We start from the raw sequence: 133,439 nt of genomic DNA on the forward strand, positions 1-133,439 counted from the left end.
TGAAAACATGTAATGCTCTGAAAGCATTGAGATTTATGTAATTTTCTTCCTTTATTTATTTATTTTTATTTTTTCTCTCTCTCTCTGGCAGCTAATGTTAATTTGATTATGTGAATATGGCATTGAATCAATAAAGCATTATTAGCTCGGGTGTGTAAATATTTACAACATTTGCATCAGTATAATCTTATAAATTAAAACAAACACCTTGTATTTTTAACAAATAGCTGCAGGTTTGAATTGTATTTAATTTCATTAGAAATGTAAAATAATAAATGTTGCAGCTTTGAGACAATGTGCAGTTTCTCAATATTCTTAAAAAAGGAAAGAAATCACATCAAATGCGAACCGTAATGTTGGATTTCCACTGATTTAATCGCATTTTAACTGTAAAAAAAACAATCTTGTAGGATTTATTCCTGATGCTTCTGTGGTGCAATCGCGCTATCTAGTGGTGAGCATGTGCTGCTTCATAAAAAATATGTCTAATTATGAATTTACATTCATATTTGTCTCAAAGTATTGATTATTTAATTTATAGAAATTCAGTCTCCAGCTCTTATGAATTTAAGTTGCATGGCTTTCGACAGATTAAATGAACTAGAAATATGATTTTGTAGGGTTGTAAGGAAAAACGTATACAAACTTTACTGATTTAGCACTGATTATAAATTAATTTTGTTTGCTTGTTTGTTTTTTAAAATATATTTTTCTTCCGAATCATTCCATAGGACAGAAGCCTTGGCCTTATTTGAACTCTTGCGTTATTATACTTTATTTATTTTCGAAAATAAATTCGAAATTAATCCAATTAATCGAAATATTATTAGTGCACCGTTACATAAACACTATTTTTGTCCAGTCGTTATCTATTCGGAGTAAAAGGAACAACTTGCACGTGTACGGAGGCGTGGCTTGATAAGACGTCGCCTGCCGCGGAACCAATAGGAATGGTTTTCTTCGAAATATATTACTATTATTCAAATATATTCAAATATCGCATTAATACGCAACCGCTATTGGTTCGTAAACGAGAAAGCGACCAATCGCTTAAATGACAGCCCTTCAGCTGTTCGATCGTCCCTCCTCCTAGTTATTTTTCAGCAAATCCCGGAAGTATTGTTTTTAAAGGGACAGAATAATTTCATGGGCGAGGGCTTTGGACCTAGAGCCAAGCAGAAAATAGCTAAGGCCCTTTGGCAGAGGTGCCTATAGGACGTGGAAAGGAGAAGAAAGGCAATCAGAAGAGCTTTGTCGACATTCAGAAAGCAGGATTTGGTGTCCTCATCGGTCAGATATATCAGATAGTTTGACGTCGATTACACTGAAGATCTGGAGATCCTGTCTACTGTCTAAAATAGGATCAAACTCTTCCTCCGGCTGTGATGGGAATGTTAGTTTGCTGACTGCTGCAGCCCTTGTCATCGTTATATGTGTTTGCTGTGGGTGAGTTCTCTTTGTGCTGCCATCTCTCTCATTTCACCATTTATATATAGATCAGTCTCTAGGCTCAGAGATTATAATAATGAAAGACGGATTCTTGATGTTTAAGTTACTAGATACCTTAACAATCTCACTAATCAATCATGCATTTACCTTAATACTCTAAACTCTCCCTTTGAATATAAGATTAAAGAATGAAATGATCTAGCATTGCGATGTATATAAAGAATCTTTTGTGTTTGAAATGGTCACGTGTGTTTGATAATGGCAGATTAATCATAGCCTGCACACACAATGCATACAGGAGCTTCTGTATGGGGGGGCGTTTCTGCTTTGTCTGATTCATGCTGTTTCATCCACTGAAGGCAACTTTCATCAGTGCACATGTCATGCATTTCTCATCCCAGTGCATCATTTTCTTCATCTTTTAGTTTTTATTTTACTGTTCCTTTTTGATTTATTGCATGCCTTGTGATTGAAGTGTGCATGATTCTGTTTCTATGTTACACCCCTAGCCACAGGCCCATGAATCATGCCTGGCTTTTAGTAGCTGGATTTGTTTTAAAAGGTTGCCTTTGTGCTTCACTATAGACTGCTGTTGCCTAAATGCTGCGAAGATATTGTGTTGTTCTTGTAGGCTAATTATTATCAATAATACTATTATTTCACAAGAAGATTGAGCGAGTTTTGTCAGTGGGAGGGTGGGTGTGCGCACACAGGTTGCAGAATATGTAAGAGGCATCCATCCTGCTCATTACTGATGCCAGACAAGACGTCAATGGAAAGGCACAATGGAGAGCTGCAGAGCGATTTCCATTGTCCAGCGAATCGGCAGTGACCCAAAGTGGGCTCTTTCTCTCTGCGAAGGGCTCAGATGTCCCAAAAGAGCTGCAGGTAGAATGTGACCTTTTTCATCAGTTTGAAGCCTGAATATTAAGAGCTTCAGATCAGCATCTTAATGCCCTTGCTGTGTGACCTCTTTCTGTGTGGCCGTCAGCAGAAGTATGTATTACATCACTGGGTTAGGGAAATGCACGGTAGGAATAGCTGCAGCAAATCTGAAGATAAGCATGTCAAGCTGGTCTAGGAAGCAAATGCGTGTTCAGGGTGAGGTGGCTTAGCATGCGGCGTTAAGACCTGTAACGACTCCCTGTCTGCAACTGATACGTATAAATGTTGAATGAGGGGTTTCAGTTCAACATCTCTCCTAAATGCATTGTATTCTCTTTCTCTCATCTTGATGAGAACGAGGGTGGTGCCGGTAAATTTACAGTAAATTTAAACTTAATTTTTGATTAGTAATATGCATTGCTATGAGCTTCATTTGGACAACTTTAAAGGCGATTTTCTCAATATTTAGATTTTTTTTTTTTGCACCCTCTTCAAATAGTTGTATCTCAGCCAAATATTGTCCAAATCATACATCAACGGAAAGCTTATTTATTCCGCATTGACCCTTAAGACTGGTTTTGTGGTCCAGGGTCACATATAAATTTACATAAACTATTAAAAATGAGAAAATCTTTAACCAAAATTAAAATGAAGATGGAAAATTTTAAGCTAAAAGCTATTTTAAAATACTACATAAATAATATTAAAATAACAGCATAGAAATATGCCAAAAAACCCTTTAGGATACTTTAGCAATTGCATCACAACACTCTTGCAACCATTTAGAACACCTTATCAGTGACAATTCGGATAACCAGTTTCAGTGCTTGTGCACACATTAGATTTTCTCGCACCTCTAAAAAAATGGTCCTTGACTTCTTTAAATAGCCATAGAGATGCCATGAATGGTTAACCATGATAGCCAAACCCACTCTACTCATCACCTGTCTGGGCGTTTTTATCTAAGATCCGCCTCACATTTTAACCGTCTCATGATCTGAGCTCAGCTTTAGGATTTCTCCCGTAGTAGTTTAGATTAGCATTTCAATAATAGAAGCTTGTTCCATATCAGTATCACAGGGATAAATGTGTACATGTGCAGGCATGTATAGTGCTTTGCTTTTTGCTAGGCTAATTGCAGGTTAGTATGAGAGTGTGTGTGTGTGTGCACATTAACGTATCTTTTCATCATCTTTCTGCCTCCATACTCAAGCTCCCTTTTTCCCCGCAGTTATCTTTCATTTCACCTTTGCCTTCATATCCACCTTCCACCATCTATTGCCTTTCTCTCATTACGCCCTTACTCTGTTACAGAGAAGTAAATTTGTCACCCGCCACCCCCACCTTGGAGAGCGTGTTACCAAGGGCATGCTAGTTACCGTCCTCATTCATCAGTGTCAGGCGCTAATCTCTGCAGAGGGACTAACCTTAATATCTAGCGTCAGCTATGTTTTTGTTATTGTAGCGACAGTTACAGACATTTACAGGCCTTGTAGTGTTTCAGTGCCTTTTGTTAGGTAGAATCATTTTATTGATCTATTTATAGAGTACATACTTTGGCATATAGTTTGTTCTAGAGATATGTATCTGACATCATTGAAGGATTGGGCCCGAAATAACTCTAAAGGCACCTTTTTCTTCTGGAAAATTCTGCTCTTCTTTAGAGCACCTTTAATCTGTTTCTCTTGCTCATTGCAAAATCAAAAGAGAGAATGATGCAGTGAGAAAACATAAAAATAAGTAAACTGAAGGTGTGACTGGCAGAAATCACATCCTGTGTATTTACATCACCAGTGCAGAGAGCAGAGAATTGCATCTTTTGTGTGTTCTCACTTGGCTCATTGAAGTGGAAAACAGGAAGTTGAGCAACTGACTATAATAGCGTCTGTCTGGTGGGACTTCAGTTCTGGTTTAAAAGGCTGAATGCTTTGCATGTAGACTTTTTGTTTAAAATATATTGATAGGATTTATATTGGTAAGATTCGTTAAAGAGAGTTTTATATACTCACCATGGCTGCATTTGTTTGATCAAGAATGCAGAAAAAAATGTAATATTATGAACTATTATTAGTATTTAAAATAAGTGTTTGTTTGTTTGTTTTCTATTTCAAAATGCCATTTATTCCTGTGATGGCAAGAGTAGTATCCATTACTCTAATCTTCAGCGTCAAATGATCCTTCAGAAATCCTTCTAATATGCTGATTTGGTGCTCAAGGAACATTTTGAGCAATTTTGAAAACAGTCGAGTATTAATATTTTTGTGGAAAGTAAAACCCTATCCACCCCCCCCCCCCCCCCCAGGATTCTTTGATGGGGAAAAAAAAAGTGCTAAAGAAAAGTATTTATAAATGTCCTCACTGTCACTTTCGATTAATTTACATGGGCAAGCACCAGATTTTAGACAGAAAAAAGACAAAAGTCAAACTGTTTGTCAACGTTGACAGTTTGAGTGTGTTTGACTGGAAAGGGATACGACAGACGCACACTCAAGCATGGAGGAAGGGAAGGGTTAGAATGTAGCTGTGAGCTTTAACAGTCCCTCATAGACCAGTTGATCCCAGCTACAGCCCAGAATAGCTGCTGGGAAAGTGTTTTGAAAGAGAATAAAACTTGTTTTGGAGTAGTAGCTGCCTGCTTAATTGTTTTGCCAGCATCATACACCAAATCTATGCTGGAGCACCACTGAGTGTGTATATATAGGCATGTTTGTGTCTTTTGTGCACTTTTGTATTTGTATGTACTGTTTTGCTTCTCTCTGTATAGCTGGATTCTCATAGGCTAGTTGAGGGCTGGCTCATGTCTCAAGCCACGCCCCCATGCATTCCTTATATGGGTACGGATCTTGAGCTCTTAAAGGAGAAGTAGCTTTATGTCTCTGTAAGGCATGCATTGTCAATGTAAGCTCTCCACCTCCCCCTCTACCTCACTACCTCACTGCATCTAAAGAGATGAAATTATAATCTGCGTCTGCATGTGTTAATGCTTTTGTTTAAGTGCATGCAGAATTAAGTCTCCTTATTTGGAAGATGCTGCATGCGTTTGAAAGAGGTCTGTGGCACATTGCCTGCATAAACGCACACACACCCATCCCTTCACACCCATCAGAATCTCTGTTTCTGTGGAAGGGCAGATAACACACTTTCAGACGTATGCGCTCAGCTGTGCGCTTCCCCTTTTTGCTCTTTTTTTTTCCTTTGATGCATTTGAGTAAATGATATTATATGCTCATATGCATTTGTAAGAACACTGAAATATGCTTATATTTGTGCCCACTACTTAGTCTCTTATGCTCAACAAGCCTCCATTTATTAAAAAAAGTGTAAAAATAGTAATATTGTTTTCTTTTATTATTATTATTTAAAATGTGATGGCAAAGTTTAATTTTTGCCAGCCATTATCCCAATCTTCATTGTCAAATCATTCTCTTATGCTCAATATTATCAATGTCTGAAACGGTTGTGCTGTTTGATATTTTTGTGGAAACCATGATACTTTTAATGTTAGGATTCTTGAATATGAAGTTATAAAGTGAATATAAAGTTCAAAAGACTATTTGAAATAGAAGTCTTTTGTAATATTATAAATGTCTTTACTGTCACTTTTGATCAATTTAACGCATCCTTTCTGTCTAAACTTAGTTTCTTTAAAACAAAAAACTTTTAAAACTAATGTGAATCTCTTCAATGGCATATTTGCCTCCAAAGTAACACGTTTGGGTTGCTCTGGAATGCCTCTATTAGTCAAAGTCACACATACATGAGCTGGCACTAATGCACACAATAACTCACTGAAGCTCTATGAAGGAATACACTTTGCAAAACAAGCAGAACAGGTGGGCGGGACTTTTGAGTTTTCCCTTTACCTTCACACCTATCAGGACGGTCGCTGTGGCATCTGATCCCCCTCCTCCCGGCCAATCAGATGACAGCACAGCCGGCCCCACTCTTACATGAGTGCTGACTGAGCAAGCAAGCACGCCTTCAGTAACCAGCTGAGAGGAAGTAGGCTGAAAGGCGAAGCACAGAAGAGAGAGAGAGAGAAAGACAAGTGGTGAGAAATTTAGCAAGAAATAGAGAGCACAAGAAGGGAGGGGGGACTAAAGGTGGTATACCAAAGCTGCTTTCATTGTGTTGAAGTTATTTGAGGGGGTAAAATATGTGTGTGAGATGGTGGTAGTGGTGGGGGCAGTTAAAAGGGAAAAGTAGGGGGTTACAGAGTTTATATGCATGTGCCAAAGGGAGCCTGAGAGAGGTTTTGTGTCTGAGTTATTGAAAGAGGGAGGGTGGAAAGAGAGATTCACAGTTGGGCATACCAGAATAGCAGTGCACAGAGAGCATAAACAGCGAGATGTGTTTTTACAGACTGTTTGAACAAGAAACCTTGAGTGGACTTAAGTTTTGTTTCTCTCTCTCTCTCTCTTTCGCACTCCTCTCAGGAACAGAAAGAAAGGCCTGCACTCCCTCATTCCATGCAAGTAACCTTTCAACTCCTCACAGTGTTGAAGCAACAACAAGGACGATTCTAGAGCTCCGACAGAGAGGAAGGAGAAACCGAGGAGGAGGAAAGGGCAGGAGTTCTTAGAGAGGTGAGTCAAGATGCTAACGTGAATTTAGTAGTGTGTTTGTGGATGGTTGATGTGAAATGTCTAGCAATGACTGCAGTGTGACATGGCATACTTCAACTAAAACTATTGCAAACATGTTGTGTAAGCATTGTGCATGCAGTTTTTATGACCTTGTATTAAATGACAGGCTTGAATAGTTGTACTTTTAAAAGTTAATTTGTCATTTGGAAAAAAGCAGTTAATTAACAGTATATATAATGGTGATTTTAATGTACTATCTTTATTTTCATGCATGTCATTTGTCAACCACCCATTTATGAACATTGGTGGTTGGAAGTGGAAAAGGAAGTAGCTTCAAAGAGAACTTGGAAAAAGAGTGAGACAGCTGTTTTTTTTCTCTCTCTCGTCATATCTGTAAATGCACAAATTAATCAATGACAACATGACCCTTGCCGCATGTATAGATAATATTTCAGCCCTTGGTTTTACAAACTGGCAGGCTTTTGGTTGCGGAGAGATAAGCTTAATCAGAGGTGAGCTTGTGAGTGTTTAGTCTTTGATGCTGCTGTAGTTTGTCATGACATTTTGTGACTTCCTTAGATGTAAAAGTCAGGTGTTTTGCAAAAACCTCAAGGGCTGTGCACATCATCACTGTAGAGGTCTGCACTCATGCCCATGATGTTCTTTCTCACTGACTTTCATGGTCAAAATGAATTAATTGTCTTTATTGTTTGAGTAACAACACCTGTTGGGTTTATGTGTGCCCTATTCAGCGTGTTTAGCTATATTTTAGCTTGCTTGAATTAAGTATTGTTTGTTTGAGAATATTTTCATGTTTCCATTAAAGCCAAAGAAGGAAGTGGCTCAATCTTCTCTTGCCAGGTAGAAGATCCATATGAGTTTTTGACATCCAGATAATACAAAAATATGTCCATAGTAAAAATTCTCCATGGTGGCTCTATAGGGAGAGCTATAGAACCACTTTGACTTGTTAATAAAGCTTGGGTTTAACTAGTTTTACCAGAATGTTGTTTGGACTCAGTGCTCAACCATGGAAACAATGCTAAACTGAAGCTCTAATGTAATTTTTTAATTGTTTGGCCGTAAGGTTACCACATATTCTTCAATCTTTTATCTATGTTATTGTGGTCCTGAATTGAGGAATTTTAATGTGTGGAATGAATAATTTTTTGCTTCCTTTACTTCATAATTATCATAAACAGATGCACAGCTGTGCATTCAAGAATTCCAGTAAATAAAAACAAGCACAAATGTCTTCCATTGCTGGGTGATTATAAAAAATGAATGAGTTTTTTATATCCCCTTAATTTTCTACTAATTCATCTTAGGGAGTTTTCAATGGCTCAGTTGCTCAATGGGGTATTAAGACAGGTATTTGGAAATTAGCTGTATTATTCACTATACAAACGAAACTGGCTTGACTAATTCTTGACTGACTTCTTTCTCTTAAATAACACCTAGTAACCAGAAAAACATCATACAGCTGACAGCTGTTCATGCTAGTCTTGGATGTTTGGTTTCCCATCTATTTTCTTCTGCTCCGTATTGAATTCTTTGAGGGTGGGGATGAACATTCTTGCTTGTTTTTTTTCTTGTTTTTTACAGACAGAGTGGATAAACTGAACTCTCGGTGTGTCCTCGATTTGTTAATGTAAGCTAGACAACTCATTGCAATTCAACGGTAATAAAATATGAGGATTTGTAGATTGTGTGAAGCAGCCACATGAAGAGATTTTCAGGATTAGGACTAATACATATCTCATTCTACTCTCTGGGCAGCATGTTGGTGTGTAACGCCAGTATGCTAGTTGGTTACTGTGTGTGTCTTGTCAGCTGTATTTGACCTGGGGTTCAGGGTTATATTCATGCTGAGTCTGAAAGATTCATATTCACATGCTCTGAGGGTATTACATCATGTGTAACAGACCCCCACATGCTTGGCAAACTAATATAAAAATTTAAAAGAAAGAAAAGACTTTCCAGACTTCTGAAAACTTGTGCTTCTATATACACTGCACTTCAAAAAGGATTGTTTGATAAATAGAAAGTTTAAAAGAACAGCATTTATTTGAAATGTATTCTTTTGTAATAAGTCTTTACGGCCAGTTTTGATCAACTTAATGCATCCTTGCTAAATAAAAGTATTCATTTTATTTGAAAAATTTTTTGACTTTTGAAAGGTTGTGTCTAGAAATGGATGTAAATAGAATTGATGGTTTGTATCAGTCTGGTTGTATATCAGGCCCTTGGATGCAGATGGTGTTTTTAGGTCTCCTCTAAGTACAGCTGGACCCTTTGACTGAGATCTTCAGATCTTATGTCAGTGTGAAGTCTTCCCAGTATGCTGTTTGTCATCGCAATGCCTAACAATACTCTCAACCTCAAGTCTTCTGTGTACCTTGTCTTGACGGTGGCACAACAGTCTCAATTTCTGTCTCTGTCTTTTTCCATCTGATGGAAAATGGTCTGGTCCCTACTGAAATACACAAATCTGTAGAAAAAAAGAATAGGTCCTAGTAATTTTCTGCCAGGACAGGAGCATTATTTTTTACAGACATTTCCTTTAATCTTAAAACACGACACAATGCGTAATTCAAAATATAGTTAAAACACCTGTGAAAAATCAATAAAGAAATTTCCTTCAGTACGGAAAAGTCCTTCATATTAAAACTGTACATTGTGCCCTATTTTTGCAGACTTTTCTTTGAGTATTATAAGCTCCTCCCTTGAGAGGCCACCGAATACTTCATTCAAGCAGTGTAATGCAAATGCATCGCTTAGAAAGGCCAGATCCTCAACATTCTTCTTTTCATATTTTGTGCATTTTTAGCCACCAGACTGGCATATTTGACCTTCATTAGATTGTGCTCACTGCATTGCAAGATGTGGCACAAAACCTTGAGGTCAGTAAGATCAGTATATATATATATATATATATTTTTTTTTAACTTTTTTTTTTTTTTTTTTTAGATTAATATTTATATTTAGGAGGCATTAATTAAATGTATCAAAAGTGACAGTAGACATTTTGTATGACATGTTGCAGAAGATTTATAGTTTTCAAATAAATGCTGTTCTTTTGAACTTTGAATTAATCAAAGAATCTGAAAAAAGGTAGCATGGATTTCAACAAAAATATTAAGTGACTACTGTTAATTTAAAAATTTTTTTTACTGGATATTCTATCAATAAAATTAAGCCTTGGTAAGCATAAAAAATAATAATACTGACTCAAATTTTGGTAGTGTAAGTGATATGCAAAGTCAGGCACCATTTCATTCCCAGATCTCTTGTCATATGCAGAGGATTTGTCAGTCTCTGCACGCCATGGATGTCATGTATGCATCCTAAAGATTTCAGCATTTGAGCATCTTTTTTATATATATTATGAAGGAAGGATAAAAATATCTATATACTACTTGCATGTATTCAGCTAAGCTATAGTAGATAGTTTACTTGTTTTTCCATTACTTCAGTCTACACAAGTTAGTGTGTTAGTGCTTGTATGTTCCTGTTTTTGTCCTTTTAATGAGCAGGACTGCTCGTTCTCTGATGCAAGACAGTACAAAGGTTCTGTTGTGCGTCTCTGTGTTTTGTCTGCCAGTCTTGATCCCAAGCAGGCCTGAGCTCTAGAGATAGAGAGCCAGTCAGAGCTATGCAGTACACAGTCTGTTCAAGCATGTGTCCTAATCAGATGGCATGAAATGAGTATAGTGAGTCATACGATTGCTCTTTGTGTCTGTTCCGTTAGTGTTATTGACCAGTAGAACGATGTCTTGATTAAAAAAATATTAAATGAGTTTGATCTCGCCTCTTCAGTCCCAGTGTTGACACAGCAATTTACCAGATAACTTGATTTTTAAGTCCGTTTACAACGACTGATTCAGATCATGTGCAGGTTGAACTGTGTGGCATGGTTACTGATTTGATCAAGTCGATTTGTTGTTGATTAACCATTGCTCTTCAATAGGTTGTGTCTCTGGAATGCCTGGCTCAGGATGCAGCTGCTGAGCAGTCCACTCCTTTCAGGAGCCAAGGGGAGGCGTGATTGGCCGCTGGCCTTATTTGGGTGGAGCTGTAGGAGGGATATTACTTATTCATTGGCACGTTCTGCAAGGCCCCTCCCACCTCACTGACGCTCTGCCCTTGGTAAGTAATCTAAAAGCATGCACTCTGATACTGGACAAAGTTTGATAGTCCTAATGTTAAATTTAAAATTGTCTGTTGAGTGCAAGTTTATGTCCAAAATGTTTTGATTTTTGTTTAATGTAACTGTTTACAGCATTATATTGGTGTAATATAGTTAGAAATAATAAGAAATGTTTCATGGACCCCAAATCAGCATATGTGACCCTGGACCACAAAACCAGTCTTAAGTGTCAATTTTTCAAAATTGGGATTTCTACATCCTCTGAAACCTGAATAAATAAGCTTTCCATTGATGTATGGTTTGTTAGAATAGGACAATATTTGGCCGAGATACAACTATTTGGACCCACACAATGTATTTTTGGCTATTGCTACAAAACAATATACCCTAGCGACTTAAGACTGGTTTTGTGGTCCAGGGTCACATATGTGACCCTCTATGGTTTGTTAGGATAGGACAATATTTGGCTGAGATGCAACTATTTGAAAATCTGGAATCTGAGGGTGCAAAAAAAATTCAATATTGAGAAAATCACCTTTTAAAGTTGTCCAAATTAAGTTCTTAGCAATGCATATTACTAATAAAAAAAGTTTTAATATATTTACGATAGGACATTTACAAAATATCTTGATTGAACATGATCTTTACTTAATATCCTAATGATTTTTGGCATAAAAGAAAAGTATAATCGTAGTATAATATCGATAATTTTGATCCAATATATTTTTGGCTATTGCTACAAATATACCCATGCTACTTATCTACTGGTTTTCTGCTCCAGAGTCACATATTATAATGATTTCAGATTAATTATGATGATGCAAGTAATATAACTTGCCATCGGATTAAGTACATTTTAAAATAAAATTGAAAACAATTATTGTAATATTTCACAATATTACTGTTTTTACTGTATTTTTCATTAAATGCAGCATTGGTGAGGCTTCTTTCAAAAACATTAAAAAATCTGGTTGATTGTCTCTCTGACATTTTCTTTCTCTCTTTTTTATTTATTTTTTCGGCAGGCCCCTGTTAGCTGCCTGTGTATCTGGGAATGCTGTTGTTGCATCAGAGGGGCAGTGTTGGAGATGGCCAAACTCAGGGGCTAAGGTCAGGGTCAAGATTCAAGGGTCAACACAACTCAGAAGAAGCTGCAGGGGTGGATGTGGAAAGACCTGAAGCCAAGCTGCAGGCACCAACAGGCATTTAGGTTAGGAAAATGGTCATGCGCACACTTATTCTGTATTTATTCAGTCACTTTCCTGCTCCAGTTTACAGCAGTGATGCTCCCTCAGTGCAGTATCTTCTGCGCCACAGCAAAATAAATCATATTTTACCTGAATTGTGAATGAGTTTGCAATTTGTTTTGAATGTGATCGAGATACAGAAAAAAAAGTATGTGTACCAGGAAATAATGGCAAGAATGTCTTTTTGTTAAGTCTTCTTTGCAGGCTACTAGCAAAAACAAATTGTGTTCAGTGCTGTCCGATTCACAAATGATGCATATAAGCCAGTTCTTCTTTTTGGTGGATCAATAATGTACAGCACAGCCAGTGTATTCTGATTCCCAACTGAATGACTCTTATGAGCCAGTTCTTTTTACTAAATCAAAAACATTTAGTCTCATTTCCTAAGGAATGAATCTTATGGTATATGTTAGTGAAACCAAAAACATGTAGTGCAAATGGTATAGTCTGAATAGTGAATTAATGAACGGTTTTTTTTAATGAACTGTTCATAAAGACGAGTTCCCCATTTAAACCTCACAAATCCTTTATTGAAATGAATCGACTGGAGAGGTTACTAAACCGAGATTTGCTGTATAATCTTTATTATGCGTTTCATGTCAGTTTGCTTATACTTGTATCCTTGTTTGTTTTACTTCAGAAGCTGTATGCACTGTGGAAATCAGCTTGTCCTAACTCCACACCTGACCGCTGGAAACTAAAGCCTTTCATCTATGAGACAGGAAGCTTACTTTGACATCCACAGCCTTGTTGCACTTATTCAGACATTCTAGAACTCTCTGGAGTTAGTGTCTTTATTATTTAAATTGCACAACTTCCCCAGAAACAATCACCCAGCACAAACAAAGTCACTATGCGTCACATCCACGTGGACGTGGCTCGTAAAGAGCCGGCCGTTGAGCTTCCAGCCCAGGACGGGGATCTACCTCTGCCTAGCACTCGGAGCGAGAGCCCTGAATCTGAAGTACGGCGAGTCGTTCCCAGACCTTTTGGAGAAGAAGAGATCAGGCTACAGAAGGTCTACCAGCTATCCATCCTCTCCCAGAGAGGTGGCTTCGGGGAAAGTCAAGAGACTCTTCGGCCTGTCCGAGTAGGTGTGAAACGTAGCCTGGAGGGGACGCCGGTTCCTGTCGCCCATAAGCGTCTTTTCCAACAGGATGAGGATGACGACGATGATGAGTCCAATGGGGAGGTGTTGTGTGGCTCTGGGGTGGAACTACTTTTTTCCAACTCGCTCCTTGAGAACAGAGACTCAGAAATCCCTAGGTCGCCTCCCCTTTCCCCTTCGCATCCACCGATTCCTGGTCGCCGGCCAGCCCAGCACAACCACGACAGGCCCATCCCGGATGCCTTTGCCCCGCTGTCTCCAAAATCTCCTCCTATGGTGGACCCACAGGGCCCTCACTCCACCTGGGGCCACTGTGAGAGAAGTCCTCCCACCCTTACTCCCAGAACCGAGGCCTCCACAGCAGGAAACGTCCCGGCCGGCTCCAGCGACGAGCCAAGGGATGAAGGCCATAACTCTGTTGACGTCAAGGGCATGTTGTGCGCCACAGAGAGCAGTTGGGCGCCTGTCCCGTTTTCAACACCAGCTGAAGCTATCGAATGGGGGACGACTTTTGAATCTTCTCCTCCACCGGCAGAGACGAAGACCTCCTCCTCTAACGGACTGAGCTGTCTTGAGAAAACACCAGTGGAAGTGAATGCCCTGGTGTCAGGATCATCAAATTCCTGTCCAGTGAAGAAAAGACTTCTGTCCTCCAGTGATACAGGAGAGTCCTGCTCAGAGGATGAGGGTCCATCTACATCAAAACGCAGTCGGCTGGCACTGTTGGCACCGGGGCTCGGATTAGCTTCCTGTCGCAGCACTGATGCCAAGGGTGCACCCTTCTGGAACCATCTACTGCCCTCAGCAAGGGAGCACACCAAGGTGAAACGCAAAGAAAGTAGAAATGAAACCGAAGGCTCTTTCACATGACTTAACAATGCAGCTAGAGATACTGTTTTGTAAAAAAAAAATATATATATACACTTTTGTTCAAGAGTTTCAGGTACAGTAAAGATATTTATCACGTGGCAGACATGTTGAAGGTCATACTGCAAAGCACTGTAATTTACTTTTCATTCACCACACTCTGGCCTCTCCTCCATTGACTTCAAACAATACAGCCTCTGGTCTCCCATTTGGGATCCTGCCACATAATGCATTTTTGAGCTAACCTTGAAGACTCCCCCTGGGGGAGGGGATCTGGTAATGCAACTCTCAAAGTCTTCAACTCAAAAACAAAATGTTTTTAGAGTGAAATCATATTATGCACATTATTATTATTTTAATCCACATTAAAGATCAAAGCGGCACGTGAGAGATGCATTGAATGCGAGTCATGTAAAAGGGCCTTAATTGAGGGGTAAAAACATGCTAGATTTTTCCACATTACAAGTGGAAATGGGAAGGTGCTGATTAGTTTGAGGAGAAGACTTTTTTTTTTTTTTTTTTGGTAATGTTTAAGTGTGAAGGGGGCGGAGATATTCTCCCATTACTGACAGATTCATCATGAAAGGTCAGGTGAATAGTCGGAGTGAAAAAAGACATATTGGTAGTGAGAGATTTTTAGAATATGCATAATTTTCCATTGCAGCACAATAAGCATTGGGACTCCAGAACAAAGCCCATTGACAGAGCCATTGTTCAAGAGGTGAAACCTGCCTCACCTGACCTAACAAAGACACACATACAGGTTCTGGCCAAATTCAGTTCCAGAATGAGTGAATTTGGGCTGAGAGGGGTTACACTGACTACAGAGGCTCATATGCTGTCACTTTCATCACGCTGGTGTCAGTGCTCAAAGGCTGAGCTCAGGACTGAAGAATAAAAGAGAAAGTGAAGGACAGAGAAATGATCGTAGAAACAGGCCAACGAAGAGACAATCGCAAAAAGGAAAGAGCAAATAGAGGTTTAGAATAGAGAAACAAAGAGATGAATAGACTGAAATAAAGGTTCAAACTAGCTGAAAATGTACAAGTTTGAAACCCATTCTATAGTTAATTCTAGCTGATATTTAATAACTTATCAGAATGATACTATGGACTACTGTGATATGTGCGATCTTGCAGCCACATCTTCATCTGTAAGTACTTCTGAATCTCAATTGAAGTTTGAAAATTTGAAATTGACTTCAGATTGTTCAGCATTCTAACTCTGATGTCATAATGGGCCTTCTTTTTCATTTTTTTAATGATTTTCCCAATCGTTCAAACACTTGTATTTGACTTATTGTCATTTTCATTAAGTAGATTAAAATCTACTTTAAACGTTTATCAGCAGCCTGGTTTTACATGATCATGAAATGAACCTTAACATTAATTCGAAGCTATTTACTGACGTAAGTCATTTTTTCTTAAAAAGACTATTGGAATAAAACAGCATTAGTTGTAACATCTTTTTTTAAACTGCTTTTTTTCAGACTGCTACAGACTGTTCACGATCAGGGAGAAGGCTCAAAGTGGGGAATCGACTCAAATCGTAAGCCGTCTTTTTTCTTCTTCTTCAAATTGTTGCATTAATATATAAGAATGTGTATATTACTTTTTTTTTGTTTGTTTTAATAGTCGACAGTTGCGCAGTGGACGCCGAACAGACACCAGTCGCTCCTGTAGTTCGATCTCCTCTTTATCCTCCATTAGCAGACCTCTTCTTGGCAACTTTGAGGTACACAATTCTAAGCCATGATGAAATAAAACACTAAATTTAAGATAGATTAACACACAGCACCTGTTTTATATACATTTGTATATTGTTTGTCATTGAAGCCGGTAAAACCATGGTATGCAAATTAAAAAAAGAGACTAAAAGACTGAAAGCTGGAGTAGATTTTAGCACAGATTTTTGCCCTGGTTCGCAGTCTGGAGGAATCCACGCTATTTGCTGAGACTGCATAGACTTTAATTTTTATAAAATTTTTATCAATGTGCCAGATTTACTAACAGTTTGCGCCATTGCAGACCCTACTGTCAGGATTTATTAAAGAAACGCTGTGAAACTTAAGCCATGAAAAAGCATGGCACACATTTGTAGGATGCAACATTTATGGGAGTGCGTATTTAAAGAAATCATGCAAGGTGATTTACTATAGTTTGGGTGTCAGTTTACTGTCACTTGTGTCATCCTTTAATGCCCCAAAAAATGCATGTCTTAACCCACTTATGATGCCCAGATTTCCCTCTGTAGCAATATATGAAGTCTGCAGTTGTATGAAGACTAGTGTTTTAAAATTTGTTCCTATTTCTAAAGTTGTGTGATTTTATTCCAGCCTTAATCAACAGTGACTAATGTTGTATTTTTGATTGGTTGTTGTGTGCATCTGTCTGCAGGAGTCGATTCTGAAGGGTCGTTTTACTCCATCTGGGTGGATAGAGGGCTTCACAGCAGAGATCGGGGCTAGCGGCTCCTATTGCCCGCAGCATGCCACCTTACCTGTGCAAGTGACTTATTATGACACCTCAGAGCACAGCGCCCCTTCTCCCTTCCTGGTATATACTTTCTGCCTCTGTGTTTTCTTCCTCAGTACTTTTTTGTCTTTTTCTAAATATATTGAGATTTCTTTTTTTTTCTTCTTTCTTTACACTTCCATGACATGTAAATTCTCTGTTGTAAAATGCAAATTAACAGTCATATTTCTTTGCAATGTTTAGGGGGTGATCTTGCTAGAACCACTTGGAAAAAAAGGATACAGCGTACCCAAAGCAGGGACCATTCAAGTGGTGGGCTCTCTTTCTATTTCTTTCCATATTTATGTGTTTTTTTCAATTTATGTATATTTTGAGTACTTTGTACTATATATTTTCTAAATGTTATAACTTTTCTTTAAAATCTTTTTTTTTTTTTATTCATTTGATTTTTGATTTTTTTTTGCAGACCTTATTTAACCCCAATAAGACTGTGGTTAAAATGTTTTTGGTGACATATAATTTTGGGGACATGCCCGTCAATCACATGACCTTCTTGCGCCATCGTATCTTCCTGGTGCCTGTGGATGAGGCGGAGGGGTCAAGGGAGGGGCAGGAGGGCTCACTGTCTGACAGGAAGAAGATTCTGTGCTACTTGATACACCTCAGGTAAACTTTTACAAAATTAACACTACTGTTCTACAAAATTTTGGGGTCCATAAGATTTTTTATTTTTTGAAGAAGCCTCTTATGCTCACCAAAGTTGTAAGTATTTGATCAAAAATATAGTAAAAACAGTAAAAATTTTATATTGTGAAACATTATTGCTGTTTAATTTTTTTTTATGTAATTTATTCCTCTGATGGCAAACAGCCATTACTCCAGTCTTGAGTATCACACAATCTTTTAGAAATCATTCTGACATGCTTATTTGGTGCTCAAGAAACATTTCTTAACATTTTTGAGAAAACTGTGATTTTTCAGGATTCTTTGATGCTGTTCACAAGAACAGCATTAATTTTATTTAGATTTTTTTTGTTGCACTGCAAGTCTTTCTTTACACTTTTGATCAATTTATGGAAATTTGAAATTTTGTTAATTAAGAAGTAGTAAATGAGACCGCAACACTTGAACACCAGTATGACCATGAACATATATATATAATGTTCTATAGTGCCAAGAGTCAATTTTTAGGTTAGTTTGCAACCAACTTAAAAGACTAGATCACTGTTTAATATATATTTAGTATATAAGCATAAGAGTACTTCTCCACTAAGTGGTATATTCAAAATGGAAGCAGTGAAGACTAATAAACCTGTTTTTCCTCTCCTCTTTGTTTGCATATATCAGATTCCAGAGTTCCAAATCTGGGAAAATCTACTTGCACAATGATATCCGGCTGCTATTCTCCCGCAAGTCCATCGAGGTGGACACTGGGATTCCTTACGAGCTGAAATCTTTCACCGAGGTGCCAAGAAACCCCAAATACTCCCCCAGAGTGTGAGATCGGGATGCCCTGCAGCAGTGGGGCAGAAGGACTGCATTAATAAAGGTTGCAAGACAAGAGACCCCTATACACTTGAACACAGACACACTTGCACTCATACATGCATACGCAGACAGATGTATGTACATACACACAGATATAACACCCTCTTGAGGGCCAGCTCTAGAACTGAGTGTGTAACATGCATGCCTTGTGACTTAATTGAGTTTTCCTCTAGTGCCGTTAAACAGTTAAGCTTTGCCCTTCACTCTGCCTGCACCTGCCCATTGTGGACCAGTTGTAACCACACCCACCAACCCGCTCTATTCTAAAGTGTTGGTGACCATCAGTAGATACGGACTTCCTCGATCAAAGAGGACTGAGTGGATGTACAAAGAGGTGTGGAATCAGACCAGCGGGAATGTATGGAGGCAAAGCAAATGGAAAAAGAGACTTCCGATGACCAGATTGGAGTTTCAACAATGGAAACCACCTGTAACTTGCCTATTGGAAGGGGATAAGAAAGTTCTAGAAAGAAAGAGACCAGCAGAACAGAGGACTGAAAGTACATCCATTCAGTATCAGCATTGTGTTCATAAAGAGGAGAATAGCTCATTATTTTGGACATTTTCTCTTTTTGGACGGGCAGTTTGGGGGACATTGCTGTTCCAACTTCTTCTGGACAGTCCAACATCAGAGCAGAAAACAAATTGTAGTATTTATGTTCGCAAATGTCTTAAAAAAAGCAATATGCTGCACAACTAGAGTGATTTCATTTTCGTGGAGGTAGTAGGTGCCCTCTCCGTTAGGATGGAGGGAAAAGATTGCCAAGTGAGTGATGGAGGGAGGGGAAAAAGGAGGGAACGGGAGGGAATTTGGGGTATTTAAAATCAGAAAATGTCGTTTATGTATATTTTAAAAATTGATTAAACTCTGCGACTTGCGGGTGAAACAAGTGTTTGACCGTAATTTGCCAAGGGATACTTGAGAAGCAATGCCAAGGTTTTCTCCTTCATGTTTTGTTTATGATCAGTAAAATGCATTCACTTACAACATATTAAAAACAAGCTTGTGTAGATTAAATAAAAACACCTCTATAGTGTTTCATGCCACGAGGGCTCAACCGCAGCCCGCACAGCCGCCTAAGAAATTTGTGGACTCAATCTAGCTTTTTGGGCATTGGCATGAAGCAAATCTGCTGATCGGAACGGCAATAAAATCTTGAAAATAGTGTACATCTTAAAATTTCACTCTTGAGTTATTTAAAGATGATTGGCATCAGGCAATATGATTCAGCAGCATGAAATCAGATTTACCCTAGTATTTTAGCTGCAAGATGCAACAGCATGTTAGCCTATATGAAATTTGCACAAATGGTGGTATAGTTGGCAGGGGTTGTATTACTGTGATACCGTCACTGTACTGATTTGCTGTTGAGATATTATAAAATACTTTAGGTTAATAAAAAGAACAAACTTCATCTCTGCCATTCTATGCTGATGTTAATGCACCGGTTCTTCTTCAGTTCTCTTAAAGCACTCACTGGTTGGCTCTTCTCTGTGGTTCCAAGGTATTACTTTTGCACACAACCTGAGGGGAAATAATCACATTGGATTCAGCCTTCATTTTCTTGAGATTTTTGTCTTTCACTATGTTTCACATAACTCACATATGTCAGCCAACTTAAGTAAAAACAAACCTTGAGTTAAAATAGATGCCATGCAATCTCGTTGATTGATTTTGGTTATTTTAAATTAATGGCAAACAAAAGACACTTTTATTGTGTTTCTATTGTCAAACTATAAAGTAACAGCATTACTTTCTAATTATGCACACAGTTTTTGTTACCTTGTATTAAGTTTTTAAACTATTTATTGACATTTTTACTTTTTTTTACTTTTTTGACTTTTACAAAAAAAAAAAAAAAAACAAAACATAAATGTTTATTAGCTAGTTATACAATATAGTATACCCTTAAACATTAAAATTAAAAACATTAATAAATGCACTATATTTGTTGGCTACCATTAAATCCAACACCAGGAAAGGCTACAATACAAACTTAAAATGTGCACATGACAGGTCTGCTTCTATCATGCAGAAAAGTTCATTTTGGTTACTTAACGAAACCCACATTTGCTTGATTTTGTTGTAAACATTGTGCATCCCTGTTCAAATGAAAGTTAAATGAATTGCTGCAATATAAATGTAACACTTGTTTAAAACAATCAAATATTAGTTGTTTCCACTAAATATAAAAACTACACACAGGCTAATACCTAACACTCTGAAGTCTGAAACGCTTCAAACGCACTATAGCAAGAAGTTTTGGTGGGAAAAAAAATATATATATTATTACATTACATTAGGCTAATATACTTATATGGGTATATATTAAATTCAGCCATTCTTGCAGCAGTTTCACAGACATGGCTTAAACCTAGTCCCAGACTAAAATGTGATTCTGAGCCGTTTCAGCTGAAAGAAACTTGCACTGACTGATCCTAAAATATATCAGTGCCTTTGTTTTGTCTCAAGGTGCACACCTGTAATGTTTTTTCTAAGGCATGTTTAAAATTTTACTTAAATGTCCTAATTGAACTATGGCCTAATCCTGGTTTAGCCTAAGCCCTGTCTGTGAAACCAGGCCAAACTATCCCAAAATGTTTCACATAGCTAAGTGTGAAATTGTCAGCTCTGAGCTAAACATGCTGAAGATTCAGTCTTCTGGCTAACAGCGCAAACTTTAAAGGGATAGTTCACCCATAAATGAAAATCCTGTCATCATTTAGTCACCCTCAAGTAGTTCCAAACCTGTATGAATGTCTTTGTTCTGCCGAACACAAAGGAAGATATTTTGAAGGAAGTTTGTAGCCAGGCTGTTCTGGGGCACCATTGACTTCCAGGTAGGAACAAAAAATACTGTGGAAGTCAATGGTGCCCCAGAACTGCTCTGTTTCCAACATTCTTCAGAATATCTTCCTTTGTGTTCAGCATTCATACAGGTTTGGAACTACTTGAGGGTGAGTAAATGATGACAGAAGTTTCATTTTTGGGTGAACTATCCCTTTAATAGAGGTCAAAGCTGCTGCATTGCAAGACTCTAAAATGCATTTACTTCCCTTTAAAATGCATGCGCTGTACAGAGGATCAGGACCATAAAACTTTACAGAGTGTCAAAAATGCTCAGCCATTGAAAGTAATTACCTATTGGTGGGAAGTCTTCAGAATGTCAAGAAAATTAAAGCATATGTACTTGATAAACTGATAATAATTATAAAAGCAACACCTGTTTACCACAACTGGAGCTTTAATAATCCTGCAGAATATTTTTTTTTATTGCAAGTATAAACAATTAACTTCAACAATTGAATATAACATTGGATGACATTATAAATACAGATATAATATAGGAAGACAATAAAGCAAAATAAAGAAAAATAATAAATATATAAAACAAAGAAGTACAGAGGTAGTAAATAAAAAAATTACATAACATTCAGCAGATCATTATACAGTTTCACAAATTTGACACTTTTTTGGTGTTAATATTTTTTAGTGTTATAATTAGAAAATGATGTAATTTTGGGAATGTTGGAGAAATTTTACATTTATGAATATAATATTTTCCCAACAAAATAAATACATTTCCTATATATTCTATGTTCTGTTTACAATGCGAAAAATAATAAAATATATCACACATAGCCTTGTTAAATCAATGTCTACATTGGATTTTGAAGAAAATAATTTTGACACTTGACCAAGATTCCCTAAGGGGGCATTTGAAAAAAAAATAGATCAATAGAGTCAATATTGACATTACAGATGAGGAAATAATCCAGCAGAATTTATTATTATTATTTTTTTAATAATCCCGCAGAATTTGTGCGTAGCCGAAGCGCGCGTTGACGGCGTGCTGACGTCACCGCCTCTCTTCTCCGGTTAGGCGCGCGCGAAAGTAGCGGAGTGAAACATCACGAGCTAACGCTGATCAAACCGAACAGAAACTCTCGCTAATCTTCAAACATCTGCAAAAACTATGGCGGACCCCAAGGTAAGAATCCCACCATCTTCATCTTCTGCCCCTTTCGGATCGCGACAGACGGTTATTTTGGGTGTTTCGTTAGCGATAAATGTTTTATGAGGGTCTTATTTAACAGAGAGTGAAAAAGCAGGTGTTTTTTTTCTATTCCTGCCTGGCGCTTGAATATTAGACGCTAAAAATGCACTTTTATGCGTTCTATTATTAATACTTGTATTATTATCGTTAGTTATTATTCCCTGTCAAAGTTTTGTTTATTAAAAATCACGCTACATTCTCAGTAGCAGATGTAACGTCCTGAAATTCATAATTGTATACGTATTTGTGTTCGTCACTTCCTTAAACATAATAGACAATTAAATATTGGTGCTATTATTTGCGTAATAAAAACATCCACGTTCCAGGTAAATACAGCTCATAATTTTAATAGAAATGTATCATGCTAAGACCGTGTTAGCCTGTGTGCGTTAGCATCGGTAACCTGCAGCACATGTGAAGCTCAAAGCCGGTTTATTAACACCCTTCCGGGTTCATTTGCGTCTTTTAACTGTATTTGCTCAATGTTGTCTCAACTGTGGGGTGAAGTGTAGATTTTAACACTTGAACGCATTTAGGCCTCTTATTAGCATGGATGCTAACTGACTGAGAAACTGATGTAACTCGCGCGTTTAGACATAAACATCCGATATCTGCGCTCGAGTGAAGTCAGTTGTTTAGCAAAATGAACTGCTTGGTAATTTAACTGAACTAAACGCGGTTGAACCAGTTCAAAGCTGCTTCACAAGTGCAGGAGATCTGCTGCCAGAGTTGGTCAGGAAGCATTTGAATTATGCAAAGCTACAAGGCCTTCATGGATGTTGGATGGGTGATTAGTGGATAGCAAGTGCATGAATTCCCCAGCATCACAGCATGCGAGTTCAAGTTCACGGCTCAGAGCCTGTGGCTCTAAGTTTGGTTGCAGCAGCACATTCAGAGACAATAGGCCAAACTCCAGAGAATGATCCCTCCAAATCCCACAGCCTTTCCCTTCACTGATCTGATGAGTAATGTGGAAGCAGGATCCCTACAGACGGGGATCAGGGCATTGTGAAGCTCAGCAGAACAAATGCTTTAGCAAATTTGTCATGCGTTTGTCATGTGTCTGCATTAGACATTAGTTTGGCCTGTTTTATTCATTTTTTATTTATTTTTTAAAGTTGGATTTACAAAACTGCTGTTATAATTTCCCCCTCCAGGAGGCACAAGATGATCATGAGGCATCCACAGAAAATGTAGAGGACCCCAACCATGACCCTCATTTTGAACCCATTGTCTCGCTACCTGAGCAGGATGTCAAGACCCTAGAGGAAGACGAGGAAGAGCTTTTCAAGATGTAAGTCACTAAATCGAAAAGAGGCACATTGCTAATTTAGGTGATATGGAAAAAATATCTCTTCAAGCAGGATCATGTTACAGAATCTTATCATGAGTCTTTTTCATATTGGATTTAAAATGATTTTAAATGTTACTGAGGAGTAAAAACTAGTAGCCATACTGATAAGTATAAAATTATTGAAGACAAGTGAACAGTCAAAACAAAGGACTTTGTATCATTGTGCTATTGTATTTTATTGCTAACTATAACGGTATTCAGGTAAGAAATATTACGGAAATTGAAAAATCGAATGTATAATACAGCTCTGTATGAACGAAGTGTCTTTCTTTTGTTGTTTGATTAACATTAATGACAGACAGAAGGCTGCTGCCACGAAGACCTAATATACTGACACATCCTATTTTCTCCCAACCGTTAACATTCCCTCAAGACATAACTGATTGTGTTTATGTTAATACTCTGAATGCTGGACATTTTGCTTTGTATTAGGCATGCACTCAAACCTAAAATGTGTCTGCGTTTCTCTCCATCGGTAAATTATTACCAGATTAGGTTCTCTTTTCTGGTTTATTGCACTTTTAATGACTCCTTTTAATCTAAAGCGTGTCATATATCTGTATGTAAATTTATCTGCAAAGCTTTCAGTAAGTAAGGAGTGTAAGGAAACATTTAGAGGACAGAAATTATCACTGTCTCTACGATTTGTTTGAAAAGTACTTTGGGCAACTTCAAAAGCGATCACGATATAAAACCTTCAGGCTAACACGGTCAGGCCAGTGGTTCAGATTAGGGGGAAAAAAGGTTTTTGTCGTTTTTGGGGGAAGTCGTGGCCTAATGGTTAGAGAGTCAGACTCGTAATCCAAAGGTTGCGAGTTCAAGTCTCGGGCCGGTAGGGATTGTAGGTGGGGGGAGTGAATGTCCAGCGCTCTCTCCACCCTCAATACCACGACTGAGGTGCCCTTGAGCAAGGCACCGAACCCCCAACTGCTCCCTGGGCGCCGCAGCATAAATGGCCACCCACTGCTCTGGGTGTGTGTGTGTTCACTGCTGTGTGTGTGTTCACTGCTGTGTGTGTGTGTGTGTGTGTGTGCACGCTGGATGGGTTAAATGCAGAGCACGAATTCAGAGTATGGTCACCATACTTGGCAGTATGTCACGTCACTTTCATTTAACCTTGCATTCTAATAAGGTTGTTACAAATGCCAAAATATGACACCAGATTGATTCATGGTTCCAATTTTGATACCACAGCAAAAACTACTAGCCTAGCTACCGTAATATAAACTTCAACCATCATTACAGAAAAATAGACACTAATAAAAATAAATTGCGAGCAAAAATCACACACAAATACAATGAATCAAACTTAACACTGCATAATCTTCACTGTCCAAGTTAAATGTAGATTATTTCTTATTAAATCTACAAAAGTGTTTCATTCAAGAGCAGTAAATGATTCTTTCTTTGTCTTTTGTTTGAACCTTAAGGGCCCAGACCGCAGGAGGTATATTAGACAGCTGTCACTTTAAGAGAATGTACAGATCTGATATATCTGATTGTTTCCTTACTGTTTCACATTTACATAATATGACTGCATTTATGAGGACACCCAAAAATCTGCATATTGACAATTTCTTGTGCATTTGTCTGTTCAAACACAAGAAATTAGTTTTTCCACATCATCTTGTGCTGGAGTTGTTTTAAACATTTCTTCAAAAAGTGCAAATGATAAACTTTCATGATGACAAATCTTTCAACTATTGTTCAGCCCTGCTAAAGTACCAGTATGCTAATTGATCATGGTTTCTGTTCTTTAATATCATCTGAAAAACATATTTGACTGCTGACAAATTCAACTTCGATGTGATTTTCATGCAGGAGGGCAAAGCTGTATCGTTTTGCCAGTGAGAATGATCCCCCAGAGTGGAAGGAGCGTGGGACGGGTGATGTCAAACTCCTGCGACACAAAGAGAAGGGTTCAATCCGCCTGCTCATGAGGAGAGACCGTACCCTCAAAATCTGTGCCAACCATCACAGTGAGTGCAAGAGTTTATCTGCTCAACTTCAGTTCATTTTTTTCCAATCGTGTTGACTGGTTTATCGAAATCCCTTGCTCTAGTTATGCCGTTGATGGAGCTGAAGCCCAATGCAGGCAGCGACAGGGCCTGGGTGTGGAATACACTTGCTGACTTTGCAGATGAAAAACCCAAACCAGAGATGCTGGCTATTCGATTCCTCAATGCAGAGAGTGAGTATAAGTCACCATAATTATTAAGTCCAGAATAAATATTTTGAAGTAGTTCAGCTATTTATGTGCCGTTTAAAACAAAGCGTCCCCCTGTAGTGAAAATCAAGTTTGTTGTTTATTTGTCTATGTGGTGTTTAATATGCTTTTAGACAAACCATGTGCCAATCCATTAATCAACACCATTGCTGAGTATTTTCTCCTTAAAATTGTGATGTAAATCTGAAAGAAACAGATGATCAAAATGGGGAAAAAAATGTAGAGAAGAGGGCTTGGTTCTATCCATTGGTTGTTGATTGGTTGGTCAATTTGACAACTTTGGAAGTTAATAAATTGCACTTATACATGTATGAACAATTCACAATAAGATCAGAAATAGGCATTTAGGAAATGGATGAATTTCCATTTCATACCAATTATGACTAGTTGTGCAGTATGTAGTAGTATTACACTGTTTGAAAATGTATATTTTATAATTGGTGTAAATATCTTACCGGTTTCCTTTTGTCTTGCAGATGCACAGAAGTTCAAGATGAAGTTTGATGAATGCAAAGAAGAGGTCAGAAAATTCCTAGAAGGTAAGATTGATGGAATTTTTTACCATGTCACCACGCAGACTCACTCTGTTTAAGTCTGACAAATCCAGCCTTAGACTTTTTCTGTCTGCGACAGTAACCGGAAGAACGTCATAACCTGCCTAGCTATTCACTTGGGAGGTGACCGTGTCTTCTCGGACAAATTTTTTTTTCTTAATCTTTTGTTAGTCTTGTAATGGAGTATTTCTTCAAGAGCCTTTAGCTGAACTTTTTTAATTTTGTTCCACAGGTAGCATGAACAGCGCTAACAAAGTGGCGGAGAAGCTGGAAGAGCTGTCTGTGAATGATGACAAGACAAAGAGTTCAGGGGACAAGAAAGAAGAGGTGAAGGAAGAGAAGAAAGAGGAGAAGGCTGGTGAGGAGGAAAAGAAATGAGCCCAGGAACGTAGCTTCATACGGATCCTCCACTTGCCATTTTCCCCTTTTCTACAACAGACTGAAAATGAAAAATTGGACACTTGTTTTCTTTTTGGCCTCGACTTCACAAGACCTTGGTGCCACTCTTAATGCATCCATTTCTCAATCATTAAGATGTAGTGAGCTTTTGTCCCATTCACAAACTCTCATATTGCCCTTCATTTCCCATACATTGTGGACCAGTCATCATGTATTTGTGTATTTACATGACATGCTATGATACAAGGCTTGTGCTATTGATTGATTCCCACATTGGGTAACCTCTTTTGTTGTTTTTCTTTTGTACTTTAAAGAGTTATATTGCGAGTGTCTAGATGAGCACTGTCTGATAAGAGAGCGGGCTGTATGAGTTGATAGGTAGAATGAGTATCTGAGATCTTTGACTTTTCCTTGCAATAAAGTCACAAGGAACATTTGACTTCTTCTGTGGCTTGAATTTACTATCGAATGACTCTTTTTTTCTGTGGAGGGCTGCATCTGGTAAAAAATAAAATGTTAGCTCTGTCATGAATAACTGAAGGAAGTTTTCAACCTGTTGTGAGTGTGACCCTGTTCTGTTTGCAATGGTAATCAAGAAAATAAAAAAGTGGTTGACTGTCAATTGATTGTGGTAACAAGGATTTAAAATGTTGAGGGACCTGTTTTGTGATAATCCACAATAAATGCTTTTTTTTTTATATATATATATATAAAAGTGAAATAAGTAGGTACTATATCACTAAATCTGGTTTTCATTCCATAAGGGTTAACTTAAACTCCAAGAAAAAGCACTGATCAAGATTTACAGGGCAAATCTTAGGTTTATCATGGAATCTTGCAATGATTGCATGCACAATAATTTGGGCTCTTAGGCATTGTTTTGCTTTTATTTATTCTGAATGTATGTTTTAGGAATTGCGGTTTTGATATTGTGTTTGATGAATGGATTTTGAGCATTTTTGATAAAAGTGTCCCTTAAATTAGATGACTGACTTGAAAATCTCACATTTTATAGTGGTGACTAATTATAAATCATGTAAAAGAGTTGTGATCAAACCAAATTAAAGACCGATGCTTTGTCATACATCAGTGTCTGTTTGGCTTCCATTTACAAGCCTAATGGGACAAATATGAGTTTTCTGCTTGGCTAATAATAGCATATCATATGGAGACCATGAGACAGCTCTGTTTCATTTGATAGTATAATTAAAAACTTGACAGATTTTTCATAAAATATAACTATATAGATTTTTATATAAAATAAACAGCTTACTGCAGAATTATGCATATGTATTTTAGATAAGACGTTAACAATTTAGATATAAATGTTTTTTAGCTGATTACTGTGAAATGAGATGGTTATAAAAATCTGGATGTGTTCGCTTTATGACGCAGGAATGCGGAACCTTTATTGTTGAGGAAACGTAGCGAGTCGGATCTGTTTGAAGGACGGAACCTAAACAGCCACGTAGTGTAGACAGGAGCACGTCTGAGGTTGGTGCTTAATTATTATTTTTATCATTTCTTCTTATCAGCAAACTAATTACTCAACATTTCAGGTGATAATAGCTTTGCAGAAGCGAGGTCGTGTCAGTGTCATGCATCAGTTTCTAAAGCTTTTAGGATATCGTGCGGTGTTGCTAAGCGGCTAAAGGCTGATGCTAATCAGATCAGATTTATAATAATAAACTCAAATTGACATAGTTTCTCCTGTTATTTTTCGCCGTTTCCATGCTGTTGATTATTTATTATGATTAGTTTGTTTGTGACTGTGCTTTCATTTTCAGTTTCCTTAAAGTTAGGTATTTTCAGAAAGTGACAGTTAATCAAACACGCTGTTGACAGTCTGATCTGGTCATATGTGATGTAAGTTTATATTGAATTTATTTATATTATTTTTGACAATCTAATAAAAGATAAATATTTTATTACGACTTTATCACTCTTTTCTGTTTTTAACACATGTTTAATTTACATGAAGTATTACGTTATGGTTCGAGGACAGTGCTTTAAGATGCAGTGAATGATAATGTAGTGTCATAATTTCAGTAAATAAAGAGAAAATCAGAACATTCATGTAATAATCACTGATTCATTTCAAAATTGTTGTTTTGGGTGCTAATGGCAGGAAAAGCTGTGGAACAAGTTTTGTCTCAAGGATCACTTGAAACCACTTCTGTTTGAAAGTTAAAAGTTTTAAATTGAGTGAATTGCTATTGCCTTTCTTTCTCCAAAATGGGGTGGTGTGGCTTAGCTGGCTAGTCTATATCAGCTGTCAAAGACACAGCCTGTTATTTGAATCCTTGCAGAATAGAGAAAAAAACAACAACTTGTGGTTTACTGAGGGGAACTTGCTAATGCCTCATCCAGTAACAATTACATGTCAGCATTGTGTCCTTGTTTAAAAAACGTAATCCCACATTGCTTCAGGAACGACATCGTACCATTAGATGAGTTAGCATTGTGACTAAAGGATAAATTGGCAATTAATTGTTGCTGATTTTGCTTTAACTGAGCAATAAATCTTGACCTCTTCCCACAGTATGGATGTGTTAAACTAATGTTTCCATTCTCCAGGATCACCGAGGACTCGAGCTGTCTGCACCATCCAGGCCAGCCTGCAGTCTTAACCAAAGTTCACAGAGCATGTAGTAAAGGTGAATTGCACTAGTGAGACCCAGCTCATGTTCATGGATGCTACAGCAGCATCTGTGGTTCAAGAAATATGGAAAATGGAAATAATGAATCCGCCTCAGTGGAGGCCAAGCCTCAGCAGCCGGACGCACAACACGGCAAAGATCCAGACAGCAATACTGTAGAGTCTCTGAAGCCGGAGAGATCCCTCGTAATGGAGAAAATCCCTAACGGTAAGTGTTCTTTTGGGATGAAATTGAACAGATTCTGTTGCAATTAAATGGTTGACTTAATCAACAATGAGGCTGTTCATTTGTACTTTCTGACAGATGGATTTTTTTACTTATGCTATGCACAAATTATGCTTAAAACGTGCAGGATTCACTGTAAATCTTATGCATGAAAGTTGTTTGTTGTGCTCATTCGAAACCTGGAAAGATTTCAAAGTGAACATTTGCTGTTTACTGCGTCACTTGGCTTTGAGATGTTTTTTCTTCCCACTTCTTCCAGTGCTATTTGTTACCTTATAAAGAAATGTTTTTTTAGTCAAACCCCCCCGGTTTCAGTATAAATTTCCTAAACTGTCACTGTAGCTCGATTAGGCTGTTTGACTTGTTCTGCAAGACTTGTGCAAAAGATAACTTTCTGGTCGCTAATCATGTTTAAAGGCTATGACCAAAAAGCACTAGTCATAACCTCTTAACATAGATATCAGCTGGCTCATTTGGGTTAGTACTTTAAAAATAGGCTAAGTAACTATAAAGAAAATAATAATGCTTTTGACAGATATGCAAAAATTATGCACCCCTTGCATGAGATGAAAAGAAGGTAGTGGACTGTTTACTTTATTTTATTAATGGACGGATGACAAATATGCCTGTGAATGAGACGGTGTTATCTAGAGAATTGTTGGTAACAATTTACAATAAGGTAAATTTGTTAACATAAGTTAACTGCGTTAGTATTGGGCTTGAGCTTGCATGAACAAACAGTGAATAGCTATATTATAAGATGAATAAATACTGTATTAAATGTATTGCTAAATGTTAATGCATTACTAATGGGACCTTACTGTAAAGTCTTACCAAATTGCTTTTGCATTAAGTGATTCTTACCAAAAAGAAGGTATTAAAGTGCTCTCTTTGGTAACACTTTTTTTTTTTTAATAAATTAATTTATTTGATTACATTTTTCTTAATTTTAAATTCACTAAAAACTTAGTCAGTAATTTTACTCGGTCCATATAATAATAAATGGGGTTCATAGGTGAGATGAGGTTGAGCTTGACTAAGTTGTAATAAACCCGAAAACCTTTACTTTCATGATCTTTCATCCATGCTGATAGATACGTTGCACTGGCATGTAAAACAAAATCAATCACTTAGTTTAATGTAAGCTCTTTGCCGAATCCCTTCTCTTTGTTTTAGGTCATGTCAAAGCAGAGCTGTTGCCAAACGGAGAGGCCATGGTGGAGGGTCAGGAAACTCGCGGAGACAGCACCCCACCTCTGGCAACTCCATCCCCGGTCAGCCGCCTTCCCGATTCCCCTCTGAGCGCAGAACTGGATCCAGGTGTGGCCTCTTTCCCTGACAGCCTAGAGAAGTCTGAGGCAGCTCTTGCAGAGGGCTCTGTTCACAAGGGTGATGCATTGCAATCGCTCAGACTAAGTATTCCTATGCAGGAGACTGAATTGTGTAAGCACACGATACTGGATAACCCCCGAATCACCCCCTTGCCTTCCTGTTGTGTCGTAATTCCCCCAAGTTTGGCTTTTGAGGCTGATTTAGGCTAACCCTCCCCGTTTGGTGTACCCTGTTTTTGCCTGCTCCTCCGTTTTGGCTTGCTGGAGATTTTAGTGGGAATCTCTTCATTACATTATGTTACCTAATGAATTAATTAAAGGCTATTTAGTCTCTCCTATGATTGTGAGCGCTTTATGACAGCAATCCTGGGGTTGTTGTGCTGGTTGGTGATTCAGGAAAAGTTAAGCTTTTCTGGGAACAGCTTTAATACTAGCAAGACATTGTGTATCTTTAAGTCAATTTGGCTTGGATGTGAAATATGGCTGAACTAATAAGAACTAACTGACGCAGAAACGCAAGTGCGCTTTTCTCTTTTTCTGACTAAGGCAGCTGGAATGGCTCATTATGGGTTGCAGAGCTCACAAGGTGTTTGCTGTACCAGGACCAGCATGAAGCTTCACTCTTTAAAGACTAGGGATGGGAATCATAAGACATTTTAATGATTCTGGTTCCATTTCCACTTTTACAGGGAATGATTTTTCTAGTAATTTTGCTCTGGAAGACCCTTAGCAGCCTAATTATTATTCATTTCAGATTTTTCAGAGCAGTAATATCATCAGATAAAAAAATATACCACTAAATTTCTACAAAAAATGACTTTTTTCAGTCTATTCCCACCAAATATGCATTTACATAGACATGTTAAGTGCAATTAATTGCACTGAAATTATGAATAATTTGATTCAATGCAATCAATTGCGTTGAGCAGGTCTGTAAAGTGAAGCCTGTGTATATACCATTTTGTTACAGATCCATTCGGTTGTTATATTTTTAAAAAATGGAACCAGTTGTCAGTTCCTATCCATAGAAAAGACATTGTCAACCAAGCATGCTTCAGTATTGATGAGCTGTTATTTTCTCATATAATCAATAGCCTGTTGCGTTCAATCCAGTACTGCTTGGTTGACAATATCTCAACTTTTCACCTGCCTATTTTTACGTAGCAAGAGTTTTTTTTGTTTTTATTGACCATGTCTTTCTTGTAGCATCGAAAGAGCCATCTGTGGAGATGGAAAATGAAGAAAAAATCCGTCAGGAAGCTCGTCGGCGTCTGGAGGAGCAGCTCAAACAATACAGAGTACAGCGGCACACCGAGAGAGTGAGTCAGCAAATGAGAACTGTCAGCTTCTGTGAAATGACTGATATTGAATTTAATGAATAAAACTGAAAATTGGCATCATTTACTCACCCTCATTCGACTTTCAAAAAGAAATCTTTTCCTTCCAGTGAAATTGAATGGACATTGTCAATCTCCAAAAATGACCAAAAAAAAGAAAAGCACAAAAAAGTAGTCCCTATAACTTGTGTGCTATATTTCATGTCTTCTGAAGTCATATTATAGCTTTTGTGAAAAACAGACCAAATGTTAAATGTGGCACATGGAGAAGCATCATACTAAGTTTGACTTCAAGAATGCTGAACCATTGGTTTATTATTATTGCTTTTTGGGTTATTCACCTTAGTTTTTTTTTTTTTTTCCTCCACTTAAAAAAGAAAGTCAAACTGGATTGGAACAACATGAGGGTGAGCAAATAATAAAAAAAAAAAATTATTATTATTTTTTTTTAATGTTGCCATTGGTGGACTTAATGTAACACATTAGGGGCTTTCACACCAGAGGAACCTTTTCATAGTTCTTGGAACTATTGGCCTAAGTACCAGCTTTTTGGTGTGTTCGCACTGCAGGAACTAGGAACATATTTAGCTCTATGAACTCCATTTGGGGGTACTAAATAAGCTCCTACTTCAGAGTAGGGTCTAAAACAGTTCTATAGGAACTACCAGTGACATAAGTACAAGCTGATTAGCCAAATGCATACGAAACACTGGCTACCTGGCATTTTTAAAAATCCATGTAAAACTATGTACTCCTCGAATATGGAAAACAGCGATAAGGGCATTTACCTGTTGTCTGCAGTAGGGATGCACGATATTGGAATTCTGCCGATATTCGATATGCCGATATTTTTCAACTCATTTTGGCCGATATCGATGCCGATACTGATATATTTCCTTTTGTTTGGAAACAACACCAAGTCTCTCCTGTGCAGAAATTATAAGCAAAATGCTATTAATTTTGGTTAGTTTTTAACAAGAACTTATTTATTAGAATTAAATAAAAAATAATAAAGGTTTTTTAACAGTACATTGAAGCTTTGAAAATAAATATAAATCAACTATATCAATCGCTGCATTTTTTTCCCCCAGAAAGATGCAGTGTTAACCCTAATATTTTATTTTAAGATTTAACATTTGTAGATGGTCTAAAACAAAGAGTTGTAAAAATTCTGAAAATCTTTTAGAGCTCATGATTTGTTTAAAAAATAAAACGTTACACATTAATGAATAAATCAGTATATATAAAATTATTTAATTTACAAGTGTCATGTTTGTTTTTTTTTTTTTGTTTTTCCATGTAAGCTATAGCTTCTGACCATTAAATCAAAACATACTTATTTTATTACATCAATTACTGCTTTATTTAATCAGAAACACAGTCTAAATGTTATTTGTGTAGGCTATTTTACTTTTAATTTAATTAGAAGTAGGCCAACTGCGCCCCTACTATTAAAACTACTTACCGAACGGGCATTAGGACCTGGGGGAGGCTGTCACTGCTGCCCCTGCTTGTGCTATAACTGTTTACTCTATCCCACACCGAACGCGTCATTCTGTACATGCCTTCACACATTAAATGCAGCGATCCAAAACAGTCAATCTATTCATCATTCAGACAAAACTTTGCTTCAAGAATGAGCCACATTGCTGACGTGATCTAATCGCTAGCACACCCTGAGCACATGCGAGTTAACCCCTTCCCCTTATCGGCAAGACATATTGGCATAATTTTGCATGTCAGGCCGATGCCGATATTTACATTTAAAGTCATTATCGGCCGATTTCGATATCAGTCCGATAATATCGTGCATCCCTAGTCTGCAGTGTTGTGTTCTTTTCACAGCCTCAATGATAACACTACAAACAGTCATAGAAAATGTAGTCCCTTAGCTCAACTTTTTGCTACTTTTAGTCACGTAAATTGTGCATTTCCGTTATCGCGAAACCCATGACACACGGTATTCACCTGTTGTTAACGTTTGTAAATGCTGTGAATAAAAATGTTTCTGTTGGCAGCTTCAGAGTTCCTGCTACTGGTGCGAATGCAACCAGGAAAACGGCCCGAGGGAAAAATTGATTATCTAGGAACCACCATGTTGGCTAGTTCCTATAACTATGCAGTGCGAAAGCCCCTATTGATGAACCGTTCTGTGTTCGTCCAGTGTTGGCTACTGTTTCCTGTTTTACATGTCTTATTGCATACATTCTTCATTTTATTTTCACTTTCAGAGCCGCCGTTCCACTCCTAAGAGCCGCACATTTAGCACTTTGGACCCGGAGCTCATGCTCCATCCCGAGGGTCTCCCACGGGCCAGTACTGTCTCTATGACTAAGGAATACTCTTTTCTACGCACCAGCGTTCCTCGTGGTCCCAAACTGGGAAGCCTGGGGATCCCTTCCAGCAAGGAGAAGAAATTCAAATCATCTCGCTCCAACAAGATCCACTCTCTCGCCGACTACAGAACTCCCGATTCTGACGCTAAAAGCACAGATTCATCTGGTGGGGTAGTTTCAGCGTCTGCCGACTCGTCGTTTAGCTCTCTGCATTCCACCATCAGCTCTGTCTCCACAGTTTCGGAAATCAGCATCAGTTCCGAGACCAACACCCACTCGGAATCATTTCAGCTAATCAGAGACAACGTCTCTGAGGTGGATGGTAGCGAATCAGGTTTCAAAGCTGATGGTAATGACAGCGATAGCTCGTCCTATAGTAGCGTGTCTACTACAGGGACATATAATATGTTAGCTGCAATGGTGAACCGGCCAAAGGCTCCATATACTGTGGAAGGGCGAGAGATTGCTCCAGAAGCCATGGGCCACTTTCCATCACTGCGGGAAGTCCTGCAGGCAGCCACTGAAGAGAGGCACGTGGAAGAGCTGGAGCAGGAAAGAGAGGGCAGCGTGGAGCCTCGCAGTCGCAGGGACAGCTTCTCCAGCAGGTATGAGTAAAGACGTCATTATCTGTCTTGAAACCAGCCCATTAGACCCTCATGATGACTGTGAATTATGCGTTTGCAGCGTGTCGTACGGGAGTTCTGTGATGGGGACTCATGATGAGATGCTGCAAGTGCTGAAAGAGAAAATGAGGTTAGAAGGACAACTGGAGTCTCTTTCCTCCGAGGCCAATCAGGTGAGTTAATACTAGAGTCCCAAGTATTTGGCCATTATTTGCTACTTGCTACCAACAGAGTGGTCGACTGACATGGAGTTTTTTAATGGCTTATGCTCATTTTAGAGAGCAGAGTGTTTTAAATATTTATAGTTATTTATCTTTCTGTTTTCTTTTTATTATATAATTAAAAGAAAAAACCCTTGCTACGTGTACTGCGTTAAGCTAACTGAGGCTTGTCATAGCACTTGCGTATCATTGCTCTTTTGTTGATTTTGATTGCTTCCATTGCCCTCAAGTCGCTTTGGATAGAAGCGTCTACTAAATGTAAATGTAATGTTTATTTATTGTTATATACTTCTAAAGAACATACTTCTTTAAAATGTGATTGCAACCACATGGATCATCTAAAAGCTTCCTCCATTTCCAGGCTCTGAAAGAAAAGACAGAGCTCCAGGCCCAGCTGGCTACAGTAAATGCTCAGTTGCAGGCCCAGGTGGAGCAGACCCAGACCAGTCAGGAGAAGCAGAGCACCCTCACCTCTGAAGTCACCACATTACGCTCCAGTTGCTCTGCGCTGGAGAAGGCCATGGTGGATCTCCAGACCAATCTAGAGGGGAAGAATGCCAGCCTGGCCTCGCTGGGCAATGACCTGCAGCTGGCTGAAGAGCAGTACCAGAGGCTCATGGTCAAAGTTGAGGAGATGCAGCAGAGCCTGAATACCAAGGACAACACAGGTGAAGACAAAGTGGTAGATAATGTCAGTCTGTTGGGATTCTGGGATATTAGTCTCAGTATATAATTACTCAGGATGGTTAACATGGTAATATCCCTTTTGATCAATAGTTCCAGATTTTAGTAAATGTAATGCACTGGGAAGTATTTAAGTTACTGCTTGAAAAATTTGTCTGGTTTAAATTATTTCTATTAAATCTAGACTTCTGAGTACATGCTCACAAAATTAAGTGAAATATTGAGTAAATGTATAGAATTATTAAAATGTTTACATAGCTTTCTCCTATTCATCATTTCTCCACTTAGTCTCTGAGTTGCGGCAGCAGATGGGAGGCCTACAGGCACAGCTTCAGCGGGTCCAGAGCGAGAGGAATGCTCTGCAGAGCAGACTGAAGACCTCGCAGGCAGAAGTGGACTCCCTGCAGCAGCTCCGCCACTGGTACCAGCAGCAACTGACTGCGGCACAGGAGGCACGAGTGCGACTACAGGGAGAGATGGCAAACATACAGGTATAATGATCCGCTATGGTCATGTTGTAAGCTCAAGAAGGTAATGTTGTTTACAGAGGGTTGAAGACATTTTAAATCTTGCAAATTTGTTGTAGGTGAAGTACAATTGAGTGTAAATTTGTTTACCCATAATATGCTTACTACCATTTACAGTTTGGGGTCGGTAAGATTTTTTAAATGTTTTTGAAAAAGTTTCTTATATTCTCTGAGGCTGCATTTATTTGATCAAAAATATATTTAGATTATTAATATTAATATCTGCTTTCTATGGTAATATATTTTAAAATGTCATTTATTCCTGTGATGCAAAGCTGAATTTTCAGCATCATCACTCCAGTATTCAGTGTCACATGATACTTCAGAAATCATTCTAATATGGTGATTTGCTGCTCAAGAAACATTTCTCAATATTATCAATTCGGAAAGTGGTTGTGCGGCTTAATATTTTTGTATTTTCAGTATTGAATGAATAGAAAGAACAGAAGTCTTTTTGTAGTCTTTCGTAACATTAGAAATGTATTTATTGTAACTATTATTTATATAAATAAATAATCGTTAATTTAATGCATCCATCTGAATAAAAGATGATGATGATGATAATACTTTATTGTCAGACAAGTCTGAAATTTTTCTCGCGTAAAAGCAGCCGTTTCTTTCAAAAAATAAATCTTACTGACCCTAAACCTTTAAGCTATAGTGTATGTATCAAAAAGCTATGTTTATCAGAAAGATTCAAATGCAAAATGGACATCTGTATTGTGTATTTGTTATATTTCCTTTCAGGCGGGTCAGATGACTCAGATCGGAGTGTTGGAAAATCTAAAGATGGAGAATGTTACTCTGTCTCATAAACTCACAGAGACGAAACATCAGTCTATAAAAGAGAAGGAACGGATTGCTGTGCAGCTACAAAGTATAGAGGTCTGGCACACTACACTATTTTTTTCTTCATTTAGTCTCTTTGTGTCAATCTGACAGTCTTTTTTTGCTGGCAAATTTAAGATTGTATATTCTCTGAAATCAGACATTCTGTCATTATATTACACTGAATTCACTTGAGTGTTTTTACTTTAGTGTGCTTTAAGAAATTATATTTTATATATATGTAGAGATATTTATGCCATTACATTAAACTGACTGAAATACATTTTTCTGGGGTACGTTTCTCAAAAGCATCGCTAGCCAACTATGCTTGCAAGTTCCTTTGTTACCAACATAGTTCAGCATTTCGATGTTTCCCGAAACCATAGTTCAAATGAACATTCGCAAACTTACGTGGTTGGAACTACAGCTCTTGAACTGTGGTTAGAAGCATAGTTTCTTCTTAGTAAGACATATGAGCTTAAATAAATTATGCTCTTTGGGCATAACAAGCAAGCTAACATGCAGTACAATCTAAATATAAATGCATAATCTATGTATTTTAGTGCGACCTCCATAAGCATAATTTTTGCCCGTGGAACCGCGGAGTATGACGTAAGATTCTGATGAATCAAACATCAAATAAAGCAAAATGACAAAATAGTAAATTAGTCATCAGGTGCCATTTTCAATACAGCAGCATCTTAGAGATCTCTAATAAGTTAAATAACAAGTTATTACTCCACCACATGCGTGTGATGTCATTAACAATGGCCCTATATTTTTGAACTAATGTGGTTCAAACGACGGAGATGCGACCATGTTCGGGAAACATACGTGACTTCGTAGTTTGTGTCCACAACAATGCAATGCATTATGGTGGTTAATCAGCAAGTTACGTCGTTCTACGGGAAACGCACCGCAGTTTAGTGTGTTTTAAAAAAATATATTTTTACTTTAGTAAACAAGGAAAAAGTTGAATGAAGATTAAATCTAAAAAGCATGCAATATAATAATATTAATTTACTGATTGTTATCCAGGTAGACATGTTGACTCAAGAAGCGGCCGTCCATCAAATCCAGGAGGCAAAGTCAATGGTGGAGGAAGATCTTCAGCATAAACTGGAAGAGTTTGAAGAGGAGCGAGAGCATCTTCTCAAACTTGCCAACACAGCCACAACACTGGAGAGAGAGCTCGATCAGGTAACTAAATGCTCACACACACTACCCCATTTGTGTGTTGTATTCAAGATCTCGCCTGGTAATTAAAGGTTTGTAGGTTTAAACCCATCACCAATGTGCTCTTGAACAAGACTCTTAATCACAGGTTGCTCCACAGGGACGTTTTTGTAATATGCTGATTGGAATATAAGCATCCCTAATAATGACTCAAATAACTGATTCTTCTCCTTCCAGGTCAAACTCATTCTCTCCCAAAAAGCCGCCCAGCTGGAATTGCTTCAGCGTGAGCACCTAGAGCTGATGAAGCAGCTCACCACTACTCAGGAGACCCTCCAAACCAAAGAACACGCCCTTAATCAGCTGGAGGCACGTTACCAGGAGCTCCAGGCCCAGCTGGAGGAGCTACAAACTGACTCCACAGCTAAAGAGGAAACCCTGCAGTATCTCCAAAATGAGAAAATAGTCCTGGAAGTTGCTCTGCAGGCAGCACGGGCTGATAAGAGCGAACTGGATGAAGGAGCGGAAAGGCTTGGAGAGGAAGTGCTGGTGGCGTCAGATACTCTTGACCAGCTTAGGCAGGAAGTGATGGTTAAATCAACCCAGGTGAGACATTTAAAAATGAGCAAACGCTTTTTTGTTGTTTTTTTCAAAGGACATTAGAATGGGTTCAGATTGCAATTTTTCTTTTCTCTCCGCAAGATTGAAGCCCTCCTGCAAGAGAATGGCACCCTCAAAAAACAAGCACAGAAACTGAAAGAGCAGTTCATTCAGCAAAAGGTATGATCTCAGTATCTTAAGGTGTATAGAGTGTAGTCCACTGGATTTATGCCTCTGTTTTGTCATTATCAAGTGATATAACCCATCTTTAACATAGGAAATTCCATTTGGCCATTTTGATTTCAGTAAGGCGTTAAAAACTTGTTTGTTGCTAGAAAAGACTAGTTTTGACAAGTTTCTATCACCAAAAAATATACACCTAATCAGAGCTGGGTAGTAACTGATTACATGCAATCTGGATTACGTAATCAGATTCCAAAAATGAAGTACTTGTAATTAGAGTAAATTACATTTTAAAATTCTCGTAATCAGACTACAGTTACTTATTGAGTGCATGATGACATATTCACACAATAGCAATAGATTATTCATCATTTATTGATTCTCTCTAATTCATCTTTTAAATTTTCCTTTCTAAAATAGTCTACCGCTTGTATGCAAACACATTATGAACACATTCATTTTTATTTGAATTATCACTCAGTAGGTTATTTAACCATGTATTATTGAAAGGCTTTTGTCTTCCAAACTCATTAAAATGCACAAATTCTCGTTATTTCTTATTTGCAGACATTCTCAAACTTTTTGTCATCTGAACCTCTTTCACCTAATATATTTACTTTAAAGGGGTGGTCAATCAGCAATTCTGTACAAGACAATATCTCCCTTTGCATTGAACTTTGAGCAACTTTGCAGATGTTGTTTATGCTCAAAAAGTAACATTATACACTAATGTTAAAAATATGAAATCCTAATCAATGACCCCTTTAAGTACCCCTGAGATTTTAAAATAAATATTTTAATAAGTATGTGTCGAATTTGAATGTCCACGGTTCTCTGACATTGGTTAATGGTCATATGGCATGCAGGTAAACACAAAAGATGTCTTCTTTTTTTAGTAAGTGAATTTTTTTTTATTGTTATTTTAAAGTGATTTATTTTAATTTTACATTTTTAATGATTTAATTACATGTTTGCCTTTCATTAAACTCACAAACCCCCTGCAGTTCATGGCACTTCATGTTGTTAATTACAATGAAAGGAATATATTTTCTCACTTTGTGTTTTTAAATCATTATGGTACAAGATTATCCTGTTTAAATTAATGTGATAAACAAGTTAGGTCAAAAGTAACCTAAAGTAATCTGATTATATTACCTAAAATGTGTAATGTAATGGATTACTTTACTGACTACAATTTTTGTCATGTAATTTGCAATCGGTAACGGATTACAATTTGTAAGTAATCTACCCAGCTCTGTACCTAATGCTATCGAATCAATGAAATTGGCTAATGGGAATTGGTAGAAATGTCCTTGATCTGCTCTACTCTTTATTGCAGGTGATGGTTGAAGCTTACAGGAGAGATGCCAGCTCCAAAGACCAGTTGATCTCGGAGTTGAAAACTTCTAAAAAGCGTCTGGTGGCAGAGGTGAAGGACCTGAAGCAGGAGCTGTTAAAGATGGAGGGAGAAAAGAAGAACGCAGAACAGGAACAGACTCGCCTGCAGAAGGAAGTGGAGAGAGTCCAGCAGCAAATGAATGGTCTGGAAGCCCATTTACAATCTGTACAGACAGAGAGAGACCAACTTGACTCTCAACTGCAGGTACACACCGACTGCATTACTAAGATCATCTCTGCTGCAGAGATACACCCTTTTGCCTTTTTTTTTTTTTTTTAACAAATTAATACTTTTATTCAGCAAGGACGCATTAAATTGATCAAAAGTGACTGTAAAGACAGTAATTTATGTTACAATTTCGAATAAATGCTGTTCTTTTAAACTTTCAATTCATCGAAGAATCCTGGAAAAATTTCTTGAACTGGAAAGTTTATTGACCACCAAATCAGCATGATTCTGAAGGATCATGTGACACTGACCACTGAAAACTCAGCTTTACCTTCACAGGAATAAATAATTTTTTTTAGTACATTACAATAAAGATCAATTCTTTAAATTGTAATATTTCACAATATTACTGATTTTCCTGTAATCAAATAAATGCAGCCGTTGTGAGCATAAGACACCAAAAAAAAAAAAATATATATTTTTGTTTAAAAACTTTTGAACGATAGCATATTTTGACACTCTCCACGTTGTTGCTTCAGTCCCTTCAATTTGACCAGAACCAGCTGGCGGCAGTGACAGAGGAGAATGAAAATCTGAGAAAGAGGATCGAACAAATGCAAGATGAAGCCAGAAAGTGAGTCACAATCACACCGCCTCTCCTGCCATAAGGGTTTCCATAGTGATCGCTGTTCAGTCTTTGACATCATGAATATGATGTGACATATAGAGAGTAGTGCATGTTTGCTTGTGATCTTGCATCTCAGAATTAAACAATGAGGGATTGGAATGCATTTTTCAACTGTTTATTTAACAAATTAAAAATGACCCTGAGGAACATCTGATGGTGAAATTGCATCTAACTTGCTGTTATGTGCTGCTCTTTCCTCTTCCAGGGCCATCTCAGAGCAGAAGGTGAAGATGAAGCGAATAGGCACAGATCTGACCAGTGCACAGAAAGAGACGAAGGCCAAGCATAAGGCCTATGAGAATGCAGTTGGCATTCTGAGCCGCAGGCTGCAGGAAGCCCTCGCCACCAAAGAGACAGCTGAGGCTGAACTTGAAAAACTCAGAGCTCAGGTTTCAGAGGGTGGAAATAGCAAAGAACTTCAGGTAAACTGCTACTGATGCTCTACAATGTAAATACTAAAAGTTAAAAGAGAAGCATAAATACTGAAAACATTTGATTGTAATTCTTATATAACTCCAGTTTACACCGTTCGCATGCAGTGGTGCTGTGTGTAACTACAGTTTCTCTTCTTTTTCAATAACGAGTTGATGTGTATTTGTTTTATTGCTTCAGGCCAAGGTGGAGTCCCTGCAGGGAGAGCTGAAGGCAGTGAGCAAGAGTAAAGCCATGCTAGAGAAAGAGCTACAGGAGGTCATCACCCTCACTAGCACTGAGCTGGAGGAATATCAGGAGAAAGTGATGGAACTGGAAGACGAGGTGAGAGAAAACGTATTAATGGTGCATAAGATGCAACTTTAATCAAAATGGCAACCTGTATGATTTTTCTATTTTACATGCACATCATTTTCTGAGGTCAGTCTGTAAGATTTTTGAAAGAAGTGTCTTTTAATGGTCACCAAGTCGGCATTTATTTGATGAAAAACACAGCTGTAATATTTTGAAATATTCTTATGATTTAAAACATCTCGGGTTACATGGTAACCCATGTTCTCTGAGTAGGGAACAAGACGCTGCGTAGCTTACACAAAGGAAACACCCCCAGGTGTGACGATTGTCTGAAGCCTGTAGAGAATCACGCCAATTCATTGGCTGATGACGTGAGATACCGCCCCTACATCATACGTGACTGACATAGACCCGCGCTCGTGCCATCTTACTCCTCAGATTTTCCTGTCATAGAAGCAGGTCGACAGCAAGAGGAGCTTGGCAGCGGACCCAGAGTCTCGTTCCCTACTCCGAGACATTCTCTTTCATAGGTTCACTCAATGCTGCGTAGCTTACGCAATTGGAACGATATACCACACACGCCAAGCTAATGCGCTGCCAGGTCTGGCCCATTACAGACCAGAACACTAAAACACAGCTGGCTCAAACAGAAAGAACCTGGGAGCCAGGAGTCGTGTTCACATCAGTGTTATAGAACCTCACAAAAGTATGGGGAGAGGACCAACCTGCCGCCATACAAATGTCCTCCAGGGGTACTCCTCTAAACAAAGCTTGGGAGGAGGCCCCCCATCTGGTGGAATGAGCTCTGATGTCTAGAGGTGAAGGCAGACTGCGCACCTCGTAGGCCAGGGGTGCCCAATCTTGCTCCTGGCGATCGACTGTCCTGCAAAGTTCAGCTCCAACTCTAATCAAACACACCTGCCTTTAATTTTCAAGCGATCCCGAAGACCTTAATTAGTTGCTTCAGGTGTGTTTGATTAGAGTTGGAGCTGAACTAGCACAAAACTAACATGAAATGGCATCTCTAACCCAGTGGTATATTGTGTGCTTTGACCCGGCTAGCCTTCTGCGGCCTGCACCAAAACACACCAGCAGCGGTAGGGACTTACGCCACTGACTGGAACGGTCCACATAAATCTTCAGGGCTCTGACAGGGCCGAGTAGATGAAGATCATAGCCCTCACTCGAAGAGGAGGGAGAGAAAGCCTGCAACACTACCACCTGTGAATGAAAAGATGTAGAGAGAACTTTGGGGACATAACCAGGTCTAGGTCTTAAGAATGCCTTGACCAGACCAGGAGCAAACTCCGTGCAGGACTCGCTGACAGACAGAGCCTACAAATCCCCTACAAGCTTAAAAGAGGCCAACGCCAACAAAAGAGTAACCTTTAGCGTCAGAATCCTCTCAGGAGCTGACTCTAGAGGTTCAAAAGGAGGCTCCAGCAACCTTCAGGACAACAGAAAGGCCCCAAAAAGAGAAACTAGAACAAGCCAGAATGGGGCTACTAGTAGAAGGCAGACTCCGCACGTCTTCACCCTGCACAAGACCGCTGGGATGAGCTTGATCGGAGGGAAAGCATACAATTTCATGTCCGGCCAGTGGCGCGCTAGTTTATAAGCTAATGGGCATTTATAAGCTATATAAAAGGAAAGTCAGGTGGAAGAGAGGGAGAACTCCAACGAGCTTTGTAAAACCAAACTGTATTATGCAACTCGCCGACATTGTGTCTGTGGCCAAAATAAAAATTAATTATGCCTCTGCGCAGCACGCACACTTGGAGCCAGGCATATGACGCAGCCGTGCATTTACCAGGTGACCAATGGCAATGCCCGTTCTAGATGGATTGTAAATTAAACCAATTACATTACCCATTTTCCGAACAAGCGAGCCAGATTAATGGTTTTGTTTTGAAAGAGAAAAAAAGCATATATAGCTGGACTCGGTCGAGACCAACTAGAACATTTGGCGAGTCCAAGACAAGTCCGAGACGACAGAAAAACGTCTCGAGTCCGGACTCGAGTACTACAGCCCTACTTGGCTACTTTTTATGGAAAGTAATGCGTTACGTTACTTTTGCGTTACTTTTTAAATATGAGCAGTGCTTGATTGTTTTTAATACAAGAAGTTCTAATTATAACAAATGTAAAACCCCTTTCACACCAAAAAGTGTAATGAATAAACCTCAGGCTGAAGGAAAAGTATATTCACGTCTGTAAAGTAGAACGCAGAAGAAAGTTCAACAATCTTCAGCAATAAAAAACAATGAAGCACAATTATTAGCTTATCTAAAGTAAATTTTGCTTATTAGTATGGTTGAACTGGATCATCAAAGGTCAGCAGCAAAGATATTGGTTAATAAAATGGGATTAGATACATTTGTGTTTAAACATTTAATTATTGCAGGTTTGCGTCATATTCTGAGTTTGCATAGCACTGTTTTAATTCATTTTAGATGAATACTAAATCGTTTTTTTTTGCAAGTGAGATGAATTAATACACATTCACATTTAGTATAGGACTACAGTATATCAGTCAGTAAATGGGAAAAAAAAAACTGGCGTAACTCAGATATTTTCTTGTAAATTAAAAAGTAATGCGTTACTTTACTAGTTACTTGAAAAAAGTAATATTATTATGTAACTCGTGTTCTTGTAATGCGTTACCCCCAACACTGATGAGAGCCAGATGAACCGCTCTCAACTCCAGGCTGTTTATGTGCCAGGTGCGCACGCAGGTGGAGAAGGAGAGAGTCCCTGTGATGAATCGCCTGCTTTTTGGAACTGGCTAGAACCTGAGGAACTTCTTGTGTCTCTGAAACATCTGAATGTGGAAGTTGGCATCCTTCAAGTCGACAGTGACGAACCAGTCCCCCTCTTGGACTTGGGAAAGAATGCTCTTGAGTATCAGCATCCTGAATTTCCCTCTGTAGAGGGAGTAATTCAGCCTGCACAGATCTAGTATAGGACGCAAACCCCCATCCTTCTTCGGGACTAGAAAGTACCGGCTGAAGAGGCCGCCGTTTAGGTCCGAAGAGGGGACTGCCCCTTTGAGCAGAAAAGAGGAGACTTCCTGTTGTAGGACAGGAAGAAGTAAGAAGAAGAGTAAGAAGAACCCCGCTGAAACTAGGGGGGCAGGGTTGTGAGCAAATTGGAGTGTGTAACCTAACTGGATCGTACGAAGAATCCAGGGCGACACTCCCGGCAGGTCCCTCCAGGCATGAGTGGAACAGTTCAACGGGGATACCCTGCTCTGAACATCCCCCTGAAGGGAGGGACATGCATCCGGCCGAAGCAGAGGAAAGCTCACAGCGTCCTTGTGCGTGGAGGCATGACCTAATGAGGCCGTAAAGGCAAGGGCAGGAGATACTGATGCGGGGGAAAGCGCAGGGCGTCCCTTACCGCGTGTACAATGCCTGCGACCTGCAGCAACCCTGAGGGGAGAAAGCCTGGAGTGTCTCCTACCTTCAACAGTTATTGAAGAGGGGAAGTGGCCTGCACTCCTTGAGACGCCTCTAGCGGCGAGGATGGTGCAGTCGGTGGAGGAGAGCATCTCGGAGATGGACAGATACGTTTTAGCAGTCTGTTGCAATCCAACGAGGCAGGGGAAGCTCTCCTCTTCCTGATACGCATATCAGGAGCGACCCGAAGAAGCCGCCGCGGGGGGCTTGTTTGGGTGCTTCAAATCTACCCGCTTGTGAGGGTGCTGGCGAGTAGCGGAACGACCAAGGCATCTCCCCAGGGGATGCAACGCATCGCTCCCTGGAGGACGAAGCAGAGGCTGGTTTGCGCGCACGACGTGGCATGAACTGCTTAAACGCAGCCGAGTGCGTTTTAACAGCCCTGAACTTATTGACGACATAGTGTGGCGAGCCACACCTGCCTGTCCCGCTGCCGTTAGGTGGAGGACGCGGTAAACAAAATATCCTCCATCCCGAAGGAAACTGCTTCAAGACAGCCATGAGAAAACTCGACCGGCGGAGAATTCGTGTGGTGACGCCCAGGCGATGGAGGGAGAGAAAGTGAAAACTGCTCACTCTCCATCCGAACTCCAAGCCGTGTCTTCGCGTGGGTCTATGTCAATCACGTATGATGTAGGGGCGGTATCTCACGCCATCAGCCAATGAATTGGCGTGATTCTATACAGGCTTCAGACAATCATCAGGCCTGGGGGTGTTCCCTTTGCGTAAGCTATGCAGCATTGAGTGAACCTATGAAAGAACAACCGTTTTAATATGTAATGTATTCTTTTACTGGCAAAGCTGTATTTTCAGCAGCCATTACCCCAGTCTTCAGTGTCAAAAAACCTTTCATTAATCATTCTATTATGCTGATTTGGTGTTCATAAAACATTTCTTGTGCTGCTTAATTTAGTGAAAATTTCATTTTTAAATTTTAATTTCTCTTTTGTTGAATAAAAAGTTCAAAAGAGCAGCATTTATTTGAAATGGGATTTTTTTTGTAGCAATGTAAAATCTTTACTGTCACTTTTGATCAATTTAATGCATCCTTGCTGAATATAAATATTAATTTCTTTAAAAATATATCTTAATCACCACCATCATGTACGTTTCCCCCATTATTATATGATACTAGAGATGTTTACTCTTTAAATTTTTAATTCTGTACAATCATTTAATGAACTTGGATTACAATAATTTAATAAACTCTGATCACTAATTTGTTCATTTCATTTAATTTTCTCTTCATTTGACTGATAATTTTTGTTCAAATGTTTTTTTTTTTTTTTTTTTTCTCCCCACAGCTTCAAGAGTCAAGAAATTTTAAGAAGAGAATTCGTCGCCTGGAGGATGCTAATAAGAAGCTTGTGCTTGAGCTAGAGCATGAGAAAGGGAAGCTCTCCGGGCTTGGGAAATCCCACAGTGCATTGCGGGAACATGCCAATATTCTAGAGGCTGCATTGGCAAAGCGAGAAGCAGACCTTGTCCAGCTCAACTTACAGGTGTGATGCTACATGTCATAACTACCTTTTAGATTCACAAAACTGTTCTTTAATCAATAGAATATTTTTACTTTGTTTTAACATCTCAGTAATCCTTCACTTCAGGTTCAGGCAGTGTTAAAGCGTAAAGAAGAAGAAGACCAGCAGATGAGACAGTTGGTGCAGACGCTGCAGGCCGACCTGGAGAAGGAGAAAATAAAAGTCAAGGATCTGACCGAGCAGGTTAATACATGGTTTAACAGCTGCAAGTCGTTTCCAGTTCCCCTTGAGAACTCCCAAAGGCTTTGATTTATTTTTTTACGTGCATGTATGTGACCTGTGTGTTTGTACGCTTTGTTCAGGTGGCGGAGGCCAAGCTGGAGGCAGCCCATAACCGCAGGCATTACAGAGCAGCCATGCTGGAACTCAGCGAGATCAAGAAAGATCTGCAGACCAAAGAGGAGATCATCAAAACCCTCCAGAAAGAGGCTAAAACGCTTGCGTAAGTCTGTGTTTTCTTAGCATCACAGCTGCCTCTGAAACTCATAATACAGAAGTACTGTCACGCTTCAAGAGATCTTCACGAGGCACAGCTTTTCGACAGTCATGAACTGATGGTTGTGAGCTTACATGGAGAAGGAGGGAAAACTATAAATGCAGTGTTGGAGATCAGTGCCTAAACTGCTTTATTAACTTCTCTGATTTATGCTTTATTAACTTCTCTAGGCACTTTGAAGAGCAGATGTTTGTGACTTCTCAGATTGTGTTGGTGTGTTTTGTGAGAAATGTTTCTCTCTTTGACAGGGCTCAAGATGAGAAGCACTCTGAAGAGGTTTCTCATTTCCAGGAGGAATTAGCTGATGCTCACGCTCAACTCCAGATCCTTCAGAAACAACTCGATGATGAGCTCAGCAAACAACCCCTCACTAACCAAGAGGTACTGCACAAAACCTAGTCAACTGCCTCATTGTTTGAATCTTTACATTCTCGCAATATAACACATGTTGTGCCTTAAAATGCTGTTTAGGTAGGCAGGTTGCAAGGTTTAAGAGCCTGAGCCCAGCTCTCATATGCTAAATTCAAATATTATGAGATATTTAAAATGTTATGATGGATTTCTATTAAGCTGCTTTTTCTATTAAACATTGTGTATTGTGAAAAGCACCATTTTCTTAAAAAAATGTAACCCTAAAAGATTCATAGTAATACCTCAACGGTACATGTTCCTGCTCTGAAGTACTAAAATGCAACTTTTAGAGGTAGATGAGTACAAAATTGTGCCTAGAGAAGCTGTTGTACCCTTACGAGTAGTTTTTTTTTTTTTTTTTTTTTTTTTTTTTTTTTCTGACAGTGAAATCAAATTTGAACAACATGATAGACCTACCACAAGTTGTTTTCATCTATGGCTTTGAATGCTTTAGAGTTTTGATATCTGTATGGAGAGCTGTGACCACCCCTCATTCTCATTCAGTCACTATATATCATGTATGCTGTGTTCCTGTCTCCCTGCAGGTGGAGGATCTGAAGTGGGAGGTGGAGCAGAAGCAGCGGGAGATCGAGACGCAGAAGCAGCAGCTGGAGATGGTGGAACAGTGTCACCAGAGAGAGATGGACACCCTGCAGGACACTCTACAGGTCGGATGCACTAGTCAGCTTCTGTTGTCAGAACATGTGTTATGGTTCTTTTCTTCTGAATTCTGGGCTTTTTTGTTTGATATGATCTGTAGAGGATAAAGGTGGAGCTGGAGATGGTGCAGGAAGAGCTCAATGGCACACGGAAGGATAAATTCGTGCTGCAGGCCAAAGTGGCAGAGCTGAGGAACAGCATGAAGACTGTTCTTCAACAGAACAACCAGCTCAAACAGGACCTCAAAAACAGCAGGCTCAGAAAGGTAAGACTAATGCTCATTTTGATTTGAAATATAGACAATATGGACGTTTGTAAGTGTGTAATTCAATATTTTCTGTCCCCACACCAGCGGATGGATTTAAAGGGGGAATCGACCCCAGTGACTCCAGTAAAAATCCCAGACTGCCCTGTTCCTGCTTCACTTTTGGACGAACTGTTGAAACCCTCAGCATCCGTCAATAAAGAACCTCTCAATAACCTCCACAACTGTCTGAAACAGCTAAAGTAAGACTTGCACACATCTTGCCATACCTTTCTGTGTGAAAACTAGAGGATACTTCTACATGGTAACACTGTGCCACTGTTAGAACAAGGTAACGATTGAAATCCCTATTAGGATTTGCCTTTATTGATATAGTGGCTTTGAGTATTAATTTTCAAGCTGCAGAATTAGTTAATTTATTAAATACACTACTATTCAGTAATATGTTTTTTACATTAATGCTTTTATTCAAGCAAGAATGCATGAAATTGATCAATTAAAAGCGAAGAGATAAAGTTACAAATGATTTCGGTTTCAAATAAATGCTGTTCTTTTGAACTTTCTATTCATCATAAAATCCTGAAAAATCATGGTTTCAAGAAAAGGATTAAATTGCACACGTTTTTAACATATTATAACATGATTAACAGGAGCGTAGAGAATCTCATATGAGGATTTTAAGATATCATAAGGTCGTTACAATATGCCCTTTCTGAGTAGATGAAACTATTCATTGTATTCCTGAAAAAACACCACATATTTGTACCAATATGTAAGTAATAATTTAAACCTGAAGTCCAATGACACACACCTGCTCTCCCCTGCCTCCCTTTTCAAGCTACCATAACCACATAACAGATGGCTTTCCTTTCTCACTCATCTGATGGTCATTTCTCGTAGGCAGGAAATGGACAGCCTTCAGAAGCAGATGGAGGAACACACGGTCACAGTGACGTCGTTGGCCAGTGCAGAGGAGGAGCTCCAGAAGCTGGGGATTCATGACAACAATAGCAAAGATTCACCTGATAAAGAAGAGATGCAGCCCTCGTAATGCACAAAGAATCCTTTAAAGACATTATCTGAGGAGAAAGTTCCGTTTTCTCTCTATGGGCACTTTTAAGTTTCTTTTTTGTTTCTTGTCAACTGCCAATATTTGGCTTTATCCCTTCCTAACCAAGATTGTTCGGGTGAAACGAAGCGTTTCTTTATACCACAGCTTTATTTTCGGGGGCATTTTGGTGTTTGTTTGTGTTGTAATCACTTTATTTTCACGTTGAACAAATAGAGCTGCTCTCTCCGTCTATCTGTTCTGTTTATCTCGCTTGCAGTTTCACAGAAGTCGCCCACCTGACATTCAGCTTTGATTTAGTTTTCTTTCTCATCTCAGGAGAGGTGCAGAACGAGTGGCTACTGCTAGGCTGCTTAGTCCTGCAGAAGTGGGGGAAAAAAACACAAATGTGATCTACAACAAACATCCAGGGCACCAGACTCCAGTGTTATAGTAACTAGTGACCTATTGACCTGATTTGGTCACATATATATCTGTTTGGTTGTTGTTCTCACTTCTTGCATGGAGAATTCAGCAGCTGAACTGTTCTTCCATTCCTCTGTGCCTGTGAATGAGCTGACCTCTCATTCCATCACTGGACAGATGCCTGATCTAGAGCTGTTCCCTGCAATATATAATGCAAATATTATCTACTAAACAATACGAGGCCCCATATCAATCACGCATTTTAGAGCACAGATCAGCCCAGATTCCCCCAAAACAGAGCGTTCTTAGTTTTCCCAGGCCTCAAATCAAGTCTAAAGCGATGCTGACAACTTCCTGTCTACATGCACACTCTGTACTACTTTACCCATACGTCTCAGAGTTCAGATCCACTGTGGGGATTATAATGCGACCGTGAGGATACGCTTACAATATTATACTACGGCCTCTTTCTGATTGAAACTCAGCACCTGAAGCTCCAGGATTGTACGTGTGAGACTGGGAGAAAGTTGTAGCCCTTTTATTCGGGGTAATATATTATAGATCATATCATCCAATATCAGCTAGTATCTGGTTTATGTCTATGATTTGTAGATGTGAGATCTCCTAGAAAAGGTCTTGATGATGACTGTCAGAATTGGACTAGTTCTGTTTAGGGCTGCGCCTTAAAATGAATCCAATAAGGAAACCTTTAAATAAATACTACTAAAAATGTATAGCTTGAATGAAATTTGTCTGTTGAGAGATCTTGGGAAATAATGTAAAATAGGTTGAATGTGCTCTCGAAAGCGCTGTTGTACGTATATATTTATAATATATGAAAGGTGTTGACTTCTATTGCACAATTGATAAAAGAAAGCAAGCTTACTGACTTTCAGGTATGGACTGATGTAAAATATTACTTTTTGATGGAAAGATTTTGCCTTTTTTTTTTCGCTTATTTAAAAACATTTTCACTTCCTGAAATTCTCATGGATAGTTTGTCATTACAGCCTTAATTATTGAAAATGTGTGCAAATATATTTTGAATAATGTGTTTTAATTGGGTGTAATACTTTTCTTTCCCCTGATGAACTCATTTGTAATTGGCTTGAACTGTTTTAAGTGTGTTCTGAGATAATGACATTGATCTCCGTGTATGGTAATAACCTGTAGACTGCTTTAAATGATTAAGACATAATGGGAAATGAAGCTTTACACACGAACATCAAAGGATTAATACATATCCAGTGAAAGGGAGGGAACTGTTTTTAATTAACTGAAAGTGTACTGTGTATTAATTACTGTACTGACTAAAAGCACGAGTTTGTTCAGTGTTTATAAATAAGACAAACGTTTGACTTGTAATTCTTTGCTTGCTCTGCATTTTTATGGGATGTACCATATTGAGTGTAAAATATAAATCATTCTGTAAAATGATCACATGTGGTCTTTTGTTCCTATTTAATGCTATTTAGATGACAATGTTTGTTATAGCTAGAAGACACATTCTGCTTTTTATCATTTTAATATACTCAGGTTGCACTTTAGTTTAAGGTGTCCTTGTTACAGTGTAATTATACAGTACTGAGTAATATTAATGAACTACATGCACTTACTATATGCTTAGATTTACTTGCATGTATGCATAATTTATTGTTAAGCACATGCAACAAGGACACATTTTTATGAATTTTCATTAATGACTTATTTAAAATTGTCAAATATAATTGATATGGCATGGCAAACCGGATGGCACATGCCAAATTTTTGTGATCAACTTTTTAAAATGTACATGTGATTTAATAAATACACAAGTCAGCCACTAGGCATCGCTGCTGAAACCCGTTCAAAGCATGCAAAGACGCATCGAGCAAGAGACACTTCCGGGAGGCACAGTTTCCTCCAGATCTCTGTGAACCCCATGTTTTTATTTGTACATGATTATAGCTGTTTTCCTACAGAAAGAGACATTATCGAGGGCGAGATATTTAGTTCCTGTTTTGCCACTATAAGTGTCAGGCATGGCTGTGTGGAAACTAAGCATGTAAGGAGCTCTTTGGAGTGCAGCCTTCATACATTTGCAGACAGAAGCAGAGGTAATATTTAGAGTTTTTAATCACTGTTCTTAAGCTTATCTCCCTTTTTGTCTTCGTTGGCAAAGTAAACCTGTCATTGTTAAATATGACGCGATGAGATGCTACATTAGCATTAGTATTTGCTGTATTGTCGGATGTCATTGTCAAAGTATTGACTTTCAATATAAGTATGACTGATGCCTAGACCGACTCTTTCGCGAATCGGTTCTTTCGAGCGATTCGTTTCAAACTATTCCGTCAGTCCTTTACGTAATGACGTAACATCGCGTTGACGCACATTACATATGTGACCCCGGACCACAAAACCAGGCCAATTTTTAAATTTATTTAGATTTGTACATCATCTGAAAGCTGAATAAATAAGCTTTCCATTGATATAAGTTATGGTTTGTTGGGATAAATCTGAAAATCTGAGGGTGCAAAAAAATCTAAATATTGAGAAAATCGCATTTTAAAGTTGTCCAAATGAAGTTTTTAGCAATGCATATTAATAAAAAAAATATTTTTTTATATATTTACGGCTGGACATTTACAAAATGTCTTAATGGAACATGATCTTTACTTAATATCCTAATGCTTTTTGGCTTAAAAGAAAAATCGATCATTTTGACCCATGCAATGTATTGTTTATCAGGTGAAACTATTGATACTCGTGCTACTTATGACTGGTAAACGGTAAAATATGAAGTGCCTTATGAAATTTTAAATGTAAAATGAGCATTTTTATCAGGCTCCTATGTTTAGGTTAAGTAATTTTACTTGATTGTTGGCATTTGTTAAATCACCCGGGTTGAGAATTGAACCTTGCTGCCTGCACACGACTAACTGGGAACGTAACAGCAATGTATAGGTCCTTTTCCATGCAATAAAAGTGAAATAACTGAACATAAATATAGGAGCCTGATGAAAATGCTCATTTTAGAGGAACATTTTACACGGCACTTAGAGGCTTTTGCATCTGAACTCTTTAAATGTCAAGGGTAATTATTACAAAATATAGTTTGTATTTTATCTTTCTTGCATTTCTGCAAATACTTTTACATGAACTGAGTCCTTAACCACCTTCAAGATTCGGCTAAAAACACATCTCTTCCATCTTTATTTGACTCTCTATTCTAATTCTATTCTTTAAAAAAAAAAAGCCTTTTAGACTTGCATGACTTATTCATTTACTGCTTGTTTTCTTTAAAAAACACTAGCTTTTCTATTCTTTTTGTATTTTATTTGTTTGTTTTCTTCTTATTTATTATAAAATTAACAAAAAAACAAAACAAGAAAGGCCTTGCTGTATTCTTTTTCTATTCTGTTTCTTTTAATTTATTATATAATTTAAAACGTGTACAGCGTTAAGCTGAGACTTGTTATAACACTTGCATATCATTGCGCTCTTGTTGATTTAGGATAAAAGCGTCTACTAAATGACTAAATGTAAATCTAAATGCGTCTCTAATTTTGTATATAATAATACTTGGATAAAGTACAATTTTCCACCCCCAAATGAGTTGAATTTGTGAACGAATCATTCAGATTTCTTTAATGAACCTGTTCAGTCGATTCACTGAAAAGATCCGATGCACCCGGCTTTTGAAACACATGAAGCCTGCCTGGCGTACTGAGCATGCGCAGACCGTTCCACGCGCATGCGCAGCCCGAGCTGTAAACAATGCGACCCTTCCAGAGCGTCATATAAAGGTTTAATAAATCACACATGCACATCTGCTCGGCGCCACTGTTCAGCTGATAGATGGTAAGTGGTGCAAAAATAACAGGTGACATTTTCATCCCCCGTGTTTTGATCTGTCATCTCCATTAATCAGGATCATGAAATATAGACAAAAACTACAATGGATGGTAGTTTGGGCGTGACTCCTCGGTTTCAATAAACTTTTAATATGTTGCAGATGCATGCTTGCTTCACAGGGGATGATATTTAGAGGAGTTTAGTTCAGATGCGATTTGTGCAGCCCTCACTTCATGTCGCATGTTTCAATAACAAGGCATCATGATGCTGATGCTGAAACATAAAGGAAGTCAATTATTTATATATATTTGGTCACACTGAGAGAACTTTGTTTTCGTGTTGATTGGAAAAAGCTATGGGCAGTGCTTGCTTAAATGCATGATAAATAATAAAGTATGGGATCTATTTTTAAATTACTACTAATGTTACATTAGATATAGATACAGATTGCTGTGTTTTTGTCTAAATCCATCTCATGTTTTTTTGGGATTGTCCTCATACAGAATAATTTTGTGTTGGTTTTTGTTGTTTTGTTTATTAACCAAAATTTACTCAGTGCTGTTAAATAAGTGTGTTTGGTTTCTAAAACCTAAACAAATGCAAAGAATAGAAGAGTATTTTATTGTTAATCTTTTATTGCTCTTTGACACATTTCACATGCAAAAATTAAATCTTCTCATGTTTGTTTGCTTGAAAAAAAGATATCAAGTATATCCAAGCCATCTCTTCGTCAGAGAACACCAAAGCTCGTGAGAGAGTGAACCTGTGCTGCCCTCTATATAAGTGTGTGTATATGCATATCATTTTTTATTTAATTTTTTATAATGTTTAATATTTATTTTAGAATTGCTGCTTTTCAATCCTGGCGATGTGTACTATATTAAGTCTGTACATTTGCATTTGTTCTTCATGTGTGCTTTTTTGTGATGCCTTGACAATAAAAAAGGAAGTATATTGTTTCTCAAAAGCACCAGTAGAGTGGCAGGACATGTAAAGTGCCCTACCTGTTTTACACTACGTTTGTTACTATTCCCAGCTGATGCTGTTATCAGCATGAGACCTATGGGGGTTTAGCCAGGTTATACTCCCTTTTCTGCTTTCGTATCAATTTCTGTTTGTAACCCCAAATGTGTGTGTTGGGGTTTTTTCTTAGCAGGTAGCCATAGAAGCAGAAGCATGGATGCGGTGCTGAGCAGGTTGAAAGGTCTCACTGCTGACGAGTTGAGGGAGGAGATCATTAAAGCCAACTTGAAATGTGGCCCCATCACTGCCACGACAAGAGCCATATTTGAGCGTAAGCTCGCCAGGGCTCTGGTGGAGGATGCTGGACTTACCGAGCCCGACAGCAGCGGTGGTAACAGCTCTGGGAGTGTAGTGCCACACTGTGCCACATCAGCAACCCAAGATTCGGTCACAGGCGAGGATGGGGATTTTGGGTATGGCATGGGCCTTAACCCACCTGAGGAGGAGGCTCTGAGTGGAACAGTGTGCCCTTGTAATGTAGAGAATTCACAGACTCCCTTGAAAACTGCACAGGTGTCGCCCACATTTTTCTATGGAGTGTGTCCATTGTGGGAGGATGTGCTGGCTAGGAATGGTAAGAGTTTTTACCTTTACTTTAGACACCTGGAATTTTTGATGTACACTAGGGGTCATATGATGCTTTTTTAAAGATCATTATTTTGTGTATTTGGTGTAACATAATATGTTGATATGCTTTAATGTTCAAAAACACAATATTTTTCAAATACTGTACATTATTGCAGGTCCTCTATGCCCCGCCTCTCTCAAACGCTTAGTATTCTACAAACTAAGTCCCTCCTTCCGAAAAGCGCAGTGTGCTCTGATTGGCCAACTGACCCAGTGCATCCTGATTGGCCGAACACCACAAGCACTTGTCGGAAATGTAATGCCCCTTTCCATAATCGCGAGCTTCAGCTTTCAAAATAAAAGTAAAAACAGTTAATAATGTCCTTAGATTTACCATCAGTTCAAGCCCGAAAGGGGAACAGAGTTGCGTGACAGATACAGTGATGAAGCTCGTATGTGTTAAGACAGCTGACTCCACTGTGATATGACCATGTGTCTCTCTCTCTCACACACACACACACACACACACACACACAATTCGCAAAACTCCGTGTTTGAACGGTCAATAGAAACTACTAATAAAAAAATACTTGCTGATTCAGAAGCGCCAGATTGTTATAGCAAAGTCAGAATTACCTCCTCTCCTAGGTTCACATGTCGTCCATAAAATGCGTTGTGATAACATCTGGGTTGTGCTGTTCTGTTGCAAGTAATCTTAATGATTCCTAAATGCCAAATAAAGTGCTTTTGCATAGAAACACAGTGTCTCCCTGACACAGCTGCATCAACACTACTGCGGTTACTGAAACCACGCCGCCTTTCTTTGCCTGAACATTTGGGCTGCATTATGCAAATATTTCCACATCGTGACGTAGACATGTGGGGGTGTGTTTGAATGAGCCGTTTTAGGGGGGCGTGGACGAGTCTGAACTTTAATAAAGAATATCTCTTTGGTTTTGAGACTTTAGTCTTTGCAACTTCAGGGATCTTATCTATGCACGAACAGCTTGTAACACTCCAAAGAGAAAGAAAAACTTGAAATCGCATCATATGACCACTTTAAACAGTTTAAGGTTGGTAAGATTTTTAAATGTTTTTGAAAGAAGCTTCTTACGTTCACCAAGGCTGCATTAATTTGATCAAAAATACAGTTGGAAAATATTATTACAATTTAAAATGGCTATTTTCTGATTTAATACTTTAAAATGTCATCATTTATCTTTGTGATGGCAAAGTTCAATTTTCAGAAGCCATTACTCACGTTTTCAGTGTCACATGATCCTTCAGAATTCATTCTAATATGCTTATTTTTGTGCTCAAGAAACATTTCTTAATCATCATCAATGTTGAAAACAGTTGTGCTGCTTAATATTTCTGCGAAAACTGTAATAAATTTGTTTTAATACAAAGATCAGTATTTATTCAAGATAGAATGTTTTGTAACAGTTTTAAAGTCTTTACTGCACTTTTGATTCATTAAATGTAGCCATGTTTAATTTTTATATAAATAAAACTTTTTAATGGTAGAGTTTATGTGAAAATTATAAAATTTTTGTTCCTTTGGTAACAGCTTATTAGCACTCTTACTACAGAGTTGTTAGTACAATAGATTTTTACATGGTTATACTGTGCAGAGATGACTCAAACCTGTTATGTTGGTGTGAGATTGTTATTTTCCTCTTCCTCTTTAGAGAGAGCCCACGTGTACACGGATAAGAAAGAGGCTTTGCAGGCTGTTAAAATGATGAAGGGAGCTCGGTTTAAAGCTTTTGCCAATCGCGAGGATGCTGAGAAGTTTGCCAAAGGCATATGCGACTACTACCCTTCGCCCAGTAAAAGCACTCCCTGTGTTTCTCCTGTCAAACCTGGCCTGGCGTTTTGCAAAGGTGAGGAATTATCCCAGATGTAAAGCCCATTTGAAAAATAACTTTGATTTAAATGTTTAGAATTTAGTGTTTATAGAAACAGCCTTTGTGCAAGCCAGCATTGTAGGCTACTCTTCCAGGATCAGGAAATAGTCTGATGAAATGCGCTGCACACACTCTAATATTTGGGTTGAACTGTTCTGGATCAGTGTTTTAAATACAACTTAACCACTGATTTCTAGTTGTGTCCTCTTTTGGAAACCCAAACAAAGTACTTTTTTATGTATATGTATACATTTGGGCGGTGTTATGAAAATCTCCCCACACTGTGACGTCGACATGTGGCGGCGTGGCAGAGTCTTAACTTTTATAAAGAATATCTCTTTGGTTTTGGTCCAATTTCAGGGATATTATCTATGCACAATCAGCTTATAACACTCCAAAGAGAAAGGAAAACTTGAAATCACATCATATGACCCCTTTAACCTTCTAATAAATCAATAATATTTTACACTTCCCATAATAACAACAAAAGATCAATAATTAATATAATATTTTTCCAAACACTTGCCCTCACTGAAAATGGGGCAAGATGTAATTGTTTTTCCTCCTCCATTGTTGTTGCTTCCTTGTTCCGACAACATCATGTTATTATTAAATTAACTAAAAAATTTTTTTTTTAAATTTATGAATTGATTCGAAACGAAGACTGAATCGCGATTCATATGTGAATCGATTTTTTTTTTCCCACCCCTAATATGAATGATTTATATTTAAATTTCTGAAAATAAAAATGTATGTTAAGCTAAGATAATCATGTATTAAAAACTGTAAATGTAAAAGTTTTTTTCTGTTAAATTCCCAAAACTAGACCACCCATCTATGATGGAGGCAGACACAATCAACAGGGAGAAGGCGAACAGTTTTAAGAGCCCTCGGACGCAAGATTTAACGGCCAAGCTAAGGAAGGCTGTGGAGAAGGGAGATGAGATGGCCTTCACCGAGCTGGTTTGGAGCAACCCTCGTTACCTCATCGGGTCAGGGGACAACCCCACTGTAGTCCAGGTGAAAGCTTTTGTACCGTAATCTGTTTGTATGAAGTTATTTTGGCTTTTTTTTCACTTGATATGGTGAGCTGTTGGCTTCTTTGCAAAGTTCAAAGTCTCTTTCCAAACTAGCCTGGTATCTTAATATTATGTTATTTATTTGCAAACCCAAATATTTCCACATGCACCATTTTCCCATGTCTATGAATTCATCTGTATACTTTAAAGCATGTTCTTCTATTTTATTTTTTATGACATATTATCTAAACAAATCAATCTCTCAGTGCTGTTTTTCTGAATGTTCCTCTATTGTAAATGTGACTGCAGGAGGGCTGCAGGTATAATGTGATGCATGTGGCTGCTAAGGAGAACCAGCCAGGCATTGTTCAGATCCTGCTGGACACTCTCGAGAACCCAGATTTCATGCGGCTTATGTATCCAGATGATCAGGAGAGCATGCTGCAGAAACGCATCCGATATATCGTAGACTTGTACCTTAACACCCCAGATAAAGCTGTAAGTGGTGCTTTTTATCTGTCTTTGCTATTTAACTGTTCAAATATTGAACATATTCTGATAAGCACAAAAATATTGTGTGCTGTGAAATATTTCTACAGATATGTATCACTTCTGAACACTTCTCTTAAAAAAACTAAAAAAACTCCAGATGCCATGTTTAAGATTAAAAACTTCTAAATGCATTGTAGCATGATGCATTCATTGCTGCCTCTGAATTTGACAATATCAATAAAGACAATATCATATAAGCCAGCATTATTTTGATGACACCGTTTGGAGCATCTGTTGTGTCTGGTACTTTCATATTATACTTTGAATACTGTCTAGGCAGGCGGCTCACTAGGGGTTGTAACAGTGAATGCTCTGTCTGGTGTTTCACAGGGATTTGAGACGCCGCTCCACTTTGCATGCAAGTTTGGCTGTGCAGAGGTGGTCAATATACTCTGTTCTCATCCAGATGTCGACAAGAACTGCAAGAACAAGTACAACCAGAAGCCCTCTGAGGTACAGCAACTGTGATGCACTACCTTTCATGCTGAAGATTTCATAATTATCGAAGCTTATCTGTCAGTCGTCCAATGTATTCTCTTAATTTAGGTCATTTGTGAAAGAATGAAAGAAAAGGGTAAAATTCAGGAGGTCAAACAGAAGATAAATGAAAATTTGGAAGGTAAGTCAGCGACTGATTTGCATTCATTTATTATACTTTAAAAATGTTGTATTCTTTATTTCTAACACTGATTTCTGATTGGCTACAGATCGATTATACATCCCCTTATTGAGAGCTACTGATAACTCCTCCCAACCTGTGATTGGTGCACCTTGGTCCCCTGAGCCAATGGAAAATCTGTCACCACGGTTACCCAGAAGCCCAAAGGATCCAGTTATGGCAGTCAGGGCCTTTGCTGGACCTTTAAGTCCATCTAAAGTGAGTTTTATGTAGAATATATAAGAGTTTTGTGCTAATGTGTTTAGTCATGTAGTATGCCCTAATCAAATTTGTATATGAATTAAAAATATTTTTAATATAGGCAGATGAGTTCAGACGAGCGTGGAAGACTCCTCCCAGAGAACGGGCAGACCATTTCCACAACATCCTAAAGTCTGACCCAGACCGTGGAGCAGAAAGAGTTGGCAGGTCAGCGCTAAGATATAATTTAAGGAAGCTGGACATCACTTGTATTATCATCAGAGGCGGACAGTAACTAAGTACATTTACTTGACTGTAAAGGACTGTACTTAAGTACACTTTTTGAGTATCTGTACTTTACTTGAGTATTATTTTTTTCTGGAAACTTATGACTTTAACTTCACTACATTTGAAAGACAAATATTGTACTTTTGACTCCACTACATTTCTATCAAGGTCCTCGAAGCAGAAAGTCTTTACCATGTAGCAGCTTTGAAAGTCAGTGGGTGATTATTATTATTATTTTTTCTTCTTCTTCTCTAAAACGTGACTTTCTTTTTTTCGGACAGTTTATCAGTAATCCCTCTTGTAGGGCTACATGAAGTGATTTCCCAGCATTTTCTGAACACTGACCAGTAGCAAATGTGATATTTATTTACAACAGTTCAATAATAAGAAGTTGATATTGTGGTATATATTAGACACAATATTGTCTGATTTTGCTAAATTGTGTACGTGAAAATATTACCTATAAAGCCACAGAAGAACTGTTGTGCGTCTCCTAATAAAACACAATACAGGTGATGGACTTGAAGCAGCACTGCACAGACTGTTCTGTGTGTGACATCAAAGTACTGCAAGAGCAATTAGACAGCATTTTTAACATTTTTGTTTTGATGTCAAATAATCTTGCTGCTTTGCTTTTTTGACAAAGCAGTGTTGCTGTTGTAAAGTTATACAGCTACAGTTGTGATGCTGGGTTTTAAAGCTGTGTGCACACACTGTCAGAGCTGTGTGAGATCACTACCATCCTGCTTTTGTGGAGGTGGTTAGGGGTGTTAAATAATAATAATTATTATTATTTATTTATTTTTTTCCCATAGGTTTTTAACATTCCAAAAGCTCTTTATTCCAAAGATACTACAAGCTAGTCAGTGTATTCAGTAGGTGTAATATATTGTAAGTTGCTTCAGAGGTACAACAATAATAAAACATTGACATAAAAAAGTAAATTTACTTTTGGCACTTTCTTTCTTTACAACTTTCACTTGTAATGGAGTAATATTTGACCAGCAGTATCTGTACTTTCACTCAAGTAATGGAGTTGTGTACTTTGTCCGCCTCTGATTATCATAGACACTTATTTAATGTTTTTGGCATTTAAGAATGCTATTAAGCATTGTTTAAATAATGGTGCCCTGTCTGTGAGCAGAGATCTGGCCCATGAGCTCGGTCACCCCTGGGCAGAGTACTGGGATTTCCTGGACAGTTTTGTGGACCTGCAGTCAAGCGAAGGCCTGAAAATGCTTGAAGAATACCTCAGTAAAAAGGACTTCAGGGAAGGAGCTCACGAGGAGGCTGGAGAGAATGAAACCAGCAACAGGTTTAAAACCCCATCTCCGGGTAAGACCACTGACTTTTAACATACCTGCAAACTTGTCACCTTTTGGGCGAAGTCTGTCATTCTGACAGGGCATTCATCAATGTATATCTAACAGTAAGATGACTGTACGACTGTCTTCAGAAAAGAGGCATTTTCTTTTAATCTTTAATCTTTTTCTTTAATCTCTAAGCTTTCTTGCCCTTACGGTTAAATAAGTTGTTTGCTTCTGTACATTATTTTCAGGGATTTCCCAGGGAAATCCTTCACTCCATGATATGTCCCCTTTTAAATTTCAGGCAAACTGAAGAAGTTCTGTAACTCCATCTCTGTGGGGGCATTTTTGGACGAGGGTGACGATATCAGCCTGGAGGAGATCAAGAACAGGCAGAACGCTGCCCTCACCAGTATTTCTTCTGTGTGCTCCAAAGATGGCCTGCAGGGGGCGGTAGGGGGGCTTGAGTTTCACATCCTACCAGTCTCCCACAGTGCTGACCTCATCGAGGTGGCGGCGGAGCAGGATCTACTGCTCTCCAGCAGTAAAAACGGCCTGTGCGAGCAGGGCCCCGGGGACAGGACTCCAAACGGGGACAAAATATCCCCTCGCATCTGCGGTTCATCAAATTCCTGCATTTTGTCACCAATATCAAACCTAATGGCTGAGTTTGAGAGGATGTCTCTGCTGGATGAACCGGATAGGACAAACCGGGAGAGAAGAAGAAGTGGAGGGAAACGTCACAGAGACGCCCAGGCCACGGAGCTCACCTCTGGACTCGGCCGTCTCTCTTTGTCCTCGGAAGACGACTCCGTGTTTGATAAAGACAGGACGTCTGCGTTACGAGCAGCAGAGAATGATGTATTGGAGAGAAGAAACAAAGTAGATGCGAGGTCCAGTGCAAGTTCAGATGAATACTTTCTGGCCAATGAGATGTTAGAACCTATGAACCAACGGACTGTAGAGACTCCAGGGGGCGAGCGCACGATCTGCGCTAGATCAAAGTCCTGGGATCATGGGGGAAGAGACCTCAGCTCCTCAGGGTCTTCCAGCTCCTACAGATCACTTGACAGTTCTCAGGACTTCATACTGCATACTCCTCCTAGAGTGACGAAAACACTCTTCATCGAAGGGTGAGAGGAGCCTGTGATCACTGTGATGCTTCGATATGAAGGCATTACTCATTTCCAGCAGTATAGCAGCGCATTCTGATATCTAGGCTAACAATGGAATTTCCTAAATATTAGACTTTTATGGTACACTTTTGCACACATATGGGTGTCCCATAATTTTTTTTAAGCATAGACCTTAGGTTAGATGCCACATTCAATTGTGTGCAGATGAAAATGAGGCCAGGATGGATAGACTTGCAGTTTATAATGGCACGCTCAGTGTAAAGGTCCAAGAACTCATGTCATTTTTAAAACGAACTTTTTGTTCATTAAATCTGGATGACGTTAAACTACATTACAGTCCTTCGAACGCACTACATTTATCCCTCACAGTCTTGTTTTCATTCCTGTCAAAAGTTAAATATGGTGCTACCCTTCTTAAGGTATATTGCTCTATAAGTTGTTATATACTGTATGTAACCCTGGACCACAAAACCAGTCTTAAGTCGCCGGGGTATATTTGTAGCAATAGACAAAAATACATTGTATGGGTCAAAATTATTGATTTTTCTTTTATGCCAAAAATCATTAGGATATTAAGTGTTCCATGAAGATATTTTGTGAATTTTCTACAGTAAATATATTAAAACTCAATTTTTGATTAGTAATATGCATTGCTAAGAACTTCACAACTTTAAAGGCCATTTTTCTCAATATTTAGATTTTTTTGCACCCTCAGATTCCAGATTTACAGTTTTCAGATGATGTAGAAATCTCAATTTCGAAAAATTGACACTTATGACTGGTCCAGGGTCACAAATGTAAAATATATGGTTCTAAACCTAGCTGGCCTCAACTGAGCAATTAATTTGTTAAATTTGTAACCCAGTTAGCCACTCTGGCACTTGTTATTTTTCTTCATTCAGTTTATTTAATTGAATTCTCTTAAATACATGTATTTATTTTTTCATTTTATTATTATTTTACTTTTTTGTATACATTTTTATGCATGGTTTTAATTTCATAAGAAACTTTATTACTCCGAATGCACAAATCAGCATATTAGAATGATTTCTGGAGGATAATGTGACACTGAAGACCAGAAAAATGGCTGCTGAAAATTCAGTAATAATACAAAAACACTTTCTGTGACACTAACCATTTGCTGTAAAAAAAACAAATCTTTTATTTAAGGTCCTGTTTTGTACAATCTGTGGATAGTCTCAGAACAAATGTTTTTTAAATAATAATACTAATAAAAAATCTTTCTAGCATGAATGCATAAGCCAAGTTTTTAGCTTTAAACATTCATTATTTCCTTCTTATTTCAGGGATTCGCCCACCAAGTTGGACAGAGAGGTTTTGTCAGCTTTAGGAAATGCAGACATTGACGCTCTGAAGTATCCAGGCATTCACAAATGGAAGAGCACAATTCAGGCATACTCCCACTTAGAAATGCAAAGGTAGGCATGTGGGTCACGTGAGAGGTACATTACACTGTTGTCTAGTACATTACACAACCGTTCAAAAGAGATGTTTTTGTTTGTTATTATTTATTCAGAAAGGGTGCATCAGATTGATCAAAAGTGCCAGGAAAAAAAATATTTTTTTTAAAGGGGACATCAGATTTTCACCCATTTTCCACAAGTTATTCTTAATGAAAAGTCTATAACATACCTTGGTTAAAATTTCTCAACGGTAGTGTAAAACAACACCCTTTTTACCCTGTCAAAAACAGCTCTGTTCACAGCAAGCCGTTTCGGTGCATGTCCCTTTAAATGCTAATGAGCTCTGCTTACCCAGTGTCAGTCAACAATCGTGAGCCTGTGTGATGTGCATCTGGCCAGAATCTGAGAATGGCTTGATCTGAGAAAGGGGTTATTATTTTTGGGGATTTAAAAAAAAAACACTGGGTGGATTTTTATCATTATAGGGTAGTTGTGTGCACACACTGCCAACACACATTCTGTTGTCAAAGATAAAATGTTTTATCACTGTCTCTGTAGTGACTATATTAAAACATGTACTGTAGTATTACACAATATCACTGTTTTCCTGTATTTTTTATCAAATAGATGCAGTCCTAGAGAGTAGGAAACTTCTTTAAAAAACCTAAATGACAACAATAGGCCTTTTTTAAAGACTGCTCTTGAAAACATTTTGTGACAAATATTTATGTGTGCTAAGAGGTCTGTTTTTGTGTTTTCAGCTGGCAGACTCCTGCGGTGTACAAGAGCCATTTGAGGGCTCATTCAGTCACCCCTGGCTCTCCGGCGGGCGGCTTGATGTCCCCCGCAGGTCGTTTCAGCCCAGCCCGTCACATGAGCTCACCGGACCTCTGCAGCCCCGGACGCTACAGCCCAGCTCACTCCAACTACAGTCCCGTGAGCTACATCCAGCGCATCCGACTCAAACATTTCGGCGACGCTCCCATTTAACAAATGCTCTCCATCTCATCCGGCCCAATTTCTACCAATTAGCAACTGAAATAAGCGTAACAATCCAATATGGGATGAAACATCACAGAGGAGAACGGTGTTCTAAAGGAAGCCATGAAATGCTCAAATCGGACTCCTAGTGCCGTGCAAACCGCAGATAGGATCTCGCAACAGGCCATCCTTCAGTTTCTATGCTCCTAGGTTCGTAGAACACAGCTCAAATAATAATATGCACATCTCCTGGGGGGGTTCCCTTAACATAATTAAAATATATATATATATATATATATATATATATATATATATATATTCGGTACTTCTGTGTATTACACCCAGTGTGTTGATCTGTGATGGTAGTATAGACTTTTTCTAACCTTTTTTTGTTTTATTTTGTTTTCTATTGTCTTTCTTATCTCTCTCTCTGTGTGTGTGTGTGTGTGTGTGTGTGTGTGTGTGTGTGCTTGGGAGATGTATCTTACAAAACTGTGTCTTGAATGGAAATGAACAATTTCCCACTTAACACAGTCATTTAAATTGGCGAAAAAAAGATGTCAATGTATAAATGCAGAAACCCAGAGCTAAATTAAAATAATATAGTATTAAATTATTGAATTATTTTTGCTAGTTAACTGTCAGTAGCACAAAATGCTCTTTTAATGGGTGTTTAATGGTTTTTAAGGTTAAAACTGACTGCCAGAAGTTATTTTTATTCCTTGATTGGAGAACTGCCTTAAATTTCTAAAAGAAAAGACCAACTTCTGAATCTCAAAAGCAGGTGTTGGGGAAAAAAAGCAAGAGGACTATAACGTGTGAATATTCCCCTTTTTTAAGTTTAATAAATGTGATTTCTCATTTCTAATTATGCATTTGTTTGCACTTTTAATTCTTTTTGGAGTTTGACGCAGTTCATCGTGAGCAACAGATGAGATGCGGTTTGTCGGAACGACGTGAATCTGCGTAGTTTGAGCCGTGCCACATTCAAGCTCATGCACAGCTGATGATCGATAACGAGAGTGGATGGCAAGTCCGTACTGTCTTGTTACCTTAATGTCATAAAGACTCGACGATTGTGGATCCAGAGTGTTGTAAGTGCACTTTAAATGTGTTCGGAAAAGATCATTGTCCTTCATCCCATCATAAATGGCCAATATTTTAATCATGTCAATGCGATTCTCTCGCTGGCTTTTCAAATGGATCCTTTGCCAGATTCAGCCCATTGATTTTGGAATCAAAGCTACATGACTAGAAGCAGAAAAGCTCAGTTTTATGTGATGAATATCTCAAGGAATCGAGTCCAGAACATCATCTGTGGTACTTTCAGATCATGTGATCTATTTCTTTGGTGCCCATCGTTCTCAGTGTAGTGCTGGCCTGTTGATCTTTGCTTCGTAAAGCTTTAGTGCCTTTGATTATGATCTGTTTGGAAGGGCCCGTGGCTCCTCAGTGTACGACAGGTGCACTGACCCCACATAGAAGCTGAATAGACCTTTTTTTCTGTTTCCTAGGATAAAGTACAGGACAGTAGCATTGGCATATGCAGTGTCTGAATACCTCTTAAATACGATTGTAAGAGAGGAAAAAAAGGTTTACAGTTGAGTTCTTGCTAGTGTTGTATCAATGCCAGCCTTACTTTTTGTTAAATGATGCTTTGTAGTGCCAACACTGGTGAATTGAAAATGAGTTGCAGTTTGAGAATTGAATTATTTTTGTTGTCCTGGCCTTTACGTTGCATGCATTTCTAGTCCTATTTTATTACAGTATACGTTTAAGAAGAGTATTTGATGTTCTATTGACGAACGATAAATAAAGTGCAGTCTTGTAACTTTACTGACTTTCTCTGGCTCTACAAGAAAAATCTCGTTATGAAAAGTAGCAAATTCACATTTCCTTGAGTGTTCACATTCCGATTTCTCACTTTTTTCTTATGTGCATGACAGTTCAAATGTTTAGTCTGCAAGATGTCTCATATGCTCACAAAGGATGCATTTGATCAAAAAATAGTAACAGTAACTTTTCCTATTTGAATGTTTTAAAATGTAATTTATTCCTGTGATGACAAAGATGCAGTCCTCAGTTTCACACGATCCTTCAGGAAGCATTCTAATATGCTCAAGAAATATTTCTTATCTATGATGAAAACGGTTGTGCTGTTTAATATTTTTTCTGAAAAATCAAGACTTTTTTCAGAATTCTTTGAATAGTTCAAAACAACAGCATTTATTTGAAATATAAATTCTTTACTGTCACTTTTGATCAATGAATATATATATATTTCTTTTAAAATAATCTTACTCACCCCACACTTCCAAACAATAGTGTATCTAAGTAAACATTATAAAAACATACAAGAAATGTCTGGGCCGTATTTCACCAAAATAAAGTAGATTCTGCATAAAGAAAAAAAAAACTGTCCAATTAGGATTACTATTTGTTTACTGTGTTACAGTCAAACAAAAGTTCAAGTCACAATGCTAAAATTACTCATGGTCCTAAAATAGGCTTAATGTCCTAATTATTATTTTTTTTGTTGTTGTTTTTTTCCCCAGGTAAAATACGACCTGGACTTTTTTTTTATCCATTGCATGAATCAAACAATGAATGACACTAGTAAACAATTCAATGAATTGATTTTTACTGCCGTAAACAACAACATACAAACAATTCTCCAGAATCATCCTCAACCTTTCATTGGAAAGATTCTCACATTTTAGCAAACTCAAACCTTGCCTCTAAAACAGTCATAAACGATTCCAAGTAAACAGTGCAAATACACACCAAGTGCCTCAACAAGGCCTCCAGAGTTTGCATAATGCTCCTGGAAAAAGACACCTTGTCATAAACACAAAGTACACTTGCTGGTTAATTCCACCTTTCTGTGAACATTACAGATCAAAGCATGGCACAGGAGTGTCTAATTGAAGAAACATCAATAATTCTTAATTTGCTTGTTTTAAAAAATACAAAATCAATAGACTCGACACTTGTGGAGTCACTGATCACCACAGCAACAGATGGTAGAGTTGCAAATGAAATTTTTCACAGCAGTTTTCTCCTACATTGCAGCTATGTAAGACTATTATTAAACAAGCTAGTGGAGCTGATGAATATGACATCACATTCCACTGTGACTCTGAAACAGCATTTTAAAAAAACGTTCAGGAGAACATTTAAGGCTTGAGAACGTCATGTCCGGGTGAGTTTATTTGGAGGCATGAAGCCCGAGTCTCCCAGCGCTCTGAGAGCCACTCGACCACTGGGCCGAATCGTCAGCCAGGTGATGCTGCCGTTGTTCAGGCCCATCCTCAGCCAGCCCTCTGGAGGAAACTGCAGAGCCCTGGAATAAACATTTCCATTACAATCATGCTTTTGACATTTTCTATGAAAGAGCGGAACAGTTACCTCGGCATGTTCCTGACGAGTCACGTGAACAAACCGTTTACACAACATGAGTTTGCTGGTGGCTGAAATATTCAAAATTTACACAAATTGCAAACTAGTACAAGAATTGAGAAAATTAGTCATTTTACAGAGCTACGAGAATACTTTATGCACAAAGAAAACAAAAATAACTAACAATGAAACAGAGACAAATTGTTGAATAAAGTCATTATTTTAGTTTTCTTTGCGCACAAAAAGTACTCTCGTAGCTCTGTAAAATTACAAGGACCCTTGCTGTCTATGGGAGGGTCAGAGAGCTCTCGGAATTCATCAAAAATATCTTAATGTGTGTTCCGAAGATGAAGGAAGGTCTTAAGGGTTTGGAACGACATGAGGGAGAGTAATTAATGACACAATTTAAATTTTTGGGTGAACTAACCCTTTAACTCTTGCATTAGAGGTATGAGCAACAGCAATAGTGATGTTGGACTTGGCAAGAACCACTGATAAAAGGTTGCAAACAGTTTTTCATGAATTCCATGTATTTATTATGAAAGCCCATTCCTACTACATGAGAACAATATGCTCGTCTAAACCATAATTATAAGATAAATGTCACATTTTTGTCAGAATTGACTCACAATAATGTTTTATAAGTCATAATTATGATGACTTTCTCATAATTAATCTCTCATCATTTCAAATTACTATTATGAGCTACCAAAGCATAATATTTTCTCTCTTATGTGGCTGAAATGGGCTTCTATGAAACTTTTGCAACCACACACATAACAATACAAAGTGATAAGAGCACGCTTACGATTACATTCATTTTTCATGGACTGCTGTGGTTTTTATAATATGTTTTTTTTTTTTATGAAAGCTTCAAAGAGCACAAAAAGGAAAATAAAAAGACTGCACTGAGTAGCAAGTGAACACAAACCTGCACACAAAATAGCGGATGACATTAGCATGACAGACGATGATCTCGTAGCTGTCCTCCTTCTGCTTAGGGTCCGCTCGATGGATGTAGCGGCGGAACGCTGCCTCGATCCTCGCGCCGTCCTCATGGTACTGCTGAAACCAGCACAAGAGTTTCACAACCATCCACGTGAGGAGAGGAAGGACTCCGCAGCGCACCCACGACAAAACCAAACTCAACATTCTCCAAAAAAACATTTCAGACATCAAGCTTTAGGATGACCAGCCGGAAAACGAGAACATTTGATGTTTGTTGAAGAGAGTTGGGATGGTTTGGTTGTGGGTTGTGTACATCAGCAGTAACCTTAGCAGTTTGTTCTGTTATGACTTGAGTCATCAACAGGAACAAAACACACAAAGACAATCAAACGTGGGGACTAACAGACAGAGCCTTCAGATTGGCTAAGACAGACTTTGCACTGACCACTGCCTCAGGTTTCCAGTGCGTGACCGGTGGGACGGGCTCTATGGGGGCACCCTCTCGCAGTAAATCACAGCTTACAAGCTCCACACCTACAACATAACGAAGAAAATAATTCAGAATCTCTACAATGGCAACACTTATTTATCCTTTTCATGCTTTTTTTAAGCCTTCCAGTTAAAATGTTCTATTTTATACTGCTCAAGCGCAATAAGATGTGAAGGGGAACTCAATGCGGTATTTGCACGCTGTTCTGACAGACGTTTACATCTAAAGTGCGCGCACAGAAAGCTGCCCGTCACAGCAAGCAAGTACTGAATTCCTGTTTTTTGCTTTAATGATCAAATACACACACAGAGCTGTCAAAATTTTCACGTCATCTAAAATGCTGCCATTATAACCACCTTATTTCTAATAAAACAACTATTGTGATATATATATATACTGTAGTTATCTTGAAAAATCTAATTACTCTTATTGTAATATAAATTGTTGGTGATATCGCCGCCCCAAAACTCACACAAAGCCTTCATACACGCCTCAGAATACAGCACAAAATCATGTGACCCTGGACCACAAAACCAGTCATAAGGGTCAATTTGAGATTTATACATCATCTGAAAGCTGAATAAATAAGCTTCCATTGATGTATGGTTTGTTGATAGGACAATATTTGGCCGAGATACGAGATCTGGAATCTGAGGGTGCAAGAAAATCTAAATATTGAGAAAATGGCCTTTAAAGTTGTCCAAATGAAGTTCTTAGCAATGCATATCACTAATCAAAAATTGAGTTTTAATATATTTAAGGTAGGAAATTTACAAAATATCTTCATGGAACATGCTCTTAATGTCCTAATGATTTTTGGCATAAAAGAAAAATCAATAATTGTGACCCATACAATGTATTTCTACAAAGCGACTTAAGACTGGTTTTGTAGTCCAGGATCACATATAGATTTGTTTTTGGTCATTTTTAGAGCCTGACATTATCCATCCACTTTTACTTTGACTGTAAATTGGAAAAAACACCCGGGAGATTTTGCTAAACTTCTTTTGCTTTTGTTTTTTCAATGTCATGCCAGCTTCTATGGCTATATTCATGACGAGAGCAAGGTTTAGTTATGCAAGATATTTAAATGTGTGATGTGCCCTGTATGCATCTCTCTTTTTCTATATTAGTTATGTCAACTTATTACTTTAATTAGTTTATTAATGCACACACTTTAACAACAAAAGTGTCTTCTTTCAAAAGCGACCACAATGAAATGTCTGCTTCAAGCCATTATGCCTTGTATGATTTATCCAGTCATAACTGAACTAAATTAGGTGAAGAAGAATAGAGAAGTTTCAGCTGAAAGGTTTAATCCTAGATCAAGTCTTTAGTAGGGCTGGCTGTGTATTGGCAAGAATCTGGTGATACGATAAGGTACGTATCACGATACAAGGATTACGATACATTGCAATACTGTAAGCAAAGGCGATATATTGGGATATTTCTTATTTTAGGAATAGGATATAATTTTGGGCTGTAATTAAGAACACACCACCATATGCAAACCTTAGCAAAAATAAAATAAAATGCATAAGTATAAATGAATTATTTAACCAGAACACAGTGGGATCTGCATTTGCATTAATCAGTCTCTCTTATTGAGTAAAGGGGGAAAAGGAAAGTGATTGCAGGATTCTTTACGTATAAAGCTGTTATAAACAGACCATATATATTCTTAAGTTCAGTTTAAGTTTACTATTTTAACAAACAATGTCATAACATTTTTAGAGATAAGAAGATTGCTATCTGGCAGTCGGGATATAAACTCAAAACTAAACTACTGCTAAACTACAAACTAAACTCGTGTGTATCGATGTTTTCTTACACCCCTGCTCTTCAGTATGAGTCTGTACCTGGCAGGTATTTGCTGATGATGTTGGCGGTCTCTGTAGCTCTGGTCATGGAGGAGTGGATGAGAACGTCGTACTTCAGTCCGAGCGCCGCTAATCTCTGTCCTGTAAACTCAGCCTGTTCACGTCCTGCAGCCAAGACAGAAACCAGCATGCAATCTACTTGGTGGCATAATGTAGCATGTAATTTGATATATGCTGATGGATCGGTACCTAAAGCCGTCAGCATCCTCTCTTTATCTCCATCGCCCTTGAGGTTGTACTGAGAGTGTCTGATGAGGAAGATGTGGCGTGTGGCTTTGGGTTTGCTGTTCTCTGCATCTAGACTTCCACCATCACCATCACTCTCCTTTCTCTTCCCGTTCACCAGAGACGAGGGTTCACGTCTGAAAGAGTCAAAAAGAGTTTATTCACAAAGTAGGCCTACTGAACTCAATTCAGTACCGGTGACACCATATTTAGACGTTTCTGTCCGGAGAAGCATACACTTTTTTTTATCAGTTAAAAAAGTAGCTACAATATGGTTTATAGTATTCACTGTTTTATTCATTCTCATGTTTTACTAATGTGCGTGAACTATTAACTTTATGTTAAAGGTTTGCTGTTTTACTCTATTTATTTTTTCATTTTTGAAGAATTTTACTGAATCCCACCATCAAAACTGTTCCAGAGTACAAAGGTCAAGTCTATAACTAAAAGCTGAAATTAAACACTTTCAAAAGTGCTTATAAGAAAGCACATTATGTAAGAAGAAACTATATTAGTGACAATTAACCAGGTCTAAGACAAACAAATGGTCACTGACACCTTTTCAATCACTGCCATAATGTAATGTGCTTTAGTGATTTAAGACCTGGGATCAAACCTAAACCTGGGTGATCCATTAACCTGTTAACTGCCACCGGTGGGCCCACTTGCCATTACATGATTTAAACAGTAATATCTTAGTCTGAACCAAAAGCAATCTTGACAAACTATATATTGTTTGAAAGCTTAAAGACTCTAGTTTTCATATTTGGTGACTGATTTTTTAAATATTTTACAGGGCAACTATAATGTGTTCATTTGTAAGAAGAGTACTCATCAGTCAGAGAGAGAGTTCTGACCTTTACTATGAAATAGTGATACATACTGTACATAAAACCATGAAAAATCTCCATTCATGTTCATGTCAAGTGTTCAAAAGATAAAATTCATTCTATTTTTTGAGAAAAGGTCTAAAAGTGTTTCGAATATAAAGAAAAAACAATAGGTTTTCAATTTTTGATGCAGCGTGAACTATATCTCGTACGTCCAGGGTTCTTGTTGCATGTCTTTTATGTGTTTTTTAGAGGTTGAATTGAAATCAAATACTGCCATACCACCCTTAATACTTCTGAATGTGATGTCTACGTCATAAATATTGAGAAAAGAATGGAAAAAACATGTTTCAGATCACTCAAACCATATATGGAAATAGAGCCGCCCTTATATGGTTACTAATGGGGTTTGATGGTCATCTAGTGGAAAAGCTTGGTACTGCGCCCAAACAAAATTTCACTGAAAGCTCATTTTTTGAGATATCAACCTCAAATTTGTAACACAACTTTTTCAGATTTTTGGTTTTGATTTTCTAGCAGTTTTAGAGTAAAACATGTTATGTAAAATATATATTTTACATAAAATATAAATATTAAATTTTCATAAACTTCCATAACTTTTTTGTAATATAATTTTTAGAACTTTTTTCACCTAAAAAGAGACCAACCTTAAGTATTTGCTCCAAACCATTCAAAATTTATAACGATTTAAGTTGGAAATGTCATTTTTAGGCCTATACTCAAAAAGTGGAACCGACAGTTAACAGGTTAATTATAACCACTGATCAAAGCATTAAACCACTTAACTCGCCATAAATGATTTTTGGACATGGTGCCATGGCAGTAAAACATGTACGAGACGGTAGTACCGTATTATTCTAAAAACACATTAGTAATCAACCAGAATTAAGTCTCTATTGCATACTTGTCCCAATTATAATCCCATCCGTTCGCAGTGGGCCACGCCGGAGGCTGCGCTGCGTGCACGGCAGCCAGGGTCTCTCTCACCCGGCCTCGGTCTGAGAAGTAGCCGTGTTTATCAGCCGCGAGCGCCGCGCACACCAGCACCGCGGATCCGCCGGCGACGCCGCACGCGAGACTCATCGCTCTCCGACACGACATGACTCTACAGAGAGGACTCAAAACACTTCCATAAGCAGCGGTCACGACTATGTGTGAAAACAGCAGCGACAACAACACATCTTTTCTGAAAATAAAATAAAAGTCCCTAGCATACAAAGTAAATGTTTACGTTGACAATTTTTTATTCAAACAAATTAGATATTAATATATTAAATATTTTTCAAATATTGATTTTTTTTTATTTATTTTGTGTTTATTTAACGTGTTTATGCGTTTCAAAACATTGATTTACATTTAATAAAATACAATGAATATTTATTCAAGCATATTGAAAGTGTTTATATGTGTGTGTGTCACTATGCTTAAATCTATGCTTAAATATTCATTGTATTTTATGCAATTAAATTTTTTTTATTTTATTAATGCCAAGGTACCAAAGATAAATGTACAGAAAATATCAACTTTACATACAAAGAGGTAACATTACATGCAAAGCACCATTTATATACGTATGTAACAGTAAATAAATAAAACAAACGAAAGCTTTAACAAAATAAATGAAAAAGATTATATAAATTAACTGTTTTAAGAGCTTTAAGATTCTTGGGAGATGAAATAGTTTGGATATACCGTTGAACCTCTTTTTTAAAAACAATAAATAAAGGATTTTGATGAGAGAATTTACTGCGGTGAATATGACATTTCACAAGAAATAACAGGTTAATAATAAAATATTCATTAGTTTTATCGTATTTTATGCAATTTGTTTTATTATGAACATTGTCAAACAATAAAAAGCAGTTGCAGTACAAAAATACAAAATAATAATAATAGTAAAAAGAAAATTAAATAAATAAAAAGTTACAATAACACAAATAAATTATGCACATAAAGCACATAATTAGACTAATAATTTATGGAATTAGTGTTAAAATCATATTTTAATTATACAATATTGAAAAATCACGTATTTACTGAAGTTATTATTATAAAGCGTTACCGATAAAACAAATAGTGGCAGCACTGACACTACCCAGAACCTAGTGACCTAGACGAACAGCATGACGCCCTACACCGTATGCTCTCTAGGTAGACAGCTCACTAGGGTTTGAGACACAGCCACTGACAGCTGGTGATCTCATGTTTTCAGAAAAAAATAGTCAAAATTAAGTGAATTTCTACCTGCTTGAAACAAGCTAAATAATCTGCCAATGGGGTAAGAAAAATAATCTTATGTCAAACAGAAAACAAGATTATTTTTTTTAACCCCATTGGCAGATTATTTAGCTTGTTTCAAGCAGGTAGAAATTCACTTAATTTTGACTATTTTTTTCTGAAAACATGACAATAATTTTCACTTGTCTAGAAAATCCATCTTGATTTAAGAATTTTTTGATATTTTGGCTGGAAACAAGACAAAAAAATCTAAGTAAGAAAAGCATTTTTTGCAGTGAAATCACTAAATTTGAAGATATGTATTATTTTGTTAATAAACCATCTTTAATTAATCACGATGTTATTGAAGTTATTGAATGCATAATAGCTGATCATATTATTTTTTGCATAAATAAACAGGTTCTAATAATAGTAGGCTATTTGTGATATTAAAACAGACTACCCTTCCAAAGTTTGGGGTGGGTAATATTTTCTAATGTCTACTGCTATGCCACCAAAGCTGCATTTATTTGATCAGTAAGACAGTAAAAACAGTAATATTGTGAAATATTAATTATACTAAACTCATTGATGTTTGGGAACCTTAAAGTCTTTAAAAAGTTGTGTAAATTGTTTAGAGAAACAGTATCCTTATCTGCATTTCCTTGTTTTACGAAGCTTTTAATTTTACTCTGTACCTTTTAATCTTTAGCCTTAGCCAAAAACAGTGTTTTACACTTTAAACCACCATCATTGCAAAAAATAATTAGGCCAATTCTAAGACTTTTATTTTAAAATATTTTCAGACTTCCGGTACTGTTCACTGTTTCAGTTCGCGCTCTAATCGCGCGCAGCTTCTTCCTCCATCTCTCCGCAGCGTCTCATTCCGGCTCTTTATTCAGCCTATAATAAGCTCTGTTCGACCGCTACCACACAGAATTCACTTCATTGCACATCACCAGTTTTCAGGTCGTCTACGAGGATGAAGGGAGCGAAGTTGGCCGTGGTTTTGAGCGTGTTTTTGGCCTTGGTCCTCCTGACTGAGGCGGCGCGAAACAGGAAAGACTCCAGCAGCCAGAACAGCTTCAGGAGGGCGGCCAGTGGCTTCTACCAAACCCTCAGCAATATCTTCGGAGAGGAGAACATCAGGGCTCTGTACAAGGTCCATATAAGATCATGCAGTTTAAAAATGTAGTTTTGTTTGCAGGATCAATATTTAAAGGCCCGAAGATATCACCAGCTGTCAGTGGCTGTGTCTCAAACCCTAGTGAGCTGTCTACCTAGAGAGCATACTGTGTAGGGCATCATGCTGTTCATCTAGGTCACTAGGTTCTGGGTAGTGTCAGTGCTGCCACTATTTATGTTTTATCGGTAACGCTTTATAATAATAACTTAAGTTAATACGTGATTTTTCAATATTGTATAATTAAAATATGATTTTAACACTAATTCCATAAATCATTAGTCTAATTATGTGCTTTAAATGCCCTCAAAAATCCTTTTTTATTTTTGACAAAATTATTAGTTTTTCATAATTAACTTATTTTTTAAAAATATAATATATGGGTGTATGCTATTTTAATAAACTGTCAAATATTTGAATGTACATTAATGAGCTGTTGTACTGTACTGTTATAAATAAGCTATAAATTATGAGAAAATAAGAAATTGAAGTTTATTTAGCCTATCTAATGGAAAATATCTCATTCTTATTACTGCAAAGCAAATTATTTTTGTTGTTATTATTAAAAACGGTTGTTAATCTTGTATTATAATAACATTTTATTGCAATAGAATAAAATATAACTAAATAAATCGTTCTTTGAAAATAATTACTACAAAAAATTTAAATAAATGCCGCATTTAATACTAATGAGAAATGGGAGGAGGGATATGCTTAATTGTCATGAAAATAATGTCATGATGCAGTGTAATCTAAAATTAAATTAACTGCATTTATATTTTAGATAAAATGTATAGATAGTCAGGTGATTTTCTTCTGTGCCCTATGCATGTTTATAATATAATTTTTTGCATATAATTTTTTTGCCATCTTATTTTATTATAAAGCCTTTGTCAATGTTTTGCAGTTCTTCTCAAAAACTACAGAGAAGTTTGTTCATGGAGTCGATTCATTATTGGACACCTTGTGGAGACTGTGGGTGGATCTGCTCGATGTTATGGGCATCGACTGTAAGTCTGGATCAGAATTGCTGCAGTTATGTATGTCAGTGACTGAAATAGCTCATCTTCACTATTTAAAAAAATCATGTCCTTAACCTCGTTCACATCTCTCCCTTCCCTCTCTTTGCTTCTATTTCTGTTTTCTTTTTCCCCTCCGGTTCTCTCTCTCTCTCCTCAGCCTCTAACCTGACGCACTACTTCAGCCCATCGTCCGTGTCCAGTTCTCCTGCTCGCGCACTTCTCCTGGTTGCAGCCTTGCTGGTGGCTTACTGGTTCCTGTCCTTGTTCCTGAGCGGCTTCTTTTACATCCTCCACGCAGTGTTTGGCCGTTTCTTCTGGCTGGCCCGCGTGGCCCTTTTTGCCCTCTCCTGCCTGTACATTCTGCAGAAATTTGAGGGCGACCCGGAGAAAGCGGTGCTGCCGCTGTGTTTCATCATGGCCATGTACTTCATGACTGGACCGGTGGGAGCATACTGGCGGAAAGGGGGCGGAGCTGGAACTCTAGAGGAGAAGATCGACCACCTCGACACCCAGATCCGCCTCCTTAACATCCGCTTGAGCAGAGTGATTGAAAACCTAGAGCGCTCCAGTGACCAATGAAATGATTTTCACCCCAGGCTGAGGGTCAGAGCTGGGGTTTTTAAGAAGGGATGAGAAGAAAAAAAATGTTTGTTTTTTTTCTCAGGATGTCCCAACATTTTAGTCAGGCAAGAATTGTATGTGACGTATGGAAATTTGATAAATTCCCCAGTTGATATGCTGAAAACAGTCTATTAGATTCACCCTGTTGTTATGGAATGTGTTATTAGTGTCCACTTCTACTGTAGCCGCCCATTTTAAATATCAGGACTTTTTTGTATACTGTGGGTCTGTGTGTGTCTGCAAGCCTTGAGTTGAGTGTGTTAGTCCATTAGTCCATAGTCTTATGCCCTTTTCCCTAAGCTTTGTTTGGGCATTTTCTGTAAGTGTGTTATTTATCAATCATGAAGGCAATGCAATTGAGAGTTGATTCAGAAACACTCAAAGTGTGAAGAATAGTCAATATCACTGCATTTTTTTTTTTCTTTTTCATCTCTTCCTTGTTTCTTCATGAGGTCACCAGAGGTCACTCTGAGTTCAGGACCGATCAGCACTATCAGGGATAGAGATGTATGTGGAAATCGCTTTCAGAAAGCAGCTAGTCATCAGAAGCGTGAGGATATCAGACCAGTGTTCCTGGCAGCAATATTACAGTGCTGCAATGTACACCAGTATCTCTGTCCAACTTCAGCCAAGAGAGAGAGAGGGATGTTCTCGTGTGGTTCAGATAAGTACATACAGGGTAATACCTGGCCATGCACTTTGTCCTCAGCATGAGATCATTGTATTAATTGTATGTACCATTTTAATACACTTATAGAAAGGGATTGATTAAACATTGTTTTAATCCCACTTCTTTTTAGTGCTGCTTAGTAAAATCATTTGAAGAAAGTGGCCTCTATGGTTTCATCCACAGTGGTATTTTGAAATGCCTGATAACTAATCTAACCTGTGTCCCATCTTCTCTGCTTCTTCTTATTCACTCTACTACTTATTCTTTTTGCAGATTTAACTTTCATTCCACTTTTTGGTTTTTAATTTGTCATGTTTTTGCAGCCTTGCTAAACCGTTGTAGCCAAAGCTAATTTACATGTTTTAAAAATATACTTTAGACATTTATTCCCTGCTTCATAGATTAAAGAAATACTGTAATTTAACATTTTTATACATGCTTTTACATTTTAAGAGAACTATTATGAATGGCCAGTTTTCAAGTATATTTTCATTCCATAAAATGCCATAATTATAATTTTTTACATGATTAGTACTGCTGTATTTAACACTACTGTTGAAAAGTTTGGAGTCAGTAAGATTTTTTTTAAGTTACATTAATATTTCGATATTGTTATTGAGCCAATATGCATTACATTTCTCATAAATATATTTTAAATAATTTTAAGTTCTTTTAAGCATTAAAGAATCCTGAAAAAATACATCAGTTTTCACAAAAATATTAAGCAGCACAGCTGTTTTCAACTTTGATTATAAGAAATGTTTTTGAGCACCAAAACAATATATGAATGATTTCTGAAGGATCATGTGACACGCAGCCATCACATGGATTAATTTATATTTTAAAATACAATAAAAACAGTTATTTAAAAAAATGTTTACGGGCCACATACTTTTGAACAGTAGTGTACATTGGTTTTTATCTGGGAACATCTAATGGTTTTGTTTTGCGTCGTATCGTATAAGGTTGTGTTTACTGTGTGTTATGGATCTGATTTGTTTTATTTTTGGTGATTTCTGCTTCTAAATGATCTTTTTGTCTCCAGGCAGTTATTTTAAAGATGTCGTTCATTCAAAGTGAGAGTTTTGTGGCGTTTAGTCTTTGTGCCAGTGTTGATGCCATTCTGTACTGTTTTTAGACATTGATGAAATTCACTTTTAGCAGATACATGTTCAAAATTTACAGTCTTTCTCTTCAAGGAAAACGAGCCAAAAATATTGACTACTCTTCCTGCGCTTCACTGATTTTAGTCCAGAAACTGTCCCTCATCCTCTTACCAATAACAGTTCAATGCTGTGACTTACTGTAACTCAAGCCTACTGGAAAGCACTAATATCAAGAAGGCCCTTTTTTTTTATATACTGTACGAATGTGAAGGAAATCATACAATATAAGCACCAGCCTTGAGGAATCTCCAAATAGCAAACTCTTGTGTACTTGCGATGTACCAGCATTATTGTACAAGTACTGGAGACATGTCTCAGCAAACACTCCTGTATTTAAAATGGTCTTGTGTACTTGCATATCTGTAATGAATGAGAAGCCACAGTAATATACCATGGAACATGCTCTGTTTTATCATTAGCTGTGATTTCAAGTGTACTCCATTCAGAGTGAATGTCCTGAGTTTGCTTGTAGAAATATGTATGATCTGTGTTTGCCTACCCGCACTGTTTAGCAATTAATTTTGTTCTTGTAAGTTGCAGTAAGACATCGAGTCCTTAATTTATTTGTGGAATATTATGCATTTTATTAATGTCGGTTACATTATATATAAGGGAGTTGTACTGACTTAACTGCAAAGACTCGGTTCTCTCTCACGTTGTCTCTCGTAGATCCCAGTTGACTGCACCAGTGCCAATTATTGTGTGTTGAGGACTTGATTGATTTGTGTTAGAAAGCACTGAATCTTTGTGAAGTCTAGACCTTAACTGGTATTTTGGCGTAGTAAATGCCTAGATTTCTATATCAGGTTTGCTTTGTACTGTATAATTCTCATCAGGAGTGTTCATTTGCGATGTTAAAAGTCGTGACGTATTGTCAAGTATGGTGACCCATACTCGAAATTGGTGCTCTGCGTTTAACCCATCCAAGTGCACACACACAGCAGTGAGTAGTGAACAAATCCACACACACACACACACACACCGTGAACACACACCCGGAGCAGTGGGCAGCCATGCTGCAGCGCCCGGGGAGCAATTGGGGGTTCGGTGCCTTGCTCAAGGGCACCTCAGTCGTGGTATTGAGGGTGGAGAGAGCGCTGGACATTCCCTCCCCCCACCTACAATTCCTGCCGGCCGGGGGCTCGAACTCGCAACCTTTCGATTACGAGTCCGACTCTCTAACCATTAGGCCACGACTTCCCCAAGTGTTGCTTGCTGTGCGCTGTCTGTAAAATATTTTTGTCTTTATGAAACTTGTTCAATGATTTGATGAAATGGTGGTCCAAAAATATAGATATGAGCGCTCAACCTGACTCGCATTAATAGTATTATAGTTTATATTTGCTCACACCAGGGTTGGAAAATAACGGGTGCTTGTAGCAAAAATGCTCCACAAATTGAAGATAAAAGGTCAAAAATTGATTACGGCTGTCGCGATTCAAATAAAATGTGAAAATGAATGTCAAAAGTCTATTCACAGATTTACATTTTCATTCGCTGTCACTGCATCAGATTGCTTTTTACGCTTTTTTTGCAGCGTTGAGTCTTATAACCAATCACACACGTTTCCGTTTACTTTAGGAATGCAATGGTCGATCGCAGACGCTTCGATTAGTCAGCATTGTTGAATGTGCATGCTCTCCGATTGAATTCCCTCATCATAAACTACAAAGTGCAAATACGATGTAAATACAACATTTCTTCTGTAGCTTCAGTGATTATAACTGGGGTTTTTGCATAACTTTCACTAGACTAGACTAATGTCATGGACTGACATGTTTGTGAAGCCAGAAAATATGACAAGCCGTTTCCACAAAATGCAGACAAAACATTAAAAAAAAAAATTCTATTAATCAACATTAATAATCATTATTACAATATCGTCGACAATATCGATTTCTGTCATAATACTGCAGCAGCTCATGTGTTTAAATGTAGTCATTTGTTATTGGCAACAGTTTAAAGTCTTTTGATTGATTGAAGCAACTGGTTAAATTTAAGTATTTGGTGACAACACAGACAGTTATTAAGGTGGTGATAAAAATTGCCCTCGCGAGTCAAAAAAATACCCCTGGAAATCAATTCCAGGGGACAAAAAGTTAATTTCTGACCCCGGCTCACACTAAGTTTTTTGAACGTTTATGAAGTTGCTTCACCTCATAATTTGGACATAGTATGTTGCACGTGATGCAACAGACACTTGTTTGAACATTGCTACATTTATCTCTTCAAACGGCCTCCATGAACTCTCTAAAGCTCTAGTCAGTGTCTGTCTGTAAAGGGTTAAATCACATCTGGTCTGACACACAGCTAAGCAAATGGATGAGTTTAGCATCACAAAGGTGCTTGTGCTGTTTGAGAAAATGTTATGTTCGCTCTGCAAGAATGGTTTGTCATATAATCAGTAATGCTGATGCTGATCCAACAAATCATTAATGAACATTATATAATGCTGACAGCACAACTTTTTTGATAACCCAGAGGTGAAAGCTAGTGACATTATTGTTAGTTGTACTTGATATTTGCTATTCTCATACAGTTTAACATACTGTATACTGTCTAAAATCACCTCCACGTAAGGTTTTCCCCTCTATTTTGTCAGATACTCTGGGATTCTCTTGCAAACAGGTTTTGTTTTATTCAGCCAGTTGCATCTCTTGTATCCCTGTGAGGGCTGATCTAAATGCTGTCCAAAATGGCTTATAATCATAAGGAACACTGTGCCTTTAAGACATCCATATTTGGCTTGTATATAAAGTTGTGCATTGTTGCTTTTTTTATTTGTTGTGCCCAGAGGGGGCAGACATGACCCCATTCCTTTCATAAAAGCACATTTTTATCACCAACCCTTGTGGACTTCATATCAATCTTACTAAGTAAGATAGACAGATTTCTTTTTTCTTTATTCCTCACATTTGTGTTTATGTAAATGCATAGGCCTACAGATACACTGAATCTGTGAAGATTACATCAGTAAAGACCTCAGGATGCAAATCAAGTCCTGAAAGTAGATTCACATTTGTGACATCTGATGTATAGAGAAAAACACAAATCAATAAATATGCAAAATGCAAAATAATGGTGTTATTATAATATTTTTTGTCATTACAAGGCAAGTATAAAATGAAGACTGATATGCAATTATGAACAATGAACTGGATTTGTTATTTTCTGTATTTTATCTTGTGTTTTTCTGTTTCCTGCTTTCAGTGTGTACAGTAAAAAAATCCAGTGTTTTGAATTCATTTATTGCTTCCAGAAATTTCAACATGATTCCTTTGTTTCATCACCAACAAGTAGCGCAGATCCTTTTTTATCTTTTCTTTTTGTTGCATCTAAATGTAAATCAGCCAAGTTTACATGGCCAATCTATGAAGCAACTCCTATTTGCTAAATGTTTTATAAATACTGATGAAATTGGCCTTGAAATCACTGCTGCTGACTTTGCAAAAATATTCAGTAGCTCTTTATATACCTTCTCTGGTACTGTAATGTTTAGAAAACACAAATCAACTGCATCAATTCTAATAAAATGTATGGAACATTTAGCACAGAGCCACCTTTAACCTATGTTTTTTCCACCTGATGATCATGTTGAAGGCTGAAGGCTCGTGATTGGGCACACCTCTAAATGATCTATTTTTCTATTGGCTGGGCGCTTCAGGCGGAACGGCTGTCTGGCTTGTGATTGGTTCGCTTCTCCGTCTGTCCATGTCGTTTCTCTCGTGCTGTGGTCTCGGCTGATGCTTTAGGAACCAATGGAATAAAAGACATGCTAATTGCGGTGCAGTCAGATATTCCTCCGCCGAAGCCGAACAGTAATGCTTTATCCTTTAAATGACAGTGGTCAAGAGCAAATATACGTTATTCTACGTAAACAAGAATCTATATAACACTTTTAGAGGCCCTTCAATGTTACTTTTAATTGTTCTGAATTCTATAACAGGAACTACGCGTATTTCTTATTCTTGTATGTTTTGTTAAATATAGTATAGTGTAATCTACAAGTCTGAAATAACTGTTCCAAACTGAGGCTTTAATTTATCACCTTTATTAATTGGCATTACTAATCGTTTTAGTTTATGAAGTTTATAAATAGATAACTGATCCGTGAACACCGAATCGAATCTTTTGAATCGAATCTTGATGAATCGGTTCACAATCACTGTTCTGAAAGATTCGTTCGAGTCACTGAACCGATAACAGATTCGACTCGTATGAACATTGTTGTGTACCAAAAATAAAAGTATTTTTATTTATGCTTTTACGTTTTAATTATGCTATGTTTTTAACCTTTTTGCCCTTTAAAGGTGTTTTAAAAATAATTTTAAAACGCAGTATATTGAATTATGTGCTTATATAAATATAGGTTTGTTGAGTCGGGGATGTCAGGGATGAAGACATGACGTGATGATGATTAATAATGTCTTTCTCAGAAATGAACTCTTCAGATTGGCAGAAATAAGTCGGATTTCCTTTTCATTACTATCTTAGATAAAACAGATAAACCGTCCTCCGTGAATGTGCCAACAAATGCAAATGCTGGTTCATTAACTTCTAAAAAATCTACATATTTATTAAACAAAAACTCCTTAAGAATGATTTCTGAATCATAAACATACATTTGTGTAAAAACCTGGCACTACTTAAGAAGCGGAAGAACAAATGTAGGTCGGCAGGGTGGAGTGCGGTTGCGCGGTGGGCGGGGCTTCTGCTGCGGCTGCTTGATTATGTGCGGATGACGCTCGGAAGTGACCCATGTGTCTGACTCTGAGCTGCACCGGATCGACCCGTTTAACTCCACTAGTGCATTTCTTGAAGTCTTCATAGATTATTCACGACATACCGGGCGTGTCATCCGATCATGTCTAAAGACACGGAGGCCAAGAGCGAGGAGATTATGGAGTCGAAGGTGCTCTGGTACCCGGACTCTAAACGAAACACACAAATGGACCGATTCCGGACTCAAGTGAACCGGGACTTCGGGGTGAATCTGGGTGAGTAGAGCCAGCCTGGGCTAGAATGGATGCAGACTAGTATGTCAGCTAACAACACAGCCCTATTCCACAGAAAAACAAAACGCACTACTATGGTGTGTGGTGTTAATCCCATTAATAGCTCATCATGGGTTATATCATGGCCACATTTGAGCAAAAACAGTTCAGTGGCAGATTTGGAATCTCAATGCATTACGCTATGAGTTATAAAACCTGGATTTCAAATCAGATTGACAGAGTGACCAGAGACTGGCATAGTCTCATTATCTACATGCACCTCAGTAGGCATGACACACTGCTTTAGCAAACTAGTATTTGCTTGCTTGGTACATTATTCAGTTTCATCTTATATTCATGATTCATGAAATACTAGTACTTACTTATGTCTATTGGATAGCTGCTACTGTATTTGCTTACAGCTACAGTAGTATATATTGCAGTTGTTGTTGCTACATCCACCAGTATTGTCTCACTAGTTTGTAGTTGCATGAAAAATCCAGCAAACATACAAAATAATGGTTTTAAGGTTTCCTGTGATGGGCATTTTTGTTATTACAGGGCAAGTATAAAATGAAGACTGCTATGCAGTTATGATGGCCACTGAAAACAATGAACTCAATTTTTTTGTTTTTTTTTATCTGATGAGGACTATACTTGTATCTATTTTATTAATACTAGGAAAACTGTAATTGACAATGTAATAATTTAAGACTTAACTATTTAAAAACTGATAATGGTTGACCTCTTATCTGAATATTGCATGTAATGATTTGAAAGGTGCATGTCTATACTTTAGTCAGGTTATTTTCAAAAGTTAATTAAGTTTTTACATTTGTCCCCCTTTTTTGTTAGGTATGTGTAACTATTCAAGTCTGCTTTATTGTCAATTCTTGAAATTGTGTTGCTCTCAGACCCTTGGTGCATACAGTTAACATTTAAGACACTGACAGTAGACATTCAAATACAGATAAATACATTTTAAACATATGTACATACAGATATACAAATGAGGACATTGAAGAAAAATAAAGAAAGAGATAGATAAAGTGGCATAAGGCACATGGCAGATAGATAGAGTACAAACCAGTTAAATAAAACAAAACTGCAGATATATGTGTAGTGCAAGAAGATCTTATCAGTCTGTTAAAGTGACAAGAGAACAGTCTTTTTATCAGACTATCCGAAGAGGTAGTTTGTAGTATTCAATTAATACTAGAAAAAAAAAAAATCAGAACTGATGCAGTAAATATTTGAATTGATGCAAATAACAAAAATAGGGTGTCAGATCAAATGTAATAAAAGTCTATTATGGTTACGGTACTGATTTGTAGTATTGCATCATTGCTAAATGAAATAATCCATGCATTTTGTCTAACGGTGCTTTCAATAATTTCTCTTTTATTTTGAAGCTAATTATAATGAGCTGTATCAGTGGTCCGTGGACAGTTATCCAGAGTTCTGGGCACAGGTTTGGAAATTCTGTGGCATCACTTGTTCAAAGATGTATGAGGAGGTAAGTGTTTTTTGTTTTTTTGTCCTTCATGTATTAATCAACTTTTTTCACATTTAAATCTATAGGCATTTAGAGGGTTTTTATGTTTTTGTTTGTCATTTCCTGTTGTCTAATGAGTGCCACCCAGGTTCACATTGCCACAAAATGATGTCACCACAATGAATAATTAGTGTGGACTTCTGATGGTGTAGTAGGTGCCACGTTGTGATTGGTTTTCAGTCTTATATCTGTGGAGGTATACGTGCAATAGATGACAGAGATGATGGACAAACTCATTAGTCACATATGAATCATCTAACTTTATCCTAGTAAACATTTCTGAATTTATTACCATTTAGAACTACTGTCTGAACTACTGCTGATTTAAAGCTCATATCTCTGGCTGAGAGGGTGTGTTGGGGCTTTTCCGTCTAACACCGCTGTAGTTTTACTTAAGGAGTGTCATATCATAAAACAACACTTGAAGTCTATATGTGGCTTTTTATCTGTGTATATCCTTCTCAGACTATTTTACTGCATGCTTTGTCTTGATTATTTGCTGACTCAAAGATTGTTTTATTATTCAGTGTTATGACAACGTGGATTATAGGATGTTTGTGTAGTTAAACTAACTAATAATTGAGAAGGGTGTTTGTTCATATCAAAGTACTAGAATGTCTTCTTTCAAACCAGCTTAAATAAAAAATTAAAGTTTAAGATTAGTCCTAAAGTGACTAAAACTGACTTGAACCCTAACCCTAACCCATACATGGAAACTAAACAGAAATAATAAAAAAAATAACAAAATGAAATGATAATTTAATAATAAAGACTAATTCAAAATATCAATAAATACCATAAAGTACATAAACATTACTAAAATATCCTTCACACAGGCTGATGTGTGACTTTCCTCACTCTCTGTTTCAGGTGGTTGATGTGTCTAAAAGGATATCCGATGTACCGGAGTGGTTTAAAGGCAGCAGGCTGAATTATGCAGAGAACCTGCTCAAACACAAAGACCAAGACAAAGTGGCTCTCTATGCTGCAAGTAAGTCACAGCCAGTCTCAGAACTACCCAAATTTACTGCGTTTTGTGTAAACGGGACGGCACATTGCCTAGACTGTGCTAGTTTCATGCGCTCTAAATAAAATAATTTAATCTCAAATCAGTATTTCATATCCATTTGTTTACTTGCTCTGCAAGTAGCTGATTAAGATGGCCACTATTATAAAATGCACCCTTTCTGGTTGATCGTGATGTTCCTGTTTGGGTTTATTTTGTGATAATAAACTGTCTGACTGTATACTGTGTGCACTTGCTTGGCCATTTGTAGTTGATAAACAGGAAAGTGGGTCCAGCTGAATTGAAATGATCATTTGTTAGATTGGTATAATGAAGGTTATTATACCGCGGCAGCGGTCGCGGCAGTCGTCGTGTGAAGCCCTCTTAGTGTGAAGACCAAAGAGTGTAAAGACCATCGACTCTACCGTGCGACTCCACCGGGCAGGGACACCGGCAAGGGATAGTAGTAGCTTTTTATTTAATTTTTTCATTGATATGTTTATTATTGAAATGTTGTTGTTATATGCATGTGTTAATTTTATTTAATTTCTTTATTTTCTTAAATATGTGGGTAGATAGTATTTATAGAGTTGTAACCTTTTAGTTTTAGTTACTTTTTCTTATTTGTAAGTCGCTTTGGACAAAAGCGTCTGCTAAATGACAAAAGTAAAGTAATAAAAGTAATATTGTCCCTAGTGAATACAATGAGAAAAATCTGATGTTTTGAAGCTTTATGCAGATTGTTTTATGTTATTTCAAGAGATTTTTCAGCTTTGCGTTATTTGCAGCTTTGAGCATTATGCTCAGTTTCACCAATGAAGTCATGACATGATCCTAATCAGTGGCAGTCATCCGGGTCCTATTAAAACAGATAATGGTGATTCACTCCAACACTCCCAAACTGCACTCTCAAGCACTTTCAAACTATACTAATCTTTTTTTTTACTTTATTATTTATGAATTAGAACTGCATTCAAACCCTGGTTGCTATTACATTTTTTTTATTATTAAACATTTCATTACACGTTTTATTACCAATATATCTCCAAGACCAAACGTCTCCCGATTCTGTATGTCTGCTGATCTGCTTGAGCCTTTGTCAATCTGATTTTATACACAAATGGCTACTTTAAAATAGTAACAGTGCATATGTGTTTTATCTGTATAGATAGAATCTGTCATTGCAGTCCTCTGGCTAACGTAACACTAAGTGAATTATGCTGTCTGTAATTTGATTTGTGGGTTTAGGGTCTGTGTAGGGGCGGGATGCACGTAGTTGTGCCTTGATTTTGTGATGGATGTCCTGATGCGGGCCAGGAAAGAGCGGATGTAATTACCAAAGTGGCATCTATCAGAAATGTACCTGCGTGAAATAGGGAGGCTCATTTACCTAAGAAAAGTAGATTAGGTTGGACTCTGGAGCCAAATTAAATTTAACACTTCATTTGCAGATTACGTACAGTAATGAAAAAGATTACCCGAGCTGACTGCGATATCTCTGCTGCACCACAGTCACAGATGGCAAAGAATTCTCATGTTGCTCATTAAAGTTTGTGTGTTGATATGCACTGATAATGTAAGCCTAAGATAGATTTAATTATAATGGAGACAATTTTACATACAGGACTGTTTGAAAGATTTTTATGTGTTTTCATTGTGCAAGGATGCATTAAATTGATCAAAAGTATCAGTCGCATTTATCATCTTTCAAAAGATTTATATTTTGAATAAATACTGTTCTTTTAAATTTCAATTTAAAAAAAAATCACGGTATTTTCAGGTCCAATTCTCACCATTAACAAACGATTAATTATCAAGTTTGCCTCGATAAACTCCAAATTTGCTGCTTATTAATAGTTAGTAAGGTAGTTATTAAGTTTAGGTGTTGGGTAGGATTAGGGCTGTAGAATATGGTCATGCAGAATACGTGCTTTATAAGTGCTAATAAACAGCCAATATGTTAATAATAGGCATGCAAATAAGCAACTAGTTAATAGTGAGAATTGGTCCCTATAGTGAAGTGTTACCAACAAATATGAAAAAATAATATATCATGATTTTCACAAACACATCAAGCAGGACAGCAGTTTATTGAACAGTACTGAAGAAATCAGCATATTAGAATGATTTCTGACACTGCTGTTTACTATCAATCTTTTCCATCACAGAAGTACATTTCATTTTGAAGTATATTCAGAGAAATTAGTTATTTTAAAATGTTATATTTTGCTATTTTATTTTATTTTTAAAAAATAAACGCCACCTTTGTTAGGAATTTCTTGCAAAATATTTAAAAAACCCAAATTTTGAATGCTAGTGTTTATGATTGTTAAGAAAATATAACAAAAAATTGGCCTACCTTTAAATAATAATAATAATTTTATTTTAAAAAGTATTATCATCTGTATTTTTTCCTGACATGTCTGTTTGGTATGTTTGAGAGCTATAAAAGTTACAATTGAAAAAAAAATATATTTTTTTAAGCTGAGGCAAAAGAGGAGATTGTCAAGGTGACTTTCAGAGAGCTGAGGCGTGATGTCGCTCTCTTCGCTGCTGCCATGAGGAAGATGGGCATCAAAACTGGAGACAGGGTCGTAGGTGAGCATCACCTCCCTTTCTCTTTGTCTGATTCTTATTATTTGTGTTGCACTTTCTCACTCATCCATTTGACACCCAGTTGACCGTAGCGGAATGAGGTAATACAAGTCAATACTGAACCAAATACCAGAGAATCTAACACACTGTTTATATTGCATCGGGCCTAGGCACTCTAACCTGTTTTTTTCTTGCCCTCTTACTTTGCTTTTTCATTCTGTCCTTGTTTGTCTTCATGAGTGTCCGAACTCTAAGAGCCAGGCAGTCGCTCCTGAAATCACAAACTCCCCTATTCTGTCTCAGTTCTGGGGTTCAGCCAGAGCAATTCATGGCTGTGGATGGAGAATAAGAGGGGTGTAGTTATACCGTGGCGGGGGTAATTAGTCTTTTCAAGCAGTGCAGATTTAAAACTTCAGTACATTGAGGCCAGCTGAAGCCGGAGGTGGGTTAGAAGCTTCAGATGCTTAAGTCTCCACCCTGTGCTTTGGCAGCATGTGTGAGTAATGGTGTCTTTAATGGTGATGTGAGAGGGAGAAAAAAGTGACGTCATTCTGCTGCCACTGGGTTCGTTATCTGCAGTGCTAATCATCTCGATATTGTAATGGCTGTAAATGGGAGGAGGCCACTTCAATGACAAGCACACACAGATTTATTCATGCAAGTCTCTTTAGAGGATTAGAGGGGAGTGAGCAAGATGGAATAGAGACAGTTATACTCTTAAGATATTCAGGATAGTTTTATGGATCTCTTCATGATTCAGATTCTTCTTTGGGGACAGATTTGAGAAATATTCCCGGGATATTTTCTTTTTGCTCATTTCTGGTCTGCCAGTTAAAATGAGTACATTTATGGGAAATTTAATACATACAACTTTTTATTTTAACTTTTCATTTTATTATTTATAAATAAAATAATTCTAAATTATTTGTTTTATTTAAAAAAATATTAGAAAAAAAAATCCAAATTATTTTTAATTTTTTTTTTTTTTATATTTAAAAATAAAATAAATGCAAGAACCGTTTTCAGAGTGTGTGTGTGTTTGAGTGTTATGAGTGGCTGCTGCTTATCTAGTCCAAAGCAAATTTCCCATAGTGGGAAAATAAATATATTTAATCCAACACAGTTTATGTGTATCAATTCTTAACTACATAAGAACATTTAGATTGCTATGAAAATGTGTGTGAGTTAATTCTGCTGTAACATTCCTGTACTGTGCCTGTTTTATAAGTATGTCTACGTGGATGCAAACATGACTGTGTGTTCACAGAGGTGTGTCTGTTTTTAAGATTGTGTGTTGTGTGATGTAGGAGTGTAGACGTTTACATAGGCTGAGTGTATTGTTCCTGTTAGGGTGTGCAGTTCTGTGTGTTCATGTATAAAGTGTGTTTCTCTCTAGAGTGTCCTTGTCTGTCCCCTTGATTTACAGCGTGTGCATGAGTAGGAGAGAATATATGGCCACTTTGCAGATGAGGCCAAGGTTTATTGCCGCAGTATCATTTAGCTAATGGACATCATTTCTATTTCGTGTTGCTTTCTGTCTTTCCTTTCTCTATTTCATTCAAAACACTTACATTAACATTTAAACTGTAAGTATTTTGGGCAGGTACTTTCTTACCAAAGTGACTTGTGGAGGCAATACTATTTAAGCTGAGCATCAAATGTAGCCACAAACTCCGAGCTGAAAGAAGAGAAGTTAAGTTAAATCGCAAGAGTTAGGGTTGCATCTAGGATTCACTAGAAAAGACAATAAAATAGTCTGAATGATTAATTTTAATGGGTTAGATTTGATATATGATATATAAGACGTATATTAGTGAAGTCAAATGCCTTGGTGGCTTTGCAATTGTATTTTATATAGTAGTTGCATATTAGGAGCTGTCATTTCCCACCCTTGTGTAATATTTTCAGTGACTCTCTCTTTTGGCAGCATAATCATTTTTATTATATTGTGCCTGCTGAGTGCTCCCTAAAATAACTTGCATCTCCTAAGAGTCATTCTTGCACAATTGAAGTGATCCATTGCTGTTGATAATGTAATGTTGTGTGATATATTCTCAGGATATCTTCCCAATGGGATTCATGCTGTTGAGGCTATGCTCGCTGCTGCCAGTATTGGTGCCATCTGGAGTTCAACCTCTCCAGATTTCGGTGTCAATGTAAGAGCTTTACATGCACAATGGTTGCTGTTTTACCATATGTCAGCTATAATGTATTATTTTTTTTAATCTCATAAAGTATACATTGAGTGTTTAGCAACCACTTCCATTTTTCTGTGAGATGTGGATCATCAGAACATGTAAAATATACAGCCTAGATCAGGTTGATCATTTTGATGCAGGGAAACAGAGAAACCTGAACAATTGGTCAAAGTTAAAGGTTTTCCATTTGTTAATATTTGGCCGAGATCTGGAATCTGAGGGTGCAAAAAAATAAAAATATTGAGAAAATGGCCTTTAAAGTTGTCCAAATGAAGTTCTTAGCAATGCATATTACTAATCTAAAATGAAGTTTTTATATATTTACAGTAGGAAATTTACTAAATATCTTCATGGAACATGATCTTTACTTAATATCCTAATGATTTTTGGCATAAAATAAAAATCACAAATTTTGACCCTTTCGATGTATTTTTGGTGTGTACATTATTTCAAATATACATGTACCCCAGTGACTTAAGACTGGTTTTGTGGTCCAGGGCCACATATTATTACAATTTAAAATAACTGTTTTCTGTTTTAATGTATCTATAAAATCTTAATTTATTTCGGTCATGGCAAAAGCTGAATTTTTAGAGTAAATAATTGCTCCAGTCTTCGGTGTCACATGATCCTTCAGAAATCATTATAATATGCTGATTTTGTGCAAAAATATTTTATTATCAATGTTTAAACAAGTTGTGCTGCTTAGTACTTTTGTGAAGACTCTTTCAATAGAAAGTTCAAAAGAACGTCATTTATTAGCATTATAAATGTCTTTACTGTCACTTTAGATCAATTTAATGTATCTATGCTGAAAAAAGTGTTTTTTTTTTTTTTAATGAAAAATTCTTGCCAACTCCAAACTTTTAAACGGCAGTGCATGTTACACAGAAAATCGTTTGGCTTACTCCTTCCTCACTGTCATTCATTGAAATTTATAGTGCCAGATTATTCATTTGAATAAATAATAGATTAAACAAACTGACACCGATGGATCCAGTGAGTGGTGTGGAGAAGTCCTTTCCTGATGTATGAATATCAGATTTGCACGTTGGTATAAAGAATGACTCAGAATGCGCTCGGCTGCCAGGCATTGCTGTACCACGCAGACCCAGCATTCATATGCCCACATGCCTTCATACTGACACTGGGGCGGTTTGTTGTCATGAGCTAACACTTTGTGCATTTTAAACGCACTCTATATATCCCACAAGCAAAAATGAGTATATAATAGAGTAATATTCCGCTAGTCATATTATCGCAACACGTCTGCCCTCATGTACAAAAAAATAGGTCACCAAACCATCAATTCTGGCTGTCTTCAAATGTGTGTGTGACCTGTTAGCTATGTCAGACATTGTCACACACATTACCTCTCGCTCCTGCCTCTCTCTCTCACATACACTCTCCTATGAGGAGATTAAAACAAGTCTACAGCCCCCTCAGGGCCGAGGTTATTCCATAAATAGGACAGGCTCTAGCAGATAAAGCAACACAGATTCACCATGGCTTATAAAGTAAACTCAGTGAATACAATGCTGCCATCTGTGGTTAAGTCAGGGTACTACAGCATGTTTTTATATTATTTTGAAAAAAAAAAAACGAATACATTATTTGATCAAAAATTTTGTAAAAACAATAATATTGTGAAATGATTACAATTTTAAATAAATGTTTTCATTTTAATGTTAAAATGTAATTTTGAGCAGTCTTCAGTGTTGCATGATCTTAGGAAATAATTTGATTCGGTGCTCGAGAAGCATTTCTTATTGTATTAATGTTATACATTTTTTAGGTGTAAACGAACAGCATTTATTAGAAATATAAATGTTTTGTCTTTTTAAAAGTCAACTTTTGATCAATTTAATGCATAAAATCTTGGAAAAATGCTTGCTGACCCTGACATTTTGAACTCTACTGACTATCTGTTTTGTGTATATATAGTATATTTTAAATATTATTATATAATTTTTTTTTTTTTATAGTATATAGCTTACCCGAGCTTTACTCTGGCATTTTCATTCTATCTTTAATGTGTCTCTTTTCATCTTAAGGGAGTTCTAGACCGAATTTCTCAGATCCAGCCCAAGTTGTTATTCTCAGTAGCAGCTGTTGTGTATAACGGCAAGCAGCACGACCATATGGAGAAACTCCAAAACGTTGTTAAAGGTATAAAGCACACATTTCAGCCCACAATTTTCCCCATCATTTTGTCTTGTTAATATGCGTGCATTTCATGGATCCTCATATATTTTTCTCCCCATCATCTCCCAGGTCTGCCTGACCTGAAGAAGGTTGTGGTCATTCCATACGTTCGCTCTCGACAGGAGACGGACCTCTCCAAGATTCCCAACAGGTCTGTGCATCGTGTGTTTACAATCATATTTCAATAACACATTTCTTTTTATTATATATTGCACTGGTATTTCCATTTGTATATAGAAGTTCAATTCACTTGACAAAGTATCAAAGTATCCCAACTTGAGCAGTTATTATTAGGAGTTTTGGGTGTAGTGTACTTGTATTAATAAATATATTTGAAATATAAATGGTACACTATCATTCAAAAGTTTGGGTTCAGTACAATTTTTATTGTATTTTTTTTAGAAGAAATTAATACTTTTTTCAGTAAGTGTGCATTAAATTGATCAAAAGTGACAGTAAAATCATTTATAGGATTAAAAAAAATTCTAATTAAAATAAATTGGTCTTTTGAACTTTCAACTCAAGGAATTCTGAAAATATATATCACGGTTTCCACAAACATAACTGTTTTCAACATTGATAATGATCACTACTTGATCAATTAGAATGATTTTTGGCTGGAGTAATGGCTGCTATAAATTCAGCTTTACCATCACAGGAATGCATTTTTAAATATATTAAATAGTAAACAGTTATTTTAAATAAAAATTAAATTAAAAATGAGTTAATTTTATAAATTAAATGCAGCCTTAGTGAACATAAGAGATGGTTATTTTCTTTTATGAAACTTCTTTACTGTTTTGCAACCTGTGGTTGTGCTAATTGCATAGCAACTGTAAACTACTACTTAGAACACGCATTGATTTGCAATCTTTCTTGAAGAGAGCGTTCATAAAAAAATGAAAATTGTCATCATTCACTTCCAGAGTTTCTTTCCCGTGTTGAACACAGTAGAAGATATTTTGAAGGAATTTGGGGCTTCCATAGATTTTTCATGTCAAGTCAGTGGCTATCAGCAACTGTTTGGTTACCAACATTCTTCAAACTATCTTCTTTTTGGGAGAACTGTCCCTTTAAGAGGGCTGAATACCCTGTGAAGTTCATTTTTTGAGCACTATTTGGTGATTAGAACGAACCTCATATGAATAGATGTTTGTTAGCCTTGTTAAACTGACAGAATAGATAAATTGCAAGTTCTTGTTGGGTGTTTTTCCCCTCTCTCAGTGACAGCTGCTGCTGTATGTTCAAATGAGATCTGTAGTGGAGTTGTCTGGTTAGGATGCAGTCAGTCCTGACTCTCTGTATTTTTTCTGTCAGTGTGTTCCTGGATGACTTCTTGGCCACGGGTAAAGAAGGGGACCAGGACCCTCAGCTGGAGTTTGAGCAGCTGCCCTTCTCTCATCCTCTCTTCATCATGTACTCTTCTGGCACCACAGGAGCTCCCAAGTGCATGGTGCATTCTGCTGGGGTGAGTGTGTGTGCTCACTGAAGACTGTGCAGAGTTACAATATTGTACTCTGTGCAATTACTTGATATATGCATTTTGGAGCGCCTCGTCCCAAACATGATGCATAAAGAAAGAAAAAGCATTTGTTTTGCAGGTGTACAAATATCAACAGCTAAATTATCAGTTTATAATGTAGGAACATATTGATGCATTTTATTTGCTTAAAATGATCTATGTACCCATAGACAGAGTTTGCGGCAGTGTTTCCGTTAACTAAAACTAATATATTGTTTTTGTTTATTGAAATAAAGCTGAAATAAAATGTAAATATTAGATAAACAAACTTGAAAAATGGAAATCAACTTAAACTTGTTTTAAAGCAAGTTTATTGATCTATTTATAAACATAATCATAATAGATGATTAAGAAATAAAACAAACAATAATAAATAGTTTCTAAGAACAAAAAATGTGTTAAAATATAATTTAAAAGAATAAGAATAAATAGATGATGCAGTGCTTTTCATTTCAGTTAAAGAAGTAAAATGACTAAAACGAAAACTGAAATAAAAATAAGATTAAAACTAAATATAAATATGAAAAAAGTAATAAAAATGACAACAGCATAATTACATAAATGAACTAAAATTAAGATGAAACCTGAAAATATAAAACTAAAATATGAATATATTGTAAATATAAATAATACTAAAATAACACTGATTTGGGGTGGCACCAAATTTTAGATACATTTTTGATATTGTTGTGGCTAGGATGTTGTAGTTACAGCTGAACTAATATTTCAGTCTACTAAGTTTACCCTTCCACTTGGTCTGCGTCTTGAACTGCTTCGTGATTTCTGTATGCCAAAAGTGTATAAAAGCACCTCTTTCCATCTCTTGAATCACCAGCATTGACCACTAGATGGCAGTAAGAGGCAGTTTTAAAACCTGCTAGGCACCATAAACCGGATGCAATTGGGATGAGCAATTATGTGCACCATTCTCATCCCTTCTGAATGCATTTCCTGTATAATCCCAACATTAGGGACACAGCAGCTCACATGGGTCTAAATCAGCCTTTCTTTCTCCACATACCCACAATTTCAATTCAAAAATCAGCAATGCACAGAAAATTAATCTAAAAAAATCAGGGAAGGCAAAAGCATTGGTTGATTTTTTTTTTTTTTTTTTTTTTTTTTTTTTTTTTTAATTTTTTTTTTTTTTAATTTTTTTTTTGTTTTTTTGTTTTGTGCTTTACAATCACACTTTGTATGTGCTGGGTCGGTGTGTGTATAACATGGCGTTTTCATTTTTCACAGCTTTTCTCTTCAGCCTTTGCGGCATTTGTGTCTGACGCCTCTCTTGCATGCTGGATAATTAGAGCGCTGTGTGTATGAAAACACACAATCGCACACATTTCTCTCTTCTCACTCTATGGATGCTCTTATGAAAACAGTACTCGTGTTGGGTTATGGCAGTTAACGAATGAATGAACGCGCTTGCAATTAATGCTTTCGCTAGGAGACGTGTTAGGCGCTTGTTGCAGAGCATGGTGTTAGAAGAAAAGGAATGTGAGGGTTTTTTAATCCATGCAGTGTCCCTGATCCTTTAGTTCGCTAATTAGGTCATTCCCTGCCTGCCAGAATATTTCTGAACGTACAACACCAGCACAGGAGAAAGAACTTGAGAAGAACGTGAGATCCAGAAAAATAAACACAATCGTCCTTGACTGATGCTTTGTGTTATGTTGCCTCTGATATTACAGACTCCTGATTTTACTTTTCTTAGCCATTTTTCCACTCCAGGTGATTTGTAACGGTTGTATGAAGTCAGTTGTCCTGAAGTTCACACAGATGTCCTAACAAAGTAACCTCAGGTGTAGTTCATCACATTAACTGTGAACATTTAACAGTCTGACCCTTTTGTTCTCTGTTCCCCAGGGCACTCTCATCCAGCATCTTAAAGAACACATTCTCCATGGCAACACGACCTACAATGATGTCATCATATATTACACTACGGTATGTATCTGGCATCTTAGATGGTGGAGAACAGCATCTTTCTCCAATGACATGTATTCAAAAGTAGCTGTGCGGTCTGACTGAATCTCTGTAAGCAACATAGAGTATGCAATGCCATTCAAAAGTATGGTTTTTGAAGTCTCTTGTACTCGCCAAGGCTGCATTTATTTGATTAAAAATGCAGACAAAACTACAGAATATCACATTTTATTATTGGGTGATTCATTTTACCAGCTAAGAAGTTCAGCACTTTTAGAGATTCATCCCTCTATCTGATGTGAGCATAAGTATTGGAACAGTTCCCTCACAGGTCTTTCTAAGTGATCAGCTGTGTCCTGTTGCATTAATTCTTCAGATATTAAAAGCAGGGAATGTGTCGTATCAGTTATATCCATTACTTCTGCATTCTGAATCCTGCATTCGATGATGACACACACAAACCAGGATGAAGACGAGGGAGCTGACTTTGAGAAAAAAGCAAGCTATTTGGATGCTAAAAGAAAAGAGGAAGTCAATTAGAGCTCTAGCAAAAACAAAGGGCATGGAGAAATCAAGAGTTTGGAAACCACCAGCAACAATGACCTGATCGTCTGAGAAAACAACAGGAGCTGATGACAGACAAATCATAAAAGCTGTAAAAATGAAATCCTAAAAGACGTGTCTGTAAAATCACCAACAACTTCCAGAAAGCTGAGGTGATGCTCTGACAATCTACTGTCCTCAGGAGACTTTGACACAGAATTACAGATGCTACACAGCAAGATGCAAACCTCTGACCAGCACCAAAAATAGAAAGGCAAGATTCGAGTTTGCAAAAAAGCACAAAGGTGAGTCAGAAGAGTTTTGGAACTGTGTTTATGGACCGATGAGACAAAGATGAACCTTTATCTAAGTGATGGGAAAGCAAAAATGTGGAGAAAAAAAGGGAACTGCAATGATCCCAAGCATACAGCCTCATCTGTAAAGCATGGTGGAGGTGGTGTCATGGCATGGGCATGCATGACTGTCTCTGGAACAGGCCCTCTCAACTTTACTGATGACTTAATGTATGATGACAGTAGCAGAATGAATTAGGAAGGGAACAAAACCATCTTGCCTACCAATATTCAAGAAGATGCCACCAGATTCATTGGGAAGTGCTTCATATTGCATCAGGACAATGACCAAAAACACCCTGCCAGTTCAGTCAAGGAATCTATAAGAGCAAAGAAATGGAAAGTCTTAGATTGCCCAAGTCAATCTCCAGATTTAAATCCGATTGAACATGAATTTCAGCAGCTGGAGAGGAGAGTAAAGGCAGAAACTCCCCAAAACAAGCAACAACTGGAATTGGCTGCTTTAAAGGCTGGGAAAAGTATTTAAAAGGATGAGAGCAAGAGTCTGGTGATGTCTATGGGTCACAGACTCACTGCTGTGATTGTGTGCAAGGGATCTGCAACTAAATAATAGCTTTTAATCTTTTATATCTGCCTTATGTTCAACTGTCCCAATACTTATGCTCACATCAGATAGAGGGATGAACTCTGAAAGTGCTGTTCTTTTATTTGGTAAAACATGTATGTGTTGAAACGGCTAATAATAAAATGTGGCATTCTGTAGTTTTGTCTCATATTCATCTTTTAATCATATTTGTAAATGTCTTGCCAATAGAGCAATTTTGTCTTTTACTGCTCTAATACTTATGGAGGGCACTGTAAGTGATGTGATGGCAAGGCTGAATTTTTTTATCAGCCATTACTCCAGTCTGCAGTGTCATGTCATTTTAAAGAGGTCATATGACGTTGCTAAAAAGAACATTATTTAGTGTATTTAGTGTAATGCAATGTGTTTATGCAGTCTAAGGTTAAAAAACGCATTATTTTCCACATACTGTACATTATTGTTGCTCCTCAATGCTCTGCCTTTCTGAAACGCGCCGATTTTTACAAAGCTCATCATTCTGAGAAGCGAGGCGTGCTCTGATTGGCCAGCTATCCAGTGCGTTGTGATTGGCCGAATACCTTAAGCATGAGACGGAAATGTTACGCCCCTTACCGTATTGTGATGCCGTGTCCTGGCGTGACAACACAAAAACAATAAAACCCATTATAAACAAGGCATTTGTTGCATACATTGGGGACATAATTACTGATTATAATGACTTATACTGTCTTTTTACGCTTCGCGTTGCATCGCGCCGCGTAAACATTACCATGTCTGCATTTGTGATCGGAGAAACGCGGAACAAGCACTACTCTACACTGCTCAAATCTCACGTTTGAATCGTCAGTGGCAAATTCTATAAATAAGAAAACGTACTTACAGGCTGTGAGTCAGAAGCGTCAGACTGTCCTTGCAAAGTTGGAATTGCCCCACTTTATCGAAACAGCCTTTGTGCAAGCCAGCATTGTAGGCTACTCTTCCAGGATCAGGAAGTAGTCCTCCGTAAAATGCGCTGCACACACTCTATTATTTGGGTTGAACTGTTCTGGATCAGTGTTGTAAATACAACTTAACCACTGATTTCTAGTTGTGTCCTCTTTTGGAAACCCAAACAAAGTACTTTCGCTTTCACAACGAAACACAGCGTCTCCAGGACATGGCGGCAGCGGAAGCAATAATACTATACAGAGAGAATAATAGTTCCGCCTTCTTTCATTGTGTATACGTTTGGGAGGTGTTATGAAAATCTCCCCACACTGTGACGTAGACATATGTGACCCTGGACCATAAAACCAGTCTTAAGTCGCTGGGGTATATTGTAGCAATAGCCAAAAATACATTGCATGGGTCAAAATTATCAATTTTTCTTTTATGCAAAAAATCAAGATATTAAGTAAAGATCATGTTCCATGAGGATATTTAGTAAATTCCCTACTGTAAATATATCAAAACTTCATTTTAGATTAGTAATATGCATTGCTAAGAACTTCATTTGGACAACTTTAAGGCGATTTTCTCAATATTTAGATTTTTTTTTTTGCACCCTCAGATTCCAGATTTTCAAATAGTTGTATCTCAGCCACATATTGTCCGATCCTAACAACCCATAAATCAATGGAAAGCTTATTTACTCGGCTTTCAGGTGATGTATAAATCTCAATTTTGAAAAATTGACACTAAAGACTGGTTTTGTGGTCAAGGGTCACATGTGGGGGCGTGTTTGAATGAGTCGTTTTAGAGGGGCGTGGCAGAGTCTTAACTTTAATAAAGAATATCTCTTTGGTTTTGAGACTTTAGTCTTTGCAACTTCAGGGATATTATCTATGCACAATCAGCTTGTAACACTCCAAAGAGAAAGGAAAACTTGAAATCACATCATATGACCCCTTTAATATGCTGATTAGATGCTCTAGAAACATTTTTTATTATTGTCAGTGTTTAAAACTGTTGTGCTGCTTAATATTTTTACGGAAACTTATACGTTTTTTTTTTTGTTTTTTTTTCAGGATTCCTTGATTAAATAAAATTTATTAGAATTTTTGTAGAAGTCTCTATGGTCACTTTTGATCAATTAAATGTATCCTTGCTGATTAAAAGTTTCAGATTAAGAGTTTCTTCCAAACATTTGAACTTTAGTGCATGTAGATTGCATACATATTTATGATATGATCGATTAATATTACTTTGCACCACCCCCATAGTTTTTGATATTACATAAAAAAACCCCAGTAATTTCAGAGGCAGATTACAATATTACATTTTAATGAAAGATTATGAACAAACTCTCTACTTTATGATGAATCGTTCACAATAACTCTAGAGACATTTATTAACAAATCAGGTTAACATAATTTTCCATTATGTCTTTGTTAGGACAATGTACTTCCTATCCTTTATGTCTTTTAGTATTTTAGCAAAATGAAGGTACACATAATTTGCAATATCTGGTTAGTCCAGTGTGATGATATTTGGGTTGAAATGGCCCATTATGAACACTGTTTGTTAAACTTTGCTGAGTAGTTGGTGTGTTTGCCCAATCTGGTCAAATTTGGGACAAAAACGTCTCTGACCCAATCTAAAAGTAGATCTGTCTCTTTATGTGCAGACGGGCTGGATGATGTGGAACTGGCTGGTGTCCTCTCTAGCTGTTGGGGCTTCTGTGGTCCTGTATGATGGCTCCCCTCTTGTTCCTAGTGCCAATGTGCTCTGGGACCTTGTAGACTGTCTGGGGTAAGTAAGTCTGTGTGTGTGTGTGAGAGAGACACTATAATGAAGGTGTCACAGTCAGTCTTTTTTTCATGCCTGCGCTGTAATTGGCTGAGGTGTGGCAGTGCTTATCACCAGCATCTGCTGTGCCCTTTGTGTAAATGACACCTCATCACCACGGCAACCTGATTTAAAGAGATGGGTCTAATTGGCCACCTCTAATGTGACATTGAGTTCCTTTCAGAGTTTACCTGCTATTGATCAGAAATGATCGAAGTGCAACAGACACTGGAGTTCCTTTGGATCACACTTGGTGTGTGTGCGTGCGTACGTGCTCATTTTCAGCTCCCTTGGCTACTGGTGAAGGCCTCTATTCTTAACTCTCATTGTCTCGCCTCTTCCCAAGAGAAAGAAAATAGAGACATTTTTGCAGCAGCTTTTGGGAAAGCCAAAAAACACACACATTTGTATTACTCACCAGATCCGTTTGCGCTGCTTAAATCACTTCATATTCATTTTTAAATGTTTAATTTGGGTTGACTCTTAATTAAAAATAATATGTAATGGATTACTTACAAATTAATGTAATTAATTACAGTACCATTCAAAAGTCTGCGGTAATTATTATTATTATTTTCTATTTTAAATTAATGCTTTTAATCCACAAGGATGCAGTGAAAGGACCAAAAGTGGCAACAGAGACATTCTATTTTGAATAAATGCAGTTTCCACAAAAATATTAAGCAGCAGAACTGTTTTCAAGTTTAATAATAAGAAATGTTTCTTGAGCAGTAAATCAGCATATTAGAATGATTTCTGAAGGATCGTGTGACACTGAAGACTGGAGTAGTGATGCTGAAAATTCAGCTTTAGCATTACAGGAATAATTTACATTTTAAATGTCTAAAAAAAAAAAAAATTCAAATAAACCTTGTGAGCATAAGAGACTTATTTAAAAAAAAAAAAAAAAAAATCTTACCAATCCAAGACTTTTGAATGGTAGTGTATGTAAAATGCCAATTTAATTATTAAAATGCCCCCGAATGAAGAGTAAATTTCAAGATATATCATTGTGGCAAACAAGTAAAGCAATAGATGTTACAAAAAATGACTTCAGTTTGTTTGATTTGCAGATAATGGAATATAAGCAGTCCACAAAAATTCATTTTGCGACTTTGTCACTCTGTCAAGTAAAGTTCACACATTTTATTCTGTACTTTTTTTAAATGTTGGTCTGTTGCGTCTTTGGCATGTCTCAAAACCCCTGCGTTCAGTTGCACTGCCTTGCTATTTTAAACGCAAGAATGTATCCTCTGTGAACTTGAGCGGTCTGCTCTCTGTAAATGTGATTTGGCGAGGCATGTTGCCTTTAGTAGCAGCTGAATTTCAAGCATGAATTGCTTCAATGGTAGGAATATTCCTAAAGTGGAATTTACATATGGGTCAGAGGGCATGCTTAAACTGTGTCGTGTTTAATCTCATTATTTTATATAGTTATTAATTGTATTATGTGGATAATGTTAAATTTAACAGTCCTAATTTTGAAAGGCAGCTCTGGTTTGTATCTGAGAGTCTCTGTATTTCTGTCTTTGTGAGATTAGCTTTAAGTTAGATCCCTGTCGGTGACACCAATTAAGTTATTACCCTGAGCAGTTTAGAGTTTATTGTGATGATGAAAAGAAGATGGTTCTTTTTTAAATGTTGTGGATGCGCCATCATTGTGTAAATCAAACCCGCACCTTTTACTTTTTAATTCCAATCAACGTCCGATGGATTGAACCAAGTGCTTAATCTCTTGCATTGAAATGTATGTCACAATGCAGAATATCTTTTGCTGCTTCCATTTCATCATGACTTCCAAGCAGTCAACCTCAACCGGATCTGAACCTTTTTTTATTATTAGACTAGAAGGATGTTTACAAGTTGTTTTATTTCAAAAGAGCAAGATCTTGTTTTCCATACCATGCCTCTTAACTGAGTGCACACTACAGGACTTAAGCACACTTCAGAGAGACACTATGGTTGTAGCGGCTACGGCAGACTTGTTTCAGACTGTTCCATTTAGTCTTCAGTTGTGTTCACTATCCTGACAAGCGAGAGGGCAGTAATAAGCAACAGCCAATGAAGCCGCGAGTGAGAAAAGCATTAGGAAACTGGAGCAAAAATAAATAGAAAAAACATCAAACTGCTCCAAAAATCTCATCAAGGACTGTTTCAACTATATATTTTTAGCTCTGTATCTTCGTTTTCCTGTTCTGCGCAATTCTGTATAAAACAATCACAAGCTTATCTTTCCTGTTGTCTGTTTACATTGTCAAGAAACACTTCTCCCGTTTCTTTGTAAGTAAGTTTGTGAGGGAATGTATTCTGGGATCATCGCTTCAGTCGAGGGTTGGCGATCAGTTGTGTTAGCAGGGAAACATTCCTTTGCACTTGGCTGTATTTGATCATGCTGTCCAAATTTGTAGACATTTGCCATTGTGACATATAACTTCAGACTTAATCAACCTGTCCACCTCCGTTCTGCAGAGAAGGTAGAGCTCTCTGATGTCCACTACACGATGAATAAAACTCGTTCGCTCTTTTGTCCCTCTATGTTTAGTCGTACGAATATACTGATCCTGAATTAGCTTTTATCTTGTAATGCTCGCCTTTCAAGTGAATTGTGTTTAATGTTTACAAATGATCACTATTCAGTCAGAAGGCAAACGGGATGTCCATATAGATGAAGGAAAATGCATAAGGGAAACCTATTCTGGACAAAGGACCATTGTGAGACTTGGTCAACTCTTTATTTGTCCCGTATTGTTGTATTTGGGGAAAAATAGCTTCCGTTTTTGGTCTTTTCTGAGACAGAAGAGACTAAGATTGGATTGTGTTGAAATGTTAGACAATAGACACAATACTTTCCCATAACCCACAATCAATTCTAGCAGTTTTAAATTCAATCCAGAGAGTTGCGTTCATTGAATCTTATATTAGGTTGCTGGAGCTACCTCGAATTTCTGGCACAAGTTAAGTAATGTAGATATTTAATTCTCTGAATTATTGTAATAACATTGTGTGTTTCCTTAACTGCGCTGGTCAAGATGTATACCAGGGGTGTCCAATCCTGCTTCTGCAGGGCCACCTTCCTGTCAAGTTTAACTCCAGCAGACCTGTTTGGAAGAGATTGATTAGTTTGTTCAGGCTTGAGCTAAATTCTGCAGGATTGGACACCCCTGATATACACATTGAGCTGCGACTTATAACCGGGGGCTCGTCGGGGATCTGAAATGAGCTGGGTTTTAAAGTCAAGAATGAGCTTATTACAATCCGGTTAAAATATTTGGGGTCAGTGAATCTTTCCATGACTTTGACATGTTGAGTTAAAGGGATAGCCTTGGAGAAACCTGCATCTGAGTGCCATTTCTCAGTTTCGCTGATGGATCTCCCCTTTGAACCTCCAGCCTGATGCTTATAAACCCAGATCTTTCACCAATAAGCTAAGTATCTAGTCAATATCAGGTTAAGATCTGCTATACACCTATATATTGTAACTGAATTGCATTTGCTTAAGGTTTTACATCTATATTCCAATCTTGCTTAATTGTTTCATTTGCCAGTTGTAATTTTCCATGTGCAGATGGGGCCAAAATGATGTGGCTTGTACGAAACGAGCTGTCTGAATATTTAGACGAGCTTCACTTCTTTAAATATTAGACAAATGAACAACCCCAGGATGGATTCTATGGATAGGCTATGCAGTAAATCAGAGATCCATGATGCTATAAACGGAAGGAAGATCAGTGGTTGGTCATATCATTAGATTGATACTGGCAAGTTTTCCCTGACTGATATCTTGCTTGTGAAATCACGCTCCATTTCATTTCATATACAATTCTCTTCCTACATCCTAAACGACCCATTACTATCCAGGCCTTGCCAGCTGCCACCAATCACATGCAAACAGGACCTTGTCATGGCACCTGTCCTCATAGTGGACGTCTCTTTTTGAACGCTATAGAGAGAAAAAAACAAAAACAGAGAATGACCTAGAAGTTTAGATGGATACTTAATTACATTTTTATACAGTTTTTGATGTTTTGCACATTAATTGTCCAAGACAAATATAGATTAGTTTTACCTGACTTTTTTTTTTCTTTTTCTTAAAGATTAAATGTTTTTAATGCTATACATTTGACATTTTATTCAAGTTCCCTGTGATTGTTAACGCCTTGAATGTAGAATGAGTAATTGCTCTATACTTAATACATTGTGTCATCAATATGCTGACAATTTTTTCTTTTTTTTTTTTTTGGTAACACTTTAATTCGATAGTCCACTTTAGACATTCTACTAACAGTAAGTAACTTTGCAACTACATGTCAACTAGCAGTCATTAGAGTATTAGTAGACTCTGCTTAATATCTGCTAACACTTTATTTTGATGGGTCCACACAACATACTAAGTATGAGAAACTTTACAAGTATGTCAGCTTATTCTACTAACCCTAAACCTACCCTACTGAGAGTTAGTAGACATGTAGTTGCAAATTAATGAGAATTAGTTGACATGTAGTTACTTATAGTTAGTAGAATGTCTAAAGTGGACTATCGAAATAAAGTGTAACCCTTTTTTTTTTTTTTGCTGCTCTTCAAGTTGTGCATTGTAAACAAGTACATAGAAATCCTTTTTTTTTCACTGTTTAACTGTAAACTATTGGTTATACTTAATTGGAGTTACAGGTCTATTTCAATTACATTTAGGAATGGGCAGTTTCATTTATTATACAACCTGTGCAGTAGAAAGTCTGCTTTACTGTAAATTTTCAGTAAACGCAGAATAACACTGTGCTACACAAATGGAGATTACACTAACACAACCGTGTTGACAGCATTTAAGCTGGTCTGTGCTCCTCAGATATTGCATTGGCTTGGCCCCTGGCCCCTGATTTCTGACCGCGAGTGATTCCATCAAGAGATGGCTGAGCAAGGCCTCTGCAGGTCAACAGGCCATTTAGATCAATTCCACCTCATTGACACTGAAAGTGTTCCACTTTTTGTTCTATAGTGAAAGCATAAAAATCTAAAGTGCTGTGGAAATTAGGTTTTCATATTTCTCCGAGACGTGGCCTATAGTGCTGTGATTCCCAACCAGGGGTATGCATACCTCAGTTTCCTTAAGGATGCTGCCAGCCTGCCCTGTATTGTACCTCCTCAATTTCAGTTTGGTTTAACTAGCTCAATAGCCATTTTGCTTTTACACATTTAAAATATATTTTTATTCCATTTTTGTCCATTTGTTTTATCATTTGTTGACAGAATCACGATTTTTGGGACTGGAGCGAAATGGCTGGCTGTGCTGGAGGAGAGAAATCTGAAACCCGGTGAGCTGCAATGAATTACAATCCCTCTTTCGTTTCTTCACTTTTTCTGTCATTAATAGAATTGTCACTATACAATATTTCAGTACCAATACAAGTGATGTTTTATATTTCTTAATATCAAGTTGATACCACTGCAAAAACAAATGTTGTTGATCATTCCTTTCTTTAAAGAGTCTAATATTATTATCATCAAAATTAAAAAGTGGCATGTAACCAAGTGAGGTAAACATTGCTTCAAAAATGAATTAATGTTCTTTGATTTAATTTTAATGACATATTAGACAGTGGCTAGTTTATTATACATTTACACTGCAAAGCCCAATGTTCAGATTTTTTGGCACATCATTTATTTATTTGCTTGTTTACAAATCTACTGTTTACCTTGACGGAAAGCACTTTGTTGCACTTGCTTGACTATTCATGTGCATCTGTGAGACATGTGTGCACCGCATTGGGTCTGTACTTGGTACTTCCGATACTGTCTAAAGACTAATAAATGTATGTGTATGATTTGCTTCAATTTGCTTCCAAAGTACTGACATCCCAAGTACACATTAATTTTTCCACTTTCCCAGCAGTCTCTAGATGCCACTGATTCATTCACTAAACTGTGTGTGCGTGCTTGTAAATATTCAACAGTAATGAGACAACCTGAAAGTGAATTAAAATGCAATTTACAGTGGAAGATGGAGTTTATGGAGTTTATGCGTAACGACTGCCATGAGAGTGATCAAATTAGTGGTCTTTTTTTTTTTTTTTTTTTTTTTTTTAAATAAAGAGTAGGAGATGAGGAGACACTTTTATGAGCACCTGTGGTTTCCTGTGCAGGTATTAAAAAACAACTTGAAATGAAAGTCGACCCTGTTTGGTCGGGATATGCAGCTATATAAGAATGTCCATCAATGGGAAAAAATGTACCAATGCTAAACAGCCAAACCCTGACACCTTGGACGTAACTGATGCTGTATAAATTGAATAAAATAAAATTAATATTCAGTCATATTGAATTATTACTACATTAAATTTATATTTAGTCAAATTAAATTAAAGTGATTAGTTCACCCAAAAATAAAAATTCCATCTTTTGCGCACCCTTAATTTGTTACAAACCTGTTTGTGTTTGCTGAACACAAAAGAAGACATTTTAAAGAATGTGGGTAACCAGACGGTTGCTGGTAGCCGTTGACTTCCATAGTATTTTTCCCATGCTGTGTGGAAGTTAACTTCAACATGCTTAAATATATTAATTTGTGTGGAAGAACAATATTTATGTTCATATTCAATGCTTTGTGAATGCCATTTCATGTGGTCTTTAAAGATGAAGCTCTTGGTGTGTTTGAGGTATTGGAGGAGTTGGGGGATTTATTTGTTTTGCATGTGTGTGTGGTTCAGTGGATTGTGTGTCGGGGGTCAGAGACATGCTTCCTGGCCCTCTGCTGTTCCCTTTGGCTGCTTGACATTTCAGAGCGACACCTGTTAGCCTGTGGGGTGTGGCACCGGCTCTGATAACCGGGGCGAGAGACCCTCTCTACACGGGACCCCAGATGGGTGGCCTGGCATGTCGCCTGCATACATTTCAGCACAGTTTAACGTGGTTCATAATTCTGATCACTGTGAGCCATACCCATCTGCCTCCAGACTACAGACATTCTGAGTAGATGACAGCGAGTGGAGCTTCATGCTTCAGGACTGTTTATAATATAATGTAGAATTTGGGGCGTATCCAAATGCACTTGACATTTTACGTTTTGATTTGAATAAAAGTGTTTTATTAAATGCATGCAATGGTTATAGCAAAACAAAACCAAACAAAAAATATGCAAAACATATAAATCCCATAACTCCTCCAATACCTCAAATGCACAAAGCTTCGTCTTTAAAGCTGACATGAACTGCATTCGTAAAGCATTAAATAAGTTAGTTACAGAATGAAAACGTAGGTAGATTGTTCTGAATTTAAATATATGTGGCCATTACTGTTGATCTTCTTTTGAGGCCTTGCAAGCAGTAGTGTTTTCTTTAGGAACTGCATTTTTTTTTAACTAATAGATTGTATTTCTTGTCCATTCACAGCAAACTCACACAACCTGCAGACCCTCCACACACTTCTTTCTACAGGATCTCCATTAAAGCCTCAGAGCTATGAGTATGTGTACAGCTGTATTAAGAACAATGTGCTCCTGGGGTCCATATCAGGTGGGCATTTTATTTTATTTTATTATACTTTTTTACTTTACTTTATTACCTGTCATTTTCCCTCCCTTCCTTCTACTCTTTTGCTTCCTTCCTTCTTTCTTATTTCTTTCTTTCTTTTTTCTTTTATCATCTTACAGTTTTTATTCTTTTTACTTCATTGTCGTTTCCTTCCTTCATCCTTTTGTTTTTGTTTCTTTTTTTTTCTCTCTTTAATTTTTTTTTATTCTACTCTGTTCTATTCTGATCAGCCCACTCTTCAGTTTCCCTCCAATCATCAGTGCTCCAGCTTCTCTTGATAGTACGGTGTGTGTATGTATATGTGTGTGTGTGTGTCACAGTGTGATCTCATGCCTGCAGGGCCCTGCGGAAACAAATTAGCATCAGCGTTAACAGCTGTGGTGGACTGCTGATTTTTGTGTGCATGTGTGTGTGTGTGTTTGTGACTGGGGTCTCGCAGCACGTCTCTCTCACACACCACCTGTGCCCAGTTTCTCCCTGCGGTTTCACCAGATGAGCTTTGCTCTCATGGCAGGTCAGCGGCAGCCTGCTAGAGTCATGTTATTCAGATTGAACCTTTCAGAGCTGTTTTGTTATTTAACTTCTTATGTGCAGCGTGTGTTCCTTCATGAACTATTGCAAAGAAAACAAGGTAGTTACAGCTGTGATGTCAGTCTTTGCTATTTTATTACAGAACATGTGACAGCTAAATTTCAGCTAATTATTTTATATTACATAAAAAAAATTTTTCGGATTCTTGCTGCTGTTTGGTCAGTAGCCACAGAACAGAAGGTCCAGCTATGATATTTTTATATAGATTTCTTTAGTCTTTTCTCAGTTATATTATACTATGTGGGCTATTATTGGAGTTTATTATGGCTTTACAGTACAGTAGCAATAACTGTGTTAAGTAACTGTTTTTAATGTGGTTATGGTTTAGCATGATAAATGTTTAGAAGAGTTTACTCAATGAACGTTTAGAATTTTGTCAAAAAATGATCATAATGTGAATCTAAAGTTGAGAATTTAATCTAATTGTCTTAAATGAGTGACGGATTTTGATGCGTTCTGAAGATGTTTTTGCATATGTCTGCCGTGAAGGCTTTTTGATTTGCCATTTGGCTCACATTTGATACCATGACAGCAATCTCGTTGAATTCTGACACGTTTGCAGAGCACATGAGCCTCATAACTTTTCAGAAAAAGGCTTTGACGGACGTTTCGTGACTCCAGAGGTTTTTGAAATGTCAGGGTACCTAAAGATGTGTGCTGGAAAACAGCAGCGCAGATACACGATGCTTGTCTTCAGCTCTGAGCTCAGATAGCCTGTTGGCCCTATGAGATACTGAGAAACGGCTTTGTCCGGGATCAGCGCTACGCACGCCTCCCCTCAGATACGTGACCTCTGCCAACCCGAGGCAGATTTGACCTTGACCCCAATGTCAAGCAGAGCATATGTGACAGGGCTTGTTTCCCGCCGCTCCTGTTACTGTGCCAGTCAGACTCCTGAGCGCAGAGGGGCAGCTGGCAGGAGACTTTAACACTTTCAGCCACCCAGAATCACCTGAATCCAATAGACCCCCCCCATATCGCCTGCCATCTGTCACAAACACGCATATATCTGTTGTCCCAGCAACCTTTTTCTCTTTTGCCTTTTTTATTTCTCTCCTGTTTTCTGTCTCTTTTAAAATCTGACTTTACAGCCGTTACATTCGTCAATTACTGAGACCTATTTTTCCTCTATCCAACACCACCTCTCCTCGTTTTCTCCACAAAACCTCGTTATTTTGGAATATTGATTGTCTTGCTTTTTTCTTTTGGGTTGCAATATCAAATATCTGTCTCTTTTTTTTTTTTCCCTCTCTCTGTCTCTCTAGCCTTCTCTGTCTGTGCTGGCATTATAATGACTGAGCATCCAAGCTGCTCACACATGTTGTAGGTTCAGTCTTTATGCTGGGTGACTCATTAAATACAGGCCTAAACTTACTCTGTTGAAGTACAACAACTCGCACACTTCTAGCTATATATGCATAAGTGTGTGTATTGTTAAGATTCAAAATCTGTCAGTGCGATTCATAACACGAGTACCCGTTGCATTTCTCATCATGGACACAGGGCTATATTGTTGTTATTGCCTTCAGTCAGTTCCCTATTTTAGGTCAGCTGCTGTCATGGATGAGCAAAGGTTTGAGGAGAATCTCACACTTAAAATCCACATTTATGGCTAGTTTTTCAGTTCAGCTCATCACTTATGAAGATTTAGGATGATCTATTCTAGAGTATTATCTGTTTTCTATGCAATTTCATCAGACTTTATGATACACAAATATGTGATATAAAAACTGCAAGTTGCAAAATTGTTTGCTACTGGAAAGTTAGAATAGAAATGGAGTGAATTTATATTCTTTTGAATTCTTCTCCAACACTAATGGCTTATTGCTTGCGTTTTTGGCATTTTCTCCACCATCAAAAAGACCGTTTGAGGCATGCTTCGGTTACAAAACAAGCATTTTATATGGAAAAAGTATCATGTGAACCAGTTTCATTCCTGAAGAATGTTTGTTGGACCAAATAGATATTTGAGCACCTTTGTTCAGCTTCCTTTTGCTTCTATTGTGTCTGGTAAACAAATCAATAGGGAAGAGCTGCGGTATTGAAACTGTGATCCATATAAATGGAGACAGGAGAACAAAGCTATCAGCAACCTATGCCAACAAGTTTGCATTAATGAAATGATCCCATCAGTTCCCAAAAAGTAAACTAAATTTCTAGAGCTTTTTTATCTGTTGTGAAGATATTCTGAGACATGAAGGATGTCTGATATTGAATTTCTCCACAAACCTGTGAGATTTTCTTTGATCATCTTTTAAAAACGGTATATTAACATCTTTAATATTTCCTCAGGGGGCACAGACATCATTTCATGCTTCATAGGTCAGAATATGACGGTGCCTGTTTACAGAGGGGAAATTCAGGCCCGAAATCTGGGCATGGCCGTGGAGTCCTGGAACTGTGAAGGTGAGAGAGAGCTCATGTTTATCTCTGATTTTATGGTCAAGACATGGAGGCCGTCTTTTATTTGATTTGATTGTTTTTGGATCTGAAATCTGGTTTGATTAGATTCACATATGAAGTAGTTAAAAAAAATTATATATATATATTTGTGTATATATGTATGTATGTATATATCGTCAAAGAATTCCGAAAAAATATATATCATTGTGCAAAAATATTAATCAGCATAGCGTTTTCTACATTGGAAATAATATGAAATGTTTCTCTAAATCAGTATATTAGAATTATTTCTGAAGGATCATGTGACACTGAAGACTGAATGGCTGCTGAAAATTTAGCTTTGCCATAACATGAATAAATTACATTTTAAAATATTTAAATAGAAAAGTAAAAAAAAAAAAAATCTCACTAACCCCAAGCTTTTGAATGGTCGTGTATATTTATTATATAAATAATATATGTTCTTTTAAAGCCTATATATTTACAATATCACCTACAGTAATGCTGAGAACCTAATTTACCTGGCAGAATAATTATGAATTAATAAATGTAACTATTACGGCATTCAACTATTTATTGCTTCAATAAACCTGTTGTGTTTGGTGTGTATTTCAGGGAAGCCTGTTTGGGGTGAGAGCGGGGAGCTGGTGTGTTTGAAGCCCATCCCGTGCCAGCCCACTCATTTCTGGAACGATGAGAACGGCAGCAAATACCACAAAGCCTACTTTTCTACCTTCCCAGGTAACCCTTCACATGATACCACCCTAGATCACTTTCAAAGCCTGGTGAGCTGCCTCCATAGACAGCATTTAAGGCATCATTCCAAAATGCATTGCTTCAGACTCACTGCCTATACTCACATTTGCCTATAGAGGCTCACAGATGTACTGTGCTACCTTCCTTCAAAGCTCTTAAACTGTGAAGTGAACACAGTGCAGTGTGTTTTCTGTCTGATTTAGAAAGCAAACGAGTCCTCCCTTTGATTTGGAAAACAAACATGCCGCTTCAGTGTGTTCAGAAGAGGCTGCACCTTTTCCGCCGTATTGATTAAATGATTTCTGAGAGTGAAAAGGGAAAAAAAGAACCTGCCAGCTTTTGTTAGCACAAGAAAAATCTCCTTGAAGCCTCACTGCTGTCAGTTTGGAGAAGCAGGAAAAGGCCAATCAGGACAGTTCAGCCTCATTAGCGCTCTCTGCTTCTTTCTATAACTATTTGTTCATCCTTCTCAATCCATATATTTGTGTGTATCTCCTCATTCAGGAGTCTGGGCCCACGGTGATTACTGTAAGATAAATCCAAAAACGGGAGGCGTCGTCATGCTGGGGAGAAGGCAAGGCTCGCTTTTTATTCTGCTTTGTTGTGTTGAAGATCTTCTCTAGTTTATGCTTCCATGCTTATAATATTGCTGTCACTGTATGATTACACTGTGAGATCAGTAATGGTGTAAAGCAGTATTTGATCTGTCTGTATTTTCAGTGACGGAACCTTGAATCCTAACGGTGTTCGGTTTGGGAGCTCAGAAATTTATAACATTGGTGAGAAATATATATTTTTTCCTGGTTTGGAGCAGGCTAAATGATCAAAATCCTTTTAATTTATAGCAAAATACTATATATTAGTACTACTCAAAAGTTTGGAGTCAGTAAGTTTTTGTTTTTAAATGCTCACTAAGGCTGCATTTATTTGAGCCAAAATACAGTAACATAGAACTATTGTGAAATATTACAATTTAAAATCTTAAATTCTAATCTAATATATTTTGAAATAATATACTCCTGTAATGCAAAGCTGAATTTTCAGTAGCCGTTACTCCAGTTTTCAGTGTTACATGACGCTTCAGAAATCATTCTAAAGTGCTGATTTTGGTGCTCAAGAAATGGTTTGAAAACTGGATAATATTTTTGTGAAAACTATGATATCAGTCAATATCGGATGGATATCAGCTGATTTAAAAAAAATGTAATTGTGTATGTTTATTCCACCTGTTTTATGTTTAGATTACCCATGCTGTCATTTAAAGTTAGTATTTAAAAACATTATAATTTAATAACACTAAGTGTAATCTCTAATCTTTTGACAAACTAAAAGAAAAAAATTGTAATATTGCATACTGTATGCTTTTTTTAAGGTCATTTAAGACCGTTGTTTTGCCTCTCTTTAACCAGTGGAAGCCTTTGAGGAAGTTTCCGACAGCCTTTGTGTCCCTCAGTACAACAGTGATGGCGAGGAGAGGGTGATTCTGTTCCTGAAGATGGGACCCAATAAGAGCTTCAGTCAAGAGCTAGTGGGGAAGATCCGCGGCGCTATCAGAGTAGCTCTCTCTGCCCGACACATACCAGCCTTGATACTGGAGACCAAAGACATCCCGGTGAGCTCAATTTGCACGTTCATTCTTTGTGTAGCAATTCCTTCACTTGCTTTATTTTCTGTACTTTTCCACCTGATTGACTTTTCATTTCCTCTGCAGTACACTATCAGCGGAAAGAAGGTCGAAGTCGCAGTAAAGCAGGTGATCGCAGGTAAGGACGTCACTCAGCGAGGGGCCTTCTCAAACCCAGACTCCTTGGACCTCTACAAGAATCTACCTGAACTCCAGAACTTCTGAGCGCTTGAACTGCTAAAAGTCTTGCGTTTCTGAGCCCCTTCGAAGGGTTCAGATTCTCTGGACACCTGTTGGAACTTTGGACCATCTGGAGGAATTTCTAGAGCTTTCAAACATCAAAGTTTGTAGTTTTCTCTACCTGTTGTGGCGAACTCAGCTACTTATTGGAACTGATGGAGTCTGTACATGTAGCACTTCCTCAAAGTTGAGTGCAATTTTATGCGATTCCAACTTGGATCTTAAAGGGACATTTTATCTGCTTCTGTTATTGCGTCCACCAAGCATTATTCCCAAGAGATGTACTGAACTCCCCAAGTAATTCACAAATCAGTTGTCTTTATCTACCACGTCAGTCCCATATCTTCCCTCTCATTTTTTGATACAATGTCACTTTAACCTTAACGAAGCTGTAGGAAAATCTGGCCATGAATCTTTTTTAAGCTCTAAATGACACTTCTCATAAATCTTCAGGAATCAAATGCACAGGTTATTTTTCTTGTGTTAAAGGTGAGAGCCATTTCTCTAGTAATACTGACATTTTGCATCAAACCAACTGTTTCCCGAAACTGCTAACAATTAGAAGTATTACTGGTACAGTTTCCAGATTACAACCTGTTGCCGTAATAAAATCAATGCAACTTTTTCAAATTTTCCCCAAAAGCCTGACTTCCTCTCATGAATATATTTATATTTTTGAACAATATCCTATGAGTAAATAGTGATTCATCACATCTGCTGTATTTGTGGAGTATATTATACTGTCCAGAACTACTCTGTTGTCTATTGAGCGTGGATTTGAACCGAAGCTCACTGGCCAAGAAGATTTCCATATATTTTTACATATATACTGTATGTATTTGATTCCGTATATCCAGCTGCATGTTGCGTGCTACACTAGATGCACCTTCGCAATTTGATCTCTTTCGGTGCGCCTTACATCAAGTTTTCATCAACAACTGAAGCTCATCTTATTTCTTTGAGCCATTCTTTGGTATATAGCTTTATCTTTGCCATCCCCAAATACACTGGCTTACTTTTTTCATGTTTCCCATCCACACGTCTGTGGACTCTTGCCCACGAGGCGTTCCTCCATCACGTTTCAACCCAACACATTTATCATCGGAACACTGCTCACATGGAAAAAGCTGCTTTGTTTGTTTCAGTGACATGATATCCAGATAACAGTATAACATTAGATTATATAATGTTTGCATTAGGAGTAAAGGGAAGAATTCTGGGCAGTCAAAATTGATCTAAATTCACAATGGAAAAATTGAAAATATTGATTTATGTTGGATCAGATTCAAGCTGTTTGACGTGTACTGATGATGCATTTACACTCGCTTTGCAGCATATCACAGAAACATTTATCAACGGCAAGCAACCATCCAGAAAATCCCGAGAGAGGATATACTGCAACTGCTCGCAACAAAAACCTGAAAATGTGCTTTTAATCATTTTCAAATAATTTCGTGCTAGTAATGTTATTTCAGCAGTTGTTTACAACAGAGAAGCCTTGCAGGCTAGTATTGACGTACATTACAGGTGTTAATGTGTCATATTTTTGGGACAAGTTTGGGTTTTGTGCATTTTTTTTTTTTTGACATTTTGGTTCAGGTAATGTAATCTAGGTTTGTTACACATTGGAAAGTGAATTTTTAACCTGTGAGTAAATCCATTTGACCTCAGTGAGGACTCCTTACTTGGTTTCCTAAAAGAAACTACACACTACAGATCTAAAAAAAAAAAAAAGTTTTTTTATATACATGATAAAGGTTAGGCATAATGAAATCAAAGCATGGACTGGCCCTTTAAAAGGCTCATTTCTTTCAAATTGAAATGGTTCAGAATAGAGGTGCAGATGGCAAGCAGTTGTGCAGATCGCTTGAATTAAATCAGTCCTTATTTCCGCTTCAGACAAGCAGGGACGGGTCTGTTTCACCTCATGCCCACCCTTGTGCCACCATATGCCCCATATCTGCTCCGTTTTGCTGACAGGACTTGCCTGGTCTGGGACTGTGGACATAAGGAAAGCTACCAAATCCTTATTTGCTGTAACCTATGGCTTGTTGCAAACATATTTGTCCCCCAACATTTATTACATTTTTCCATTCTTAGCAATTTCATGAACATTCCATGGAGATCAATTCCATTTTATTACTGTTTTTTGATACAAGGAAATGGAAATACTGGAAATAATTTTCCTTGTTATTGTATAACATTAAATGTATTTGGTGTACTACTAGTAAATGAAAGGTGCTTTCTTCTCGGTGGCTAATGTAATATTCCTGCTTTGAAATAATATTATTGTACATCGCAGAATGTGAATAATGATTACTAATATAGTTGAGAATATATTTGTTATGAATATATTATGCCCTGATGCTGTATATCATTGGACCGCTTCAGTTATGTCCACTAGGACCATACATGTATTTCATGTATAAAGATGCTTATTGTGCTCCTAATTAAAGAACTAAAAAATTATTCTGGCCTGCCGTGATTATTTTTTTTTTTTTCCATGATTGATCTTGCATGAATTTGCAGTATTATTTTAATGCTTATTTTAATTATTTGGATATTAAGCAGGATGATATAACATTAATTTATTTATATATATATATATATATATATATATATATACACACATTCAAATATATTTGAATATTATGATTCATATTTAAAATCTTAATATTTACATACCCATATATATATATGTGTATGTTAAATGATTGGTAATATTATTGTGGATAGTATTGATTAATAATGTATTTTAAGATGATAAAAATATTCATATGCAACATATGAAGACCTCAACAAAAGATATCCGAAGCTTTCTTTTAGGGGTGTGCGATATGACGATTTTTGATCGTGGACGATAAAAATGTCTCCACGATCTGCTTTTGAAGAAATATCGTAGTATCGCGCTACCACGCACATTGTCAAATACAGTTCTGGCGCCGCCGTCTCTATATACTGTACAACACGACATACAGCAGTAGAGTTACTCAGACAGGACACTGCACTTATTCGCGATCGCAAAAGTACATTATTTGCATACAAGCCTTGCTGGTTAAATGTTTAATTCGCGCGCTGGTCTGACGTGCGCTTGTTCTGAGCGCATACACCTGACACGCGCACTAAAACGCCTGTCTAACAGCGCCTGATTACTCAACTAACTTATCTTTTGCGCTAATACTGTCAAAACACACAAGGTTTACATACAGACTGAGTTGGTTATCTCTAAAATGAAAGTAAATAGTTAAGAGAGAAACGGATGCGTCCCTGTTTATTAGATGCGTGCAGCTCTTAAAGGGACAGGACACTAAACGTGCTGTCGACTGTCATTAAAGGGATAGTTCACCCTAAAATTTTATTTCTGTCATTATTTACTCAGTGGAAAACCAAACAGTTGCTGGTCCACATTGACTTTGATAGTAGGAAAGAAAAATCCTATGGAAGTCACTGAGGACCAGCAACTGTTTGGTTTTCCACCTTCTTCAAAATAGCATTTATGTTCAGCAGAAGAAAGAAACTCATTCAGGTTTAAAACAACTTTTGAGTAAATGATGATATAAAAATACAACATTATGACAGAATTGACAGACAGATGACAGAATATTAATTTGTGGGGGAACTATTCATTTAACGTTAACAAAACAAGAAAACACAGAGAGAAAAATCACTCACTATTCTTGACTGAAAAACTTTAATACAGTTGCTTTAGGAATCAGTCTATCTAGTGTTTTATTTTTATATTTGTTCATTCAATTTCATTGAATGCTCTGCTAAATACACCTATTGTACCTGGAAATAAAGAACTGTTTGTTTTATTTGTATATTATGTGTATTTGTAATGTGTATCTTTGTTCTTATTTTTTAATAAGAAAAATAAAATAATGACAAAGATTTTTTATCTTCGCCCACTTTGGCCTAAATATCTGCCATGCATCTTTGTCTTTCTAGTTTGGCTGTAATGCTCAGACAACTTGTAAAACCAAAATAGTAAAACTAACAAAGAATCGTGATAAAAATCGTGAATCGTGATATTTCTATAAAAAATCGTGATGTGATATTTTTCCCATATCGCCCACCCCTACTTTCTTTTTAAAAGTTTACAAGCCTATTTCTTTTTCTATCTGAACTATGCTTTGTTGCTTTTTATTATTAGCATTTAGCATTGTTTGTTCCCTGCTGTTCCTTACCTTATTAGATCAGACCCCTAAGAATCAATTTAAAAACCCATATCGGTCCACCCCTAAGCATATTGAATTATGAAACATGAATTTGATGAAATTTATATAGAATAAGCATTTACATGTAATGGGAAATCGTATTCCGGTAGCCTTCAGGAAGCAAGGTTTATTGTTGTTCTCTTGGACATAGAGTAAAATTAATATGACGTTTTTCGACGGCCGGTCACGGCAGGATCCCAGAACTCCTCTCAGAAATAATAGGTGCAGTGAGATGCTGTGGCCGCCTCATTTTAAACCAGGTTCATCTCACTCTCCACCCTGATGTTTTCAATGTGATGATCAAAATGAAATCCTATCTCTGAGAGCGAGAGTGAGACAGCCTGAACTTAAATGAAAGGTTTCAAAGATCAGGCAACACCATCCCCATATGAATGCTGTCATTTATAGTAAGAAAAGACGAGACCAATTTGTGTGGGTTCAATTTTGAGGCTCATTGAAGAAGGAAGGAAGAGGCCAGGTGCACGAGTGCGTGTGAAGTATTGTCACCCGTCTTCCTAGAGATGATTGAAATGTTCAGGCTTGTCTGTCAGCAAATTGCCTCTGCTCAACGTGTAATCTGTCGACCGGCCACTCGCAGAGAGCGTTTTACATTTAAGTGTGAGTGCGTGTTTAAATGGAAGGGTAGGGGGTATTCATTTTGAAGCGGATGGAAAAAGGAGACGGGGTCTGACAGAAACATGAACACAGAGGGGGGGCGGCGAGATGAAGGACGTTCCCGCTTCCCGTTAAGTCATCTTTTGATATCCCTGATCAACGACAAATCACAGCATAGAGGAAAAACCTTGTGATGTAGACTCTGATTAAAACCACAATACAGAAAATGTGCATACATATGAGCTCCGCTCCAAAACTCGCTGAACTTTCTACTGCTGGCCACCTTAAAAGGGAGCATCCTAACCATCGTGGAACTTCATAATTGACTGATTTTAAATCAGAATGCTCAAAGGAAATGGCTCTCTGCATGAAAGATTCAACTCTGTTTTACATTTTTATGTCTGTGTATGTGTATGTATATACACTATATTGCCAAAAGTATTGGGTCACCCCCTTCTAATGAACATGTTTGACTACTTTAGTAATTTCTATGAGTACAAATCTTAATGTTTAAGCATATAATGATATTCTAGGGAATTCTGCGCTTCTAATTTTACAGCAACAGTTTGGACAGAACCCCTTTCTATTCTAACATGACAGTGCCTCTGTATATAAGACACGGTTCAAAAAGACATGATTGATTGAATCAGTGTGGAAGAACTTGACTGGTCTGCAGAAAGCCAAGTCCTGATCCCAGCTGAACTCCTCTGGTGGGACTTTATATGCAGACCTTGAGCCAAAAACTCATCACAAAACACCATACATATATACACACACACACACACACACATCTGTATCTATCTGTATATATATACATTTAATATTTAGATCTATATAGATCTATTTCAATAATGTTTTAATAAAAACGTTATTCAAATGTATTTAATAATTATTAAAATTGTATTATTACAGTAAATAATATAGATAATAAACATCATGTTTATAAAAATTCTGTAAATACTGAATTTGTTATTGCTATTTAGGCACGTTCAATTTCTGTCCTTGTTTATACTTACTAGTTAAAATAACTCGAGCATCATTATTTGATTGATTTTGGTGAGTATTTTCATCAATATTTGATCTAATGGTGAACTGGCTTATTCCAAAAGTGGTCAGTATGATTTTTTTTTTTTTTTTACTTCTTATTTTTTTTAGTACTCAGCAAGGATGCATTAAATTGATTAAAGTGACAACTGATTAAAGGAAAGACATTTATAGTGTTTTAAGATATCTATTTTAAATAAATGCTGTCCATTTTAACTTTTTATTCACCAAAGAATCCTGAAAAAATGGGTTACAGTTTCCACAAAAATATTAATATTTTTATCACTGCTAAAAATAAATGTTTTTTATATATTCGACAAAGTATTAGATACTGTGACGCTGAAGACCGGAGTAATGACTGCTAAAAATTCAGCTTTGTCATTATAGGAATTAATTACATTTTAGCATTAAAATAAAAAAAGAACTGTTATTAGAATAAAAAAACTATTAAGCACAAGAGACTTAATTTAAACAAATAAATAAATCTTTCGAAACCCAAATTTTAACAGTAAAGTAATGTGATTATGAATAATGGGGCCAAATGTCAGTGTGCTCTGATCTGTATTCTTTGTGTGAGTTTGTTGATGTATGTTGATGACATGCATGTGCTGCAAACATCAAGCATTGGATGTCAGGTCATCCGTAGGCAGGTAGTGTAGTTCATATGTGTATGAGAGAAACAGATGAAAGTGGAGAGTTCCCGCTGGTGATGTACTTGTGTCGAATAAAGAGCAGCTGAGTACATTTTCCACTCCATTACTTTCACTGTACAAAAGCCTGTAGCTGCTGCCGAGAGAACAGCCCCAGCATACACACACACACACACACACACACAGACATGCTGAATTCAAAATTACACATGCACATGCATGCATATATTGAGATGATGTCGAAACGTATGGCAAATTTAAAATAAAAGTCATTTTAAAAGCCACGTCATTACCACTCAGGCCACATCAAGGGCCACTCAGAAGTACCATTTAAAATGCTCACAATATGTAATGGTAGCCATTATAGTCTTTTCAAAAACCCACTGAGAGCTGCCCGACATGCTTCATTTTCACTCTCCCTCTCACCTGGCCTTATTTAAGAGCGCTCATGGAAAGGGTCAAAAAGCAGGAATCCTGCAGAAGCACTGGAGAAATGTGAATAAAACTGTGCCTTAGCTGTTGTATTTATACAATTCTACAGTATGTTGTTTTGCCTTATTGAGAGCATTTTAAAGGAAAATGAAAATTTGCTAAAAATGTACTCGCCCTCAGGCCATTCAAGATGTAGATGAGTTGATGTACATGAGGATCTCACCAATGGATCCTCTGCAGTGAATGGGTGCCATCAGAATAAGAATCCAAACAGCTGATGAAAACATCATAATAATCTACATATAAGCAATCCACAAGTTGCTCGTTTGTAATGAATAAATACATCAAGACATTTTTAACTTCACACCATTGCCTTCAACTAAAATACGATTCCTCTATCCATAATACTTCTTTCTCCAGTGTAAAAGTTGTCTCATCTGAATCAGGGACAGATCAAGGACCATACTGTCCAAAAGAGTTCTAAACAAATATGTTGGTTGGTTTTAGTTTGATAAGAGAACAGGGGATGGACTTTTTCACCAGAGGAGGTGTTGTTATGGATTATGGACTTTTGGCCAGAAGTGATGGTTTAAAGTTAGAACACCTTAACGATAGATTTTTATTTTTTTTTTACAAACGTGCAGCTTTTCACTTGTGGATTATTGTGATGTTTTTCTCAGCTGTTTGGACATTCTGACGGCACCCATTCACTGCAGAGGATCCATTGGTGAGCAAATGGCAAATTTCTTTAAATCTGTTTCGATGAAGAAACAAACACATCTACATCTTGGATGGTTTAAGGGTGAGCACATTTTCAGCAAATTTTCATTGTTGAGTAAACTATTCATTTAATATTCTTGTTAATGAGTTATATAAATAAATAATGGATTAAAATTACCATGTTAACAGTTGGGGAAAAACTGTAGTAAAAAATCAAGTTTACTAAGACCAGAAATGTGTATTAATAAAGTGAATTTTGATTTCATGTTGAATAAAAATGGTCAAATCACTTACTGTTTGTAACTATATATTTGATTTCAGCAGTTTTACCATTTTCTACATTAATGGCCTTTGGCTTTCAGTGTCTGATTAATGTTATCTATGTATTCATTCAGTTTGGTGGAAAAGCTCAAATAAATTAAGCCACTGTGTGCTGGTGGAGTTGGGAAATCATTCCTAAATCCGCTTTGCATTGGTGATGTTGCTGGCAGCAGTGTAATCCTCTCTGACAGACCCAGGTGTGGTCGAGCCAAAGCTGCTGAGGCCACAAACCTACGGATATTAATATACATACACATATATATGAAACCATCTGTAAGCACGGAATGTACACAAACACAAATCTCCTGCTAACCTACACTTTCCCAGACAACCAGACACATATATTGATTTTGTAACTACAATAACATTTATGCATTTGGGAAACACTTTTATCCAATGCAAATTAGATTGTTTTATGGTAGGAAATACATTTTAATCATTATATGCATTCATTGGGAACTGAACCTATACCCTTGGTATTGCTAGTGCCATACTTTACGGTTGGAGCTACAGAATATGTTTTATTGGTACATGTTATATTGGAGGGCATGGTGATGGGAAAAATTTATATAGGAGAAAAAATATATATTTCAATGCTTTTCTGTTACCCTTAAAAACTTTGTTCCCCTAAATAACTCCTAAAACTTTTTGTGTTCCCCAAAGAAACTTTGTGATTGCTCATAAAACTTTCACACATAAACGTTTGCGTTCCCACAAGAAACTTTGTGCATAAAATTTTTGTGTTCCCTGAGAAACTTTGCATACACTTTTGCATTGCCCCAAAAAACGTTGTGTTCACACAAGAAACTTTGTGATAGTTCATAAACCTTGAGAAACAAATGAGAAAGTATTTAAATATAATTTGCTCCAGAGCTCCTTATTCCTTCAAAAGAGTAAATTTACTTTCATAAAAAATAAAAGGTCAAATCACTGGCAGCTACGGCTGCCAAACATAAACTGTAAAATATCTTAATTGAAGTAAAGTGCAAAAACAATAATTTTACAGAAATGTTCATTAAAAACACTGTTATTTTACAGATTTGTCCTTGTTTCAATGTTTAATTAAAATATGTATCTTTTTTGTTTAAGATATTTTCCTTTCATTTTCCAGTTTTTGTTTGGGAGCTGATGCTGCCAGGGATTTGACCATTTTTTACGAGATTTTTTTTTACAGTGTACAGTATAGTACTAAAGTTAATTTTCACTACACTACAAGGATTGCTAGATTGCACCAGTTGCATTTGTATGCGTAGCATAACCCTAAACTGTAGATTTATTCATAAATGCCCTGAGCAATCAATCGCCTATGGTTATAAAGTCAGCAAGTCAAACAATTCATCGATTTGCTATTCTAGTTTAGCATCCAAAACTGAAACGTTCGTCTGTTGTTCTCATTTCCAGAAGCGGCCATCAAAAATAAAGAAAAGCATCATATTTCTAAAAATGACATGCTACTTGAAGCATGTGCCAGCCCAGCGGATGTCATAGCTCAGTGACTTTGGAGCCTGTTCACAACATCATCTGTAGCGTTTGAATGTTTTATCCTCATGCGTTGAGATTTCCTTTGTTTGCCAGCCAGCAGGGGTGTTACTGGAAGCGTTGCTGAGGTGTTGCAGTTCTCTAAACCCTGTCTGGATTAGAAAGATAACATTCATAATGTTCTGTGCCTACTCACGCTGGTCATGAGGTTTTGAGTGTTTATACTGTACGTGTTTGAGTGCATGCAGAGCAATTTTAACCAAAGATGTAAAGCAGGTGAATGCGACACAATGTATACCAACACCGAAGGATGTGCTGTTGTGAGGTTGAGATAGCAGACACTAAATTGCAGCATAAAAATAAATGTATGAATGTAGGCTATACTATACATTTTGTGCAACTGTAATGCATAGATGTAAATTGTGTATTTTAAAAACAACTGACTGTGTATTCACTCCTAGGTGGCTTTCTGTTTAAACTTTAACTTTGACTTTACTTTTGTTGTATGGGTTTCATTAAATAAATTTACCATTTGGTCATTTTCAGTGAAAGTTTCTCTAGAGAAAGCAGTTTTATGGATTAAGGGTTAAAAGCAAAAGTGGATTATTGTGATGTTTTTAGGAGATGTTTGGACTCTCATTCTGACGGCACCCATTCACTGCAAAGGATGCATTGATGAGTGAGAGATACAATGCTAAATTTCCTCAAATCTGCTGATGAAGAAACAAACTGAGGGTGAGTCAATTTTCTGAAAATTTTATTTATTTATTTACACAGTTAACTAGAGAGAGAGCTGTTTTTCTCCACAGTATAAATTGGCTTCAGTTTGAAAGGGAACCATGGCCACTTTTTCATAGTTTCTATGATGATGCTATAATATACTGTAAGTTAGAGGAATATACTAGTTTGGAGCCGATGATGGAGTACTTGAAATCTACTGATGAGGCCTACAAAGGAAAAGAATGGTTTGGAAATTGCTACTGCTGCACTGGGTTCATAAAGATGCACACTTGAGGGCCAAAAAGCCTCAGGAGTGAGTAGCGTAGTTCTGCTGCTGAACCCGAGCCTGTTGTGAAAAGACAGCATTGCTGGACACTATAGCATATGTTGTGTTTTGGATGCTGGTGTGCTGGCATTCCTACCAGAATTCAACCATGCAACCAGCTCCATCGGAAACATGGTCCACCAACCTCACCAGCTTTTTTTCTAGTTGAACAACACGGCAGTCCACATCCTCTAGATGAACTAGCATTGTGATTCCTGATGCAGATCTTTCAGTAAGGAAGTTTTCAATAACATCATTTTGTGTCACTTTGACCCAGAAACACAGTTTAGATTTTATGCAGTAAAAAGGAACAGCTTTTTCATTATTATATTTATGTTATTTAGTTACCACTTGCAGTACACTTGAACCCACCGGTGTATGAAAGATGGGTTCAAGTACTACAAGTGGTAAGTAAATAATTTTTTTAATATAGAGAAAGTATCTTAAAAGCACATTTTAGTTCATATTCAAGAAGTCCCAAAACAGCACAGTTGAGTGCACTTAGGTGTTCTTAAGAAGCACTAAAGAATAATTTTTAGTATATTGAGTACAAAATTAGTGCGTGAAAATAGAGCACTTTAATTATGGAAGTACACTGACTGCGGTAGCAGTTTTACAATTTACTCTGTTACTGTGGCATCAGTCTTGTGGTATATGATATATAATCCTCTCTATTGCGACGACCTTGCTCAGTAGTCTGTGGGGAAACTCAATACTGTCAGAGTTAATGAATACGCCTGGTGTCTTCACCCAGTGCTTCCACTATAACAAACCCAGCAGAACCAATGTCAATATTTCCAAACTGGGAAACATAACACCTAATTCTATTTACAACCCTATCTCTCTAATAACCAGTTCATTGCCGGATGAATCTTCTCGGACATGTCTGTCACTGTCCTTCAGGTGCATTACTGTGAGAAACGTTTTAATTGGTCTAAAAATACCAGCGTTGGTGTGTTTGGTGGTGCTGAGGTTTGGTTAGGTCTTTTCTGTGAAGGTCTCATGTAGATCAGCGCAGTGCTGGCATGCTTGTTGTTCAGAGTAAATTGGCTGAAGCTGAGAGAAATCGACTGATTCACGATAGACTGTGAACTAAATTACGCTCAGAGCAAGAGAGCAAGAAAAACATCTCAGGCATGTGGTCTGCTTGCATGTGTGTTTCCAGGTGAAATACAACTGGAAGAGGACATTCTGCACAACAGACAGTAACAAAATTATAGATATACAGTAGATATGGAACTCTCTTTAAATGTTAGATATTCCTGTAGCTCAATTAGTAGAGCTTGGCACTAGGAACGCCCAAGGTCATTGGTTTGATTCCCAGGGAATGCATGAACTGCATTAAATAAATACCTTGAATGCATTGCAAGTTGTTATGGAATGAATACATAAATGTAAATGTTAAAGATATTTGGAATATATGTAAAATACTTTTTATACAGGGACATAGGTTGCCTTTATGAAAGCACAAATTTGGAAAACACACTTGCTATTCCGTTTAGTGCCAAATATATACTTCACACTCAAAGCAGATTAAAAAATAAATCTGGGAAAAGCTAGCTATTTATCTTATTAAAGCTAATTAACATCCAATCATGTCAACAAGGTTGCGTTTTGATGTTTAGAATGATTTTTGCAGCTTGGTCTGTTTCATCAGGCAGAGTTTGTGTTCTAAAGTATAATTCATAGTACTTTTTTAATTTAAAAAGATCAAGATTCCCCAAGACCCGAAAAAAGGCTTTTGTCTACAATGTAAGTTTATGTGTATAAGTTTAATATGCCCCTGTGGACTGTTTAATCTTGTTTAAACTAAATATAAAAGTGTATTTTGAGTTATTTGATAGCCATTGCCCCGGAGGGTGGCTTCAGCAGTCTGATTTCTATAAGATTGTTTACAACAGCATTTTATGTGGTTTAAACCAATCAGATGGCTTTACAAATACACAAGGAGGATTTTTTATGCCTAGTGTAAACAGGAAAAGTCTATCTACCAAAATGGCCACCTGTACGGACCCTTCAGAGAGGATCTTTACTATCCCATTGGGAATCCAAGCCATATTCGGTCTTGTTCTCATAGACATGCAGGAAACACTGTATACTGAATATTCATGACAACCTGCCACTTACTGTATGTGTGTCCAACAACTGACAGCCAAAACGAAAACGTTTCCCCAGCCTGTGAGGACCTGGGTGTGTCTGGAGGGTTTAGAGATTCCTCTGGGTGTTGTTGCATCCAGAAATGTCTCTGGCACATTTGGCTTGTGGAGTGAAGCTTATTTTTGTTCAGACAAGGCAGCTTAATGGCTATTACCTGGATTAGACAGCAATCTGTGACGGGAGAGCTGTATGGAGGAGGGACACTTTAGCAAACACACAAAAAAAATGAATAGAGCATCAGAGAACTCACGTTCATTAGCTTAGTGAGGAGAAAATGTAATCTAAACACTGAAGAAAAATCTTGTCATAAGCGGATTTTAAAGAACTGTTATATCATTTAATGTAGTATAAAAATTAATATTTAATTGATTCCTAATTTTGAGTAGTCATTACTTTATCACGCCATTACTTTACGTTTTCAATGTCACTTGATCCTTGTGCTCAATTATGATAAATTATTATTGGTGGTCAATTATTAATAATGTTTCTTATTATTATTAGTGTTGAAAACTGTTTTTTTCTGCTTGCTATTTTTGTGGAAACCGTGATAATTTTTTTCAGGGTTTTTTGGTTAATAGAAATTTCTACAATCTTTTTTTTTTTTTTTTTTTATCTCATTATACACTCATTATATACTCATGTATAACATTATACACGTCTTTGCATCCTTGTAGCAAAAGAGTATTACTTATATTTCTTTTTCTTTTACTTTATGTATTTTTTTTCTTAGTTACCCCAAACATTTGAATGGCGGTGCTTTTAAAGTTTATGTTTCCACAAAAAGCAGCAAAAACTGTTTTCAACATTGATAATAATAAGAAATGTTTCTGATGGAGCACCGCACTTGACATGCATGAAAAAAAAGTAAATCGTACTAATTTGTTCTATCAGTTTACTAAATTGTGCACACAATTGACTTTTTCCTAGCATATCATGTGCAGGGCTCTGTACTTGAGCACCAAGTCCGCATATTAAAAAAAATGAAGGATTTCCAAAGCATCATGTGACACTGAAGTGGGAACGGTTGCTGAAAATTCAACTTTGCCATCACAGGAATACATTACATTTTCAAACATGTTAAATTAGATAGGCCTAACAAATCGTTCGAACTGTAATAATATTTCACAATACTACTGTTTTACTGTATTTTTCATCAAATAAATCCAGCCTTGGTGAGCGTAAGTGACTTCTTTCAAAAACATTTAGAAAATATTGCCATGCCTGGTTTTGTGGGCCGTACCTGTCTGCCACACGCACATGCTGATGGTGTAATAATGATCGGTAAAACGGGTGCCATCTGCCTGCGGGCGCATGGCACCCAGGCCATTACACCAGATGGCATCAACTGCGCCAGCTGATGTGGTAGTGTTAATAAACAGAAGTTTATTAACTCTCCTCTTCCTCTCTCAGTCGCTCTCCGTCTCTCTTCTCGTTGTTGTTCTCGCCATCTTGTTCCATCTCACAAAATGTCATCCATCGCCCACCCTCTGCTTTCTTACGCTCTTTCTCTCTCTCTCTCTCTCTTTTTACTCCTTCCACCCTTCTTCCTCTATGATGAGCAAAGCATCTGGGAGATGACACCTCTTTAGCTTTCCTCTCCAGTTCGTTGTGACTCCAGTAAATGGCTCAGTGGCAGAAACTTCAGAATCAGAATCAGAATGAGCTTTATTGGCCATACAAGGAATTTGTTGTATTGACAGAAGCTCCACAGTGCAACAGAAAGACAGCAACAGGACAAGACACAGATAATAAAAGAATAATATACAAATATCCAAAAAGGCAATGTACAAAGCAGCAAAAACACAATATATAATATAGACAACTATGTATGTACAGGTCAAGTATGTGCAAATTAGAAATGAGAAAATAAAAATAACATAAGTGAGTATGGTGAATGGATAGTGTATTATAGTTGTGTGTTCCACGTTTATTTTTGAGTGTTCATGAGATGGATTGCCTGAAGGAAGAAACTGTTCCTGTGTCTGGTCGTTCTGGTGCACAGAGCTCTGTAGCATCGACCAGACGGTAACAGTTCAAAGAGGGGGTGTGCTGGGTGTGAGGGGTCCAGAGTGATTTTACCAGCCCTTTTGCTCACTCTGGATAAGTACAGTTCTTGGAGAGTGGGGAGGGTTGTACCAATGATTCGCTCAGCAGTCCGGACTACCCTCCGTTGTCTTCTGAGGTCAGATTTGGTAGCTGAGCTGAACCAGACAGTTATTGAAGTGCAGAGGATGGATTCAATGATGGCAGAGTAGAACTGTTTCAGCAGCTGCTGTGGCAGGTTGAACTTCCTCAGCTGGCGAAGAAAGTACAACCTCTGCTGGGCCTTCCTGACAATGGAGTCTATGTGAATATCCCACTTCAGGTCCTGGGAGATGTTGGTGCCCAGGAATCTGAATGCCTCCACTGCAGTGGCCGATCAGTGTGGTGTCGTCTGCAAACTTCAGGAGCCTAACAGAGGGGTCTTTAGAAGTGCAGTCGTTGGTGTAGAGGAAGAAGAGCAGTGGGGAGAGTACGCAGCCCTGAGGAGCTCCAGTGCTGATGGTTCGAGTGCTGGATGTGAATTTACCAAGCTTTACTAACTGCTGCCTGTCTGTCAGGAAGCTGTTGATCCACTGACAGACGGAGGTGGGGACGGAGAGCTGGGTTAGTTTATTCTGAAGGGTTTCCGTGATGATGGTGCACAAAAGCTGAGCTGAAGTCCACAAACAGGATCCTCACATAAGTCCCTGGTCTGTCCAGATGCTGCAGGATGAAGTGCAGTCCCATGTTGATGGCATCATCCACAGACCTGTTTGCTCTGTAGGCAAACTGTAGGGCGTACAGTAAGGGACAAGTGATGTCCTTCAGATAAGCCAAAACCAGTCTTTCAAATGATTTCATGGCTACAGACGTTAGGGCCACAGGTCTGTAGTCATTAAGTCCAGTAATTTTGGGTTTCTTTGGGACGGGGATGATGGTGGAGCGTTTTAAGCATGAGGGGACTTCACACAGCTCCAGTGATCTGTTGAAGATCTGTGTGAAGATGAGGGCCAGCTGGTCAGCACAGATTTTCAGACAGGCTGGTGACACACCGTCTGGGCCTGGTGCTTTCCTTCTTTTGTTCTGCCTGAAGACCTGGCACACATCTTCTTCGCTGATTTGAATTGTAGGTGTGGGGGAGAGGAGGGTTGCTGGAGGTGTTAATGGTTGTGTGGAGAGGTGTTCAGGGCGGGTGTGGGGTGAAACTTGTGGCTTGTTGAGTGCAAACCCCTCATCAGCTTTAATTAAAGAGCTTAGGATTCTGCTCCCCAGCCAGTCCTACCTGATGCCTCGCTTCTCTGGTATGTAAGGGGCCCGACTCTTTGTGAGGCCCATCAAAACTTTATGAGCAAGTATACTATTAAGCTATATTCAAGCTGCAAATATTTACATTTATTGAAAGTAAAGTAACTAACACTAGAAACACATTAACAATTGTTCACAGAGCCAACAATAATAGGCTATATATTCATTAATATTATACATACATTAATATTATTATTAAATGTGGCTAATATTATAGCCTACTAAATATGGATTTGACATGCTGTCAGTTTGTGCATTAGTTACTCTTTCTGCAGGTTACATAGATGCACAGGTAGATTACGATGAGTGTTCTTTATAAATAAATCATTGATTGAATTATTCAGTCGACTCGTTAAAAATACTGATCAACAATCCTATTGGTTCAGACACAACGATTCATTCAGGAACTAAACAATGATTTATTCAGGAACCGCTACTGTGTGTTTGATGGGACTTGCGCACCAATCAGATTTGTTTGGAAGTGACTTCGTTAGCTGGGCAAAATTAACAAGCTAACTGGTAATGTTGAGTTTACAATGTAAGCTGCTTAATTTGAACCTTTTATTTAAAATCAAGATCACCCTCGCAATTGTGCTTTTGATCTGAATTACCACGACATGAAGTCGCATGTCAACAAGAACAGCACTCATCCATATTTAAAGGTTTATCCCCACAAAGTCTAAATAGGCTAGATATAGGCTACAGGACAAATATAGGTCACACTTTATTTCGATAGTCCACTTTAGACATTCTAGTAACTATAATTAACTTTGTAACTACATGTCAACTACATGTCAACTAATTCTCATTAATTTGCAACTACATGTCTACTAACTCTCAGCAGGGTAGGTTTAGGGTTAGAAGAAGTTGACATGCTTGCAAAGTTTCTCATACTTAGTATGTTTTATGTTGTGGACCCATCAAAATTAAGTGTTAAAAGATATTAAGCAGACAGTCTACTAATACTCTAATGACTGCTAGTTGACATGGAGTCGCAAAGTTACTTACTGTTAGTAGAATGTTTAAAGTGGACTATCGAAATAAAGTGTTACCAAAATATAAGCTCATTCCTTTCACTCAATAAGATAATTACAAGAAAGAGAGAGAAAGAGGGATAGAATGAGTAAGATTAGATTTTTCCTTTTCCATCCGTAAACAATTCAACATTAGGCTATATAGTCATTTTTAACTTGGCCAATATTTAGGATGATATTATCATCAACAATATGGATTTTTTTTCATGTTTAAGTTTGAAAACAGCCCAACCTTAACCAGGACAATGGGTTATTAAATTTCTATTTAAATAATCCACCAAATAAAGTTGTTGAAGAGCTCTGATATATAATTTTATACTGATAATTTTATTGGTTAGTTATTTTATTTTCAAAGCAGGTCAGTGTACACTACCATTCAAAGGTTTGGAGTCAGAAAGATGTAATTGTTTGAAAGAAATTAATGCTTTTGTTCAGCAAGGGTGCATTCAATTGATCAAACATGATTCAATTTCAAATAAATGCTTTTGAACTTTCTAGTCATCAAATAATCCTGAAAAAATAATAACAATAATGTAATAATAACAAAATATGT

At 37.4% G+C, this 133,439-nt stretch overlaps 7 protein-coding genes across 14 annotated transcripts; 6 read left to right on the plus strand and 1 right to left on the minus strand.

Annotated features, from left to right (window-relative positions):
* Positions 1–1,127: 1,127 nt before the first annotated feature.
* Positions 1,128–20,155, plus strand: LOC306870682 (uncharacterized protein). Of its 3 annotated transcripts, XM_079418098.1 has the most exons (12): positions 1,128–1,446; positions 6,213–6,385; positions 6,771–6,920; positions 10,891–11,069; positions 12,096–12,280; positions 12,958–14,247; positions 15,782–15,840; positions 15,927–16,026; positions 16,689–16,847; positions 17,010–17,078; positions 17,233–17,432; positions 18,114–20,155. In XM_079418098.1, the coding sequence occupies exons 6-12, from the start codon at positions 13,171–13,173 to the stop codon at positions 18,265–18,267; spliced, it is 1,818 nt and encodes a 605-aa protein (XP_079274224.1). In that variant the 5' UTR covers positions 1,128–1,446; positions 6,213–6,385; positions 6,771–6,920; positions 10,891–11,069; positions 12,096–12,280; positions 12,958–13,170; the 3' UTR covers positions 18,268–20,155. The 3 variants fall into 3 exon arrangements, with proteins under 3 accessions (XP_079274224.1, XP_079274225.1, XP_079274226.1); XM_079418099.1 differs by lacking the exon at positions 6,213–6,385; XM_079418100.1 differs by lacking the exons at positions 1,128–1,446; positions 6,213–6,385; positions 6,771–6,920; positions 10,891–11,069; positions 12,096–12,280 and having other exon boundaries at positions 13,038–14,247; positions 18,114–18,315; positions 18,488–18,597.
* A 1,992-nt stretch (positions 20,156–22,147) lies between these two features.
* On the plus strand, positions 22,148–27,989 carry LOC306871125 (ran-specific GTPase-activating protein-like). The gene is made up of 6 exons (XM_079418835.1): positions 22,148–22,306; positions 23,530–23,666; positions 25,548–25,705; positions 25,789–25,917; positions 26,430–26,492; positions 26,740–27,989. The coding sequence occupies exons 1-6, from the start codon at positions 22,292–22,294 to the stop codon at positions 26,883–26,885; spliced, it is 648 nt and encodes a 215-aa protein (XP_079274961.1). The 5' UTR covers positions 22,148–22,291; the 3' UTR covers positions 26,886–27,989.
* Positions 27,990–28,316: 327 nt separating this feature from the next.
* On the plus strand, positions 28,317–52,360 carry LOC306871562 (golgin subfamily A member 3-like). 3 transcript variants are annotated; one of them, XM_079419602.1, is made up of 24 exons: positions 28,317–28,400; positions 29,484–29,773; positions 30,968–31,234; positions 32,329–32,441; positions 34,691–35,400; positions 35,480–35,591; positions 36,001–36,307; positions 36,612–36,814; positions 37,598–37,735; positions 38,717–38,878; positions 39,092–39,460; positions 39,557–39,634; positions 40,977–41,240; positions 41,744–41,838; positions 42,098–42,314; positions 42,505–42,648; positions 47,381–47,578; positions 47,684–47,800; positions 47,920–48,059; positions 48,362–48,494; positions 49,070–49,192; positions 49,285–49,449; positions 49,537–49,691; positions 50,350–52,360. In XM_079419602.1, exons 2-24 carry the CDS (start codon positions 29,632–29,634, stop codon positions 50,498–50,500), a joined length of 4,503 nt encoding a protein of 1,500 aa, XP_079275728.1. In that variant the 5' UTR covers positions 28,317–28,400; positions 29,484–29,631; the 3' UTR covers positions 50,501–52,360. The 3 variants fall into 3 exon arrangements, with proteins under 3 accessions (XP_079275728.1, XP_079275729.1, XP_079275730.1); XM_079419603.1 differs by having other exon boundaries at positions 28,331–28,400; positions 30,968–31,180; XM_079419604.1 differs by having other exon boundaries at positions 28,331–28,400; positions 30,968–31,111.
* A 543-nt stretch (positions 52,361–52,903) lies between these two features.
* On the plus strand, positions 52,904–65,942 carry LOC306871519 (ankyrin repeat and LEM domain-containing protein 2-like). Its single transcript, XM_079419531.1, has 13 exons — positions 52,904–53,019; positions 55,914–56,357; positions 58,042–58,236; positions 59,087–59,280; positions 59,589–59,777; positions 60,162–60,284; positions 60,378–60,450; positions 60,539–60,708; positions 60,812–60,918; positions 62,123–62,313; positions 62,590–63,418; positions 64,729–64,860; positions 65,607–65,942. Exons 2-13 carry the CDS (start codon positions 55,937–55,939, stop codon positions 65,833–65,835), a joined length of 2,853 nt encoding a protein of 950 aa, XP_079275657.1. The 5' UTR covers positions 52,904–53,019; positions 55,914–55,936; the 3' UTR covers positions 65,836–65,942.
* Positions 65,943–67,844: 1,902 nt separating this feature from the next.
* On the minus strand, positions 67,845–74,822 carry LOC306871248 (serine/threonine-protein phosphatase PGAM5, mitochondrial). 4 transcript variants are annotated; one of them, XM_079419045.1, is made up of 7 exons: positions 74,524–74,822; positions 72,733–72,905; positions 72,523–72,648; positions 70,619–70,707; positions 70,157–70,290; positions 69,235–69,296; positions 68,453–69,169 (listed from the first exon to the last, which is right to left on the minus strand). In XM_079419045.1, the coding sequence occupies exons 1-6, from the start codon at positions 74,718–74,720 to the stop codon at positions 69,272–69,274; spliced, it is 744 nt and encodes a 247-aa protein (XP_079275171.1). In that variant the 5' UTR covers positions 74,721–74,822; the 3' UTR covers positions 68,453–69,169; positions 69,235–69,271. The 4 variants fall into 4 exon arrangements, with proteins under 4 accessions (XP_079275169.1, XP_079275170.1, XP_079275171.1 ...); XM_079419046.1 differs by having other exon boundaries at positions 70,157–70,287; positions 74,524–74,800; XM_079419043.1 differs by lacking the exon at positions 69,235–69,296 and having other exon boundaries at positions 67,845–69,169; positions 74,524–74,801.
* A 1,826-nt stretch (positions 74,823–76,648) lies between these two features.
* Positions 76,649–82,323, plus strand: LOC306871074 (BRI3-binding protein-like). Its single transcript, XM_079418763.1, has 4 exons — positions 76,649–76,998; positions 77,927–78,029; positions 78,199–81,351; positions 81,705–82,323. The coding sequence occupies exons 1-3, from the start codon at positions 76,819–76,821 to the stop codon at positions 78,618–78,620; spliced, it is 705 nt and encodes a 234-aa protein (XP_079274889.1). The 5' UTR covers positions 76,649–76,818; the 3' UTR covers positions 78,621–81,351; positions 81,705–82,323.
* A 2,849-nt stretch (positions 82,324–85,172) lies between these two features.
* Positions 85,173–118,305, plus strand: LOC306870801 (acetoacetyl-CoA synthetase-like). Its single transcript, XM_079418219.1, has 18 exons — positions 85,173–85,495; positions 86,905–87,008; positions 87,918–88,038; positions 90,538–90,651; positions 92,707–92,804; positions 94,901–95,015; positions 95,121–95,202; positions 96,369–96,519; positions 98,440–98,520; positions 102,548–102,672; positions 107,953–108,017; positions 110,091–110,213; positions 113,115–113,228; positions 113,841–113,966; positions 114,486–114,555; positions 114,702–114,760; positions 115,391–115,593; positions 115,693–118,305. Exons 1-18 carry the CDS (start codon positions 85,363–85,365, stop codon positions 115,828–115,830), a joined length of 2,022 nt encoding a protein of 673 aa, XP_079274345.1. The 5' UTR covers positions 85,173–85,362; the 3' UTR covers positions 115,831–118,305.
* The last annotated feature ends 15,134 nt before the right edge of the window (positions 118,306–133,439 follow it).

Source organism: Barbus barbus (assembly GCF_936440315.1).
Source record: "Barbus barbus genome assembly, chromosome: 6".
Classification (NCBI taxonomy): domain Eukaryota; kingdom Metazoa; phylum Chordata; class Actinopteri; order Cypriniformes; family Cyprinidae; genus Barbus; species Barbus barbus.

Excerpts from the sequence above, each read along its gene's own strand:
- LOC306871519 (XM_079419531.1), top strand. The coding sequence starts at position 55,937 with ATGGATGCGGTGCTGAGCAGGTTGAAAGGTCTCACTGCTGACGAGTTG. Across the intron at positions 59,778-60,161 it reads TTAACACCCCAGATAAAGCT|GGATTTGAGACGCCGCTCCA; the intron begins GTAAGTGGTGCT and ends GGTGTTTCACAG. Across the intron at positions 60,451-60,538 it reads GATAAATGAAAATTTGGAAG|ATCGATTATACATCCCCTTA; the intron begins GTAAGTCAGCGA and ends GATTGGCTACAG.
- LOC306871562 (XM_079419602.1), top strand. The coding sequence starts at position 29,632 with ATGGAAAATGGAAATAATGAATCCGCCTCAGTGGAGGCCAAGCCTCAG. Across the intron at positions 35,592-36,000 it reads TTTCCTCCGAGGCCAATCAG|GCTCTGAAAGAAAAGACAGA; the intron begins GTGAGTTAATAC and ends CTCCATTTCCAG. Across the intron at positions 41,241-41,743 it reads AACTTGACTCTCAACTGCAG|TCCCTTCAATTTGACCAGAA; the intron begins GTACACACCGAC and ends TTGTTGCTTCAG.
- LOC306871074 (XM_079418763.1), top strand. The coding sequence starts at position 76,819 with ATGAAGGGAGCGAAGTTGGCCGTGGTTTTGAGCGTGTTTTTGGCCTTG. Across the intron at positions 76,999-77,926 it reads ACATCAGGGCTCTGTACAAG|TTCTTCTCAAAAACTACAGA; the intron begins GTCCATATAAGA and ends AATGTTTTGCAG. Across the intron at positions 78,030-78,198 it reads CGATGTTATGGGCATCGACT|CCTCTAACCTGACGCACTAC; the intron begins GTAAGTCTGGAT and ends CTCTCTCCTCAG.
- LOC306871125 (XM_079418835.1), top strand. Across the intron at positions 23,667-25,547 it reads GAGGAAGAGCTTTTCAAGAT|GAGGGCAAAGCTGTATCGTT; the intron begins GTAAGTCACTAA and ends ATTTTCATGCAG. Across the intron at positions 25,706-25,788 it reads AATCTGTGCCAACCATCACA|TTATGCCGTTGATGGAGCTG; the intron begins GTGAGTGCAAGA and ends CCCTTGCTCTAG.
- LOC306870682 (XM_079418098.1), top strand. The coding sequence starts at position 13,171 with ATGCGTCACATCCACGTGGACGTGGCTCGTAAAGAGCCGGCCGTTGAG. Across the intron at positions 16,027-16,688 it reads CTCTTCTTGGCAACTTTGAG|GAGTCGATTCTGAAGGGTCG; the intron begins GTACACAATTCT and ends ATCTGTCTGCAG. Across the intron at positions 17,433-18,113 it reads TGCTACTTGATACACCTCAG|ATTCCAGAGTTCCAAATCTG; the intron begins GTAAACTTTTAC and ends TGCATATATCAG.
- LOC306871248 (XM_079419043.1), bottom strand. The coding sequence starts at position 74,720 with ATGTCGTGTCGGAGAGCGATGAGTCTCGCGTGCGGCGTCGCCGGCGGA. Across the intron at positions 72,906-74,523 it reads TGGGATTATAATTGGGACAA|ACGTGAACCCTCGTCTCTGG; the intron begins GTATGCAATAGA and ends TGACTCTTTCAG. Across the intron at positions 69,170-70,156 it reads ATCCGCTATTTTGTGTGCAG|GGCTCTGCAGTTTCCTCCAG; the intron begins GTTTGTGTTCAC and ends TGTTTATTCCAG.
- LOC306870801 (XM_079418219.1), top strand. The coding sequence starts at position 85,363 with ATGTCTAAAGACACGGAGGCCAAGAGCGAGGAGATTATGGAGTCGAAG. Across the intron at positions 87,009-87,917 it reads GTTCAAAGATGTATGAGGAG|GTGGTTGATGTGTCTAAAAG; the intron begins GTAAGTGTTTTT and ends TCTCTGTTTCAG. Across the intron at positions 88,039-90,537 it reads AGTGGCTCTCTATGCTGCAA|CTGAGGCAAAAGAGGAGATT; the intron begins GTAAGTCACAGC and ends TATTTTTTTAAG.